The 144,179-nt window shown below is 38.2% G+C and overlaps 1 protein-coding gene across 1 annotated transcript; it reads left to right on the top strand.

Annotated features, from left to right (window-relative positions):
* The first annotated feature begins 25,659 nt into the window (after nucleotides 1-25,659).
* LOC149932813 (allatostatin-A receptor-like) lies at nucleotides 25,660-132,423 on the top strand. Its single transcript, XM_090155237.1, has 7 exons — nucleotides 25,660-26,139; nucleotides 128,512-128,987; nucleotides 129,208-129,465; nucleotides 129,530-129,721; nucleotides 129,783-129,887; nucleotides 129,961-130,275; nucleotides 130,518-132,423. Exons 2-7 carry the CDS (start codon nucleotides 128,778-128,780, stop codon nucleotides 130,800-130,802), a joined length of 1,365 nt encoding a protein of 454 aa, XP_090011363.1. The 5' UTR covers nucleotides 25,660-26,139; nucleotides 128,512-128,777; the 3' UTR covers nucleotides 130,803-132,423.
* Nucleotides 132,424-144,179: the final 11,756 nt, after the last annotated feature.

Here is a 144,179-nt window from a genome sequence, read left to right as displayed (position 1 = left end):
ACTCGAAATGGTACGCTACGAAAAGGTTTAACTACTACGGTAGGAGGCAGGCACGGCGGAAGTAGAAAAATTAGGAATAATAATATAAAAAGACTGCCGAGAGAGATGGAGAGAAATGTACGAGAGAAAGATGGAGAGAAGTGTACGAGAGAGATCCTTCGCTGAACGAAATGAGATGTAAATTTAAGTTTCGCGCTTACGGAATTGTTTCCTTTCGGTAGCCAAAGCTCATTTCGGCGACAGCCCGGAGGAGCCTTCTCCAAAATCTTGTTATGAAGGAGTATCTTCCTCCCAACCCCCTCCCTTCTTTTAATACCCTCGAAATACAAACACACACATAAAAAGTATAAAATAAAAGAAAAGGCGGAGAAGTGCCACATGCAGGGACGCCCGAGGCGGTGGGCGGGTGGGAGAAGGTCTTTGGCTACAACAAGATTTGTATTATTGGGTCTTTTCTTATATAGCTAACAAGATGTGACGGACATTTAAGTACACACAATCCCACCGATGCATTAACTATATTTTAGTGTTTTAGTTGGAAAATTTCCGTATTTTTCCGAAAAAATAAAAAAATTGTTTTAATTCCATGATTATTCTAATATATTGTTTGCAAATTTAAATAAAGCGGCATTTTCGACAAATTTCTTCTAATCTAAAAGTAAAATAAACCTCTAGACTAGTTTAAACAATGTAACACTATTAATGTTTTGTAGTATGTTTACTCATATTAGACATTTTATATCGAAAAAAGGTAAAAACCCTTAAAAAGTAATTTATGTTTCAATTTGTATTTTTCCGATTTGCGAAAAATTTTCTGGAAATTTTTCCGCATTTTATTTTTCCGGAAAATTAACAACACTACTATATTTTAAAATTTAAATTTAAATTTTAACTAATTTCCAATCATCTTGTACGTTAACAAACCCAAGAGGAATTTTATCGAAAAAGAAATTCTCGAGTTACCTGGTTTTGGAAATAAAGTAACGAAACGCGAACACTTTAATTTAAATTAATTTTTAGACAAATTTAATTTGTCTAGTTACCTGGTATTGTAAATAAGGTAGCGAAACACGAAAAGTTAAATTTAAATTGAATTTTTCTAGCTACCAGGTATTGTAAATAAGGTAGCGAAACACGAAAACTTAAATTTAAATTGAATTTGTCTAGCTACCTGGTATTGTAAATAAGGTAGCGAAACGTGAACACTTTAATTTAAATCATACCACCATTGGACGGGCGAAAAAGAAGAAATCAGGCGATAGTATCGGCACCTGGTAGAGATAAATTGAAGCTTCTTCCCTCCCCCTTTCTCTCTCTACGCACCTCTCTCTTACCAAAGCAGCTGGCATCATGCATTGCGGGACGCGTTACGTTTCTCTTTTCCGCCACCGGGTGGATTTAGCGCTGTACTTTCGCCAGTCGTTTGCTTTATGTTTAAATTAATATTTAGACAAATCTAATTTTTCGAGTTACGTGGTTTTGGTAGTAGTTCACAAATAATCAGAAATTTTATTTTATTTCATTTAGTTTTCACTCACTCGAGCTATTTGTAAGTTTTTAAATTTTTTCAAATTTGTTTAGGGTTTAGCATTTTATCCTTTTTCATTATGGACTTTTCTACTTATTCGCGTCTTTTATCACAAATAATCAGTACTAACTAAAAACATAATTTACTCTGTCTCACCAATACTAATAGCTATAATGTTTATTACGTTGTTTATGTATAACACTTAATTTTACCATTTTTTAGCGGTTTTAAACGATACCTGTTATGTTACTTATGATAAGGAGCAATGTTTCGGCTTTTGGCGGCTTGGAAATACCAGAAGTTCATAAGAAACCCATTCTGGGGAAGTATTCAATTTCTCATTGAACCCATGTTTTTTTGATGACACATCATTCTGCGACAGTTCAAAAACAGCGGGTGCGTTCCATTGGTTCTTTGTCAGAAAAGAAACTTGAGTCTGCAGTGTGGAGTTTAAAGTATGTAGTTTTTTAGCTTTGGCTTGCTAAAAGGCAGCCTGCGTGTATTATATTATTTATTTTGACTGGTTTTCATTAAAGAAGGCAATAAATTTATTGCCTAGGAAATAAATTTCATTGTTGAAGACTGTTTCGAAAAATTACCATCCGAATCAACTGAAGGAAAATAAATTAACAACATTGCGCTACCTGATCAAAATTCTCACAAACTTTTGGAAACAACCACACCTGTTTCTGTTTTGTATCCAGTAGAATCTGATATTGGATATATATTTAAAAACATTAATTCAAATAATATAAAAATTAATTATTGACTTCATGTGATGTATAAACACTGAAGTATTCTTCAAATATTTTCCAAAAGTCACGTATCTCGAGTTTCTCCCAGGTTGCGATTATTTGGAGTGTTATTTTGTACACATAAATGGTAATCAGGACAGAGCTGTTTTTTGAAGGTTCTGAAAATTTTAGTCATTACGGATGCAACTTTTAAAGAACAGAAATAAATATTATTATGGTCATGCTGAAGCTCAAGATAAATTCCAAAACATACGAAATAATTTTGAAGTTTATTTTACTTTCAAAGAAGTTTTAAAAAATATGTAATTAATTAAAATAATTTTATTAGCTTTATTTCTAATCCTGGCTGTTACATATTCACATTTTAAATCTTGAATTATTTACCTTGTCCATTCTTTCATTTACTTATTATTCTTTGTAGTATGCCTATAAATTGTATTTCGATGATCAGGTGTAAGTTTTTAGAAATTTGAAAGATTAATTTTAGCATTGTTTAAAAACAACCAGATTATTTCCGCGCCATGTTTTGAAATAAATGATCCATTCACACGCTTTCCTATTTTAAAAGATATTAAATATTTAATTTACCGAAATTTTTTAACTTATTAAAAATGGTACGTTTCATAATTTTATCGGCAATTTTATGTGAAGGAGGCATAATGACGTCATATGACCTAGAGATAAGAACATCCGTAATTTAGTGACGTCATAATTCACGTATATTATATGGCGCACACCTAAAACAAAACGTTGTTGCCGTCGATGCCGTGTTGTAGATAAGTTCGATATATTGTAGTAATTGTAACTTTGTAAATTATGTAATATATATTTTTTAATTACGTTCGTCATATTAAAAAATATTAGTTCGTGTTTATTCAGTTTATTTGTCTGGTATTCAAATACAAAACTTAGCTTAAAAGAAAAATATAACAGGTTATGGGTCAAGCAAGGCTTAAACTGCACTGGTAGAGGAAATTTGTAGCAGAAGACGTTAGGCCCAAGACGAGAGAGCCAGAAGCTACAGGACGTATTTTTCGAAGACGAATTTTGAACGGCAAGTTAAACTTTATCAATTTATTTTTTTTAAGAAAATGGCTGACGATTATAAAATTGAAAAGTTAAAGACGGAAAACTATCGACATTGGGCATTACGGGCCCAAGGCTTACTGGAAGCCAAGGGCTGCTGGACGATTGTCTCAACAGGATGTAGCACGCCATCCACAGCCGCGGAATTGGCGTTAGATCATAAAGCTAAAGGTGTATTCTATATGATCGTAAGTTATGAGACGCTAGACGACATTGCCGAATGCGGCACATCAAAAGAAATCTGGGAGACGCTTGAACAAATACACACCAGCTACAACACCTGGCATGGATTACTGTTAGTAAAGGAGTTCGTAAATACTAGCAAGACGAATGATGAATCAATAGTGGAGTACTTGGCAAGACGAAACTCTCTGTATCATAAAGTGAGGCATGCTGGTTTTAAATTTGAAGATAAAATCTTAGCAGGGTTTGCAGTATTGTTTCGAGGAGCTTGCGTATGGAGGATGGCGATTTAGACATGGCATCCCTCAAAGCAAAATTAGTGGAAGAAGAACGCAGAATTTTGCACTCAAGGCTCAACTGACGAAAGGGTTTCATTCAGTAGCAAAGCTCTAATTTCAAGTAGAAACACCCAGAAGGGGAGTTGTCGAGGAAGAAGCACTCATAGGGGACGAAGTAAACAGTCAGATGGACGATGGGATTCAGCCGGCTCCGCAAGGACACTACGAAATTCCAAAACGCATGAAAATCTCAGATGCTTCAGGTGCTTAGAATGGGGCCATATCGGCCGAGATTGTCCATTCAATGACATCACACTAAGAGACGAGAAAAGATCAGGCGACAATAACAAATTCACCAAAGAAAATAAAGGTCAGTTCGATAATGAAAAAAAGGTTTCATTTGTACGGCATGCTGCTTTAATGACAATTGGGACGGAGAATATGAATTGCAGCACCACCTGTATTATGGACAGCGGGTCTACGGACCATATGTCGGCAGATAAGACCAATTTTTCAACATTTCAGGAAGATATGACTACGGTTGAAGTAGCCGGAGGCGGACAGTTGCAAGTTTTCGGAAAAGGCGATGTGCAAATTAAATTGTCCGAAGAAAATGGAGGTTACTGGTTGACTTTAAAAGACACTTTATACGTTCCAGATTTAAAGGGTAACCTACTGTCGGCTACTCAGATAGCCAGTAAAGGCTATGATGTCATTCTCGGTGCTGACAAAACTGAAATCAAGAAAGGAAATGAAGTAATAGCGGTGGGTAAACGTTTTGGAGGATTATATTATTTTTGTTCAGATGGAGTTGATGTAGAACCAGGAATCGCTCCATGTGTGGCACTGAAAGCAAAAATGACTGAAGAATTATGGCACCAAAGACACGGGCATTTACACCAGAGAGCAGTGGAGACGTTGGTAAAGTCCATGGATGTTGTAAGGATATCTGATGATACTTCATGTGATATATGCATGAAGGATAAGCTTAAAAAACTCCCATTTCCAAAGAAGAGTTTTTCCCGAGAAAAGGAGCCTTTGCGACTGGTGCATAGTGATGTCGTGGGACCAATAACTCCTGTGTCCAAGGGTGGGAGTAGATATATGGTCACATTCATTGATGATTATTCAAGGTATACTGAAGTTTATCTTATTCAAGCGAAATATCAAGTACTGGAAAAATTTGAAACCTATCGTCGCAAGGCAGAAAATCTTCAGGGGAAGAGAATCCTAGCCCTTCGAAGTGACAATGGTGGAGAGTACCTGGGTACAGAATTCAATCAACGGCTGGACGCATTGGGCATCGAACGACAATTAACCATTCCGGGAACTCCCCAACAGAATGGAGTTGCCGAGCGGGCAAATCAGACTATCATCGACATGGCACGCTGTATGCTACTCCAGTCTGGGCTACCGGTGGATTTCTGGGCAGATGCTGTAGCAACCGCTATGTATATTCGTAACCGATGCCCGACAGCGGCAAATGATGGCCAGACTCCAATGGAAAGGTGGAAAGGCAAGAAAAGAGACATTGAACATCTCAGAGTATTTGGATGCCAAGCTTGGGCAGTGGACAAGAAAAGGAACGGTAAATTCTCTCCAAAGGGAATATCCTGTGTATTGATTGGGTACGATACGAGCGCCAAGGCGTATCGACTATGGAACCAAGACAAGGATGAAGTATTTATCGCAAGGGACGTTCAGTTCAACGAAACAGTATTTCCATGTAATTCAGTCCAGGTAGAATCTAAAGCAAGTAATCAAACCGTGGAGTGGTCAGTTGAAGATTCTTCAGCAAGCCACGACGATGAACAGCACGCAGAGGAAATTACCGATGAGGAAGATGTACCCAATAGAGAGTTAGATGAAACTACCCTGATTCTGGAAGATTCAATAAATGAAGATAGTTCAGATGCGAGCATTACTGAAGAGCCTGGTACTGAAGACATAGAGCTAGACCAGCCACAACAAACGTCAAGAACTGGTCGGAAAATTAACCTTCCTAAATGGACCAGGGACTATTTCATGGGAGACTCAATATGCAAACAAGTAGTCGGACCAAATGACGAAAAGGACCCACAAACTGCAGATGAAGCACGAAACTCTATACAAGGCCCCAGATGGAGATCAGCGATGAAGGAGGAGTTCGAAAATCTTATTAAAAATGAAACTTTCGAATTCGTGAAGATTCCAGAGGGTCAGAGGTTAATCAGAAGCAAATGGGTATTCCGGTGTAAGCGTGATGAAAAAGGAACAGCTGTCAGGTATCGGGCACGAATTGTGGCATTGGGTCATACGCAGAGACCAGGTATAGATTACGACAAGACGTTTGCGCCCGTGGTTCAACCTAAGACAACAAGGACCCTGTGTTCCATAGCCGCTCAGAAGAATTGGGACATTCACCATCTAGATGTTACGGCCGCCTATTTAGCCGCAAAGCTGGAAGACGACGTTTTTATGGAAATCCCTCGAGAGTTTTTATCACTGCTACCAGAATTGACGAAAATAAGTGGAACTCCAGAACCAGACGAATTACAACATGGTCGATACGTGTGGAAGCTTCGAAAGAGTATTTATGGGTTGCATCAATCTGGTAGAATGTGGAATCGGCACTTGGACGCTTTCCTAAAAACGAAAAATCTCCAGAGGTCCGTAGCTGATCCATGTGTCTATTTTGAACCTGGTCGAGAAATAATAATAACAGTGTACGTAGATGGCATTTTATTATATGGCACAAGTTCGCACAACCCAAGAAATTAATCGGATGAAACTCATTCTCAAGCAAGAATTCGTTATTAAAGATCTTGGACGAGCAAAGAATGTACTTTCTATACGGTTGGTCATAAAAGAGGGAGAGGTAACACTGGATCAAACATCGTACGCCAAAGCCATCCTGAAGCAGTTCGGTATGGAAAATTGTAAGACTGTCTCAACTCCGTTATGTCTCGGAACGAAGTACTATACCGCCGAAGAAGGAGAAGTATTACCTGATAATGAAGCTCAACTTTACCGAACAGCAATAGGATCATTGTTATATCTGTCAACACAAACCAGACCCGATCTTTCATTTGCTACGACGTATATGAGCCAATTCTGTCAAAATACAAGTAAAGAACATTGGACTGGGGTGCAGCATATTTTGCGGTACCTGAAGAGCACTCAAGACGCGGTACTCCGATATCAGAAGTCTGAGAAGAAATTGCAAGTATATACTGACGCCGATTGGGGATCGGATCCTACTGACCGGAAATCTTTTAGCGGACATGTCATTCTATTGGGAGAAGGTGCAGTGAGCTGGGGAAGTCAGAAGCAGAGAGCCGTGGCACTGAGTACAGTTGAGGCAGAATTTACAGCACTCAGTGAAACAGCCAAAGAATGCGTCTGGATTCGAAACCTGTTGGAAGAGATCGGCCTGGACGAATATCTGGGAGGAACAGTCGAAGTAGCCATGGATAACCAAGGAGCAATCAAGCTGGCTGAAAATCCGACAACGTCTCGTCGATCAAAGCATATTGATCTTAAAATGTTTCATGTCAGGAACCTGATCGAAAAGGGAAAAATTAAACTCAGCTACGTAAATACCAGCCAAAATGTAACAGATCAATTCACGAAGATTGTTCCTGGACCCAAATCACAAGGGATGCTCTCCTTGATGGGGATCAGAGATCCAGGAGGAGTGTGAAGGAGGCATAATGACGTCATATGACCTAGAGATAAGAACATCCGTAATTTAGTGACGTCATAATTCACGTATATTATATGGCGCACACCTAAAACAAAACGTTGTTGCCGTCGATGCCGTGTTGTAGATAAGTTCGATATATTGTATTAATTGTAACTTTGTAAATTATGTAATATATATTTTTTAATTACGTTCGTCATATTAAAAAATATTAGTTCGTGTTTATTCAGTTTACTTGTCTGGTATTCAAATACAAAACTTAGCTTAAAAGAAAAATATAACATTTTAAACATCATCACAGCCAAAACGCGTTATTTAAAACATCTTTAAGCATACCGACAGCAGACGACAGTCGGCGAACGCGGGTCTGGTGTAGGATTATCACCCTCCGCGAGTAGGACGTGATTGTATTCCGCCGCGTTGGAAAATCACGGAAATGGGGGTCCCGTAAGATACCCCCAAAACTTTACTTAAAATTAATATTTACCGATATAACCGAAGTTGTATTTAAAAAATGATCCTAACCTAACCAAAAATATATTTTTTAACGTTGGTGGACTTAATTTTTAATAAAATATCTGATGCACAAAGCTAAAAAAGGATAAACAGTAAATTACGCAAACGCCCAAATATTGGGTTCAGATTTTAAAAAATGTATAATGGGATACCGAGGCCGGTAAACGTAGCGTCGAACTAGATATCGTTGAAATTAAATAACCCTAACTGGTAAAGAGTTAAGTACGATACGGCGGCAATGGCTACACTGTACGTGAAACTAATACACACAAATCCCTCAGATAGTGTGTAAAAACTTCTAGTAGGGAATTTCGTTTATTTCATCAGCTTAAAAGAGTCGGTGCTGATTTCGGTTTTGGTCACTATTCTATTTGACAATTGTTCGAAATCGGTGAAAATTGTAAGTCAGCTCAAAAATGAAAACGTAATGGCAAATGTGCGAATGACAGGTATAAGAGAGCTAAGTTATTAATGAACTTAAGCGGAAAAATGGGCCTTCCCGCGGGCAAATTATACAAAATGAGCGTGAATAAAGAAAAGCTATACGAATAAAGAGAGAGGCTCCGTAACTAGGACGCGGCGGTGACTCTTTTAAAAGGGGCTTCATTCGCATTCTTTCTCTATATTAGACTATTAGGTCCGGAATGTCGTAATTCTCTCGACGCTTTTAAACGTAGCTGTCTGTCTGCCGAGGATACATAGTATATTTTTGGGCGGATGCGCTCCCGACTGAGCCGCGTATATAAACGGCCAATAGGTCAAAGGCGATGTCGCGATGATTAATCAAAGGAAAACGAACGTCGCGTTCAATTAAAGCTCCGGCAATTTTCTCCCTTTATAAGTCATGAAAGGAATAGAGTCTAGGTAATAAGGGGCATATCAGTCGTCAGACAGCGCGGCACTGAATAAGCGGCTGGTTTTTACGACGCCGGACGGAGTCGTGACTCTTATACGACACTGCGAATCGTAATGACTTTCGTCGTGGCCGCGTAAAACCGTTAACTTTACGACTTTTAGTAACGCGTCGCTACGGGGAGCTTTTTAAGAAAGATCGAGATCGTATAACGGTTTAGGGACCTCGAATGGGTACTTATAATAACGCGCCTCATCTCGTAGTCACTAATCAAACACTACACTACAAAACCTCTTTGCCCGAATTATGATCAAAATAACGTATGACTTATTACGCCGTTCGTGTTTCCGAATGATAAAATTATACTCGTTAAATTCAACTAATATCCAATTTGCAAATTAAAAACGCGTCTTCAATCGTAAAATTTGGTATTCACCGGATAATGATGATATAGTATTTTATACCGTATTTCGATGTTTCAAAACTTTAAATACACCCTTAAACAAATTTTAATTGGACCTATTCATGTAAAACTTATTAAGAGGATTCAAAAATGTCAAGTGCGTGAAACGGGTCATCTTCCTTAGTGAAGAGCCAAAGCTAAGCTCGTAGGTTAATGCGACTGTTTTTATTAGATCTATTCGCTTTACAACGCGAAACCTGTAGGAGGAGCTTTTTTTACAGGGATTGTAGGATAGGGCATTGTCTCGACTCTTTCATTATACAGCCATCGATTGTTAAACAACGTACGCGAGGGGAAAGGTCGGGGGTACAGATCGGAGAATACCTGACCGAGCTAGCCAATTAATCTTGGAGTTAATTACTTTTTGTTATTTCAGCCCCGACCCCACACATGGTTTTTTTTTTCTTTACAAGGCTTAGTTGTAGGAAAAGGTCAATTAATATCTAACCTCTCTTTTATCTTGGCCAGCCTCTCAAAAGAACTAGACGCCATTAGAGTTCGTGTTTCCCGTTAGCGTAAACTGTAGCTTGCATTCAAGATGGTGGTCATTAGCAGTTCGTAACGCGTTTCCTTATCCTCGTACGGAGGCGACGGCTTCTTCCGAGGTACCATAATTAACCGTCGATACGATTACGGCTAGAGATAAGGCAAAGTCCGCGCGGGTGTATTATAAACGGAAGCGCAGACCCGCTCTTTCGCGCGGGTATAAAGGTAAGGAGAACTTTATAGTCAATAGAAATTGCGAATACGCTCGGCCTTTTCAAGAAAATAACTTGAGCTTGAATTTCGCTCGTGAAGTTCGGGGTTGTATTGATCTTGGCGCTACGGGCAAATACGGCGGGGTCAATTGAAAATTGGACTACACTGTTTGCTTACTTAGAGAGGCGGCTAGAGAGAGCTATTTCCATACGGCCTGCCTTCTTCCTGACTGGCTGGCTGGTTGGTTGGTTGGTTGGAGCGTGCCGGGAAAACGGAGGTTTGGAAAGGATTAAGGGCGAGCCCTAATTGCGGGGTTCTTGCAATAATCTCGAACGAGGCAAAGAGAGCCAAAGACTCTAATTAGGAACAACTCAGCATTTTTTAACGCATTCGTATTAGTCGGATCTAAATGGGGCATTGCGAGAGAGAGATCCCTTTTAGTCGCTCAATTTGTAAAGGGCCAGGCCTCAGCGGTGCCACAAACAGATGGAAAAAGAGTGCCCGGATTTGTTCTATCTTCGTATTATACCCCGAAGTAGCGGCCAATGTACTGGACGGGGATAAATTCGGAGCTTGGCCCCCCCAAAACAAAAGACGGATGAAGCGATTGTTCCGGGATCGGACGAGAGAAAGAAAGATCAATGAGACCGACCTTCTCCTTTTAGCGACTCGCATTGTACTCGGACAGTACATTATTTTTATTTATCAAACGCGCGATATAAATTCAATAGCAAAAAGGAATCGTCGATACTTCCCTTCCCACGAAGGACCGAAACAAAGATCGGGGACACTCGTGTGCCGAAATAATTAAGGTGCCCGTAACGGTTATGGCTCTACCGATATCCGATCATTCGTAACGGAATTCCGTCCAACTGGACAGGCTTCTGGTACCACCCGTGTCAGATGGAAATGGAATACCTGACCAAGAATGTATTTAGTTTGCTAAGAACGGACGAGTCAGACTTTTTATTATCTAAGTATAGACTGATCATTTCAATTCAAATCGAAATAGTACCGCCATCTCTCGGGAATTTGTTTAAATTTTTTTGATACAATACCCGATAATACTAATTAGTTATGATTCGTTAAATTAATTACATTTTTTAATTAAATAAACAGATACTAAATACAGGCTAAATGTAAACATATTAAGCTTAAGTGTCGATAAATCTATTTATATAACATTCTCGTTAACTAAAGCTGGATATCTACCGATCATTTAAAATTTCATAAAATATAAATTACGTATCCCAACTGAATAATGACCCCTATACGTCACAACGTACCCAACAATAAAAAAAACCTACTCTGTTAAATATCTTGGAATAATTGTAGACAAACATTTCTTAAATGATTCGAACAAAAATACGATCCGTATTTCTTTAGCTATATTTACTCAATTACCGTTTAATATGTTAGGATACAGCGTATCATACTCATTTATAAATTATAAAACTAGGAACCACTCCTTCCGCGTTGAGTTTGCAAGTTCTCTCCCCACTGGTTAAAGGGGTTTTCCCCCGAGTTCTTCGGTTTCCCCTTCCCATAAAAACTTACGGTAATAGTAAGTGTAGGAAGTTGTTGGCTCGCATGGCATTGTATCCCGGCCACCTGAATTATTGGCTTTAAAAGTCACTCGATGACTTAGGCCTAAGGTGGTGCCTTGGGTATTAGCTTAGCTGATTTGAAGGCCACCACCCTCCTACGCATTGTAACCCGGCCACCTGTTTAAAGGCATTCAAAGTCACTCGATGACTTGGGCCTAAGGTGGTGCCTTGGGCATTAGCCAAGCTGATTATTAAATAGTTTACAAAATCGGAAAAAACCTTGAAACCACCCGATCGACCTCTTATATAGATAATTGGATGTCATACCTTTAAAACAATTATTTTATAAAAATGTATTACCAAATTATTGGAAAATGAAAGTAGTTGGTGATGTCCAAGTTACAAATATAATAAATACATGACTAACGAGATCAAAAACTCAATACAAAGTAAACATACCGTTTTATAAAAAACAAGTTGGCAAGCCAAAATATACCTCTCCTCGGAAGTATGGTCCCTAGTGGTATTAATTTCTCGACACGACCCCCAAAGATATATCCGCAATTCAGAGTTATTTACGAAAAACGTATTCTCGGTTCAAACCCTGCCCGGTATAAAATTTTAATTTTAATTTAAATAATTGAGACGAAACAATCGAGTTTAATTTATTCAGAATATTATAAATTAAGTAGTTACAACAGCGAGTTAGACTCACTAAAACAATGCACAATTGAATTTAACCCTTTTTACAGTACATGTTTATCAGTTGAATATAATACTAAGCAAATTTTAATGAAAGAAACATCTACAGATGGTATTTGTATTTTTCTCGCTTACGAAATACTTGCCGCATCTTTAACGCTCATTTTATTTCAACACTCGTAGACTTCCAGTTGACGTTGTGACACATACCGCATGAAAAAGACCAATGCCGTCCAATTTCCAATATCATATAATGACTCGCACACCCAGGAAATCATTGATTGCGTTAGAAATCGTAGATATCCAAATATCCACACCAAATATATTTACAAGAAGCAAAAACCTTACCATCAACAAAGCACAGAGAGCCACTTGACTAACCGCCAGCTCTTAAAGCAATAAACGGTAAATTATCGCCTTTGAATTAACACGACTATATATAGGTCGTTAAGAATACCCGTAAAAAAATAACAAAAAAACTTTCGTAAAAAAACCAGATTAGGCCTTCATAAATTCATTAATAAAAAAAGACTTTATTACCTATTATGCTTACGATGCGAGTCTTAATTTCAGTGAATCTAAGCAGCTATCGGTGGTTCTGTGGTAGAGCGCTCGACTGCCAAGCCGGATGGTCTGGATTCGAAACTTGGGTGGCGCATTTGTTTTTAATCAATAGAGAAACGCTAAATTAGAATTTCTTCGATGCAATAATTTCAATTTCAATTCTATTTCAATTAAACCAAAATTTCGTACTCTATTAAATACGCTTCCGATAAAGCTGAAGGTCTAATTTTCAATAAGGCGTAACTAGTGTCGGTGGTTCTGTGGTAGAACGTCCGCCAGTCAAGGAGGAGGTCTCGGGTTCAAATCCCGCCCGATGCGATCGCAAATTGATACTAAGACGAATACCGTGTACAACTGGTGGAAACCCTGCCATTGGACGTTGAGAGGTAGCATTACACTCAGCACTCGGTCCATCCCAAAGTCATTAAGAAGAAGTTGGAGAGAAAACGCCCATATAAACACAACAGACTCAACATGCACAACCATCAGAACACAAACACAACAATTTCAACGCATAAACATTACAAAAACCGTAATACACCAAACCGTCACGACGGTGAGCGAAAAAACACCATCCAAACCAAACCGCAAATGCATCCGTTAACGCTCACCGTCACACGGTGGTTTTGCCAACCCTTCGAGAAACTGCGAATGCAGAGATCTCGAGAAACTGCGTACGCAGTGATTACACTTTGCACCAAAAATGCGAACGCGTTCGCAGGCCTGACAGACAGACCCACAGACAGACACGGTGGTTGTATAACCCCTCCTAGGGGACTTTGTCCCCTCGGAGAGGTAAAAACCTCACTATTTAGGAACGCTGAATTACTAGGGTCAAAACTACATAATTATTTGAATATTAACTTTAGAAATATCGAGTCTTATTAAAAATTTCATTGATAAATTAATATCTTATTTAAATCTTCTTTTCATATTAACTCCAATGAAAATTTAATGCTAGAGAATAAATGTTTGCATTTTATGAAAACGTTTTATACCATTTTAGACGTAATTTCCTTCTTTACTAAGGAATAAAATAAAAAACCTAGTTAGGAGGGCTAATATATTTTTTCGCTCTGTACTTTATTAATTGTAATGGGACATTTTGGAACTCAATCTAATTACATAAATTCTAATTAATAAATAGCAAATATGAGGAAGGGGGCAAGAACAAAATTTTTAACCAGAGAGGGAAGATAAAAGTACCAAGAAAATTATGTCTGTGCATTTTTTTTATTATATTTAATAATAATTTTATTTTTTATTTAATAGTTTATCAATATTCCATATATTTTTAAGGTAAAATCTAGTTCAAGATTAAAATTTTGATTAAATTTTTTTTATAAATATACTTTCTTTGATTTTCCGACGGTAGTCATTTTCTGTTGCAAGGATACTAATATTTTCCCAATCCATGGTATGATCATGGATAGTAGATTTTAGAGGATCGGTAAAAAGCCTGGTTTTTAGCCCCCGTAAACCAATCACACTAAGGGAGTCGTCCAAGGTTATTTGAAAAAAAAAACAAGTATCGCTAAGAGTGGACGATACTGTTCGAAAAAAGATAAAAGATAAACACGAAGTACATTTTTACGCCAAAAGGTATTTTTTTTAACGTTTTTATAGATTAAATATGATATACTAAATATCAGTTGATAGTTTTTATTGAATTAAAAAACCAAAATTAAAAATTACTAAAATATAGAGCGTAAAAAATTACGTAAGAATATCAACCGCATTAGATTGCCATTTTGAAATTTTAAGATCACGTGGTACAAACGACCTTTCAAGACTCCCTCGGAGTCTCTCGAGCTGATTGATACGTGGGGAGAAAAAAATGCACTGTGGAAGGGTATCGAAAACCTGTCCTCTTTATTTACTGTCTATGGTATGATCTTCATATTTTTTTGTGAGTTTTTTAATTTTTAACATCTGTTTGCACTCATTTTCTGGGTTATTTTATCTTCCCCCCCTGGTTTCAAATGTTGTTCTTTCCCCCTTCCTCATATTTGCTTTTTATTAAGGTTATATAAGACCCTATTTTATATAGTTAGACTGAATGACAAGCCGCGCCTCGAAACGTCAATTGGTTTCAATAAAAATATTAAAATTTTTATCGACATTTTTAATCACGGGTATCCTGCTTTGCAAACATTTGCATTTTAAATTAAGCTATTTCGTAACGTCATTGACGCGGGAACATTTGACCCGTCGTCTGCTTACCATATAATATTGCTATTATCGAAATAATCCCATTGGAGGAACCCTCGTGTGAGCAATGGGTGATTCTAAAATATAATCTCGACAAATACTTGTATAAAAGATTAATCTCCTGAAGGTTGCAGACGTTCGCGTGCCTCGAAATGGATTCGCTGAAGCCCTCTAATATCACTCGCTGCCATTTAGCAGCAACAAGTACAGCACCCTACACAAGGAGAACGCAACCCGTCAAAAGTCGTCTATTTTCTTGTGTACAATTTTCATTGGCTAGACGCTTTAGCGCCTGCTGCCGTCGAAAGGGGAAAATTCGGAAATTTCCTTCCCCACTTTCCGTAAAACGTTCAGCCTAAAGGTTCGTCCAATGAAATTAGTACACAACACTGCGCAGTGCGTTAGCTACTTAGCGTGTTTAAAGGCTAGCTGCGTTCTCCTTGTGTTTGTTGCTCCTAGCTAGGCTAGCTTTAACCCTATATGACAGAAAGTAACTAAATCATGTGTCCAGCAATCTTTTTCGGAATCACCTATTGTCACGCTCGTAGTTATTTAACTACGTTCTTAACCTCTTTCCAAATTCCGCACGAGACAGAGCACCAAGCGCATTGACTAAGAATTTTGAAATTTGACTAAATTTAAACGGTTTATAGATGAAACACTGTCCTTAAAGGGATAATGAAATCGGAAAATACAGTACCTTCAAACTATTCAGCTTTCAGAACTACATATTTTTCCAATTTACAGAAATTAGAAAAAATGAGAAGCGACGTTTTAACTTCAAAAGTCGCTTCTCATTGGTCGTCCGTACAGATTCCGGGATTTTCAAAACACACGGCGATTTCGCGTTGGCGGCGTCTGCTTTTTTCGGTGTAGTTTTATTTTCTTAAAATTTGAGTTTACATTTTTTCGAATGACTGTAAATTGGAAAAATATGTAGTTTTGAAAGCTGAATAGTTTGAAGGTACTGTATTTTCCGATTTTATTATCCCTTTAAGATATTGAAGACGGGCTACTAACTTATTTCGGTTTGATGGCAGAATGACTACAAGATTACGTTGATGGCGATAAATAGCAGTGAAAAGGCGTTTTTAATTAAAAATTTCAAAATAAGTACCTTCAGAAACGCATTGAGGTTTTCCGAGTATGATGAGTCGCGTAAAGCCCCATTTTCATGCTCGCTGGTAGCGGGTAAAAATCGACAAAATCCGCTTCAGCTATACACTTTTTCACTTTCCGCGTCGATCTGTTTCAAACAGATATTTTAGCTTTATTTTCACGCTTGCGAGTGGCGGATGCGAATTTTGACGATTTTTATCCGCTACCAGCGAGCATGAAAATGGGGCTTTAGACCGTTGAGGAAAACCAGAAGCCGTAACCCGAATTTACTCAAATCAAGGGCGTAGAATTCCATGGGCGATCGTATCCGTCGAAGGATTCCTCAATAAAGGCGCTTGAAAGGGCGGACGCGCGATGGACGTTTCAAAGCGCTATTCGCAATTAACGCGTTACCCAGAGACGCTATCTGAAAGCTTTCAGCCATTTCTAGTTCGGATTAATTCTATTTTATTACCTCGATAAGAACGAGAGGCTTCGAATAGGCACCGGAGACCTTTCGTATATATTGTTCTCGCGGAGTAAAACCGGACTCGCGAAAGTACTTACGTATAGCGTCGGGGATCATGTTTTACTTATATAAACATTTACCCTGTGTGAGGAACTTTTAACCGCGGGATGAGACGACGGACTAAAAGCCCAGTAAACATATTTGTTGACCTGGAAGAAAGCTAGCACGCTGGAAACAAGATGTCACGGACATTTGAGTACGCGCAATTCCCCTGAGGTGTTAAGTTCAGAAATCGTACCCGATGTATGTACAAAGAATTAGGTCCTAAAGTGAATCTTTTTCGAGATATGGTACCTTAAATATCAGTGAAGTTAAATAGGTCAAAAATTAGTAGAATATGATCTTGGACAATTTAAAATTTTAAAATTTAATTACCATTTTAATACCTTCAAAATAAACAAACGCTTAACGTGTATCTGATTGATAAATGCATAAACTTCGAAAACTTTATATTTTGCCGAAGCTGAATCGATTTGTTTTTCATATCAGTATCTTTTTACCGAAAACGTTTGACGAGATGGTCGATTTCATTAAATTACTTTATTAATTTGACTCAAATCTTTTAAGAGGTAAATTTGTGTTAGTGCATTTCGCAATATGCTTTTTTTCGTACTTTTTTGCCGATGAAAATAAAACACAACAAATTTGTGTTAAATGAACTCTTGCTTAGAAAGTTTTACAATTAACAAAGTATTTAGTCAAAGCGACACTTATCTAAAGAAATGTAAAAGGGTAAAGCGATAAAATTGACTCAAATGTATTTCGTTATCGAGATATGCGGGATTCCCTACTATGCATGTAAAAAGTGCCGATCAGTTAATTTCGTAATGTATTTCACCAATTCCAACATTATTTCAAAGTACTATCAATATCCAAAAGTACAACAGTAATTTTATTGCTAAGGTCTTACAACGCACCGACACTAATCAAAATAAAACTAATAATTAATGTTTTTAAATATGGAATTTTTTTAAATTTCGGATAAATAAATTTACACCTCAAATTTGAGTTATACATAATCATAGGAAATGTTCAAAATGGCCACCCTGGGTTCTAATACATGCAAAGGCACGAACATGTTGAAAAATTCCTGGTGTGTTTCGTATAGTGTTACATTCTTCGATTGCGAGTAACATTTCGAACCTCCCTGGTGTAAACTATGTCCTGGCAACACCGGCCCTGGTGGGTTTCTTGGTAATGGCGCATGCTAGTCAGTTTGCTGAGCGCATCGATAGTTCACTTCATACTCTGTACACCTTTAGCATATTGAACACCTTTGTTTCAAAGAAAGCTGCCGGTTTTTTTTGCCACCCCATCAATTTTACCCCCTTACCGATATAAATCCGGAAGCGTTAATATTTGGCGAATTGAAATTTCTAAAGCACGTTGTTTTGAATTTGAGTTCTCCTACGTATTACCACGGAATTCGGAGTTCTTTGGTAATGTAGGAATGGTAGGAAGTATTGTTCATTATTTTTTATATACATTAATGGCTATATGGTACATAGTTTATAAAGCAGTTATAAAGTCTCATAGGTATTTGATGAAAACATTTCGAAAAATTAGAAATTGTTGGCGAAATCCGTAAAACAGGTCTAACATCATTCATGCAAACCTAAAATGAAGACGACACAACAAAACACTTTCTTTATACCCGAAGTATGGTATTATTTCGTAGTTTTGTAAACTTATGGTGAGGTTTGAGATTAGCGAGTGATTGTGTAGTCCATTCTCAAGCCTCCGAGGCACGTTACCCACCCCTTTAGTTGAAAGTCGGTTACATCATTGGTGGCAACGGTAAATTTTGGTGTATGGTGTTTAGTCGGGAGCCTAGGTGTGGTCTACTAGCTTTTCGTTGGCTTGAATTGCCTACTTTAAATAATTATTTTCGTTTTATTTTTAATTGGCCGGTCGCCATAATTATGGTTTCGAATATATTGGTGCTTTCCTTAGTTTGTCATCTATACTTTTCGTTTTCCTTCTGGAAATTTGTTTTGTTTTTTCTTTATATTGATTTATAATTAAATTAAATTAGTAATTTTTGGTTTAATTGTTTGTGGAAACAAAGTCTTTTGATAAAGTTCTGGTAAATACTCCCGCTGTTGATAATTCTTCGCTTGACTCAACTAATTTAAGAATTGAACAGCTTAATACTGCTTTTTATAAACTTTGCGGTCGTACTTCGCAGCAGATTAGTGGTAAGATGAGTGTCGACAATGAGGAGATGCTAATCCGAGTAAGATAGTCGAGTTGGTTAATCTGGTTCTTGCTTAGCAGGGGTCTAGTAAACGTCCTCCAACCCCTAATTTTTGGGTTTATGTAAAGGCTGTCGATGACCCGAAGTTACGCATCACACGGTTGAAGAGTTTCACCAAATCTTATGATTCATCGTTTCAGGGCATATTTTAAGGATTTTTCAGAAGTACCCAAATGTAAAATCTAGTGTGTTTCCGCGGAAAATAACCGACGCCACTTTTCCGGAACATTTTCCGTAATTTTCCGAAAAAAATAAAAAAAGTTTTCATTCCATGATTAGTCTAATATTTTGTTTACAAATTTAAATAAAGCGGTATTTTCGCCTAATTTTTTCGAATTTAAAAGTAAAACTAAACATCTAGAATAGTTTAAACTGATTAACAATGTAACACTATTAATGTTTTGTAGTATGTTTACTGATATTAGACATTTTATATCGATAAAAAGTTAAAAACATTAAAAACCTTTAAAAAGTCATTTGTGTTTCAATTTTTTATTTTTCCGATTTGCGGAAAATTTTCCGCATTTTATTTTTCCGGAACATTAACAACACTAGTAAAACCCTTGTTTTCGATTCGATGACGCTATAGCGAGAGTTTGTCAGAATATTTTATAATACTTCTTAGTACAATACCTTAATTGGCAAAACCAAATTTTTTAGCTATACAAAACGATTTCCCAATTTAAAATTTTGGGGAGCTCTGAATTTTAGACCTACCCAAATACGGCAGAACTACCCACTAAACTAGGCCCTGTATCGTTTGATGAGCTCCTTTAGTCATTAATGTAGCATCTTGATGGACATCCCCTAGCTATTGGAGGTTGTAGCGCCCCTGTTTAACAATAATGAGATAAAATTTTCTAGTTTTAATCACTTTAGAAGTTGTCTTTAGAAATGTTTTTCACGTGAATATAAGATAATATTAAACCTTCTCGTTGCTTCACTCGCGGAAAAATATAATTACAGAGAACAAATACCTCCTTATACGAAGCAAACGCCAACAGCAGCGAAATGGCATTATCAGAGATAAAAATGGTCTGCACGATTCGCGGAGCAAAAAATACAGAAATAAAAAAGCGAACATTTTTACCCACTTTTGTTAGTGAGCATAGTTTTCGATTCGATTTTGTTGCGTTTATGATCACACGCTCTCCGAAACGTTGTAGAGATTTCCCGCGTAAACTGTCGAATTAAATTACTCGTTATTCTTTAAAAAAAAAACACCAACTACTCTAACATTTGTCAATTTACACAAATAAAGTGATTTTATATTCATATTAACAACTTGGCTTCCTAAATGTTAAAAAGGTAAAATAGGATATTGCGGGGGTACAATTAACAAAGGCGTTATCAGCCATTAAAATGAATCAATGCAGCTACAAACGTAAATCAGAATTATCTATTCCTAACCGAAAATAAATCAAGTTTAATTTAAGAAATGAAAGGAAATTTCTGAAAATATATTAAGTTTAATTTAAGAAATGAAAGGAAATTTCTGAAAATATATAAAGTTTAATTTAAGAAATGAAAGGAAATTTCTGAAAATATATAAAGTTTAATTTAAGAAATGAAAGGAAATTTCTGAAAATATATCAAGTTTAATTTAAGAAATGAAAGGAAATTTCTGAAAATAACTTAAGTTTAGTTTAAGAAATGAGAGGAAATTTCCGAAAATAACTTAAGTTTCGTTTAAGAAATGAACGGAAATTTCTGAAAATAAATCAAGTTTCGTTTAAGAAATGAACGGACATTTCTGAAAATAAATCAAGTTTCGTTTAAGAAATGAACGGAAATTTCTGAAAATAAATCAAATTTCGTTTAAGAAATGAATGGAAATTTCTACACAAAAATAAACAAGTTGGCAAGCTTGCCAAAATTTACCTCTCATCGGAAGAATTGTCCCTAGCGGTATTAATTTCTCGAGATGACCCTTTAAGATATATCTCCGCAATTCCGAGTTATTTACTAAAAACGTAATCCCGGTTCAATCCCACCCGGTATAAAATTTTAATTATAATTAAAATAATTGAGACTAAACAACCGAGTTTAATTTGTTCAGAATATTATAAATTAAGTAGTTACAACAGTGAGTTGGACGTACTAAAACAATGCACAATTGAATTTAACCCTATTTACGGTACATGTTTATCAGTTAAATATAATACGAAGCCAATTTTAATGAAATAAATATCTACAGAGGGTATTTGTATTTTTCTCGCTTACGAAATACTTGCCGCATCTTTAACACTCATTTTATTTCAACACTCGCCCTTGATGAAGATACCGTAGAATAGCTATATTCGATATCTGGTAATGGACGACTCGTAGACTTCCTGTTGACGTTGTGACACATACCGCATGAAAAAGACCAATACCGTCCAATTTCCAATATCATATAATGACTCGCACACCCAGGAAATCAATGACTGCATTAGGAATCGTAGATGTCCAAATATCCACACCAACAAAAAATGTATTAACAAGAAGCGAAAAACTTACCATTCACAAAGCACAGAAAGCCACTGGACTAAACGACAGCTCGTATATCAATAAATAACCGTAGACGGAATAGTTAGGGCTCTTTATAAATAAAAACAAACGAACTTAATTAAACATCTTAATCAGTCGAGAAAACGTTTAAAATAAATTACGAAGTAATGACGACCCAGTTAAAAACCAGACTAACATAAGTGTAAGCGCACGATGTATACAACTCTATAAAAATATACGACTGAAAAAACGAAATAAAATACAAATAAAACAAAAGATATTTAAAATTAAAAAAAATGATCCTAATAAAACGTGAAAATACCCTTAACGTCACGCACATTCAAAAAACGCAGAAGTTACGTTATACTATATCCAGTTTAAAATATTAGAATATCAAAATTTAAAAATAACGAATAGAAAAATACACAATAACAACCCAATCAATCAGACTTCAGAATCAAAACTCATAGAAAAATATTATAACGCAGTCAAACAATCAGACTTCAGAATCAAAATAATTCATAGAAAAATATTATAACGCAGTCAAGCAATAAATTATTTCAAATACTTAGAAATCAAGCAATAGAAAATATAATATCAAGAAGCGCAACACCTTACCATTCACAAATACGAATTTTCACGTTATTATAATGAAACCGGATAAGCTTTTGGGCATGACTTACGCTCTTAAAGGTTCCTCTAAGACTGGAGATTTTGCGGGAAAAAGGAAATAAACTTTAAAAAAAAGACAGAAAAAACCAACAATACCAAAGATTAGACAAAGAAGAAGGTAATCTCGATCAGTTAAAAACACAACAAAAAAGCGTATCTGAAAAAATAAACCTACTGACAATTAAAGAGTTTAACAACGTCATTGAATAATATATTACAGATTTATAACACAACGTAAAAGGAAACAAAAACACAGCGGCAACGAATCAAAGTCCTAAAACCGCGCCCCGGTTCAATTCCAGACGAAATAAAAACAAGTTCCCAAAAATAAAAAATAAAACAAAGTTCAATAAAAAATATCCACAGATATTGTATTCATCCGTTTAGTAAAAAACCCCGCCTTATCATAATGGTTCCTCTAAATTAACAAGTAAGTCAATGGCTCGGCGGTGAACTATCCGCGTGGTAACAATGCGACCCGAGTTCAATTCTTGATCACGATCAACTTTTACATTAAAATACTTAATTATTTAATAAAATATAAGATGAATATAATTTATAAATATTTAATTAAATATAAGATTAATATAATTTATAAATATTTAATTAAATATAAGATTAATATAATTTATAAATATTTAATTAAATATGAGATGAATATAATTTATAAATATTTAATTAAATATAAGATGAATATAATTTATAAATATTTAATTAAATATAAGATTAATATAATACACTATAATAACACTCAGCACTCGGTCCGTCCCAAAAGTCAATAAGAAGAAGTTGAAGAGAAAACGCCCGTACAAACACACACAACAGACTCAACAAACACAAACACAACAGACTCAACATCCACAACCATCATAACACAAACACAACAAACTCAACACCCACAACCGTCATAACACAAACTCCACATTCACACCCTACACATAAACATTTTAACAATCAAACTGAGTTAAAACCGTCGCGACGGTGAGCGTTAACGAAAAAAAAACCATCCAAACCAAACCCAATCGCAAATTAATCCGTTAACGCTCACCGTCACACGGTGGTTTTGCCAACCCTTCGAGAAACTGCGAATGCGTTCGCAGGACACACACACACACACAGACCGACACACACACAGACAGACAAACAGACACACAGACAGACAGACAGACAGACAGACAGACAGACAGACAGACAGACAGACAGATACACAGACAGACAGACACACATACAGACAGACAGACAGACACACAGACACACAGACAGACACGGTGATTGTATAACCCCAAATAATATTGGTGTAATTACCTATCGATTAATATATTATTTTCGATTTGAACCCTAACGGTTTAAGAGATAAATGCTATACGGTGGCGGCGGCGGCGGACTACGCCGTACGTGAAACTAATACGCGCCAATTCAAAGGAGGTTGCCTGTCGAAAACCTTCGAAAAGTGAATTTCCGAAAATGCTTTTAAGCTATGGCTCGCGGCTGTAGCGCGTATCATCCCGACCGCTCTTCGTCCCAATATTTTTCAAATACGATGGGTAGCTCGAGCAGAGTCGTCAATCGAAAGATCCGAGACTGTAACTAACTCAATTTGACTGGACGGAAATATATGTACGCCTTTTGACCTAAAATTTTATAAATTGTTTTCGCGTATCGTCTAAACTGATAATACCTTGAAAATCTACGTAAACACCGGGCTTAACTCAATTTCGCTACGGGCCAATGGTTTCAAAAGCTGGAAAATTATACGCTATAAAGAAACTTGGGACGTTGCGGAATCGCGCGTATCGTTTCGAGGCAAAACCCACTTTAAATGGCAATATGCCTGGAGACATAATGCCGAGAATAGACTCGATGTCCTCGATATACGAAAACGGCGATGACAGATTGCATTTTCCACTCCTAAAATATCAGACACCCGCGCCGCATCCGCGTAAAGGATCTGACACGCGGCTTCCGCGAACGCTTTTTATTTGCAATGAGGTAACAGCTTTTGAAGGCAAAAACGAGCGCACCCGGGGAGAAATTCCCAATAGACCTTATTACGAAAAAAGCCACTGAGATAAGGTTACATTTAAGAGAGGTTAAGAACGCGGAATTGGTCTAGGAATACGTCGGAATACGTGACCTTTCCAACTTCTTGTCCTAAAAATGTTAGACTAGAGAAATACCATAAAAAAGACAGAGGCGTTAAACTTATTCTCCAGACGTATTTAACGATCTTAACCTCTTTAAAATATCTAAGAAGTTTGAAAGCCAAAATATACCTCTCCTCGGAAGAGTTTCTAATTTTCTGTGAAGCGTAGCGTGTATCCGTGGTTCTGTGGTAGAACGCTCATCTGTCGCGCAGGAGGGTTCGGGTTCGAATCTCGCCCGATCCTGACGAAAAGAAATTATACTACAATGACAAAAAGAGGGCTGCTTTGATAAAAGTTATTCCTTAATTCCAAGAAACTGCGAACGCGGTGATTACACTCTGCCCCGAAAATGCGTACGCATTCGCAGCCCAGACAGACAGGCAGACACGGTGATTGTAAAACCCCTCCTAGGGGACGTTATTTTTTCGTAAAATAATATATACGATAAGACCTAAAGACCAAATAAACCTTTATAGAATAGGCGCGAAAAACAATGAACTTGAATAAAATCCCCCCGCGTGTGTCAAATTATCTATCCACCAGTTCCGTCCAAATAAAAGGAACTTAGATAACTTGGCGTATCTCTAATATTCCGGAAAGTCTGCGATAGAATTATTTAGGCGACACAAAATAGCCTTTTTCTCTACTTATATCACTGCCCGTCTACGAAATAAAGCCAAAGAAACAAAATGAATGGAATGAATAACAAAAAAAAAGATGGGCCACCGCGCTCCCGACTCTTGTCATTCCGAACTCAAAAGGGGGACGGTTGGGAGGGGTAGCGGGCTATTCAACTTTCAATATTTTTTTCTCTCGTTCTTTTCTATTCTTCGGCCCAAAAAAATAGTCGTCCTTCTACGCGAGTTGTTTCTTGCCGAGACTTTAAAGAGAATGGTGCTCGGAAGGCGTGTTCCGGCAAAACGGGGCATTTGCATTAGGTGAACATAAATAAGAAGGCTCTTCTAGCTGGAATCGTCCGCCTATAGTACACGGGAAAAAATTCGCTCTTTATCATTTATACTGAGGAGAGAAAAAATGGAAAGAAACGCTTTCGGATATGTACCTATATATATAATGTCGTACACGTACTCGAGTTGATATACGGATAGATAGAGCGTTGACTTTACCCACCCTTTCGCGTTTTCGGGTTCCGCGTAAACTAGACGCGGGAAGCGCGCTCCCAAATCTAGCCAGAAGAAGGATCGCGCCTGGCGGAGGCCCCTGGAAGTTGGCAGTGGACTCTCCCCGCGTAGGAGCCCTCCGCGACTGTGCCTCTCTGATTGGCGGAGATGACGAAGCCTCCTGGAAGGCGGCCCGCGCGACTAGAGCTTGAGAGAGAGAGCTAGCCTAAGAGGGAACTAGCGGCAGTTGATGTTAGGATTCCAACTATATCACTCTAGAAGCGTTTGTCTCGGAATCGGATAAAAAGTCATTTCAATCTACCGGTCCCGGGACCAGGGAAGGACGTATTCTTTCTCTCTCTCTCAGTCCGGTGTCTCCAGCCATTCGGGGGACGCGTTTATTACAAGTCCGTATCCCTAAGTGTAACCGAACGCTATGATCCGTGGAACTTGAGAAAATCGCGTTTCTGTAAAGGGCGAAGGGGAGAACTTGGGAGGCGACTGGTCGCGGTTTCTCGGAGGTTGTACGTAAAGTGTCTTGGAAACGAACAACAGGTGTTCGCCGGTGAAGGCTCCTTTCGTTTCGGCGGTCGCGGGGAACTTTTATTTGGCGGCGCGGATAGAAGGAGGTGGAAAAGCGAGAGCCACTCCGAGACGCGCCTATCAATCTCCTTTTGGCAAAATATTTAAAGACCTTGCGTGACGCGCCTCTTACCGTAGAGAGAACTGTACGAACGACTAACAAGACCTTCTCGACGCGGGTAAGTGTCTTCGACCGATCTTCATTCATTCTCTTTTCAATGTTTGTTCTCTCAAATTACTATACCTCGTATTTTGTATTAAAGTATTTCTCCATCATACTTTAACCCATTTCAATCTAAGTATTTACAGTTTCCTTTAAATAATTAATATACAAATATAATTTAATTTGGTCAATTTGAAGTTATTGTTCGGATCTAATTTTATAATAGAATTTATGTAATGAATTTTAGATTTAATTAGATTATTATTCGCGTATAATGAGGAGGGAGAATCCGACCTACTTGATTTGGAGCGAACGAGGAATTTGAAAAGTAATTTTCGAATTAGTATGTAAATTCGTTGTCAGGCAAAATTACGGTATTATCTAAGAGTTCCGTAATAAGGCCTAATTCAGCGTAGAAAATTAACTGGGAGGAAAAACGAGAGTAGGCTTTCATTGTAGGTAAAGGGGGGGGGTGGTACTTAATCTAATCTGGAGAGCGGTCATTCATTAGAAACGCGGGAGCGCGAGACGGGGCGTCGGGGCTCGTTCATCAATCCAGAAAATGCCGTTTTGCCTAATTAAGCGAATCGATCACTCGAAACCGAATATCGGACACCCGATTTTATAGCGTCACTCAATTACCTCGAATTATATCTTCGTAGAGACGCCTTTTACTCCAAGACGAGGATACCGAGCGCCGTACGAATTCCTCCCATCAATTTGCCGTCGTAAATTCTTCGACGCCATTATACGCTTTCTCTATTACACGATAAAAAAACGCGCGATTAGTTTTGTTCGACGGAAATTCCAATCTAATAAAGGTTAAAATAATAACATTATAGTAGTTTAGAAAATTCCCCCTTCCAAAATCGGTGAAGGGATAAATAAAATGATAAAAAGCGTATTTTTCCTTATCGAAACCGTGATGGGTAATAACGATATCGAAAGCGGTTAAAGAAAATTCATATGGTAATTCATACTGGCAAAATGGGAAAGTAGCGGTAGTTGCCAATATCGAGGGAACGTTATTCAAAATCGCGTTATATGCAAATGACCACTACTAAATCTTTGGAGGTATATTGGCTGAAAAAAAAAACCCGCTCAAACTTCTCCTTTAAATTCCGTGGTGCAACGCCCCGCAGTTGTATGTATATCTATATATCTACGCGTATATGCTGGGGTGAGATGCGATGGCGAACGCTATATACCGCAAAAGGTCAAAATTTTACGCATTCCACGCGACTCTGCCCTATCTTTTCGACCATTTCGATCGGGTTCAAGTAGGTACTTTGCTACAGAAATGATACGTCATCCATTCTTTATGCTTTAACTTAAGGAAATTTTGATGCTTTTATATACCAAAGAGGGGTTTTTCCTATAAGTATCTTTACCGCGTTTCGCGTCGATATCATATAACCCGATAGTGTGGACAGGGACGGGACAGGATTTACCGTAGCTTCACAAATAGCTTCCAGGTTAGTATCAATATAAAAAATAGCTTCGTAGTAAAATACAAAAAAATAATCCGTTTCGTGGGAGTCCCTGGAGCTCCGTATGGCCATTTTTAAAACTATATAATATAGAAGTCGGCGAAGGGTCGGGATCTTATATAAGCCGCCGCAGAGTGCCTGTAAATCACGTTTCTCGGCACTATTCCCAATCTTAAAGGGAAAGAGCTGACAATAAGCGGCCGTATATCTGCCTTCGCCCCTTCCTTTCCCCCCCCCCCCACAACGCACGCGTCTACTCGTTCTTTTCAAGGAGCCAAAAAAAATTTAAGAATATCAAAATCCACACGGTTTTTCATAAACGTGAAAATATATGAAAAATATTTTTTGCCGTCATACCGTTAAACCTCTTACGGTAAGAATTTATATTTTCAAAAAAATAAAAACGAGTTTTACGGTCTCGAGAATGACTCTATCATTGTATACGCCAGTTGCCGTTATACCATTTGAAATATACGATATATATCCGTAAAGGTTAATAAAAATAATGATACCTTGGAATATCTATCGCTCAATTTGTTTTCACAGGAGGTACGCTGTAGTGTGTTTAAAATTTGAGTTATCTTCAGGTGTCATCTCCAGATTGTTTACGTTGAAAGATTTGATCAAGGCTAAGTGCGCGAGTGGCTTAACTGCGTACACGCATATATTTATATATTGTTTATATTTGGAATTAGAGATGTACAAGCTATTATGGCCTCTGCAAAGTGCACCTGAGAATATGAATTATTACGCATTCTGGACTGCAAAATTATATTACCAAAATACGGCGCGACCCAGAAACCTTGAGCTTGAAACAACAGCGCCATCATATGACGGGAAGAATAACAAAATTTTATCGCCTCGTAAAAACACGCGACGCCTTGCTACATTCGCAACTAGCGATCTAAAATACGAAAAGGTTTACGCTGGGGTTATTATGTTGCCATATTTAAATGCAGCCACTTAGACCTACCTTATGGTGGGGTGGCGGAGTGGTTAGCACTTTCTCCTCGCAGGAAAAGGAGCCGGGTTCGATCCCAGCTAGTGTCACTGGGTGAAAATCCGGAACCACTCCTTCTGCGTAGAGTTTGTAAGTTCTCTCCCCACTGGTTAAAGGGGTTTTCCACCGAGATCTTCGGTTTCCCCTTCCCATAAAAACTTGCTGTGGTTAACGGTAATAGTTAGTTACTTGATCACGCACAAGCAACATTGCTTATGTGGTCGAAGGTGGTGCCTTGGGTATTAGCTCTATTTAAAAATAAAAAAAATAAAAATTATAGCAAATGTCAAGCCAGTATTTTTAAAGAAATAACAAAATTAGAACGGATGGATCGGTGGGGAGAAGAATTGATTTGGCCAACTCTAAGCTAATTTTTCCGAGTAACTTCTTGAAAGAATTGTTCCTAATTAAAGATCGTGAAAAACTTCATTGTGCCAACTGACCAAAATCATTGGAGGAGGTTCCCCCCCCCCCCCCCCCCAAGGGACATTCCAGTAGAGTAGCTAGAATTTTGATTTTGGGGGGATACATAATTTCACAATTAATAAAAACAGGCCATGCTCACCAACAGCGACAGAAGAATCAAGGAGGAAGAATAAGGAGAACCGACTTAGCGAATTGTTTTAAAAGTAGTTAGTAAGCACTATCAATACTTTTTTATCCACAAAATAACGAAATTGTCATATTTTTTAATCTGGATTCCAATTTATAGATAATTTGAAGGAAAATGACGGCAGTGATTTTCAAAAATCACATAAATTCTCGTTGTTTAAAGTTGGCTCTCCGTATACTTCCTCCACGGAATTATAATATATATATATATATATATATATATATATATATATATATTATAATTCACGACGCCTATTGCTATCTAAAAGATAATAAATACAAATGAATATATCATGCATAAGTAAAAGAGTCAAGTTTAAAAATATTGTATTTATTTGGCAAGTTTAAACCGTGACAAATGTTGAAAACACTTAAATATCAGTGGGTTTTGGACACTTCCTCAAATTAAAAATTAAATTTCAGTAACTACCAAATAATTTCACCAGTTTTGTAAAATTATTCCATAATTTCCAAATCCTATTTTTAATCCTTTATTTTTTGATTTTCAAAAATAAAGGGGATTTTAAATACATTCAGTACTTTCCTTTTAGCTACGCCTCTGTTTTACGCAACCATATTTTGAAATATAACGTCCACTGAAACCCCAATCTTAAGTGGTAATCGTCTTGGGCAATCACGTTTTGAATTTTCAATTTAATTTAATGTCAAATTCTCTAAAATATACCCAATAACAAGCGCGTATCTTAATCTGGCATATTCATAAAGGCAACGGTTGAGATAATTTCTCTGGAGCTCCAATCGAATAAACTCAAAGGCACACGCCACGGCCAGAAAGGATCGGGAGGGGCGGCTCGTTTATCGAATTTCCTCCCTTTTGAATAAGAATGAGTCGGCTGAATAGAAAATGTCACCGGATTCCTGCACCCCCCCCCCCCGTTTCCGTCACTCTAATTATAATAATTTAAAACGGGTAGACTCCTATTGTATTATCCATTCTGAAATGTTGCCGAAACGAATTACGGGGCGAATGACAGGTAAGAAGAGCCGAGATTTATCTATATAATTTCTTCCCTCCGCCTGCGAAGAACGAGAATAATTTATACCAATACCTTTTGTTTACGGCTATGGCGCGCGGCGCTTCCCCAATGCCGTCTCATACCCCCCTCGGGTTTTTTAGAAGTTTTCAACAAGTTGTATCGTAAACGCTCGAGCCAGCACGCGCCACCGAGAAGAGCCGAAATTTGAAAATTCACGAATAGGAACCCGCCAATGGTCATAAATCTTCGAACGGACTATAAATATAAAAGAATTTGGCATCCCAAAAGAATTATATCGATGAGAAAGAGAAAAATATTTATATCTCGTATGGCGCGAAAGTTAAAAGGAGTACGCGGTGCATCCCTACAAAAAATAAATAAGATCAAAAGTTGGAGGAAGGACATTTTTATACCTTCAGGTTGACGTGTCTAGAATTCGGATCGAGCCTGCCGCGCCGTCGGTATCTCAATTACCTAACGTAAAACTTTCGCTTTTCGTAAGGTTTCACAGACGTAGATGGGCCAGCTAACTATAAAGTTGCGAAGGGCGTGTGAATATATATTTATCCCTCTCTCGCCATCTCGCTATCTTCCAGCGGGATCAAGATGGATCGGAGAAGATTCGAATCGGGAAAGAGAACGAAAGGAGAGAGCGTCGGGGGCGCCTCGAAGATGAGGCGACATTCGAAAAACATAAAAAACGTTTTAGCTCCTTTTTATTATCGACGAAACCTGCCGCGATAATATTTCAACGATTCTTATTTACATAAAAGGAATATAGACGGGGCTCTCTTCGTAACCTAGACCGCGCCTCTCGCTTATCCAAATTGTCCCGGGGAATATTTTCTTTCGCCATCTACCGGTATAATCTCGAAATTGAAACAATGTGTTTCTTTCTCCGAACGGTGAAATGGATCGCGATATCGTTTCCATATTTTTTCCGAAAATCATTCTTTCCGCTTTTTTTTCTTTTAAAGGTCGATGCTAAACGTAATTGAAACCGACAGTTTTTGTTTCGTATCGGTTGTGGCGAGTGAGATCTTTGCTCTTTTTCAATAATTTCTCAGATTTCTCCGATGGACCGAACAAAAAATCTGAAAGATTAATGGTGTTTGTATTAAAAAATTTTGGAAAGAATATTTCAAAAAACGGCGTTATTTCGTACAAATATGGCCATCGCGATATTTTCTCAAAAGCAATATTCCTTATTCAAATATCGCCGCCCTAGTAACGCCATACGGACATTAACGGAACGTTGGAAAAAAAGCGAAAACTCAAATACCGTTTTAGCGTTACATTGTCCAAACGCCCATAACGCTCCCTCGCGTAACAGCGTGAATATTTATCGTAAGCACGACATGTAATAAAAAATATATAGAACGTTCGAAGCCTATTTAAAGGTGGTAATGGTTTGGAAAATAAGCGTGAAAGGGCGCGTTTTGAAGTAATCGGAGCGCGCCAATTACTCTGACAATAGAACGGGACCATCAACGCGACGAATTCCCGATAAATTGATTAGGAGCTGGTAAAATGGCCGTGACAGATAAGTACTAAGGTCGACTAGAAATCGAATTATACAGGCGAGGGAAGGTAAACTGGGCGCTCGCGGGGATATGGTGGGGGCGGCGAATTATAATTAGGAGTGGTCCAACCGAACGATTAGCGAATGGTCTCTCTAGGAAAGACGACGAACGCCGCGAGGGGTAGCCTAGATCACTCTACGCCACGCTATCTCAACTACCGAGTTTAATAAAGTTTGCGGATTTACAACGAAGCTCGGAGAATTTCGACGAATCGGCGTTAGTTCATTTTCAATACGTTTCCGGACGACCAATTCCTCACGTCGTTACTTCGAGAAGCTCGCGTCCCGTTGAGCCGGGTATCCTTCGGCAATGTTTCCCGCGGCCTCTACTAGATCACTATACGGTCTTCGGCGAGGCCACGCGGTAATCTGGCTCCGGTAATATATTACGAGATTATGCCGAGATGCGCCACCGTCGTTGTACGTTTCGCCAACCTGACTCGGTCGATAATTCACTCTTCTACGGTCAATAGAGACTTCACCCCCTCGCCGTTCTTTCGTCGTACCGTCAACTCCCGGGCGTGCCACTTTCTCTAATAACCGAGGCGCGAGTATCAACGTCAAACGCGCCGTTTCGCTGCAAAATAGGGATATTATAGCAACGGGCCAATTACTTTTAATACCCGTGAGACTGCCGCTATAACTAATTTTAATTTAGCGAACAAAGAGAAAGCGAGGTGTCGCTTCCATTTTTCTCTCCCCACCCCCACCCTCCGACACTCTACCGAGATTTCGCGTCAAATTTTAATTGGCGCGTTTGGAAGTAATGCTCTAGCTCTAATTACAATTTGCCCGTCCCAATATATAACCACTCGAGCTCCCAGTATATCTTATTATCATAAAATACGCGAGCTCTACTGGGAAGATGATCCCCAACCATTAAAGTTTTGAAAATACCTATACGGGATTTCAGATCTCTTAATGCTAAGTTGGAATCCTTAAGCTGTCCTTTAGACGAATCGAGCAACTTTTTTCGGTGATGACGGTAACGAGCCTCCGGTATGACAATAACCACAAATTTATTCGTGTTAACAGAAAAAAATCTGCTTAAAGAACATAGAATTCCGTAACTCAAAGTAGCTCGGTAAATTTCAATAACGACCGAAATGGTAGAGCTAATAATACACGTGGGAGCTCATTTGATGTCATCTATATTTGTCGTTGTTGGTATAGAGCTTATAACTTTAAGGTCTGAACTTTCCTAACCTTAACAGTCGAAACAATGATCAACAAACACATCCGTTACATGATCAGCATCCTGTCCTTTACTTCCGTTGTAATAACATAGTTATACAGTAATGAGTAATAATGGTTTCGGGCTAGTTGTAAACCTCTTATACGAGAGGGGGGGATTACGATCTTTCGGGGCAAAAGCGCCGGGGGGGGGGCTTATGATATAATCAATATGTTGCCTTTACAATCAAGGGAGGTTTCGGATCTACCGTCGGCGAATATATACGAAGGCTGACCCTTGTTATAATTATCCACCACTAATTTGGCGAGGCCCCAAGCGATAGTATAACTACGGACAAAGAGTAAAGGTTACAACTCTACCACTTTAGGTTCGCTTTAGCCCTTTTTTGCGACCTTGTTTCGGGTCGTAATCGAGAAAGCGATTACGAAGGGAAAGCTCATCCCGCCTTATGACGAGCGTGTCTCTGCCCTTCGCCTACGCGAAACCTCGCTCCGATCAAACAGAGCCTGGTGATCTATAGTCGTCCTTGGTGTTAAGAAGACTGTCCAGGGTTATAAAAAATACGCGTCGCGAGCGCGTTATGCATACTTCGTCACCAAAAAAAGGTCGGTCCCTCGTAAAACGAGATGGTGTCAACTTTGTTATCTACAAGTGACTTAAGCGATAATTTATGGTTGTTCCTGAAAGCGGGCTTACGTATAAAAGAGCGCCGTTTCTTCGACCGAGAACCCTTCCACGGCACTCCTCGTTAAGCTTAAGACTGGCTCGGATTAATCACTTAAAGTATATACTCGATTCGACGATAATAATAGGTTATTTTCATCGCGAACATCAAAACTAAGTCGTTTCGCTTTACGAGATGCGCCTTAGACCTTAAAGCTTGCAAAACCTATATTCGTTAAAGTGCCGCCCTCCTATATATACACTGTGTAAAAAGATTATTGTTCTTCGCAGTTAACTAACACACCTATACAGGGTGTCCACTAAAAAACGATCCTGAGCTAATAATTAAAAAGCTAATTTTCCTAGGAATTACATATTTTCAGTGCTGATACAAAACTCAATGACCTTGAATCATGTCCTGAAGGTCATTCAAAATATTGTTTTTCGGGTTTAATTTCTTGGCTTCCTATTGGCCAATATTCATCGATACCAAGTCACTTGGGAATAACATGCGATGTCGGCCACCTTTCTAAATGGAAAGGAGTCTCTATAAGCCCAACGGTTCTCGAAATAGATTTTGAATGACTTTCAAGGTCATTAAGTTTTGTATCAGCTAACAGTAGCGGCGCCAGGATTTTTGGGGAGGTAGGCCAAACCATTTGGAGGCCCCCCAAAATTAAGTTTAAGAACCATTTATTTGTAAAGATAAAATTAAAGATACAATTTGGATATAGTAGCGCTCGCCAAAAATTAAAACTAAAAAATACACTAATGTCAAAGAAAAGTTACTCGTGCCTTTGAAAGAAATAAAAACAGCAGTGTTGTTAAGCGAAAAATTAATAAATAAATAATTTATTTCGCAAACAGAATACAGATTTTCTGATATTAAATAATTTGGAGGCTCATTTATTAAATTTTGGAGGCCCCTACCAAAATTTAAAGTAGGCCCAGGCCTACTCCGGCTTGTTGCTTACGCCGCTACTGTCAGCTAATGACCCCCTGCGCGTGCTATGCGATCTGAAAATATTAAATTCCTAGGAAAAATAGCTTTTCAATTATTAGCTCTGGATCATTTTTAAGTGTACACCCTGTACGAAAGTATACATGTATAAGGAAGCATTATATCAGGAAAATAAGGTTTACATAAAAAGTAAATACCCATTCTCAGTTCAATTGACGGGTAAGTTACCTCTCTTGAAAACATGAACGGGGAAACTTGTAGCTGAGGGTAGACGTTGCTTTATTGCGTACAACCAAAAGTAAATGAACCGAAGTTATCAGACTGCTATACTCCCTTTGTTGGAGGCGTTTTCCTTATGAATTTATATTTTGACCTCGAAAAAAAAGGTTTTAGTTTTTATGAAACCATTTTTTATACCTAGAAATAGCTAGACCCACAATTCCCAAGTGCAATTTATCGTGTCAAAAGGCGGGGATGGAAATTAGCTTTTTTTTGGCCCTATTTTCTCATCATTTTCATAAGGAAAACGCAGTGGCGGCACCAGGATATTACTATGGGTAGGCTACTTAATTCTTTAATTTGGGGACCCCCCTTTACATACACTAACTAAACAAAACTGTGACAAAACCGGTTTATTTTTAATAATTTACAAAAGAAATGTACATGACTGTTTAAATGTACTCGGAAGTTATTTTTTTTAGTCGATGAGCATAACAATGCACATATGGGCAACATCCTCCAACAGCATTTTCCATTTTCACTTACAATTATTGCAAAAACACTTGCCAGTTGCCACGCTTTATTTTATCATGGACACTGTATCTCTAACCCAGTGTCCATGATTTTATCCATTGAATTGGGAATAATACTGCTAGAATTACAATTACGATTTCGGTTGTCATGGTTACGCGGGACCTGTTCTGATAAGACTGTACGAAATTCATATTTATAATTAGGTGGTAGCGCCATCTATATTTTGTAAATTTATATGGCTAAAAATAAATAATTATTAGCTAACTCACTGTAACTTGAGTTAAAAAGGATCGTGTTGACAGAATAAAATAATTTTTAAACAACTTCAAAGGTTTGCTTGTTACGAGTAATCATACATTTCAATTTCGCATCAGATTCAATTGCAATATAGTTTCCACCACTAGAGACAGATGCCGCCACGGTAGAACGATAAAGTTGATAAAGTCTCCTTATTGAACGAAATTGGTCCCACGCCAGCCAGATTTAGTGGTACCTCTATTTATTCCCAACTAAATGATTTTATCTTTATTTTGGAAATTGGGACTCGGAGAGTTGGAAAACCGCGCAATTTACCATCTGTCTAACGATGCAACACTTTTTGAAGTAGCTAGTTGAGCAACTACAACGAATCAAGGCTGCGTTCGAAAAAATATTAGAAATCACTGTTCAGTGTTCGCAACTTAAAAACAGCAGGCTTTTAATTCGGATTTTGATATTTCTAGTTTCGCAAATCATTTTATTGGGCTGTTCGGGGCCCCAAATCTAGATGAAGGGGCCCCTACAAGCGAAATAAAAGTAGGCTGTAGCCTGCGTGGCCTACCCCTGGCGCCGCCACTGGGAAAACGCCGTCCGATTCTGAGCGCTATTTCGATAACTTCGGTTCATTTACTTCTGGTACAACCTATACACTCCTACAAGTTACCCGTTCACGTTTTCAAGAGGGCTAGCTTACATTGGACTAATAAACTAACTTCGGATTCGGTGGTTTATTTTCCTAGATCGTTGATTATGTATTATATAATTCCGATATAAACTGTCACAAATTTCAAGCGGGTACTTAACCGTGAAGAGAATCTATATGTTTTACCGAATCTATTAGATTTAATTATCGCTCGGCGTTTTCCGAGCGTACTATTATTCCCATTAAATGACAGTTTGTCCAGGAATTGAAAGACTTTTTTGGCATGAAAAATCGACTGAAGTAGTTAATAGTCTCTAGGTTTTAATTAAATGGACTCGTTTTCATTTCGAATTCGTTCCCTTCTCCCGTGAGATTTTAGCATATAGGAACCCAGTCGAAGCTCTCGCTTCGGGGGATTAAAGTCCGACCCGTTATCTACGCCGCGAATCGAAGGCCCCACGAATAGTAGAAAAGGAGCCGACGGAAAGATTAAGAATGAAGAGTCGGTGTACGTTTACCTTAGCGTCCCCGTTTTAAACCATTACGCGGCAGGGTTTACTTAAAAGAGCCACGTGTTCAGATAAAAGGCGTGGAAACGTAACACCCCGTAGATTAAGGGAAACAGCGTTAGGTCTCCGGCGAGCACGCTTCGTCGCGTCGCAGGGTGCACCCATTAAGCATCGCCCCCCCCCCGCTCCCTGTCCCGATGATTAAACAGAAGAAGAAAAAATTTCATCAATGATTAAAGACAGTTAAGAGAGCTAAAACGAAAGAGGTCGGCGAACAACCTCGAAAAGGCGTGAAATAGCCCAGATTTCCGGAGATTTCCGGCAAGATTAGTCCCGGGACTATTATTACGGAAGATAGCCAGCCTTCGGAGAGCCACCCCAAGCCACCCCAAGCCACCCCCTCGATCCCTTTTCCACAAAAACAAGGGCGCGAATTGATTTTATTCGACTTACGACTTTGCTTCTTGGTTTTCACGCTTCCGTCTTGTTTCTTTCGAGCCGGGACAGCCAACGTTTTCGATGGGCGAATTGGTCCCGGATGGAAGAGGGGATGTTCAGATTTGAAGAGGCTTTAGCGGATGAACAAATCTACGATATAAGGAGTCCTTTTATCCCGCTAGAAACTAAAGGAACGCTGGTCATTGTTATCGGACAGAGAAGACTACGTCAGTTAACCTACTCCCAGTGAGGTGGTTCAAACTATGGACAACCCTGCCAGATACAAGTGGAACTAAAAAAATGCTTGTAAAGCGAAAAAAATGTCAGTATTTTTCCTTCTACCGATTGGGACATCGGTCAAGCCAAAACGAGAGAAAGGTCGAGACGAAACCGGTCAAGCGTCGCGAAAAAGAGATTTTGACAAGGTACTTTTTTCCTTCTCCGGTGATCATTTTCCTCGTCTCCAAAGGGTGTCGAGGAACTGGGACGGAAGATAACGGAACCATCCACTTTAAATCCAATATCCTAATTGTCATCTGGCCGTCAGAAAGACGTGTTTATCTAGAGAGTGAACCCGAATTTAAAAGTGGGGAGGAAGGGTACTTTCCGCTGCTGTCGGCCAACGCGTACGATTCAATATTTGTACAAATACATTATTCGTAGGAAAAGCCGAGGGAATGCAATATGAAGGGAATTGAAACTGAGGCATTCGCGAGACAAAAGAGCCGCGTACGCGTTTAACGCCAAACACAACTCCATAATAAATACGCGGGTAAAGGGAACTTTAGTGGCGTTTAATAGAACTGGCCGGAATTATAATATTTCCATTATGAACTACGCGATAAGGAAATGAAGTCCAATATTCTTGATATTAATATTCGCGGGGCTGACTGAGACCGGATCTCTTCGAATTTAGGCTTAAATTATTGGATTTGCGCGCGACTTAAGGCGTCGTTTGCAATTCGAAATCAATAAGACTATTGGGAATTGCTTTCGAAAGAGTTTTGGGAATATTGATCGTAAATTATATTCTAATACGATAACAATGCGAATAGAATATTTCTCAATTTCCCAACGTCAAATTCTCTCCGTAATCTGAGTTCTCCAAATGATGAAATACAATATCCTGACAACGCGAGAGTACCCTCCTAAAGTCTCTTTAAAATGAGAAAACGGATCAAATAAGGGCTAAGCCGCGATCCAACTTCTCAGAAATGTTGTTTCTTCCGGGAATTTTGAAGGAAGAGGGTAATCACGTCCAAATTGAGAATTTGAGATACTCCGAAACCCAAAACAAAAAGATGGCACAAAATCGAGCGTATATTCTTTTTCTTTTGGAATAACAGGCCGATCGGAACGGGCGATTCCCTCCTATGATGAATTGGCGGACGACTTCGAAACGAAAACGATTTCGGAGATTCCCTTTTCATGTTTTACGAGAGAAAATTTTAAAGTCTAAATTCTGGACTAAAGCTACAAATTTACGTTGCGAGACAGGCAAACTTTTGGAAAGTTGTAAGACAGTGGAAGAGAGAAGAGCTACTTTGGCAGCAAGGGTTGATACATTCGTGCCGGAAGTGAAAAATCATATTCGACGATGAGGCGACGACGAAGGTGAATTAATGGACCGCGAAAACGTGAGGCGTCGACGTTTCTTAATTACTCCTCAGCGCTGCCTACATCTCACCCTTCGGCGCAAAAAAAAACATACCGTATATATTTTGAGTTACATTCTTTTCCTCCGCGCTCTCGCCTGACCTCTCCCACACCAAGAAAAAACATCAAAGAAAACAAACATCTCGCTGCGATGGTAATGAAATAACGACGGGAGCCGCGCTCTTGCCAAAAGCTGGTAGAGATCCAAGTGTACGAGTCGCGTTTAGAACGAATTTGTCACCTTTTCAAAGCGGATTTCATAGTAGATATTAACGTATATCTTTGTAATATTGAGCTTAATAGACAACTTAACCACTTCTAAGGGCTAAACTGTAAAAGACCAGCTTCATTTAAGCCGTCCTATTCCAATTAGCGACGATTTCGAACGCTAAATCTTAGCTCGACCAGAAACGACTTCGTTTAAAAATAAAAATGACTTATCTGTCAGCGTATCCTCGTAAATAACGAGTCCTGACTCAAAAACGCGGGGTCATCATCCTCATTAGGAAACTAAGAAAAAAGTCTATGTAAAGAAGACCATCAGCCGCGGGCAGCGCGGTGTTTACCCGATGATACTGACGAAAGTGGGGGACGAGGTAAAATATACGGCGTATGATTAACCTTGGAACTACCTTTAACGGAACTACCGGGTTAACTGTAAAGAAAAAGCGTGGAGAAAGGGATAATGAAATGACGAAATGCAAAACGCCTCTGGGAAAAGGAGAAAGTTAGGAATTAAAGAAAGAGCGCTTCGAAATTTTGATGGATGAGGTGGAACTTGGTGCATGATCCGCGGAATCTGACGAATCTGACCAGCGGCGAAACTTTGTCGCGACGGTTTATATCCGACAACAGTCTATTAGGAAAGCGCTATACAAGGCGATACTATAGCCGTGGTCCCGGTTAATACGTTTTGATTGATGAGTCGAAACCGTACTAAGCGCGGAGGATCTTTTCTGAGGCGAACCACGCGGAACGGAAGAAGAAACAATGTAAAGACCCATTAGAAGTTAATACCAGACCAACCTGTGTACAAAATAAACAACAAAAACTACCCCAGTGATTCTATCTTTTCCGCTCTATTTGCAAAAGGCGAGGGGGAGGGGAGGGACGCGAAAATGAAAACAAAACGTCTATAGCGAAAACAAAACACGAAAAGAGTAACAGATGTTTGTTCGGGCATGGAGGAATCCTACCTCACCCAACACACATTTTGAACCCTAAAATCGATCGCGTAAAAAAGCCACCAAAACGAAGAACAGCGTACAGCATGGAGTCGACCACCACCCTCGAGAAATAGCCGACTTTACGGAATTCCGGGCGCATTTTTCGGTAATACGGCACCGGGTCACGCCGACGATGACCTATGGTCACGTTTCTTATTGCGCCTTTGAATAAATATTGTAGCGACGCGATCCAATCCAACGTAGCTTTTAGGGTCCTCCCAAATCAGGTCATTTCTATTCGGGAACCGCAAAGCGCCCTAAAAAGCCCCCGAGAGGGTAATTCTTCCCGAGTCGCCTCGCAGGAACCAAATGGAAGCAACGTTGAGCGACAAAGTGGAGCCCGGAATAGTAATTACGACTAAGCTGGACTTTTAAATTGTTTCTGCTTTTTCCTACGTGTTGAAAACGTAAGTCGAGCCAGTCAAAAGGCCAAAGACGAAGGGACGTCCTGGTATTTGAGTTCTCTATAAATTATAGCGGGAAAACCCGCGCTTTTCCATTATCGTCCCAGACTTCCCGCTCCGTTTCAACGTGGTGTCACGACCCGGAGGACAAAAAAAAATGTCATAATAAGAAGCGCTTATGTACGATGAAGTACGACGCGAGGTCCGGGTCGAAGGAGAAACGTCTTTTGAGAACGGCCTAATGGAACGAGCGCGCCTGGTCGCGAACGGGACCCTTTTGGCCCCCGCTTCCTCTTCCTCGAACGAAATCTGATTCACTTTTATTCCTTCAACGCGTGCTGAATCTCAAAGCAATCCAGTCGCGAAATTAACGCGCTAAATTAAGTCGTATAATCGGCGAGTCGTAGACGCTGCTTGATTTTTAATTCAAACGTGTTTTGGTACATACGCGCTTCGAGTAATTTACGCGATGGAAACTAAATTTAATTAGGCCAAATTGTACGGAAGTGGGTCCTACACCCACCGCCTCATTAAAGTGACGAGTCCCTGAAAATTGTCTTCCCCTCGAACACCATGGATTAGACACTTTTACGGGCGTTTGTAAATAAAAAATAGGTCATAACTGGAAAGATCTTCTAAGGGCTTGTTTTCAGTAGGACAAAACCGCCCTGATGGTGAAGCTCGACGCAAAAACATTGCGTTAGGCCTAACGGGGATTTTTAGCGTCGACGGTCACCATCGTGGCGTTTTGGTTCAAGTGAAAACCAGCCTTAATTTTATTAAGCATCTATAACTGCGCAATGTTATCTCAACTCCCGATAAAAGTACGTCAGAAATTTGGGTTTCGGGATTATAAGGGACAAGAGACGTGGGCCCGACAGTTTGTCCTTCAACTTGAAGGAAAAATAATTCGGAGGAAGGAGCCAATCGATAAGAACAATACTCTCTCTCTCTCTCTCTCTCTCTTTAATTACGGCCGTCTTTTGTTTTTCCCTCCACCGTTTTTATAGAGCATCTTTTTTCCATCATCGGCGTTTCGCGATACAAGTCCCCAAGTTAAAGAGCCTCTAATATTTTCATTTTTTGTTGGCCGCCATCGATCCTGGCAGTTAATTTCTTTTCGAGTCAACGATGATTAATAACCAATTTAACCCAGGAACCGGTACCGTCAGAAATTATATAATGCTTACGTCAAAATGAGCTATTGATTGCGTCCGAATTTCTTTGCGCGGCGCGGGTTCAACAGCTCCTACGCAGCTAAGAATTCGTACCTTCTGATTCTGCTTTTCAAATAAGTCCACGTGATAGCTCTCGCCTTCTTGACGCACTTTCGGCCTAAATCGAGTCTAACTATAATAACCAGCTAACCTAAACAACTCAAGTCCAAGTCGATGACTTTTAAAGCTGGTTTTCATTAGGACAAAAACGCCACGACGGTGTACGTCGACTCGAAAAATTCCCGTTAGGCCTAATGCAATATTTTTGCGTCGACTCTCACCGTTGTGGCGTTTTTTGCCCTAGTGAAAACCAGCCTTTAATGCTTTTAATTCAGGTTGGACCTAGTTTCAATTCGTAGGAGGGCGGTGGTAAGCCGTTCGTGACACACCACCCACCAGCTCCCTACACTCACTATTACCGTTAAACTCAACAGGTTTTTTTGGAAATGGGAAACGGAAGAATTCGGGGGAAAAACCCCTTTTAACCAGTGGGGAGAGAATTGGAAAACAGAAAGTAGATCGAACACTATCGAATGTTATACTTATTATATTATTATATTAACCATTTCTAGTTTAAATAAAACAAGCACCTATGCCACTAAACTTGTCAAACTTCATTGTCTAAAAAAAAAACATTTTAACTAAGGATAAATCCGTATTAATTAAAGAGCAAAAAATTCAAGGAAACTTTCAATTCAACGAAACTTTCAATTTGTAAGACACAACGCCATTACCCTCGTAAAAAAGGGATTGAAAATCGTGGAACAAGGATACGTATTTATTAAATACTATTTAATGAAACGAGGACATTCGCCGAGTAGCTGGAAAAGTTCTGTAAAAACGTCGCAAAAAATTCAAACACTAAAATTACGAATGACACTTTCTTAGTTTCGAATCCCCGCTGAATTTTTTGTCGTCTGTCCAAATTCCGACTCTCTCTCTCTCTCTCTCTTCGTAGCACCGAGTGGCTTCTTTTCATTTTTTCATCCTTCTTTTTGCGAGGCTGCGAATACTTTTTTCTTCGCCGTTTTTTTATTATTTGGAGCGGGACGCTTTATTAAAGTTGTCCCGCCCAAAATCGAAAGGACAGCCATTCTTTCTCGATCGATGTTTAATAAGTTGTTCGTACGTAACGGAAACAATAACCACCGGGTAGTCACTTCAAACGCGATAGAAGGGGTATAGTTTGCTAGTGACAGACGGGGAGGAACCTGTCAACCGAGCCGCGGTCAAACGGATACGACATTGAAGAGCGAAAAGAAAGGAGTGTCGAAGGGGTAACGGCGTGGCGTACGTCTCGAGGCAGCGCCCTTCGCCTTTCGCGAAGAAACGCCGACCCTCTCTAAACGCGGTTTCTATTACTTTTCTCAATAGCGCCGGCCATGTTTACACGGCTTAAAGAAACAAAAGCTAGGAGGCGAAAAAATACCCTTTTTCCCCCATCCATAGTTGATGCGTGTTTTATAGGGCTTCGTCTACTAAAGAAACTCTCTTTCCAGCTGTTATACTCTGCCCGGGAAATCGATTTCGGACAATCCCAGCCGCAGTTCGCGGAAGCGTGAAATTACCCAACTGTTGGCTCGCGGAATAAGAGAGTGACGACGGTAAACTTGTATTTGGAAGTGTAAACCCTTTTTACGTTGGCCTCCTAGGTACGAAAGTAAACAAGGAGGTATCGAATGAGAAGAACGAGGCGTCACTTTTTAAGACGCTAGTCTTTGGTATAGACCTAGTTTTCACTAGGCCAAAAACGCCACGACGGTTAGATTCACCGCAAAAAATCCCCGTTAAGGCTGGTTTTCACTAGGGCAAAAACGCCACGACGGTGAACGTCGACGCGAAAAATTCCCGTTAGGCCTAATGCAATATTTTTGCGTCGACTGTCACCGTTGTGGCGTTTTTTGCCCTAGTGTAAACCATCCTTTAGGCCTAATACAATATTTTTGCGTCGACTGTCACCGTTGTGGCGTTTTTGCCCTAGTGTAAACCAGCCTTTAGTCCTAATACAATATTTTTGCGTTGACTGTCACCGTTGTGGCGTTTTTGCCCTAGTGTAAACCAGCCTTTAGTCCTAATACAATATTTTTGCGTCGACTGTCACCGTTGTGGCGTTTTTGCCCTAGTGTAAACCAGCCTTTAGGCCTAATACCATATTTTTGCGTCCGCCCTCGCCGTCGTCGCGTTTCTGTCCTGGTGAAAACCAGCCTAAATTTGGATAAAGATGGACGGTTGAAGAAAATGTATACGCGGCTATTTCGTCGAGATATTGAGATACAGTCAATCGCTCGCGTGACGAAAAGAGTCGAGGGACGTACGGTTTACTCATTCTCCATATACAGTTTGAATGACAAATTGCGGTCATTTCCATACACATCAAGGAACGAGTAATATTTCCGGTACTGGATGGTAACGGTAGGCGTAATTACGGGGAATCGGATGTCGGTGGCGGGTTTGCCATAATAAAAAAATGACGGCCTATCGGGGAAAACACGGAAAAAAGAGCGAGTAATAGAGAGGGACGTCCGTGTAATGTAATAAAAAGCCGGTGATCCTCAAAAGGCAATTCCCCGTCGAAAGCGAGGGTCAGCCTGACCGAGATACGGAGCGCGCATACTCTTTATCTCACTCTCTCAATCCGTCACGATAGAGTACGATAGAAATTGCGCGGTTATCAATCCATAAAGCCTGTAAAACATCGGGCGATCTTCAACGAGCGGGTGCCGAGGGAAAATTAGCAGCTGTCTCTAACTCTGGGGCGACGCGAAATATGGACTCTCCGTACGAGGCCTTGCGGGGAAGGACTGCACTCGGAGCATCCATCGCCCGAGCTACTCCGTACCAACGCCTTCGTTATACTCGGATGGGCAAAATCGTATTAAAACTTGGACGAGTTAAGTATTGGAAAACGAACTCCTCTCCGCCCACTTCCAACGCGGAGGATCGGACGTGGTTCGATGTCCCTTAGAGTAGAAGCTACACGATACGGCGAACTTAAGCGGAGAATCGCTTTCAATTTTACTCAGTAGGTGAGTTCGGGCGTATGTTCTTCGAAACGACCAGCGCCGTCGTCCGCCCGTGACATAGCTATCGGACCGGGACTCGGTCAGTTAATTGGAAACGAAATCAAACTTTTCAAACCGTCGTAGTGCGCCGGCTATACGCCGAACGAGAGTTGTCATTTAAAGCTTTCCCCGAAAATGCTTCGACGACGTCCCCCTTCTCCGCGTAACCGGTAAAAGGTTAATTAGCGAAACTTTTCAGTTCCAGTGTCACCTGTAAACCCGTGTTCTCGCGTTAATAAATCTCTCAAGTATATAGCGGACCCGGGAGACGGTTGACAGGGTACCGTTCAAAATGATCCCTGGAAAGTTCACCTTAAGCTAGAGTATCGTAGAAATATATCTCGCAAACTTTACCCCTCTCCCGGGAGTTTTAGCCTTCGGCGAACTCTACCTTTCGACCACGAAGTCGACTACGTAGAGAAACAGAAAAGCTGAAGCGAAACTTGTACGGAACTTGTACGGGACTGGGAAAGGGGTGTAAAGGCAGGCGCAGTCGGATTTTTCGTTGAGAATGTAATCATCCTTAACCCCGGACTTTTTTTTTGGAAGGGGGGGGGGGGAATAGGCTGGTGTAGGACATTCTATCCATCAAGATTTCCAAGAGTCACCAGTCCCTCGGGAGTCTAACTATTAGGGCCGCGACGAAAAGCCATTTATATTCCGGAACCCCGCGGGATCCGATCCCTTTAGTCGGCCCTCGCCCTCGCCACGCTTATAGCCGTGGCTAGCCCATATCGCGATACTGTCCGACATATTAAAGCGAGAAACGAAACCCTCAGTCTCAGCTGCCACCGTTGGCGGACGCTTGACGTTTCCGAACACGGAGAAATATTCTACAAGCTTCTTTTCACGCTTTGATTCGCGAGACTTCAAAGTTTGGGGCGCCTTTTAATCAGGCAACTCCTCGCGACGGCACCCGTACCTTGAAAGATCTGTATTGCCCTTACTATTAAGAGAAACCACGAAAAGGGGGGAGGTAAATCGACCCTTCGTACGGGAACCGACTCGTTTATTAGCCGCAAAACTTGGGAACGCGAGGGAAATTGATAAGCCCGATTAACATTTCGTTTCGCTTCGTCTAACCGAAACACGCTTCACCCCCCTCCACATCTATTAATTTTTCAAAGCCCCCTTTCCAAGATAAATTGTACGTAAGGGGTTACTAGAACCATAACGAAATCTTTCAGCGGTTATGGAAGGTCAGGGGTGTTCTAAGAAGGGAGAAGTTAAGCTACGAACCGTATTTATTTTTAATACGGGATATTAAATGGGCCTCATTTACTATTACAATAAATTTCCAGACATATAGGATTCTTATTTTTGCCTTTTTAAAAAGTAGAAAAGTGTCGTTTCAGAATCACAGCTGGAGCGGTCTAATGGCGGGAAATAAATCGGAGTAGTTGAATAAGGGTATTTATTACTCGGAGGCGGAATACGACTTGAACCGGAGGAAAACTGAGCCATTTCCCTAATATATCCAGATGTTACTATATTGGCGTTCTTCGGACACTTTCGTCATCTGGTAGCGGGTTTGAGGCTGGTGAAAAGGTGGCCGACCGAAAGAGTAAATACTCGATCACGCTCGGACTAGCGTGGCAAAGACGAAGAGAATCCGAACGAACGAAATACGCAAACGGGGAAAACATTCTTGGAGAGCCATTTATATCCCTTACTGGTTGCCGAGAAAGAGACAAAGACTGAAAGTGGAATCCGGAAATGCTAGAAAAAGAAAACAGGTGGGATAGCTGGCTTAGCCTCGCGCTAAACTATAGACGGATCAAGGGGCCGTCGGTGGTTCGGACAAAGATACGCGGAGGGTAAAGTCAGTACCGTTACCGAGATACGCCTATCCCAGGGTAACTTTATCGTATAGGTAAAAGCTACGGTGGAAAGTCATCGGGACGGAAGATTCCATTTCGTCCCGCTGGTTATTCCAACTATAAAGCCGCGAGAGAGCGAATAAATGGAGCGAGCTCATTTCCAGATCTCCTCCGGACAATGAAAGAATGCCAAAATCTAATAAAAAAACAGAATTCCGTTCTACGGAAACAGACGATCGGTCGAAAACCAAGCTTTTTAAAGATTCTTCTTTTTATACGTCTTTCCGACATCCAAAAACATCACTAGATGGCGCTCAAATTAGTCTCTCGCGAGGCTTTCCCATTTCATCCACTTTGCTGAAGACATTTTTCGTTTCGTTCATGTCGCCACCGACATCATTTATGTATCACTAATGGTCACCTTGGGCGAAGCAGGAAAGAGAAGTGTCAACCGCGAGAAATGCATTGCTGTTAATGGATGATCAATCGCAGGTTATATTGCAAAATTTCTAAAAGTATTTTCGTCGATAAATTATTTTTATTGCCACTCTTTTCATTTTGAGGTCGATTTCATTTGATATTTTAGTGTGGGATATTTTAGATTAAACAAATTTTATAATACGTCCGATTTTAAGATTTCTAGGTTTATTTATTTTCGTTTTAAGAGCATTTATAAATGTGTCATCATTTCTTTAATGATGATTTTGTTCCACTTTAAAAACTACGTATTGGCAAGCCCATTTAATTATTATAATTGTTAATTTAATAATAGCAAATACGTTCGTATGTGTTCTAATACGTGACAAGTGGGAACTCCCGATTCCCCATTTTTTCTAAAATGAAAGGAGGTTAGGTTACTTCGCTGACAAATTTCATTCCACAATATAATAGTCACAATTCTTCTGGCTACCCAGGGTATGATATTCGTACATATATTCTTTAACTTGATGAGTGATGATTTTGGCGCAAGCAAAAAATGGGTAGAAAATTAGCCGAACAAACAAGAAACCTCTTTCAATAAGAAACGTTTCAAGTCGTTAAAAGTCAAGGAGAATAACTCTTAAAATTTGCAATTTATTGATTGATAGAAAGATCTCAAAAGACATCTAAAAAAAGGGAAAGGGTAGCTTTACAGTCCGGTCACGAGTCCATAGGTTATACCAAAAGTTTATTATAAAACTCCTTCGAGGGGAAGTACATACCTACACATTCTAGGTCGTTGGATACATTTCACTTGTTCGGAACCTTTTACACAAAATAAACTATTCGTTTGTTCTGGTGCTCTACACTTTTACTTTTTACTCATCCTTAAAAGCAGGAGTAAAAAGAGTAAACTGATTAAACCGTCTTATTATCCAAAATTTATCTACTAAAAGGGCCCCCGACTAGAACTATTCACCCCACAGAATCAGAACAAAATGACGTCATAGGGTAATTCTTCTTACGCTACTCCGAAATCGAAGAACACGCGAAAATATCTACCTACTATTGAAGCGCTGTGACTAGCGGACGTGCCGATTTGAAATGATCCAAAAACGTCCAAAAAAGTGAGTCGATAAATGAGCATTTTCCGTTTTCTCAAGGTGTGCGTGATAAATATTTCAAGTTATAAAAATGTCTAAGCATAGGTGTAATTTAGGTAGATAATTACTCCCCCACGCACAGAAGTATACTTTGGGTCCTAATGAGTCAAAAATGTTCTATGAACATGGATCATAAAATACATTGTTTCAGAGTTTTAGGCCCACAAAAACACGGCCCCAAAACAACGAAATAGCCAATAATGTGAAGTTCGGCATTCTGCCTTGAACTCAATTGTTTTTATTTCTTATTCTTTGGTTTTTTATAGGTGAAGCGATAAACACAATAGCAAATGCAAAAAGTTCATTATTGAACTAGCAGAAGTGTGCTAAATCATACCATGATTTTTACCTCTCCGAGGGGACAAAGTCCCCTAGGAGGGGTTATACAACGACCGTGTCTGTCTGTGGGTGGGTCTGTGGGTGGGTCTGTCTGTCTGTCAGGACTGCGAACGCATTTTCGGTGCAAAGTGTAATCACTGCGTACGCAGTTTCTCAAAGGGTTGGCAAAACCACCGTGTGACGGTGAGCGTTAACGGATGCATTTGCGGTTTGGTTTGGATGGTGTTTTTTCGCTCACCGTCGTGACGGTTTGGCGTATTACGTTTTTGTAAGGTTTATGCGTAGGTTGTGAGTGTTGAATTTGTTGTGTTTGTGTTCTGATGGTTGTGCATGTTGAGTCTGTTGTGTTTATATGGGCGTTTTCTCTCCAACTTCTTCTTAATGACCTTGGGACGGACCGAGTGCTGAGTGTAATGCTACCTCTCAACGTCCAATGGCAGGGTTTCCACCAGTTGTACACGGTATTCGTCTTAGTATCAATTTGCGATCGCATCGGGCGGGATTTGAACCCGAGACCTCCTGATTGACAGGCGGACGTTCTACCACAGAACCACCGACACTTGTTACACCTTATTGAAAATTAGACCTTCAGCTTTATCGGAAGCGTATTTAATAGAGTACGAAATTTTGGTTTAATTGAAATAGAATTGAAATTGAAATTATTGCATCGAAGAAATTCTAATTTAGCGTTTCTCTATTGATTAAAAACAAATGCGCCACCCAGGTTTCGAACCCAGACCATTCGGCTTGGCAGTCGAGCGCTCTACCACAGAACCACCGATAGCTGCTTAGATTCACTGAAATTAAGACAGGCATCGTAAGCATAATAGGTAATAAAGTCTTTTTTTATTAATGAATTTATGAAGGCCTAATCTGGTATTTTTTAAAGGTTAAATCTTGTTTTAGCGCAGTCAGCCGAGATTAGAGGGTTAAAGGGTAGACCCTGTGGGTGGTCCACTTTCTTAACGACCTATATATAGTTCTGTTAATTCAAAGGAGATAATTTAACGTTAATTGCTTTAAGAGCTGGCGGTTAGTCAAGTGGCTCTCTGTGCTTTGATGATGGTAAGGTTTTGCTTCTTGTAAATACATTTGGTGTGGATATTTGGATATCTACGATTTCTAACGCAGTCAATGATTTCTTGGGTGTGCGAGTCATTATATGATATTGGAAATTGGACGGCATTGGTCTTTTTCATGTGGTATGCGTCACAACGTCAACAGGAAGTGAACGAGTCGTCCACTACCAGATATCTACGGTATCTTCATCAAGGGCGAGTGTTGAAATAAAATGAGCGTTAAAGATGCGGCAAGTATTTCGTAAGCGAGTAATTCCAAAAAGCCTCTGTAGATATTTCATTAAAATTTGCTTCGTATTATATTTAACTGATAAACTTGTTCTGTAAAAGGGTTTAATTCAATTGTGCATTGTTATAGTACGTCTAACTTACTGTTGTAACTACTTAACTTATGATATTCTGAATAAATTAAAATTGGTCGTTTCGTCTCAATTATTTTAATTATAATAAAAATTTTATACCGGGCGGGATAGAAATGGGTTAATTTTTTTAACAAATAACTCTAAATTGCGGAGATATATCTTTAAGGGTTATCTCGAGAAATTAATACCACTAGGGACAATTCTTCCGAGGAGAGGTATATTTTGGCTTGCCAACTTGTTTTAATTATTATTATTTAAAAAAATCGAGTTTAATCGACACTGTTAAACAGGATAAGAAATTTTGGAAATAAAAACTTGCACGAGGTGAATGCCAATTCAAAGTATTTTCCCCGATGGATGCTGGGATATAGCTTTTTATTTTGGAAAGCGCACAAGAGCGAAATACGCGTGTTAAAGAAACTGTTGAAGAAACGGAATGGTACTTTTACTGTTGAATACGAAATGGTACTTTTACTGTTGAATACACGAAGTGGCACTTGTGAATGCTTACAATTGCTTCCATTTAGTAAATAATTGTTTTCTAACTTTTGAAACTGTGATGTCATTAATAAACTTGAGTATTAAGTGTCATCAGTACTATAATGGATTTAATAACACTTAGATAAAGTTTTTTAAAGAATCGACATAAATTTTTACAAATTCAAATTTCTGTTTTGTTTAAAACATTACCAAAATTATTCAAAATGACCACTTCCAGCTCTAGTAGAGGTATGAGCTCGTAGTACAAACGATTCTCAAACTCTTTTAAAGATTCCAACTGTGTTGCGGATAGTTTCATATAGCCATCGATTTTTCGTTGTCAACTAAGTCTTTAAGATAGCCCCAGAGGAAAAAGACTCATGGTTTTAAATCGGGAGATCGTGCTGGCAAATAAACTGGTTCACCACGACCTATCCACATTAAAGGAAACGTCGCGTCAAGATGAGTCACGGCTAAAACGGGGTGGATCTCCATCGTGCAGAAACTTTATGAGCCTTCTCATTTCTAACGGCACAAATGGTCGCCAACAATACCACACCAAACATTTAGGCTGAACTGCACTTGATTAGTTCTAACACTAGTCCCGTCTGGGTAATTTTGATTCCACTGACGAGTGTTGTGCAAGTTGAGTGTACTGTCACGGGAAAAATTAACTTCATCGGCTGTTAACAGAATACTCGAGAACTGATGGTCACGACCTACTTGGTCAACAAACCACTGAGAAAAGTCAACTCGCCTAGGATAATCCGCGTCGTTCAGAGCTTTAACCTTTTGAAGGTGATACGGGTGAAATTGATGACCATGTAGAATTCACCAAACCATAACGTGATTTACACCCAATTGTCTCCCTACTCGCCGATACTTGTTCGTTTTCGATAATGGTAATAACCTTAAGTAATTATGGTTTAAATTAACTTTGTTAAAGTAATTTACTTAACTAAAAGGTAAGACTAATCATATCGAATAACATGCTTTAATCAAAAACTAGTTGAATCAAATTGGTGTAAGTAACTGTTCCTCGAGGTCTTTTGGTATGTTTTTCGCTCTCTCGTGAGTTTTTCCTGGTGCAATTTGTCCGTATTCTCCAAAGCGTCCGTCAACATCGGCAAATGTGCGTCGATCTGATAACGGTCTTTGAGGGAACTGTACTCGGTACCATCTTTGGGCTTCTGCACTATTTCCCTGAGCCAGCCCGTACATGAACTCAGAATTAGTAAAATGTGCCATACTTATCTTAAATTTGTATGCAAGCTAATGAATTGTCGATACAGAATTTTATTTCGTTCTTTAAAAAGCACTCTACCTTTAATAATAAAGAACAGTCTTAAAGGCCTTGCTGACTTTCAAAAAAGTCAATTGAAATTTATCTCCCTGACCTAATGCGTTCAGAGGAGATAAAGTTAGAGTGGGGTCTCTCTAAGTACAGATTAGGCAAAAACGTGCGGTGTGGCATTGTTAGTGCAATTTGTTTCTAAATGGTCAGGCTTTACGCAAATCAAACTCTATCAGTACCATTCCGTGTCTTCAACAGTTTCCTTACCACTCGTATTTCACTCTTGTGCGCTTTCCAAAAAAGGGAGAATCATCCATCGGGAAAAATACTTTGAATTGGCATTCGCCTCGTACAAGTTGTCTCTTTCCAAAAATTTTTACCATGTTTAACAATGCTCATTAAACTCGATTCTTTGAAATGATGGAACTTGGCATTAAAAAATCATTGTAGGATTTAGCACACTTCTGCTAGTTCAATAATGAATATTTTACATTTGCTATTGTGTTTATCGCTTCACCATTAAAAAACAATTAATATAAAGTAGAAACGATTGGGTTCAAGGCAGCATACCGAACTTCACATTACCAACTATTTCGTTGATTTGGTGCCCAGTTTCTGTGGGCCTTCATAGATCATTTTTTTAACAATAGGATCCAAAGAACACGCCCTAAAATGTATAACAAACTTATCCGTGACATCCTGTATGCAATATCGTATTTGATATTGTTTCACTTACATATTTGGCCTGTAAAAAATATAAAATTAACCTTGACTTATAACTGATTTACGTCATTTGCAACTTCCGATAAGATTGCACACGTTAGTTAAATCATATAAAGATTGAAGACAGATTTCTTCGAACGAAATGTAGATGAAAGTGCCGTTAAAGTAGCTGAGAAGTATGTCGAGATTTTTCACCATAGTACGCGGGTATTTGAAATGTAGTTCTATTGTCGGAAGTACTGTTGCAAAAATGAGAGTGGATAAATCAAATGTTAGTAGCCTCTCAGAATAATCTCTCCGAAAGCTATATGGCATTGGTAGCAAAAAAACACGTTTCTTATAGTTAAAGAGGTTGGTACCCCACGATATGTACAGGTGCTGGTACCCCACGATATGTACAGTTGCTGGTACGCAATCCCTTCTTGGTCAATAGTGGCAAGTGAGCCTAATACAAGGAGACACCGAGTCAAGCCATAAACAAAATGGAGAGGCAAAAGAAACTAAAAAGGCAGTCACTGGAAAGGACATTTAGAGTAATTCCAGAGATTGAGGCTCGTGAATCAAGGGACGTGGCTAACTATATGTTGAGATCTCTGAAAAACCAGACGTAGGCGAAAGTGATACGGAACGCCAGCCAAAAAAGTTCTAAAAAAGTTAACAGCGGAAGAGCAAAAATTAATTACATTTTGTTCGATAAACCAAGGGGACAGAGAAGAATGGAAAATTCAACGTGGCAAAAGGCTAACAAATATAATACTTGGGACAAATATGGAAAAGGAGAGCGGAACCTGGGATGTTCAGCTTGTCTGATATCTCCTCTATCCGAAAGCATTTTCCACAAGCGCTGCAGATTGGGGACGAACAAGATAATTTGTTGCCATTCGACAAATTCGACAAAACGAAGATTTAAGAAACGTGTTTTTGGAAAATGTTGTTTCTTCGTTGATTCCAAAAAATTATTTTTGGTCGCTTGAACCTGTTAGAATCGGATTAAATACAATGTATTATATCGTGTTAATCGCGATTAAATTTTAATCCAATTTAATCAAGATTAAATATTTTATTCTTGATTTCATATTTTTAATCTTGATTTAATCACAAGTTAATATTTTTCATCTTGATTTAATCACAAGATAATATTTTTAATCTTGATTTAAACACAAGTTAATATTTTTAATCTTGATTTAATCACAATTTAATATTTTTAATCTTGATTTAATCACAAGTTAATATTTTTAATCTTGATTTAATCACAAGATAATATTTTTAATCTTCATTTAATCCCAAGTTAATATTTTTAATGTTCATTTAATCCCAAGTTAATATTTTTAATCACAATTTAATGAGTAATCACGATCTATCCATTTAATCGCGATTTAATCACAATCTAACTTTTAATCGCGATTTAATCACGATATAACCTTTTAATCGCGATTAATCACGATTTAATCACGATACAACCTTTTAATCGCGATTTAATCACAATCTAACTTTTTAATTGCGATTTAATCACGATATAACCTTTTAATCGCGATTTAATCACGATCTAATATTTGTATTTTTCAATCGCGATTTAATCACGATCTAATATTTGTATTTTTCAATCGCTATTTAATCAGCTTAATCGTGATTTAATCGGCTAAATCACTAACTCGATTAGTGATTTAATCGTGATTTAATCCAATTAATTATGATTTAATCGATCAAGGGAGCAAACTTAATTATTAACAAATACCCATATACCATCCGCTTTAATACTCCTAGAGAAATCAAGCTCAAATCAGTGGTAGTAAATTGTTTACTTCAGACAAATATATAATTGTTAATACTACCAAACCGCAATTCAACTACAACGCGTAGGAGGGTGGTGACAAGCCCTTCAAGTTTATGGTGAGGGGAAGCCGAAGAATTCGAGGTAAACCCCTTTAGACAGTTTACTCGCAAGCTCTTCCGGGTTTGCACCTAGTGCCACAAGCTGAGATCGCCCCGGCTCCTCGTGCTACGAGTTAAAAGTACTAACAACTACACCACTCCACCTTATTATTATTTTAATATTTTCAAAACCGGAAATTATAATAATTTTTTCAGATCCAACGTTTTAGTAGAAAGTATGAGATAATTGAAACGTTTTACACGTCATTTGTAACATACTTTAAAATATATTTCCTATCGTCAAAAACATATTATGTACAATAATTTCGAGACACATTTGACAAAGGAGAGGACCCTTTTACATGGCCCTATTGGTAATACCCGTAGTCTTACCAGACTAACCCAAATGTCTGAAACGTAGGAACTTTAAAAATATACATATTTCTCGTGTTCCTTTATATGCCGAATTTTTCCAAATTGAACTTTTGTTTGCAGTTGCTTTATGCTTCCCATTATCTAGTATAAATAAAGAAGCTAAAATCGAACCTTTGGGGGGCTTCGCTCTAAATGTTTGTTTTTCTGTACGCAATTTACGTGTCGGTCTATTGATTCGCACCATCTTCAAAAGGAAATGCTGTATAACCAAAATAGAAAAATGGCAACTACTTCAAAGATAATAGGAAAGTGAAAATGTTTTACCCAGTATGATAATTATATAAATCACGTTATGTTTTGCACATTTTCCGCCTTTTTGTCATTTGACCAAAACGTTGTAGCGTGTGTAGACAGTTTTTTAACCATTGATAATTTAATTTGCTAAATGACGTTATTATCTGGTATGAAAATCCATAAATCAAATTAACTGGAAACTGGGCTAGGAAGAAACTGAAAAAAGGGAAATTAATTTGAATTTTGGAGAATCTTTCAGTAAATATTTTAAATCAATCGTTTATCTTTACTGTTTTGATTTTTAACAAATGTTGCTTTTTATACGGTAATCATATGAAAATAAATAAATTATAATATTTTAAATATTTAATATAATTGGTTCTAATGATATTATACGCGTTTTGCTGTTGATTCAATACACATTATTTACTTTGCAAACATCTGAAATATTTCAATAATCTTACCCGTGATATCTTTCAACACTTACCTAAAGCTTTATAATGAAATAATTACAAGGCATACACATTTTAATTATGTTTTTTGAAATTCGTATTTTTATCGCTCACCTGTAGAAGTAAATCGTTGCAATATCAGTCTGGGTGAGATTCTATATACAGATGGAAGTAAGATAAATTTAATTTAATACTAAAAAATAAATGTATAGTTACTCTCTTCGACTTGTTGAATCACGCGTAAGATAGAGGAGGACCCTTTGAATATATTTTCCTGCTCTATTGAAGGTCACGTCGGTGACCCTTGTCCTCCCCCTCATATACATGAATTCATACATGGTTAAACCAAATAAATAAAAATTGATAAAATACGCGAAAAAGTCGATTAGTCCATAATTAAAAGGGATAATATATCTAAATCCTAAAAAAATTTGAAGAAATTAAAAAAACTTACTAATAACTCGTACCGATAGGTCTTCGAGTGAATCTCGGATCAAATAGATCTTCGAGTAATAAACTACATAAAAACTAAATAAAATAGCCAGAAATTCCAACGGTAGATCGGTTTCGTTCTATTTGGAACTCATCAGTACCGTGCGGGAAATCTGGCTGGCGACTGTTATATCGAAAAGAGAAACTAAGCCTAAACATTAAAAATTTCAAAACGCGTTGCATAGCAACGGAAAGCCGAAAAGGGGGGAGTGTGGTGGAGAATAGTATATACGATAAGTTAAGTTAGAAGAGACCACCTATGGACTGTGAGAAGGATGATAAAATACGCGAAAAAGTAGATTAGCCCATAATGAAAAGGAAGAAACTAGTTTCTGAAAGCGTCTGTAGTTTTCATTATATCATAGCTTGAATAGAAGACTTTTTTGTAGCTCTCTCTTTCTCCTTAACAAACGTTTTTTCTTCGTGTTGAAAAAAAATAGGTATTTTAATGGCTTCTGCGGGTTGGTTTCTTGCTTACTAAGTTCGTCATCAACCTACGGCCAAGTTTTTCCGACGATTCGTAAGCAGCGACGTGTAACGGGGGTATGCAAAAATAGATATTGCTGGCCAAAAGGAATTTTCGGGCCGCGATAAGAAAATGTCAGGGAACGAAAGAAATTGAACGTTACGCAGCCGCGGGAGTTACCATCGCTCAATGTCACGCCAAGGATAATTTACTCACGGGAAATGGCCATTGACAGTTTTTAAAATACAAGTCCATATAAATTGCCGCCTTAAAAAGATCGCCTTGAAAACGAGGCATATTCTCTATGCCGCGTATTCATCGCTTCCTTCAGAATTCGAACTAGAAAAAATACAAGCATTTTCTTTTACTTTTATGTCCGAGATTGGGCTAAAAAGTAGGCCAGGGTCGGATTATGGAGCGCGAATACGGTTAGCTCTTCCGTATTAAATACAGTTACCCCAAATTTTCAGGGCTACGTTTAAGGCTTATTAGAATATGTAAAATATTGACAGTCAAAATCCAACAGAAAGTCAAATCGCGCTGGTCTAGCTAACTAACAAGGAGGTGATTATCACCGATTTTGTTGTTAGGTAGACCTTATGGTAATATGAAAATTCCCAAAGGGAAAAATTTCAATGGGCTTTAGTTTTTCCATGGCAACCAAATAAAAAATCTCAATTTATAAAAGCATGGGATTTTCACCAGTGAAAAGTCTTCAAAAATTTTAAAAATTTAAATTTTCTAAACTTACCAAAAATTATAAATTTGACCTATTTTGGGTAGATTTTTATCAAATTTGGATAATTTTAAGATAAATTGGGTAAAAATATCCAAATAGAGTAAAAAGACCAAAATTGGGTAAACCTAATAAAATTCGTTACAAATTAGGTAAATGTGATTAAATTTCGATGAAATTGGACAAACCCAATTTAACTTAAAATTATCCCAATATTACTTTACTCATGTTATTTATTGAAATTTACTCAAAAATTCATAAATTTTACCCAAAATAGGTTAAATTTATAGTTTTAGGTAAGTGAAAATTTTAATTGTTTAAAATTTTTGAAGAATTTTCCCATGCTTTTTTAAATGGATTTTTTTTTTTGGATGAGAGGTCAAAAACATTTTCGGTTGCCATGGGAAAACTAAAGCCCATTGCAACTTTTCATACTACCATAAGGTCTACCTAACCCCCGAGTTTCAACAAAATCGGTGATAGCCACCACGGGTAGTCTCCCTGTAAGAATGACGTGGAACTCGTTTGACGTTTAACGCATTTGAATAAAGACTTTAATGTCACGACTTCGCCACAAGGCGAATATAGCTGGCTGGTTCGTAATTAAAGATTGGACGCGTGGCGCCTTCCCTTTCCGTTCTTCTTTGTACTAAGACTGCCAGGCTGGAAGGGAGAGAAAATGGTAAAACCTCTGTTAGGAACAACTACAAATTTATCATGGAAACCAGGCCTAACTGACATTTCGACCAAGGCGCAACGGAAGAAAAATACTTATAGCTTTCTATGCCCTCGAGTAACGTCTTCCCGACTGTCAGTTAGACTTTCCCTCGCTGGAATGTATTCGTGGCACTGTAACGGCTTATAGTTTTGGCTCGTGGGCGTCTGGGGTAAATAAGAGGATTGCTCAGCTTCCTATTCGCTTACCACTGGATACGCTACTACTCTTGCTCCAGTTTCACACACACACATATATATATATATATATATACGTTTAAATATATGTTGTATAAATATCGTTTGAGAGTTTCAGAAATCACGAATGAATGAAGTACTGAGGTTTTGTCATTCCAGCTAAAAACGTCCAACTGCTCTCTCTGCATCTACATCTGGGGATTGGAGCTCCCTCCCCGTTCCACAGTGACGTCTCAGTTGTTGTTTTAACTCGAAGACGGTTTGGCGCTTGACACTTTCCCCGCGCAATTATCCGTCTCCTACAATAAACACGGCAGCGCACGTCAGAGCGGGAGACTGTGTTAATAAATCCGCGACTTTAAACAAATCCAAAGAGACTGACAAATTTTAGAAACCGACCTGCACTCCTCTCTCTGGCGCCACCGATATTAACTTTGTAATTACCCAAACTGGTGGTGCTCTCGAGACGTCTCTTCTCTATTTGCAAACCACTCAAGTAACCCATCTTGTCATTGAAAAATCCCCGAAGAGTGCTTATTTTAAGAGAACTTGGATATTCTCAAACTTCAATATTTCTGATAATATTTATTTGATCTATACTCAATCGATAAAACGCCGTATTTTCGTTATATCAAAAGCTCGGAAAATAAAGATGATAATTTCTTTTCAAAAAAACTTCAACGCTCAAAACGTGTCCCGCACTAAATTAATAATTTGGCAAAACATGAAAATCAGTTCCGATAAATGGAATTGACTATGAAGATAAAATAATAGTTTAGTTGACAATCAATTTGGAATATTTTAAACCATAACATTTCGCTAACTTTTTCTTTTCCAACGAGTCTTATGCCAATCATCTTAAACGGGATGCGAGTCCTTCGATGATATCTCACTCTATAAGCCAAAATTACTTGATATTTTTGTGTAAGGACCATTTTGAGCACCTTGTACACTTTTAGACTGATGAAGCTTATGAGCCAAGTTTGTTGAACTAATTGGAAGTTAAATGTGAATAGCAAAACGTTTCACCCTTTTTGTCGGACCATCAAACGTTGTATTTTTGGCTGTACAATTGTTGGTATAATTACCAAGAAGAAATGTTGGGTATACACGTGTCTATATTCGGTTTCAAACTCGGAAAAGGAAAAATTCTAGTAAAATTTCGGAAAACGATATCAATACGAAACACAATTTATATACCGCATCCTAAAAATCTTTACGCTTAGGAAAATTAAATTATTCCCAGAACTTTAGAAATGAGTTTTATACACGGAATGTTTTCAGTGAAATAAGCTTAAAAGGCTTCCAAATAATCCTTTATAAAATGAGCAGGATTAAAAATCGCGATCCTAATTCAATGACAACAAAGAGACCGAAGCGTTGAGTGCTATAGATTTTTCGTTTCATTATGGGACCATCGACGGTAGTTTTGATTGGATTTATGTTTTATAGTGGTCCTGACTTTTGGAATAGAGTTAAATTCGTAATTCCGAAATGTCAACTCGGATCTTTATCCATCCGGAACTGCATTATGAAGGGTCAAATTTAACAACGTCTTACAAAAAAAACTCCCAAATTAATAGGCAAAGAGTGTTTCGCAAATTGCGCCGTATTAAATCCAAGTCTCTGGACTACAGCGGATTGTCGTCAACAATAATTTAAAAAAAATTTTAAATGGGAACTTACAAGGAGACATCCCGAAGTGTAACCCACCGATTTTGTTCAAACTCGGGGGATTGGTAGACGTTCATGTATGATGAAAAATCCTAAAGGGAATTTATTCAATGGGCAACCGTTTTGCCATGGCAACGAAATATGTTTTTGACAACACAAAATATTAAATTTTCCCATTGAAAATAACATGGGATTTTGACCTAAAATTGATCAAAAGTTGATCAATTTTGATGTTTTTATTGTCAATTTTTATTTCTTTTTTCTTTTTTGGAATTTTCGAAGTTTTGAAATTTGTTTAAATTTTTCACAGGGGGGCCCTAGGAATCGGTCAGAATCCCATGTTATTGTCAATGGGAAAATTTCCATTTTTTGTTGTCAAAAACATTTTTCGTTGCCATGGCAAAACGGTTGCCCATTGAATAAATTCCCTTTAGGATTTTTCATCATACATGAACGTTTACCAATCCCCCGAGTTTGAACAAAATCGGTGGGTTACACTTCGGGATGTCTCCTTGTTAGCTCGCGTGTCCAAACGGAAACGTATGATGCTTCATTTGAAATACCGTTGAGGATCAGTTCGGGGGTTTCAAAGGTATACCTTTCTCACCCACTCGCGCGTACAACATTTGTTCGTTTTTATTCTTCAGCTGATAATTAGCTCGTGCACTTTGCATAACGCCACGTAGAGGCCGTGCGAAAAGTTCATTAGCCGTTGTATTTTGGCTCTTGAAGAAATCAATTTGCCTAGTTGTCGAAAATCCAGCGGCTAAGTGTGTTTCTCACGTTCGCCGCTCGGTGTCTCTATGACTAATTTAACAAAATCCACCATCTTCAGAGTTAGAATCGCCGATAATTCACGTTTGACAAACTGCATCGCTCAGTCGGGCAGATAAGAGAGAGAAAAAAAGGGAAACGTTGGTTGATGTTGATATATCGGAACATTAAAACTCAATTAAAGGCCCTAAGCACGTAACGAAATAAAGCGAAAAATAGCGGCGCAATTGCGGGAATAGAAACTCGCCGCACACACTCGACGAGTTGTTGTCTGGCTCCGGCGAGTGGCTTAATTAAACAGAAGGGTAGAACGTAGACATTCCCGGGCGCGGACAATAAATAAAACATTTCCAAATAAAACAAATGACAGATAATGACCTAAAGAATACAGACGATTTTCGTGGCGAGAATTCTAAGCGACTCACCCTTCAACCTTAGACCAAGAAACACAGGGACGTCTCGCTCATAGCATACCCAACGCTTTATTTTTCGGCGGGGCTTTGTTGCGGCTGCGGTAGGGAGATGGGGGTTAGGTGATACAGATAGTCAATAGGCGCCATCCATGAGAGATAAAAATAACGTTTTTTAAAGAACTTGAAAAAAATAATCAGCTAAGAGTTACATATTTTTAAATTATTTTATATTTTTTTAATATTTTAGGATCACAAATATTAAAAAACGTACCAGAAATTTCGTTTTTTGGAGCCACGCTGTTGCAAGCCACGTGCTGACAGGTTGTAGGGCTCTGCACGTGACTCAAATAGCCAATAAAAATTGACTCACCTTCGCTACTAGAGACACAGCGCGAGATAAATAAGAAATAGGCAGCCGCAACGAAGCTTCGGGCGTGAAATATCTACCATGCGACGTCCCTGTGTTTCTTGGTCTAAGGTTCAACCAAATTATATGAAGTTTTGGGAATGCGCATAATTGCAATTTTGAACTAAAAGTGGGAATTTCCACCAAATCAAGTAAAAAAGTGCGCAAATAATTCGTCAGACCTTTTTCATTTTAACCTGTAAAAGTTTAAAGTCAATATCCTTTTACGATATCGGATTGCGCGATTGCTTTCGATCGCTCGCTTTCATACCTCGAGAGATGTCGGACTTGGCAAGAGCTCGTCTGACTTCGAAAATGGATTTGGGATATCGCTCTCGAAACAGCGTCTATTTATTGGCTACGAAATGTACTCACTTTGAGTACGCAATTACTAGAAAGGTTAGAGATCAAACGAATACACCTTCATGTAAAATTAAGCTCAGAATATCGCTTAATAACTCGCTATATATATATATTGGCATTTATCCCAAAAATTATCTTTTTCAAGTTTGACTGAGTTTTCTTTCAGTAAAATACTATACGGCGGAAGGTAAAACGTCACCGAATTAGACTTTAATTACGTTTAGTTAAAGTTAATAAAAACCACCTATGAACTATAATGCAGTTAAAAAACGTGAAAAGGCTGAAATGTCCATACTAAAAAGGGGGCAAAAAGCTAAACCCTAACGAGGATAAAATTAAAACGCGAAACTCGGACCAAATAGATCTTCGAGTCAAAAACAAATTAACATAGGCAGAATTTCTAGTGGTAGACCGGTTTCACACTAGTTGGAGCACATCTGTACCGCTCAGGAAATCTGGCTTGCGAGTAAACCGAAAAGATAAGATAAGCCTAAACATTCGGCTTTCCGTTGCTACGCAACGCGTTTTTAAATTTTTAACCATTTTGCCCCCTTTTTATTATGGACATTTCTACCTTTTCGCGTTTTTTAACTTCAATTACGTCAGTTTTAGTTAATTAACCAATGTTAACCGGTATGATTTGATTTTAAAGGGAGGAAGGGGATTTGGAGTAATGGCAAAAATGGTCTCAAATAAGTCCATTCTCCTTAAGAAGAAACAGCAAATATCTTACAAGGAGAGTACCCGAGGTGTTTATTGCCGATTTTGTTCAAAGTCGGGCGTAATGTAAACCTATATGAGATATGAAATTTCTCAAAAGGAGACGTTGTACTACCCATTCGATTTGCCATGGCAACCGAAAATGTGTTTGACCACTTAAAACAAAAAAATCTCCTTTTAAAAAAGCATGGGATTTTCTCAGTTTTACAAAAGATTTTAAAAAATTTGAAAATCACGAAATGGGTAATTTGGACCACATTTAGGTAAATTTCCCCAAGTTTCGGTAAATTGGAACATATTTGGGTAAAATTGTAATAATTTTTGGGTAAAATAAGGAAAAAATCTTATTTAAGTGGTCAAAAACATTTTCGGTTGCCATGGCAAATCGAATGGGTAGTTCAACGTCTCCTTTTGAGAAATTTCATATCTCATATAGGTCTACATTACGTCCGACTTTGAACAAAATCGGCAATAAACACCTCGGGTACTCTCCTTGCTAGTGTCAATATTTCTTTTTATAAAGTAACGTGGCCTTATTGTTTAAATGCTGCTCTTACGTCACAGTCTCTTACTTTGACAAGTCTACGAGCGTGCGTTACAGTCGCCGGAGGAACATAGGTTTTTCTAGCACGTTTGCAAATCGTTCGTGCGAAGAATATATACTAATAAAGCTGGGTCTTGGGACGTAAGAGCAACATTTTAACAAGTTCGGCAATAACAATTTATATTTTATAAAATAAATTAATAAAATCGTAAAAGGTAAATATATAAATATATTATTATGTCTACATAAAAAGAATTTCAAAAGTAAAAGAACAATTAGGTTAAACAAAGAAAATTTATTGAATATACATACAGGGGCGTCCCTTTGAGGGGGAATGAAGGGGTCCGGCCGAAATACCTTGGGTCATTTGTAAAAATTATGATTTAACGATCTTGTTTTAGGAATCATCTTTATTTCAAGAAAAATTCGATGAAATATTTCGGCTCGGAAAAATTAGGGTAGAATTGGCCAAATCAGGACTTATCCCTCCGCCGGAATTCAACCCCTTCAGTACGCCTCTGATTACATATTCATTATTATTCCATCATTATCACAAGGTCGTGATCCCGCTGTCATTGTTCGTTAAATGAATAATTAAGCTAAGCTTGCTGAACTTGTTTTTACGTAGCTCATTCGCCACGAGATACGTAGAAATTCAGTTCAGTTTATGCTTATTTACTCTTTATGTCCAGAACTTTTCGTAGTAAAACGTCATCGAGACGTCACCCCGTGACGCAGCAGCAACATCAAAACTAGAAAGAAAAATGCTACGTACCGAAGGAAAAGCCAGTATACGATTCACTTTATCTCCACACTATTGAGATGATCAGCTCTCTTTCCCGACGTGTATGGTAAGATATAGTTTTAACACAAACCATTTTAAACTATATCAATTGAAATCTAGCTGAATGGAATATTTTGATAAGAAGCGTCATTCGGTTCTTTAATAGCTTGGCGTTAAAGCACGAAATCTGCCTAATTGGTGTATAAACTGATTGCTCGAATTTAAACCAAACATCGTAAAACCTTCGCTAAGACTCAATCGCGCGGGAAAGGTATCTAGACACGTTAAACTAAAGTACTAAAGATTCTCGAAGTTAGAAGCCCATCCTGGCCGTCGAACAAATACATTAAAAGGAAAAGAGAGAAAGAATAATATTAATCCCCACTATTAATACTGAAATACGCTCGTTTTAAAAAATACCGACATCCCGATATATACAGTCGGACAATATTTCGTCCCGATATAGGAAGCGAGGAAAAGGTAAAATCTGTATCGTTCAATATTGACCGAATAAAATAGTTCATTAAGCTTCGAGGCTATACCTTTCCCGGCGCCATCGCGAACCGTGTTTACCCAGAAACGCCTTTCCGAAAATGGATCTTAAGCGACGTCCGCTCGTTTTTAAAACTTTGTCACGTCGCGCGTTCCTCCTTTATACGAAGACTGGCAATGGATGGGTTACCCGGGATGACCTAGCGACGTCCAGAAAGATTACGAACTGAGAGACGGAGGCCGAATCCTAACTACATAGGTGCGAATGATTAAATGGAGGGCGAAGTAAATTAATCCGAGGTTTCGCGAGTCGTTCATAATTCTGGTCGCGAACTTCGCGATAACGAATAGGTTCGCGGCGCGGAGAAGGTCAACGAAGGGGATATTTTCTCCAATATAACACCGAGCTTAATGGTAATAATGGGCGGTAAAGGAGCGAAACAATGGGGCGAAAGGGAAGCCCGGCGTGCTGGGCGGAGAATAGACAATCGGAGCGCGCATTATTTAGATATTTTCCAGTCTGACGGATTCCGAAACCTCCTCGTCCCGGCGACGGATCATTTCGAGTCTGCAATTCTCTACAAAGGCGCGGCCTTTATTGAAACAAATCGGTCGCCAACTCCGTGGGAACCGGGGAACCGAAAGGATCGGATTAAAATTGGATAGTGTCAATTCAACAACACCCCCTCCCCCTCACGACCTTAATTTACGATTTATTCTAGCGAGAAATGAGGTAAATGCCATCAAATCGCCGCAAATTGGGGATTTCTACAAATTTGCCTATTTTTAATGGTTTCCGCAAGATTTGTTGGCGTTAAACGTTCTTGGCTTGAATTCCACGGAAATTACCATCTATTCTTTAAATCAGGGACATTTGGTGAGCCTAATTTATAGGGAACTAGGCGGTATGTTAAATTGATTTATAGTTATAAATTTACGTTAAAAATATTCCATCGCAACATAATAGTTAAAGTAAACGTCAGTACTATTTACGGTCATCTGTACTTTAAATTAGTAACATTTGGTGAGCATAACTTATATTAAACTCACAAGGAGACGACCCGAGGTGATAATCACCGATTTTGTTCAAACTCGGGTATAGTGTACACCTCCATGTACCTTAAAAAACCTGAAAGGGAAAAGTTGCGACGGGCTTTCGTTTTGCCATGGCAACCGAAAACGTTTTTGACAACATGATTTGGAATTTTTCCATTGAAAATAACATGGTAATCTGAAGGATTTTAAGGGTCCCGCAATTGACCAAATTGAATTTAAACTTGATTAAATTAAATTTTTTAAATCAATTTAAATGTATTTTTAACGTTTTTGAAATTTTAAATTTTATTCATTTTTTAAAAGGTTTCAATGGAAAAATTCCAAATCATTTTGTCAAAAACGTTTTCGGTTGCCATGGCAAAACGAAAGCCCGTCGCAACTTTTCCCTTGCAGGTTTTTTAAGGTACATGGAGGTGTACACTAAACCCGAGTTTGAACAAAATCGGTGATTATCACCTCGGGTCGTCTCCTTGTCAGTGGTAAGTTTATTTATAGTTAGATTTCAATTAAAAGTACTTATACTATCGCCACCTGATAGTTAAGATAAACGTTATTACTATAAACCGCAAAGATTTCAAATTTAGGCATGATATTGGAAAATGTTCTGCTCGGAGTATTCCTAAAAGCGCCAATTTCAAATGCCGAGGAAATATAAATTGCTTTTTATTTGAGAATCTTTTCTCCTTTATTATTTACGGCGTTTCTTTTTACGTTCTCCGAGATCTAATTTTCCGTTCCATCTCTAATCGAGACTGATCCGAGACTGATCCGAGAGAGCTCCGAAAGATGAGAAAATAAAACCGAAATATTTCCGAAGTAATGAAAGCGATTTATTTTATTTTATCGGGAAACAATAATATCACGAGTGCCTTTAATAAAATAGGCGTATAGGTGTTGCGTAAAGTCCAGAAACATCGAGGATTCCAACGGATTTCGTTCCATCTTTTCGCGATAAACCTCCGACATCCGACAAAATCACGGATTATTTTCCCCTATCCAACCTAAATGCTAGACGTTTTGATTCATCATTTAAGATTTGTGGAACGTTTATACAATTGGAACGATTAGTGAAGGTGTCGTCACTCTTACTCGAGTAATATCGTGCGAGGCTATCAAGAGTTAAGCCTAAAGACTTATTCGTGGATTTGAAACGAGGTTCGATCAGCTAATGACGTAAAATTTGGGATGGTTGAGTGATAAGCGATAAACAAGTGTCGGGAGTCAAGGCGAATCTATCTATGTTCCGATCCCGGTGACGGTCTCGCGTCCCGGCGGACGTTGGCGCGAAAAGCCTGTCTTACCAGCCGGAAAACGGAATAGAGGTGAAAGGTCAATGGAAAAGAGAAATGACGAGAGATTGGTGCGGAATGAAAGCGGCTGCTGCATCGGAAATAGGCCTATACAACCATTTCCCGCCGTTCGATCCAGCATCGGCGGGCGGACCTCCAATTCCCATTCCAAAACAAATTTCTCCCGTCCATTTCGCCATTTTTAGCGGGTTCAGCCGCCAACAGTTTTGTGTTAGGCATCAGAGGCGCGACCTCCCCACGCATTCTTTATCGCCGGTTTTTCATCATGTTCAATAGCTCTTTATATAAAATACGAGAGGTCACGTGATTACGTTAGATTCATCGTGCAGTTAAAGGTGGTTTGTTTTCGCCTGTCCGAGGACAAAAAGTGTAAACTTTTTACCCTAAAACGTTTTATTCGCCTGCTCTCGGGGTAAGATTTACCCTGTCCCGAATTTTGTTCGCTTGTTCCAGAACTCTAATGTTACACTTGTTACTCCTCCTCGAAAGGAGGTGTAGAGGGAGTAATCTAGCTTATATAGAAAATTCGTCCGCTTAAATTTTGTTTCACGAAAACATGACGGGCTTTGAACCATGGACTGTATTATAGCTAAAGGGACGGGTTATCTTGTAGCTTCCACAATGCTATTTACCTAGTTCGACGACGATTTGTCGCGGGGGGGAAGAGTGAGAGATTTTCTTAGGATCTTCAAGGTCATTTTGTCGCCTGAAAGCAAAAACCAAGTAACTTTAACTAGGTATAAACAGGTTAAATTTACGTAGTTTTTGCTTTCAGGGGCCGATTTTCTTTTTTTAGCGCTCCTCGGAAGTTTTTTAACGTTGATTATATTTGTAATTTTTGGCTTTTTATTCAGTTTATATTTAAATTAATGAGAAAACTTAGCATTTTTTGTAGAGGCTAAAGTTTATTAACAATTTAAATATGGTTAAAAAGCAGTGTTCGTATTCTTTGTGTGGTAATAAGGACAATTCTATTGCCTCTAGTAGACAAATTAGGTATTTTCCTTTTCCTCGCCCTAAAAAAGACATCGCAAAATGTAAAATATGGATTTCTGCTTGCGGTAGATTTGACAATCGCTTAGAATTATCAAATATCAACAAATCTACACTTTACATTTGCTCTGAACATTTTGTCGGTGGTCTTGGTCCCACATCAGAAAACCCTGACCTCGTTTTGAACTTTTGATGAAATTTTCACAATAACCTTGAAAACCCTTGATTTAGGAGACTGCCAACTATTTTTAACCTCACCAAGTTGGCCGCAAACGGACTCTCCTCCCGCCGATTTTTTAGCTGGATAACCCGTCCCTTTAGCTATAATACAGTCCATGTTTGAACATCTTCACATGTGGCAAGCTTTTAATAACGAAAATCCAATTGTTAAATGCTTTTTAATGACTTTAAAAGTTGCTTGATGACTTAGGCCTAAGGTAGTGTCTTGAGTATTAGCCTAGCTAATTATTATTACTATTAAATAAATAAGAAAAATGAGTCATATATTGATGACCTCACCACCGGTCGCCATCTTAAAAACAAAACAAATAAATGACCTTTAACCTCTAACTACTCCCTTCTTATTCCAACTCGTTTTTTTCGTCAAGATAGAATTGGAGTAAAATGACGTAATAGGGCTACACTTTTAAACCTGCTCAAAAAACCAAGAACAGGCGGAAAAAAACCACCTATTGTTAGAGAGCGCGGGCATATTTTTGTTTTTGTTGAGCTCGCTCGAAAACGCACGAGACCCTCTACACGGAAATATTAGGAAGCGCGTGCTCCAAAAAATTACACTTTTTATACATGTATGCGTACATATTATTTTATAGAAAGAGCTATTACGCTTCGGGCCCTCGAAAAAACGGCACGGAGTCCGTCGCTCGAATAAGGGTCACTTTGGAAGTTACGCCGATCCACTAGGTCCATTTATCAGAAAGGAAGGTAAGGTTTGTCCTAGATAGTCACCGGGTAGTTGAATAGAAGGTGGATATTACGAATCAAAACTCTTCACTACAACCAAGGTTAGCTGAGGGAATGGTAGCATTTGGTGCCTTAGATGTTATCGCTTACTAAGCCAGAATAATAAAAAGGAGCTTTTTTTCTATACATCAAAAAAATCTGCGCGAAGTTTAAATTGCTGAATGGGACTACGGAAGCGAGATATCTTCGGGGAGGGCTGAAAATATTATTCTCAAATTTATACAAATTTCAGAATTTCCTCCGCATGTTAAAAAAAGTATATTACTTTCAAATTTAGACAAATTTCAGAATTTCTTTCACGTGTTAAAAAAGTATATTACTCTCAAATTTAGACGAATTTCCTCCACGTGATTAAAACGTATATTACTCAAATTTAGACAAATTTCAGAATTTCCTCTACGTGTTAAAAAAAAGTATATTACTCTCATATTTAGACAAATTTCAGAATTTCCTCCGAGTGTTAAAAAAGTATATTACTCTCAAATTTAGACGAATTTCCTCCACGTGATTAAAACGTATATTACTCAAATTTAGACAAATTTCAGAATTTCCCCCGCGTGTTAAAAAAGTATATTACTCTCAAGTTTAGACAAATTTCAGAATTTCCCCCGCGTGTTAAAAAAGTATATTACTCTCATATTTAGACAAATTTCAGAATTTCCTCCGAGTGTTAAAAAAGTATATTACTCTCAAATTTAGACGAATTTCCTCCACGTGATTAAAACGTATATTACTCAAATTTAGACAAATTTCTGAATTTCCCCCGCGTGTTAAAAAAGTATATTACTCTCAAGTTTAGACAAATTTCAGAATTTCCCCCGCGTGTTAAAAAAGTATATTACTCTCAAATTTAGACAAATTTCAGAATTTCCTCTACGTGTTAAAAAAAGTATATTACTCTCATATTTAGACAAATTTCAGAATTTCCTCCGAGTGTTAAAAAAGTATATTACTCTCAAATTTAGACAAATTTCATAATTTCCTGCACGTGTTAAAAAGTATATTACTCTCAAATTTAGCCAAATTTCATAATTTCCTCCACGTGATTAAAACGTATATTATCAAATTTATACAAATTTCAGAATTTACTCCTCGCGTTAAAAAAGTATATTACTCTCAAATTTATACAAATTTCAGAATTTCCCACACGCGTTAAAAAATATATTACTCTCAAATTTAGACAAATTTCATAATTTCCTCCACGTTTTATAAAAGTATATTACTCTCAAATTTAGACAAATTTCATAATTTCCTCCACGTTTTATAAAAGTATATTACTCTCAAATTTAGACAAATTTCTGAATTTCCTGCACGTGTTAAAAAAGTATATTACTCTCAAATTTAGCCAAATTTCATAATTTCCTGCACGTGTTAAAAAAGTATATTACTTTCAAATTTATACAAATTTCAGAATTTCCTCCGCGCGTTAAAAAAGTATATTACTCTCAAATTTATACAAATTTCAGAATTTCCCGCACGTGTTAAAAAAGTATATTACTTTCAAATTTAGACAAATTTCAGAATTTCCCACACGCGTTAAAAAAATATATTACTCTCAAATTTAGACAAATTTCATAATTTCCTCCACGTTTTATAAAAGTATATTACTCTCAAATTTAGACAAATTTCTGAATTTCCTGCACGTGTTAAAAAAGTATATTACTCTCAAATTTAAACAAATTTCAGAATTTCCTCCACGTGTTAAAAAAAATAATATTACTCTCAAATTTAGACAAATTTAAAAAATTTCCTCAAATTTCAAAATTTCTTCCACATGTTAAAAAATGTAATGTCAGTTTGACACGATGAAAATAAGCCTAATAGAGCTTAGAGCTGATTGAGTTTCCAATATACGGAAGACCATTTCATACCTAAATATCAGAGGAGCGATATGGTTTACTCTACGTCTAAGCACTGAGCTAGACTACCTTACGCCGATATTAAATTTTCAAGAAAATCTCTGTAATATAATGGAGAAAACTATATAAATCTTCAACAAACTTCCCGCGCGTATGTTAAATAATATGAATTTTCCCCTCCGTCGAAGTTTGCATAATGCGAAAGAGTCCCAACCGTACAGAGAAAGTTTGTTCGACTAATGTTGTTTTTTTTTCTGCTCCAGCGAACTCGAAAAGGAGATAGCCGTTAATGGGTGGAAATGTAACTAGTAGCGCGCGCGGCTTTCTCGATTTGAAGGGATATAATGAAAATAAATGTCTGCCGTTCGTTTCTTGCCCGTTGCGGAAGCGGAACAAAGGAAAAAGCCGCGACATAAATTTGTCGCTTTCAATTTGCTCTTTCGAGCGAAAAGCAAAATAATTGTGAAAAATGACAAGTTAACGCTTTCAACGGAGCCACCATCTACCGTTCTTTATCCGGATACACCGCGACCCCTCGAACAAATGGCCCCACCCCCTTATTATACCGAAAGCCAAAAATTAATAGTACAGCCCATTTCCTAGAATCAAAAAAAGATAAAAGAACGGGAGATATTTCCCGAGTCGTCCTGTTTAAGGAATTATTCTAAGGCGTGTCTATCAGGGAAAAAGGATGCTGGAATAATTCAAACACGTAAACTAATAATTTTGAAAACTTTTAAATTGTCAACGACGCGCGGAAAATATATTATAATCTATCAAATTCACAATATATTTTACTTATTTATAAATTTACCGGTAAATTTCAACAAGAAATTTAAACGCGTTAAATCATTCTGACAATAATCAGGGCAAGTCAGAACCAGAAAAGGTGAACTACACCAGTAGTTCTTACAAATCCCCCCGTTCACGCTGGCTTAAGGGGGAAGAATACAGTAAAAGCATCTTTTTCGTTCAAGCTGAAAGTTTCTGTTTTAACAATTGCATAATTGAATTTTCTTATTAGGCTAACTTCCTCTAGTGCTTGAAATAATTTTGATAATTTTAATATTAATATTAAACGAGATATAAGGTCCTAAATAAAGGGTAGTTTGGGCTCTTGCCCAACTTGTTTAGCTCCTGGGGTCCAAATTAAAAAGTAATAACTTAATTACTTTTAAATTTAAAATTGTAAAAATTATTTTAGTCACTAAACAAAAGGCTGTTCTACACTTAAATATTAATTTTATAAGTTAAAATACCAAATTAAAAGAGTTCAGCTTGAAATAGCGCGAAAGTAGACAATAACCTATCTATTGTCCCTGCCTTCAGAAGTGGCTATTCTTCTCCGTAAAGAAAACGTACTATTAAAATTTTGGACGATATCGGTACGATTAAAATTAGACGTAAGAAATTCGGGTTTTATTACACGCCTCGCGAGTTTCTTTGGCCGTGTGAAGGCCGGGCTCCAATCGCGAGCGCATTTGCATACAGAGGAGAAAAAAAGATCTGTCCATCACGGTGTCTGCCTCTCGCACCCCCCCCCCCCTCTCCATCTCAAACATCTTCGATTCGGAATTATAAAAGAAATGTTAAAGCTCGGTTCGGGAACTTTTCACGGAAATTTGTCTGGGATCTAAAATTCAATCTTTCTGGAATTGGATTTCCGATATCGCGCGCGTGGCTTCCTTCTTTGGCGAGACCTTTTCAAAACCCATATTCGCGTTGGCTCTTCCCCGCGGGATAAGTTTCCGATTTTGACATCACGTAATGGTTTAGATTGAAACTCTCGAATACGAGATCAATACTTTACTGATCTTACCTACGTATTTAGAACTATATTCTCAGAACCGTTCGCAAATTAGAAAATAACTAATTAGTATTTCTTAGAGGGATTCATTTTCTCTAAAAAGAGGCTTTAAACTTCCAGGAAACTATTTTAGGGCTTTAAGGGGAAAATTAGTTGGTCATCCCTTGAAAGGAAAAACGCTAGTTAACTAGGGTGCTTCTATGCTCAGGGCGCAGAGGAGGTCGCAGGGTTCGGGGGACGGGGGATAGCGTATACCCCACGGGTCTGACATATAGAGAAATTCAAAATTCACTAAAAGTATACGGCAATGATTTGGCATTTTTTTTTAAATACTGTATTTTCAAACAAATCCACAAAATCCACCAACTACAAGAAAAACATCAACAAATGCTCCAAATTCTGTAACTAAATCCCCAAATCCACATAAAATTCTAATTCGTGGATTATTTTAAAATATAGCTGGATTTTTGAAAACTCCACAAATCCACCAAAAAATATAAATCCACAGTTTAATGTTTGAAAAATCCACAAATCCACCAAAAAATATAAATCCACAGTTTAATGTTTGAAAAATCCTCAAATCCACCAAAAAATTTAAATCCACAGTTTAATGTTTGAAAAATACACAAATCCACCAAAAAATATAAATGCACAGTTTAATGTTTGAAAAATCCACAAATCCACCAAAAAATATAAATCCACAGTTTAATGTTTGAAAAATCCACAAATCCCGCAAAAACGAAAGACGTCCGATTGGTCTAAATTGCTATATAACGTCGTCTGCTGCTTCAAATTGGGTTGGCTAAGGCAACAAAATATCAATTTTTCAAATTATTCGTCAGAGTATTTAGGTTAAACTCTGTCGTCATCTTGGAAAATATTTTTACTCTCTTTGATTTAACAGTATCGTAGTAAGGATTTTGGTTTGAGGGGCACAAAACTGAAAAAAAATACAACCATACGTTTCTGGTGGCACCTGCCCCCCGAGCCCCCCTGGGTACGCCACTGTGCTCTAAATTAAATTCCCCAGGGAAGCGAATACATTCTGCGCAGTGTTACGGAAATAAGTCGTTGATATTTTCTGTTCATGAATTTCTTCCTTAATAAACCGAAATAATTAGATTAGTCCGTACCACACATTTCACCTAAAAACTCAATTTAGCCCTTACAAAAATTTATTTAAATTAGACTTCAGTAAAAAGGGCTAGACTAATTTTATTGGTCAGTAGAGGCAAAATAGGGTAAGGCTCACGCAGAAGCATTCAAACAGCCTGGCGGGCTAAAGTTACAAACTACCCGAACGCCAACTTAATAAATAAATAAAAGAGATCGTAATGAGGTTTTCGCGAAAGTTTTTTCCAATTTTTCCCTAAACAAATTAACAAGGAAGCAGTAATTAGCCGGCCCAAAAACTGCTCATAGATAAGAAATTGAATTAAAATTCTTTATGGCGCAATTAGTTTTTATACATTTTTAATGACCAGTTGTTATGCCATAATGGCAAAAGAAATATGTTATACACACGCATTATATATATAGATGAAGCTCTACAAATTCTCAATTGACCAAATTGATCTAGCACGTAGTGTTGAAAAATAATTTTCTAAAAATGTGAAAATATTATAACGATATTATATAAACGATGCATTTTTACCAATTAAAGTCCCGCCGGTCTATTAACATAACCATTATAATTTCATAACATAACTTCTCCGAACAAAACAAAAAACACCCGGTATATGAAGTCTTATTTTAAATATTTGAATTTGTTAATTGCAACATTATGGTTATTAAATAAAAGAATAAATGAAAAACAGTTTAAATAAAGAATTGCCTTAATAATTTAATATAAGTATATTAGACATTGACTCATTTTTAGCATAAGTTATACTGGTCTTGACCATTCTATAATATTTATATTAAACAATATTTTTGCAAAATCTGTGTTAGGACTTGCTGTAGCAATCTGTACTGCTCGATGGCGCTATTAAACTAACTCAATTCATTCAATTCAATATAAATATCTTTATAATGAACCAGTGAAGTAACTTTTTCCGTAAAGTAATGACGAAACCAAATATCGCTTTGGTCCCATTCGACCGAAATCCCATTCGTTCGAAAACGATTTAACATTGAGTCCCAATCGATCGAAAATACCCCAATTGTGCGGTTTACAGCCCAATTTTGCACGATTATATTATTTTTTATAGTACATCAAATTTCGTTTTTATGAGACGTTTTTTAAATAGGTTTACTTCTTATATAAATAAGTGTTGATAGTCTTATTGGAGCCAGTTAGCTAAAATGGAGAAAATAGCTCGCAAAGGAGGGTTTTTGTACATTAAGAATGATTATTTGTTTCGCTTAAACAAAATGGTAAATAAATCTAGTTATTATTGTATTCTTGGTATAAATAAAAAGTTCAAAGCATAAATATATTTATAAAAGCGCGCCACCCTAGGGAAGTGAGAGACTAACCTAACCTAACCTTACCGTTAGTACACCTGTAGCAATTTTGTTTAGGTATAACGTTTTTTGCGTACCGTGCTATATCTCGGGGCAGAAGTAAAAAACAAAACAAAAGGTCCCAATGAACCGAATCCGCCTTTTGGGCTATATTTCGGAAACATATTGAATTCGGTCGAATGGGATTTCGATCGAATGGGAATATACCCAAATATCGGGCAAACGCAATTTTAAAACCACCATTTAGGTTGAAGAAAGGGTTAAAGGGCAAATTTTATTACGCTAGATACACGCGCGATGTCTCTGCGGAAGAAAAAAACCTTTCTTCAGCAGTCTTGAGGAAAAAACCATTGAACAAAGTTTTCCAATTATTGGAACAAGTATAAAAGCTTCCAAGAAGCATTTTTCTTCCCGGAAAATATAGTGTGGCCTAGTAGAAGCCTCCGAGCCATTTCTATAGTCAACATTTTTACCCTTTAAATGAGAAAAAGGACTAAATTCAGACAACAATTTGAATTCAATTATACTGACGAGCATAAAGGCGATTCACAACCAAAATAAATTCAGTAAACATAATCCGAAAATTTAGCGTGGGACTCGAAAGGGTCTTAATAATCCTCAACTTCTTGTAATAGGCTTAGCGTTTAAAAGATAAATGAATGAGAATTAGCTTCTTTGAATTGTTTTTGCGCACTTTGAATGCTTAATTCACGAAGAAGCTGAAAAATTCAGCGCACTTAATTTAAAGGGGAACGGCCAAGCTTTTCCAAATATGGCCTTATTTCCGTATTAAAAGATTAACAAGATGTTCAATATACTAACACGTACCTTTTTTGTCTTGAAAAAATAGCATTTGGCCCAAAACGTTGAAACAAAAAATAACGCCAGGTTTTTGGGTTTGAATTTTCACCGCCATCTTAGGGGCTGCCGCCAGCGCCCTAACCCCGTATGAGCGATTTGCGAACTATCCTAACTTTTAAAACCGTGCAATTTAGGCTTAGGTCTCTTATAACTGGAACGCGCCGCGCGTGCAAAACATATTTTTCGGGTCTTCAGCAGCCCGCGCTTTTACGTTGGTTTTCTGCCTCACCGACTTCTCACCAGGTGTCGCGGCGGACGCGCGCTTTTCGATTTCCCGAAATTTCTTTATTTTATTAAAAATTAACCACTCAATATTTTTGGATGCGGTTTTTGCCATAAATTTTAGTTTTTAACGGGCAATATGGCTATCTAAGTGGTTAAAGCTTGACCGTTCCCCTTTAAGAATCATCAACTTCCTGTAATAGGCTTAGCGTTTAAAAGATAAATTAATTAGAATTGGCTTCTTTGAATTGTTTTTGCGCATTTTGAAGGCCTAATCCACGAAGAAGCTGAAAAATACACCGCACTTAATTTAAGATAAATTGTAACGAGGACTTTGATTCGTGTCAAAACCTGGACGTCACTATTTAGCCTCACTATGTCAGACATTCTCCATCGCTTACCAGGTCGTGGTTTTGGAAAATTCTTCCCACATTCCTACAGTCATCTTTAAGGCTTTTACTGCAGTGTTTAAGTATGAAGGAATGAGGCTTTGGCGAGATTTTAAATACGTAGTATGACTGCGACGTCTTAATTATTTATCGGTTAAATATTTAAACAAAACACAAAACGATACTTAAATAATTGCGCGAATACTTTATGTATATTTCTGCTATGTTTTGAAAAATAGTCTATTTACGTTGGCTATACAAAAAAATCGACCTTCTAGCTTTAGATTTGAAATATTCCAAACTAAATAAGTGGGATAATATTTTGTTCGCCGCGAAAAGAGATTATCTGGCCTACTAACAAACAAACGGGTTAGCAGTGTTGCCACTTAAGCTAGTCACATTCGTCTAGTTTAGTACGAAGACAAAATGAAGAAAATAATCGTCGCAAACGAAGAGAAGGCGTTTAGTCATTCATGTTGGTCTTTAATTGTTTGTAGTAACTCGAACTCAAACTGTTAAGATGTAAAACGTCGTGGAAAGCTGAGAACACGAAAACAAATGACGAGGGCGCGTCGCTAAGAAACTCTACTAAGTGAAGCGCGATAATTAGTTTGTTCCGCCATTGTTGCCATAGCAACCCTCACATCGCGTCCTTTCGCTAAAAACTAGAGAAAAGTTTTAGCCTTAATTGCGAAAATAAGCCGCCAGTTTTGTTTGCTCTTTTCTTTTTCATTAAGAAAGTCGGCTGGAACGGAAGAAAGCTTGACGCCGGTCTTAGGCTTAGGTGACTGTCGCGACTTAAGCGGGGACATCGAAGACTTTACGCGTTTCTCGCATTTCGCGCGACTACTAGTTAAGACTAGGGCTCAGAGGGTAAGCTCGCCAATTTTTCCGGCTCGCGTGGATAACTTAGGTACGCTAAAAGGGTTCCGCTCGTATTACGTGACCCGCTAGATTGAAGGCTGGGAAAGCTTTTTTAAAAAAGCGACGAATTCTTCTTTATGTATGGGTTGGTGGCGGAGAACAACGCTCTCATTAAAAACTTAACAAGTCGGCTGCGCGGGCTTGTAGGAGCTCTTTTTCCAAGAAAAAGAAAAATTATCGCTTCTAGGACGTATATAAGAGCCGTCGCTCGTTTGATCTCAACTGCAACGCGGCTATACACTCTTTAACAATCTTTTCCCCGGGCGTTCCGAAGCATCGCATTTCCTCAGCTACTATCCATCTTTTTCTGGGAAGCGCTTTTCTCCTCTTTCTCTCTCTCTCTCTCTCTCTCACGGATGGCTGCTTCCCTAAGAAAACTATAGCGTGTTTGCGAGGTAGCTTCGCTTTCCAAAATCATTAGCTACAATAAAAGACCGAGGCATCTTACGAGCTAAACATAGGCGTGTATTCCTATTGTCAAACTTCTACAGATATTCTAAGACAAAAACCGTGTACAGGCATAGTTACGTCTTCGACGACAGATGTCTTAAGCATTAGAGGAAACCTATTGGCCTAATAAATCTATTAAATAGTTTAATAGTTTTAATGAAATTACCACCGCTAGCCGGAGTTGGAAATTATAAGATTGAGTCACCCCTGGGAGTTCTAAATGAAATTAAAATACGGGGTAAAATATAGGTTAGACAATGGATGAAATTCGTAAAGCGCTTAACCGTAAACACCGCGTTCACTTCTCTTCAAAAGACCAGCTGTGCCCCTTGAAAATTCTTAAGGAGACTATTTATTATTACAACAAAAGAATGAAAGTAATAACATATAGCGACGGGCGTATTTCCTAAATCGTTAACAAGCGTAGCGAGAAGATTACGCGAGTCTCGATGGAGTGAAGCTTTGACACGCGTCATCAGCAGAGATAATTCATATTATAGGAAGATGAGCGCGTTCGGTTAAGACGAGTATCGAGTCGAGAAACGGAGGTTCACACACGCGATCTCACCGTTAATTAATACATCGCTAACGAGTTCTTAGCGTAGCCCGCCTCCTCTCTTCATCATCATCTTTCGAGAAGCGGGTCCACCCCGGAGTATAAATATAGCGGCGGTGGCGGCGGCGGTGGATGAACCAAAGCCAGCGATACCCTGGGTTCGACGAGCCTTCCATTCAACTAGCGGCTAGTCGTACTCGCTTTCTACAAACAACGTCTCGGAAGAGGAGGTAGGGGGGACTCGCTTTTAAGTAACGCCGCGAAAGGTAGAAGGCCGAGCTCCTTCTTCGCGACTCTGGTTCCGAAATACTCCGGCGGAGCTTCCGTTAATGGCGCGCGACGCAATGTTCAAAGAGTTTTCCCGGGGTCGTTATTAAGTTTAAATCGCTTTAAAGGGAACGGAGAGAAATTTTATACGCGGAAGGTTAATTATCGAAGCAGCGCTCGTTCTTTTGTCGCCCTCTGGCGGAAGGCGGACCTAAACATTTCCCCTTTTCAAGTTAAAGAACGGGGAAGCTAAGAGCCAAGTACGTGGCACAGAGCGGCTTCCGGTTTTAAACGAACAAAAAGCGCCATTGATTTGGGAACCCTATTTCGTTGTTTTAATTCCTCTTTTCCCTTAGGCTAGGCGCCCACTGGCTCTCCGTTTCGTATCCGTCCTGCCTGCCACAAGGCATTGTCTCCATTACGAAGAAAAGGCTTGTGGAAGCTATTACGGAGACGTTACGAAGAGCAGTGAGCGCCTGGCCTTACGCGACCACCCTACGACCCCGGAGACGTTTGGAACGCTATAGGACGAGGGAAGATGGTCATTTGTTTTACGTTTATTTTCCCCCGGTTAATAGACACGTCAACGCTATTCCCAAACCCGTGTTTTAATACCACAAGGGTTACCAAAGAATGCGTAGGCATCGTGATTCCCGGAAGAAGAACCACTCCCTTCTGTCCTTCCTCGTGTAACCTTTATCCCCATTTCCCGGTAAAGGGGGCTCTCTTTGTCCCCATTTCCCGGTAAAGTTGGCTCTCTTCGCGTAGGCGGGGAATATCTTCCGGGAATCACGAAAACAGAGGCTGTAGTCGCGGTCACGTATTCTCCGTTACCCCAGATACATTCGTGATTCGTAAAGATATCAGGGTATGACTGACGCAAACTGCAGCGAAGGCAATAAGTTGAAGACGTCCGCCACGATTTCCGATACGACTCGGAACGTATCTAAAAAGTCATTCCTCTCCCGATCATCCATTTTCCATATCCGCCCGGACTAAAAACAGTCTCGGAGAAAGAGTATCTCGTCAGTGGATAAAAATCCCTGAACTCTTTTTGGCTGTCGTTCTCCGTCTTCCATGAATCCCCGGCACTGGCGCGCGCTCTCTCTCTCTCTCGGATAATCGAACGACTATTTACGGAGTAGACGTTCCTTTCTTTACCCCGCGTGAGTCCTCAAAATTGAAGCCCCACGTTAAATAATACGGCAGACGCAAAGGAAGGAAATACTCCTCCATTATCTTCAAGGAATCCCTTCATATTTTCAAAGGAAACGATCGCTACAGTCGCGCTCCGTCTACCGTACTCGCGTCCTAGTCTTAATCAAAGTTTAAAGCTAGGTTGACTACGTAAGCCCCATAAGGACAGTCTCGTTGGGAATCTGGCGGTCTAGATGACGGCGATGGGAGAAAAGAGGAATCAGTCCTTATATAGACGGTCCCCGCGGCTCGAGGTGAATTGTCATATTTCAAAATGGATCCGCTAGGGCAGCCGAAACATAAATATAGTTCTTTCTTACACCGTATTTTTAGTTCGGAATCATATCGTAAAATACATTTTTAGAGGGATGTATATACGAATGGAAAGACGCGATAGTGCGCAACAGTGAAACTGCATTAAAGAACCAGAGAGATCGACAACAGAGCGTAGAATCCCTCTCTCTCTCTTCTCAGATGCAGCGCCTTTTCCTTAAGAAGGAAGAAGAGGCGAATGCTGGAGAGCGGCAGTTTTTCCCGAAATGATCCCCTTCCCTGGGGGATAATAATAAGATAATTCAAGGAAGAAGGAGAGCCAGAAGTACGTGGGTACGACGATCTAGTCAAGTGATCAACTACAGAGGACGGACGGAATAGGTGATTCCGAAAAAGATTTCTGGTTACATGATTTGGTTACTTTCTGTCATATGGGGTACGTTCAGTAGCAGTCAACGAAAAAAAACCCGATGGATTTGATATTTTCCACCGATGAGCTTTTTCGTCATAATGACGTCGTAAGTTGCTGAACGCTTTTATTCAGTCATCGGTATTTTTTTAAATGGCGTAGCTTTTATAGTAGTTTTACGTCAGTAATGACGTCAGTCATCGGAAAAACCGACTCTTCCAGCCGATGACTTCGGTGAGTAACCGATGACTATCGTGACGTCAAAACCGGAAACGCGAAAAAGCGTACAGTAGGAAACCGATGTCTCCGATTACTAATCGGTGAGTCCGATGAGCTCTGCTGAACGCAGCCATGGTTAAATTATTTTAGCACGCGCATCTTTTTTCAATTTCCACCCGAGCGAAATCGCGCGAGCCACAATCTACTAATATATCAAGATCGCGCGCCCAAAAAATAACTCTTTTATACATGTATCTGTCGTCAATATATTTCACAATCACCTAGCGTTGTAAGTCGGAAAATGACCGAGGCCTTTTTTCCGGAAAATTTTCTGTATTTTTCCGAAAAAAATAAAAAAAGTTTTCATTCCATGATTAGTCTAATATATTGTTTTGCAAACTTAAATAAAGCGGCATTTTCGCCTCATTTTTTCGAATCTAAAAGTGAAACTAAACCTCTAGACTAGTTTAAACTGATTAACAATGTTTTGTAAGATAGTTTACTGATATTAGACATTTTATATCGATAAAAAGTTAAAAACATTAAAAACTCTTAAAAAGTAATTTATGTTTAAATTTTTAATTTTTTAAACGCATATTGATAAAAAAACGGTAACTGTTCTGGCGGCCACTATTAACACTACATCTATGACGTTACAAGTTTTCTAAATCGTATTACAAACACCACATTTACGACTTCTACTGGTCTTTCAATTGCCTCCATCTTGTTAAGCGTCCCTACCTGATAAGCGATAAAGAAATCAAAAAATAGATGTCAACTGGTTGGGTACATTTTTCTTTACCGCAACCGTTTTTTCCATACTTTTTACGAAATGACGATTATACTTTGAAGATAAGAATATATATAAAATTGAAACTGAAGCGTTGAACGCTCTAAGATTCTTAAATTTTGTACGTGTATCAGGGCCCCACTCGAATCTTCAATTTTTTTATAGGAAAAATTTTATTATATTTCTAAAAATATAGGACTTTATAGGACTTTATATGCTATTTCATTTACTAACTTTATGCATTTAAAAACCAAATCTATACTTAGTGAAATAAATCTTTGATTAAAAATAGAAACTATTTAACCATTTTATCACAAAAATATACTACTAGCTAACTATGTTAACAGTAACAAAAGTATAGACTAGAATGGCTTTGCATATGAATTTATCATGTAGCTAAATCTAAGATTTAAGATTTATTGGTAAACCCCTACAAAGTACAACCACTTGAAATCGGGGCGGCGTCACCAAATTGAAGGGAGCACGGTTTAAAAACAATACACAACATTAAACCAAATATAAAATACATAGTACTGGAAAGTAACAAATATAAGTTACAGAATGCAACAATAAAATTATAAACATTTAAATTCCTAAGGATTTTCACAACGCCACTTATCTTTATTAGCCCTTCAGGTAACCAGAATGTGTTTAACTATATACCAGTGATGAAAATTTCTTGACAATCCAAGGGCTCCTCTAAGGAGATCTCCGGGTTCCGCACGCGCCATTCAAAGATATCTTCATCGCAATCAACAACCGGACAATGAAAGAGTACATGGGCGATGTCTTCAGAGGCATTCCCACACAGCTGGCAGGCCGGTTCAAAATCAAACAACCGATGTTGCCTCTCTCCCGTCAGAAGGCAGCCCTTTCTAGCGTCAAACAGGAGGCCACTACACCAAGAACCATCATAACACGGTTCGGTTTGTGGCTTCTGTTTCACTTGGTAGAGCTTCAGACTATTCTTGCTTTTGACATCATTACGCCAACGCCTCTCCACCGCTTCAAGGACATCTCGCACTACTACAGCAGCCCATTCTCTCTCGTTCGTCGCTGTATTCCGGGTCGTGCCATTTCCATAGACACGATCAAGCTGTGCTATACGCTGTAGTAGCCTGGTCTCAACTCCTTGAAGCCTCAGCGATCTAAAAACTATGCCAGGAAGCATGGACGTTGGCCTAAGTAACAGCCGCCCTAGGTATTTCAGCTTACTCGTAGCTTCACGTTCCTCCATGCTGCTCCAGCCCATTTCACCTTTAATTGCAGCCTTAGCCGCGAAAGGGCCCGCCGAAAGTGCAGCACGGCCAACTTCTCTCTGAGCATATTCAAAGGCTGTGGTTGAGACCCGGTAGAACATCGTTTGCATACGTGATGGTGGGTACCGCCACAGCTTTCCACAAAGTCCTAGATACGCTGTATTTGTTATATGATCCATCCGCCATATTCTTGACCACCCACCGTAGACGAGTAGCTTTAGCTACAAGGTTGCGCTCATGATTTTCCATATAGTTAGGCTTGGAACAGAACAGGACACCAAGATAACTATACTCTTCCACCACTTCCAAAGAGGCGTTTTGCCACGTAAAGGGGACCGGGCTAGCTTCCTTTGACGTACCAAACATCAACACTTTTAATTTCTCTGGGCTAAACCTTAACGCCTTGGAATCAGCATAAGCAGAACATCTATCCAACAGCTCCTAGCAATTTAACTGACAATTGTGAGTGTCGGGATTGGAAATGGGAAAAATATCAGAATTAGAGGATTTTATAGGACTTTTTGGGGATTTTGCTAAAAATATAGGATGTTATAGGTATAATAGGTCCTCTGGGGGCCCTGGTGTATGAGGAGCTAGTGAAAATTCCATTAGACACTATATAAATAGAACGCGACAGAAATGTAAATATTTCAAAAGGAATCTTTTTTAAAAAACTTTCTATCTGATCTTAAAAGGGTTTTTCGTAAGGTGTCAATAATTGATTCGAATATAGCGTTATAACATCAAACGGGCGAAACTGACTCGATACGGGTTTACATAAATTGCGGAGTATAAATTTCGTTGGCGTGCGCGAAGGCACTCCAGCGGGGATTACCAGATCATTGTCTCTCACTTCAAACTGAAACAACAGATTAAACGCGATCCTTCGAGACAAAATCGACGTTTCGCTACTTAGAAATATCCGGGCTTTGAATAATTTAAGATAGGGGAAGCTCTCAACCTCCGCTGATCAAAGTTCGATACGTGGGTAAAGTCTGAATGGTGTTGAATTGATCCATCGACTAAGATAAAAGAGAAACAAACTCGGGCAAAGTTTGGTCGGGAAATCTTAGAACAAGAACAAAACTAGAGTGTAGTCAATCGCGCTGGCAGTGAGGCGAAACTCCGATGGGATAGAGCTAAGAACGCCCGGAATAGGATCGCTTTCTCAGTTTCCAAAGTCAGACATTAAACAAAGCGGCGCAACGGAGCGTAATCGCGAGACCGCAAACATTAGACGAATAGGAATGCTCTCCAAAAAGCGGAGAGAGAACGTTGGAATATCTTCCTGGGATAAACGGGAGAAATCAGAAGAAGAGGAGACGAGTTTCGAGCTCGAAGATTTATCATTCGCTGGTTCGAGGACGGATATGGCCGGCGAGCGTCACAATCTCCCAAAGTTAAAGAAGTTTAATTAAATTCTTTGTTTTAAGACGAAAACTTTTAAAGTCTCCGTGGAAGACGCCTTCCGAAGGAAACGAGAAGAACCCGAATTTATTCCTATCAAATCCGACGGTTGTAACTTTTAGCTTTAAGCTAATAGGGGAGTACGCTTTCACCTTTTAACCGGCCAATTCGGGACTTGGCGATATACGACTGGAGCCTATTCCAGAACTATTTTATTTTATCGCGTAATGTCTTTCACCTCGCGTTTGTTCGTACGCCTCTTTTAGAAGCGCGTAGTGGAACTTCCAACTGTCCCCATGCTGTATATCTGTCCGTTTCTGCTATGGAAATTATTTCTAACCCGTTCTCGGAAAAGGAATTTCATTAAGGCTCGACATTATCCTTTTTGTCTCGGAAAAGCCAAAAGATTCTCAATCAACTTCTCCAAGTATTAAATAAATCCGATGCAGCCCCAGAACGTAAGTCTATAGACATAGAAAAAAGTGTCAAAACGAAAGAGGGAAAGGAAAAGCTAACTTGGTAGATGGAGTCAAAGGCAAGCCGCTTATTTCAGTCTTAACCCTAGCTACCAGCTAACCACAGACAGCGCTATACACAGGCCGGAGAGTAAAAAGGGTTCGAGGGCAAAAGAAAACTGCCGTCTTTAACCTAAAGCGAGGTTTCCACTGGCTCTTATTAGGCGGAAATTTTATCGCCGTACATCCACCGCGAACGTATAGCGTCGCGGAAAATGATGGTGAAAGAAAGAAAATTTCCGCAATTCCGCAACCAGTGCGCAACGCGATTTTCGCCATTTTGCGGCTAGTGAAAACCAGGCTTAACGACGTAATCGTTTGCGGAACAGACACTAGCACGCACGATATTAACAGGAAATTTATAGTTCGTATTCGATCCAATCTGATTACTTTTCCAGGACTAATATTTGATCAAATACCCCGGAGCTGACGACTCGCTCGAAGGGATACGAGGGGGTAAAGTCTACGCTCTCTACCGGATAAGAAAGAATAGACGGGTTAAGTCACCCCTAGAAAACGTGTGTGGGAACTTCTAGACGTGTAGATTGCTACAGAAAAAAACCACGTCTACACTCCTACAAGTGTACCGTACACGTTTGGGGGGGGGAGGGGGTGGCTTAACCTGTCCATTAAGTCGTACAATGCCATCTATCGCCTAAAATTACTTCAGAAAGTCACGCTATATTCTTGCTAACGATAAATAGTTGGAAAACCAAAATAGTACTTCTCCTCCTACGAATGCGAGTTCATCAAGAGGCCAGTTCTCTCGCGCTTTATTTGAAGCAGGTGGCAGCTCCTGTCTAGCACTTGCTCGCTCTAGATGTCGTTAGCGTATTAATAAAAACAAGTTGAGTAAGCTACAAAATGTAGCCTAAAAGGTGTAGCAAATTGGGAGATTCTCGCTTTTTGGAATCACGTGGTTTCGGGAAGTGAATAGAATGCGGAAAACTCGCCTTTGCTTTAAGTCCCCGGAAGGTGATGTCACCCAGGAGCAACAAACACCAGGAGAACGCAGCTAGCCTTTAAACACGCTAACGCAGTGTTGTGTACAACTTTCATTGGACGAACCTTTACGCTAAATGTTTTACCGAAAGGGGAAAACAATTTCCGAAATTTCCCCTTCCGACGGCAGCACGCGCAAAAGCGTCTAACCAATGAAAACTGTACGCAAGAAAATGAACGACTTTTGATGGGTTGCGTTCTCCTTGTGTGTTTGTTGCTCCTAGCTGCCACCCAGAAGCGCTTTTAGAAGCATTTTTGTAAACATGTTTTTACTTTTTTTTGATAGAGCCGCCACTTGCTTTAGTACATCCATCGTCTAGTATATTCGGTTTTCTGTGAGCTTTTTCGAAATCATCTGAATATAAAATCGGGCTTATTTCCCGTTCCACCCAAAATTAAGTTTATTTTTCGCTTATATTAAATTTGTTCTTATGCCTATAATTTTTTTAGGTGGTGACTCGGTTGTAAAACACTAGCTATCAAACGCAAGATCTGGGTTTGATTCTTTGCTGATCCATTGCGATTTTATCTAGAAATTTTTTATTTATTTTTCAATTGTATTACATGCGCCGCTATTCCACCCAAGATTAAATTTATTGTTCATTCAATCGGTTCATATTCCTGAATTTCTGTACGGAGTAGTAAGCTACCGTGGTTCAATGGTTGAACACGCACCTGCCAGGTAGGTGACCAGGATTCGAATCCCAATCGATACTATTGACCTTGAAAATAAGACGTATACCGTAAAAAATTGATGGAAGCCCTGCCATTTGGATGTTGAGACGTTTCTCGTAACCCTCAGCACTCTGTCCATCTTTAATGTCAAAAAACAGTAACTATCAACAGCGCAACAGCACGCAACAATACACCCAAGGTGCCTAAAATACCGCTTCTCGTATCTCAGATCACGTAGTTGGTGTGGTTATAAAAGTTGCCTTTTCTAAGTCTCAGGAAACTGCGAACACAATGATCAGACTTTTCCCCGTGATGTCAACCGCGAACACCGTGACACAGACACGCAGACAGACACCTCACCGTGAACAAAGTTCACTCGGAGAGGTAAAAATGAAACATCGTTTATTTTTGAATTACTATCAAGTTTCGGGCAATTACTATTAAACTTAATTGCGGAGGTTAAAATGCGAATGCAAATTTGGTGAGAATTTAAAAGAACGCTGTCTACATATTAGAATGCAAATAAGGGGAAAAAAATCAAAACAGCAAACAAGTTTATAAGTTGGTAAATCAGCCAAAATAGGGGTCGCTTTAACTTAACGGTCTTATTATTTAAATGACAATCTCATTATCGAAGTTGCGGAGTGGCTACCCAGGAGAAACACCGAAGGAGTGAAGGGCCCAAAGAAGAAGAGCCGAAGTGCAATAAAGCCTAATGGCTCTTTTATCGAAGGAAAAGCAAAACCGAGCGCTACCTACGAGAGCCGAACTCTTTTCAATCTTGGTCCACTCTTAAAAATATCTACAGCCATCCAATAAATCAAATAGGCCCTATCAGCTATCGCGCGCTCCCTAAAGGATAATACCGAAACAAGATGTCCCGTGGTAAAACGTATCGTTAAAAACCAACAAGAAACCAATTCAGCAATCTGGCAATTTCTCAACAACACCTTCCAGTATACGCATTAACAAATATACGGTCTTGAAAACTATGGTACTACGGAATAAAATAAAAAGAAGCTTTGAGCAAGAAGAGCGGTACACTCTGTATATGTATTTGAACAAGAAGAGCGGTAAACTCTGTATATGTTTTTGAAAATGAAGAGCGGTACACTCTGTATATGTATTTGAACAAGAAGAGCGGTACACTCTGTATATGTTTTTGAACAAGAAGAGCGGTACACTCTGTATATGTATTTGAACAAGAAGAGCGGTAAACTCTGTATATGTTTTTGAAAATGAAGAGTGGTACACTCTGTATATGTATTTGAACAAGAAGAGGAGTACACTCTGTATATGTATTTGAACAAGAAGAGGTGTACACTCTGTATATGTATTTGAACAAGAAGAGGGGTACACTCTGTATATGTATTTGAACAAGAAGAGGGGTACACTCTGTATATGTATTTGAACAAGAAGAGCGGTACACTCTGTATATGTATTTGAACAAGAAGAGCGGTAAACTCTGTATATGTTTTTGAACAAGAAGAGCGGTACACTCTGTATATGTATTTGAACAAGAAGAGGAGTACACTCTGTATATGTATTTGAACAAGAAGAGGAGTACACTCTGTATATGTATTTGAACAAGAAGAGGAGTACACTCTGTATATGTATTTGAACAAGAAGAGGTGTACACTCTGTATATGTATTTGAACAAGAAGATGGGTACACTCTGTATGTGTATTTGAACAAGAAGAGGGGTACACTCTGTATATATATTTGAACAAGAAGAGGGGTAAACTCTCTATATGTATTTGAACAAGAAGAGGGGTACCACCTGTATATGTATTTGAACAAGAAGAGGAGTACACTCTGTATATGTATTTGAACAAGAAGAGGTGTACACTCTGTATATGTATTTGAACAAGAAGAGGGGTACACTCTGTATATGTATTTGAACAAGAAGATGGGTAAACTCTCTATATGTATTTGAACAAGAAGAGGGGTACCACCTGTATATGTATTTGAACAAGAAGAGGTGTACACTCTATATATGTATTTGAACAAGAAGATGGGTACACTCTGTATATGTATTTGAACAAGAAGAGGGGTACACTCTGTATATATATTTGAACAAGAAGAGGGGTAAACTCTCTATATGTATTTGAACAAGAAGAGGGGTACCACCTGTATATGTATTTGAACAAGAAGAGGAGTACACTCTGTATATGTATTTGAACAAGAAGAGGTGTACACTCTGTATATGTATTTGAACAAGAAGATGGGTAAACTCTCTATATGTATTTGAACAAGAAGAGGGGTACCACCTGTATATGTATTTGAACAAGAAGAGGTGTACACTTTATATATGTATTTGAACAAGAAGATGGGTACACTCTGTATATGTATTTGAACAAGAAGAGGGGTACACTCTGTATATATATTTGAACAAGAAGAGGGGTAAACTCTCTATATGTATTTGAACAAGAAGAGGGGTACCACCTGTATATGTATTTGAACAAGAAGAGGAGTACACTCTGTATATGTATTTGAACAAGAAGAGGTGTACACTCTGTATATGTATTTGAACAAGAAGAGGGGTACACTCTGTATATGTATTTGAACAAGAAGATGGGTAAACTCTCTATATGTATTTGAACAAGAAGAGGGGTACCACCTGTATATGTATTTGAACAAGAAGAGGTGTACACTCTATATATGTATTTGAACAAGAAGATGGGTACACTCTGTATATGTATTTGAACAAGAAGAGGGGTACACTCTGTATATATATTTGAACAAGAAGAGGGGTAAACTCTCTATATGTATTTGAACAAGAAGAGGGGTACCACCTGTATATGTATTTGAACAAGAAGAGGAGTACACTCTGTATATGTATTTGAACAAGAAGAGGTGTACACTCTGTATATGTATTTGAACAAGAAGAGGGGTACACTCTGTATATGTATTTGAACAAGAAGAGGGGTAAACTCTCTATATGTATTTGAACAAGAAGAGGGGTACCACCTGTATATGTATTTGAACAAGAAGAGGGGTACACCCTGTATATGTATTTGAACAAGAATAGATGTACACACTGTATATATATATATATATTTGAACAATAATAATCACCTAGCGGAATCACCCAAGGCACCACCTTAGGTGTAGGCCATCAAGTGACTTTTAAAGCCATTAATTCAGGTATCCGTGTTACAATGCGTAGGAGTGTGGTGGCAAGCCCTTCATGCCACGCGAGCCAATAGCTCCCTACACTCACTATTACCAGAGATTAAAATAATTAAAAACCACTGTTGTACAATTAAAACAGTGGCTTTTAATTATTTTAATCTCTTAATTATGTACAAGAACTGTCCTTTTATTAGTTTAGCTCACTATTACCGTTAACCTCTACAAGTTTTTATGGCAAGGGGAAACCGAAGAACTCGGGCGAAAACCTCTTAAACCAGCGGGGAGAGAACATGCAAACTCAACGCAGAAAGAGTTGTTCCGAGTTTTCACCCAGTGTCACAAACTGGGATCAAACCCGGCTCCTCTTGCTGCGAGGCGAAAGGGCTAAGCACTCCGCCACCCCACAGAAGAGGGGTACATTCTGTATATGTATACGTAAAGATTTAGGAGTATCGTATTATATATTAGCGATCGTTTTAAAAGCGAGCAAACGCGACTACCATTAATATTCGGGGAAGGTTTCAACAGTTAAAAAGTTTTTCGCCGTCTTCAAACAAGGAAAACAAACGAGTATTGCTTTTGTGGAAAAAGAAACGGGGGAAAGCGCGCACTCAGGGGTAAAAACTATAAGCGAATGGTGGCGAGGTATTACCACTACGGGCTAAGGCCCCGACTTAAGCGTGGGGTGGTTGGAGTGCCAGCGAAACCGAAGCTCTTCGTGGCGAAGGCCGATTAAGCCATAACAACAACGAAAAACATTCGGATCACGTACGAGCCGGCCTCCTACTCTGGCTCCATCTACAATTCAACCACGGGCAACCTCGTGGAAGAGAGATGGTAGAAACGGGACTCTTCAAGCTCAGCCGGCTTCTTTTCGACTTCAGGCTTGAACGTTTACCGCCCCAAAATCCACCGTTCTTGCCTAAACGAGCCTTATTTCTCGGCCGACAACAGCGGCGGCTCCAGGGAACGCCTGGTACAACTAAAATACGACGTTGTCGCTTCCGCGTGGTAAAGAGAATCATATCAAGAAGCGGAACTCGTTAAGTGGGACGTTAAATTTCCGTTCTTATACGACGTAGCGACGACGGAGGTCATCCGAGACGGCGAGGCGTCGGCGAACTGACTCGTGGCGTCACGCTCGACCCCGGCCATAGCCGACTATATCTCGGACTAATATCGAAGGGGGCCCGAATACGTGGTTCTCTCGACGTTTTTCTTTCGGGACGAATTTATCTCGACGTAAACGTATTGTTTCGACATTCTTTTATCGCCAAAGGGCTATAAAACGTTAACGGTTTCGGTCATCCCAGCACGCCAGGGACCACCGCGACGTAATAAAGGGACGCTAGAGACAACTCGCCCACTTTAACGAAACGCAACCCGCGGGCGCCGAATTTCGCCACAACGTTATTAAAATGATGCCAAAAATCAAAAACAGAAGCGGTTGGTTTTTCCTCTGGGTACAAAAGTTTACGGTTGGGTAAATCGTGAAGGGTATATTTCTTTAGTTCTCACTGATTAACTAGCGGGCTGGGCTGGATTTTAAACGTAACTCGCTTCGCTAAAATACCGCTACCTTGCTCAAGGACAGTAGATACTCTGTTGGAATATATCAGCTAAAACGACCTAAACGCAAGGAGAGTTAGTTGTAAACAAAAAAAATGGCGGTCACCAAATTTTAGCGATTCATCACTAGGCTTAAGTGTCCAAAACAAATGGGCATTTTTTATTTACGCTCGTAGTTTTTTTTATTTAACATCAAAATAGTAAAAACTAACTACAATAATACTGTCCATGGTGAACCACGTCTTAACAATGGCCGCGGTTTGTTTACATCTAACTCCCCGTGAATATGAAGACGTGTAAATCGAATTTTTTTTTTCCTGCTTTCTCGTCCTTGCCTTGCCTAAATCAATTTGAGAGTGCAGTAAAACAGTGTTTTGCGATAATGACGTAAGGAACTAAATGGCCTATAGATTTGTTTACCGAATAAATTATTTAAAAAAATGAGTAAATAGAAGTTTGATATTTTCGATCTTATTTGTACCAGATACATTTTAATTAAATTAGCGCGAGTAGTCAGTCTGAGAAGAGTGGGCGGACAGCTGCAGCCGCCACATTGGCGGTTCTGTTTACCATAAACTTTGAGAGCTTCCGTCATTGCCCCGATAAAGAAACGAACCTTTAAAATATTCAAACCCGGTTCTCTACACACGCTGTCAAGTTGTCGCCGCCTTATTTGATTAGGCATAAATGAATAGGGATGGCCATATTTTTTCTCATACTTAAACAGCGCGTCTGTTTAGCGAAAGAAGCCGCGACCGAGATCGGTGAACGTCATAGTGGGCGTACGTGACTGTACACGATCGAATGACGATCGAAGGGAAGAGACTCTACCCTCTCGACTACCTTTTGGAATACTGTGGGATTAGCGTTAAAGTCGGAAGATGGCAGAGAAGTAGGGGATGGGGTTAGTATACGAAGTCTATCATCGACTAGATTGTTTGGATAAGAAATTCATCCTAAGACGTAAAGGGTGCCTCTCTTGTTTATCCACTGTGGCGTACCGTGGGTGGGGGAGGGAAGGGGGTGGCGAACAGGTGCCGGGTCTCCATTTTCGACCGGTTTATATTAGTCCCCAGAATGCCGTGTCAATCAAAGTCACGTAGAATTGGGGATCAGGGACAAGCGAAGAATAATTATTTTCGCCGCGACTGTATTGAATATGTCGTTGGAAACCCTAAAGAGCTTTCTTTTCGTTGCAAACGTAAACACGCCACTAAATACTCTCTCTCTCTCTCTCTCTCTCTCTCTCTCTCTCTCTCTCTCTCTCTCTCTCTCTCGCTTTCACTTAAAACAGAATTTATAACTTTTAAAACCATTTTCACTTACGCATTTTATTTATTCTTCTAGGCGCTTGGGCACTTTCAGCTTCCCTCGACACACACGCAGCTCGGCGTAGACCATCTGTCACATTTAAGCCTAGAGGAGCCTCCATGCCACGAAAAGTCCATTAGCGTTAAACGTAAATCGGTGTTTGCGTCAGCTCCGCGTGAAGTTTTCCAAAAGCATGTCGTACGAAGGATTTTCAACTACGCACTGTTTTCCGTTAAATATTAAACTAATTCTACGCTCGGGACTGATAAGCCCAATATCCCTAATACAGAAGAAATTTAACTAGATTAAAAATATTATTATAATTAAATAAAACCCACATAAAGACTTTGTATAATAGAATTAACCGTAATTATCGTTCTAAATCGCGCTAACATACGAAAGTGATTATATTTAAGCCAATAACGCGTAATTTGTTAAAGCAAACTAAACAAGGGCCAAACGCCAAGAAAGTGAATCAACGCGAAACCTATTTTCAACCGTCACGAAACAATAAATGTCCCAGTCAGAATCCGAGGCTTAAGACATAAAAAAGGCTTATGATTTAGTTGTATTGGCTAAGCTAAACACCGAATTTTATTTTTGGGTTATTTTTACCGTAATTTTTTTTTTTTGTTTCGACAGATTTTCAAGCCTCTTCCATAAACAATTTTTAGCGAGCATTAATTTACTGGATAAGGCTCGAACGTTAGTCTTAGCCTTCGCTATATTTCAGGGAAACGCTATAGTCGAAGTCAACGTTATTTGACAGTGGAGTGAAAGGCGAAGAAACAGAATTACCTTGGAGGCAACCTCTCTTTCTCGGTCTCCCTTTGCCTCGCTATCTCACATTTTTATATATTTCCTTTTTTTCGCCACTTGCCTTCCTATACATTAATGGCGCTCTATATACGTGTTCTGGGTATTAAAGTGACGAAAAAAAGCAAAAGCGCCAGTCTTAAATCCAGGTGTGAGTTCTCATATTTTATTTCCGTTTCGCCTCCCTCCCCGTCGAACTTCTTCGTTCCTTTTTCACGGTAAAGATAGAACTTTATATTTCCTCCGCTAAAAGTTTCCACCTTTCATCCGCGCGAGGTTTTACCCCCTCACCCCAACCCAAAAAAAAACTTTACGTCTCAAAGTTACGTTTTCATTAAAACGAATACCACCTCTTTAAAAACATTATGTGATTTTTTTTCCTCTTTACAGATTTCGTAACTTTGAAACAGACATTAAAGGTCTCGCTATAAATTCTTTAATTAGGTTTGTGGCTTTAAATTATTATAAATATAAGACAACATTTTTAGGAATATCTAATTTGTAATATAACACAAATAGGGGTACTTCGTGGTGGTACAAATTTAAAGTTAAATCTTAAATTCGTGTGGTATTAAAAGAACGCTCTTACTAACAACCATTTTGTCTTATAGTTGGTGGCTTAATATGTTTTACTTTTAATTAGACTTACCTTAAATACGATAACATAACTATTATTATAAACATGATATAGTTTTATTTGATAACTAAGAATATATAAGTATATATAATAATAAACTAAACTAATAAATCTTTAATTATAATTTTTAGTTCGTCCCGGTAATTTTTAATACCATGGCTCCATCTATCGGTGAGACATTTCATGGACCAAATTTTGCCCGCGGGATGTCCTTGTGAATGTCCTATAAATTTATTCTTTTATTAGGTCATTTCCAGTCACTACGATGGGAGGGGGTTCGATTCTATAACATTGGTCAATCGCGGCCGCACAAACATTGTTTTGATGGACAAGATTTTGAAACTTGGTTTGTTTTAATTGCCAAGCCTTAACGCAATTGGTTTTTTGAATTTTGATTTATTTTCGATCGAATGAAAATAGGTTATAATATAAACAATAAATAAATGTATTTATGATTATCAACTGATTTTGTAGTATTAGAGGTATTGTTCAAAGAATTACCTGAAATTTTCTAGTCCGGTTAAAACGTGCCACAATGATTTGTGGATCGAAACAACGACGAACGATTACGATAGTTCTATATTCATGGATGAATTGAATACATTCACCATAGTTTATGATAATAGTAGGTTAAAATAGGCCAAGCGCCTGTAGAAGTGTTCGACAACGCGCGCATCGGTGTCGAGGGAAAAGTGAACTACCAGGCGATATTGGAAAAGATACAGTTGATAATATTGGAAACTCAGTATCTTCGCGTTCTACAAATTCTAATCAGAATTTATCCGGTAGATAAAGTACGAAATATAGCTATAGGAAATCTCGTAATCACTAGTTTGATACGACGTTCACCGATTAATTACAGCTATCAATCTCGAGTTGATGCGTCTCATCCAATAATGCAAGATAATCATATAACGCAGATAAATTTTAATAAATCGAATTTCATTGTCTTATTTATTATTAAATAAAATACAAAACCGCGGATAAATATATTTGAAGCACAGGGGTGTAGGACTGTTGTCAGGTGGGAGGGGGGCAGGGAACCGAATAGCGTTTCTAAAATCCAAAAAAATCACAAAATTTAATTAGGTAAAAATTTAATAAATTTCAATTTAACCAATATGTATTTATTTAAAAGACAGAAGGGTTGATTTTGCCTTCATTAAAAAATTTAAAATTTTTGACGTATTAGGGTTGTTTTTCATTAATTTTTTTTTGATAGGGGCTAGACACGGAATATCCAATTTATTTTGGGAAAAAGAGGCATTTGAAATCGGTCTCTACGAACCGAGTGATGGCAAATAAACCGTAGCGTCGGCCTACAAAATATTTCCGTATCAATCCGTAAGCTAAGAAATTACGGCGTCCATCTATCCGAGGAAGAGCCAGGCCGAAAGTGTAAAGGACAGAAGATCAATAACTGCCGCTATTCCCCAAATGGCGCGAAATAATGGAAAAGGGGGCCACCCTTAAAAATGAAAATAGCCGTACAGTATATTGGCGATCCGAGGTCCAGAAAGGCAAACGGCTATAAAATAAATTTCGATATCAAAAGCTCTAAACATTATATACTTTAAAAGAAGAGGGCAGTCCAGATGCAACTTTCAAACCTCTTCGCTTATTTCCTATTTCAACCCCGCCGCTTTCAGGGGGAGGGAGGTGGCAGGAGAGACCATTGTCCGTTTCTTTTGGCGAAGAAAATGCATTTGGCGGATGACAAAAAATATAGTCTGATATAAAATATATTGAAAGAACATTTTTATCCAGAAGAAGGACAAAAAATTGAATGGGGGGGAAGAGACATTGAAAGAAAGAGGGTGGGGGGGGGGGTGTTTCAGTGAGTGGCATTGGTCATTTCCGAAAAGAGATGAGTATTTGGAAAGTGTATTTCTACTTTCTCGACCTTCTTCATTGGTAATTCTGTCGAACCTTAACGCTGTGCGGCCGTGTCAAATTGTTAAGGGGTTTATTTATTTTTCCATCACCGGATCAAACAACCCATCCCTTTTACGACGGATTACGTCGTCTTATCGGTAATGGAGATCGTGTTCACCATCCCATTACGGTTTTCGAAGACCCTAATGGAATTCTTTATTAAAAGTACACGCATCAGATATATAACATAAATAACTATAAAATTCTTTCGCTAAAGTGTTTGTTGAAACTTACTATACAAAACATCAAAGATACGTAAAGATATGAAGCGCGCTGGAAGGCCTACCCGACGGGGGAGAACACCAACTTTGCAGTACGGTCAAAGTTCTCCGCCGTTTTATAGTACCGCCAAAGCTCTACATCCACTTTATAGTACGTTCAAAGCTATCCAGACATTTTATAGTACGACTAAAGCTTTCTATCCACTTTATAGTACGGTCAAAGTTATCCACCAACTTTATAGTACTGACAAAGCTCTCCATCCACTTTTTAGTACGACCAAAGCTATCCAGCCACTTTATAGTACAATCAATTTCTCGATGTAATAGTTTTACCGAGTTACTATTTTTACATTATTTTTTCCAAAAAGTATCTTTAAAAGCAATGGTAGCCTGTGAAGGTGCGTGTACAACTTTAGCGGTTGTAAGATATATATTATGTACTTTTGCCACTAATGATCTCTTATAACAGTAAACTACAAAATGGCCTATTAAAGAGAGGCATTAACTCCCCGATTTCACGGCGGATGAAACAATAAATTTAATTTTTTGAAATCGAAAATCGCGTGTGAACAGGTCCTTTACGATAGAAAGTAAACTCTGGTTATTTTGTATTTTATATTATTATTATTTAGGTAACTTTTTAGCTGCGGGGGGGCGTTCGCATCGCCGCGGAACTACAAAAAATAAGTAGAACGTGAGAAAGAGAGCGACTCTGTCGTGGCGAAATATATTTTTATACCTTGCTTAGAAAGTATAAGGCTGTTTTCTATCTTTGTCGTTCCTTTGGCGATGGGATATTTTTATAAGTAAAAGGCTTAAAATAATTTTTCAAATCTTTTTCCGTATATAAATTCCGATTTGAGACCCTATTCTAAGCCCCCCGAAGGAAGCTCAAACCCTTAAGCCTAACGTTGATCTTTTCTAAAAATCAACGTTACTCGGTCATAAAAACTTAGAACGTAAAAAGGGGTTCCAGCCTTTGAGAGTACTCTTAGGTGAGAGTTATTGAAAATGTAGACAACGTATATTTTTTATTTTCTAAAGTCTGAATATCGAAACACGTTTTTAGGACTACAGCGTGCGTTGTATAGACGTCCAGGGTAATCTTTATAAGTCATTTCGGGATCAGTGAGCGGGAGCAACGCGGTCTATAGGATTTTGCGAAGCGGATGAAAGTAGATTACTGACTTTGATGTTGGCGAGGCGGCTATGATTTAAACAGATCTTTTTCCCGTCAGTTTTGGAAAGGAACACTTTTACCGAATTCACGACAAAAAAATATTACGGAATATACCCAGTTGCAACCTTGGATAGATAAAAATTCTAATAGAGGAGACTACCCGAGGTGGTTATCTCCGATTTAGTTCAAACTCGGGTGGTAAGTAGACCTTCGTGTAACTTGAAAATCCCTAAAAGGGTGGATAAGAATGGGCTTTCGTTTTGCCATGGCAACCAAAAATGTTTTCCACAACTTAAAAACTGATTTTCTCTATGAAAATTAACATGGGAAAATCGAAGAATATTTTTCAAAAAATTAAAAAAGGTTTATCAATTAGATACATAATTCAGATAATGGCTAAATCTGGTACATTTCGACCAATATACGTTAATTTTGGTAAATATGAGTAAATATACATATATTGGGTAAATACGAGTAATCAGTTTTTAAGTTGTTAAAAACATTTTTGGTTACCATGGTAAAACGAAAGCCCATTCTTGTCCACCCTTTTAGGGATTTTCAAGTTACATGAAGGTCTACTTACCACCCGAGTTTGAACCAAATCGGAGATAACCACCTCGGGTGGTCTCCTTGTCAGTTGACATTATATCCGTAAGTAGCGGGAGTATTAACACTGGAAACTTCACCCAGTCAACTTCTCAAATACGCAACTAACTATGAAAACTACTTCATCCAATGTCCAAATTTGTATCCAAATGGAATCAAGACACATCTAACTCTGTTTAAATCAAATAATTTTATGGATTGTGATCAAATATAACATAATATCAGGATAAAATATTTTATCCTGATAATATCATGAATGTATTCATTTCAACCATGAATATCGAACTCACATGGGTGGTGCCTTTTTGCGTTTTACGTAATAACTTCAGCCATTCGGGAGACAGGCGTTGGTCGTTGACTCGATACGCAAAACCTTTCCGGGATTGCGCGATTTAACTGGAGAAAAAAATGACTTCCGATTCTTAGAAAAATAACTGTACTCTAACCAAATAACTTGATTAGTTCAATCAAAAAGAAGTGTATTAAAATTTTAGAAACTAAATTTCACATTGAAAAATAATAATAATAATTAGCTAGGCTAATACCCAAGGCACCACCAAGTCATCAAGCGACTTTTAAAGCAGCCATTAATTCAGGTGGTCGGGTTACAATGCGTAGGAGGGTGCTGGCAAGCCCTTCATGCCACGCGAGCCAACAGCTCGCTACACTCACTATTACCGTTAACCTCAACAAGTTTTTATGAAAGCTAAGTGAAGTTTCAAAACTTTGTCCATCGATACAATTTTTGAAAGCCGGCGCGTGAACAACGTCATAGTAACTAAGCCCCTCCCATCTTAGCAACTGAGATTAGATTACCTATTGCAGTTCGACATTCACGGTTGAAATGAATACATTCATGGTAATATTGAATCCAAATGTCGATCAAAGTCAAATTTGGATCGGCCCAATTTTAGAAATAATTATTGGATAAAATTTGATTTTCGAAAGGGATCTTACCGCAAATGTTATCTCACTAAAGGTTGCGATTGGGTTTGTAATATTTAAAAACTGTCTTATCGTTGCCTATAAAACAAAACCGCGTATCTTTTCGGTGGCCTTTTTGAGAAAAATTGATTTTTCATTTTGCAGGGACTTGAGAAATCGCGTGTTAGGTTTTTACACGCGAGTTAATTTTATAGTTAAATAATTTCGTTTCAATATTGAATTTATGAGGATTTTAATTTAAAAATATTTTGCTAAAGGGGAATTTTTAGAGATACGTGGTCTCGCGTCATGTAGTGAGATAGGAGCTGACAATAAGCGAGATACGTGCTTTTGCGCGAAATGCGTTGCGAATATCAAAGATACGTTTAAATGTTTTCTCGATTTAAAAAAAGAAATTCAATCGCAACCTATTAATGTTTTTAATGTTATATACGTAAATTGGGGATTTAGAATCTGAATATGTCAATTTTTACAAAACCACGTATCTCAAGTTACGTGGTTTTGTTTTAACGTCGACGTTATATAATAACGAAAGAAGCGGCATTGGTGATCCGTTCCACTTTTGAGAGGTTTACTTTCTATACAACAGTAGTTATAAACTTGGAGAACACGCGAATTTATTGACGGTATCCTTATAACACGATGTCACAAAGATGGAAAGGACGCGATAAAAAAGGGGAAGCTCTAGAAACGGTTCTTAATAACTCGAGGGAGGAAGTGGCACCAGCAATCCACGGGAGGTACTTGCCTCGTAAAATATAGCCGCTTGTCAGCGGTCTCCGGAAGCGAAAAACATTCGATGGCCCTTTAGCAGCCCGCCCTGTGGTCAAACAAAGTGACCGGAATAAGGTAATAGACGGCCGCTCTTCGCTCTGTGGTGGAACAAATTTTCCGTCTTCGCGGCCAAAACGTCCAATATACGCCAGGGTCTAATATAAATCCGGAAAATCCGAGGTGGTCTTTGCCAATATTGTAAAGTTAGTTCGAGAAAGGTTATGGCAATATTCGTATATTCCTCCGCCTCCCTTCTACCCGAGCAATTGATGTAGCGAGTAGCCGATTTCATTTAAGATAAACCAATAAATTTCCCGACTATATAAGGGCAATTTGCATAAAATTGACCGGATGAAATAAATTTTTCCTTTATACCAAAGCCTGAGGAATTAATATCGAGAAATAAAGCCCAAATTTAAATTTATTTTACAACCTTACTAGATTTCCTTTAAGAAATTATGATATAATTTTATTTTTAGAAAAGCAATTTTAAAATATTAGATTACATTTTTAAAAAATTTATTTCATATATATTATTATATTTTAATATTATATTTCATATTATATATTATTTTATTTTTAATATTACATTTCGTATATTAATATTACATTTCGTATATTAATATTCCTTGCGTACATTAATATTGCATTTCGTATATTAATATTCCTTGCGTACATTAATATTGCATTTCGTATATTAATATTACATTTCGTATACTAATATTATATTTCGTAAATTAATATTACATTTCGTATATTAATATTACATTGCGTACATTAATATTGCATTTCGTATATTAATATTACATTGCGTACATTAATATTGCATTTAGTATATTAATATTACATTTCATATATTAATATTACATTTCGTATATTAATATTACATTTCGTATATTAATATTACATTTCGTATATTAATATTACATTTCGTATATTAATATTCCTTGCGTACATTAATATTGCATTTCGTATATTAATATTACATTTCGTATATTAATATTACATTTCGTATATTAATATTACATTTCGTATATTAATATTACATTTCGTATATTAATATTACATTTCGTATATTAATATTACATTGCGTACATTAATATTGCATTTCGTATATTAATATTACATTTCGTATATTAATATTACATTTCGTATACTAATATTACATTTCGTATATTAATATTACATTGCGTACATTAATATTGCATTTAGTATATTAATATTACATTTCATATATTAATATTACATTTCGTATATTAATATTACATTTCGTATATTAATATTACATTTCGTATATTAATATTACATTTCGTATATTAATATTCCTTGCGTACATTAATATTACATTTCGTATATTAATATTACATTTCGTATATTAATATTACATTTCGTATATTAATATTACATTTCGTATATTAATATTACATTTCGTATATTAATATTACATTGCGTACATTAATATTGCATTTCGTATATTAATATTACATTTCGTATATTAATATTACATTTCGTATACTAATATTACATTTCGTATATTAATATTACATTGCGTACATTAATATTGCATTTCGTATATTAATATTACATTTCGTATATTAATATTACATTTCGTATACTAATATTATATTTCGTATATTAATATTGCATTTAGTATATTAATATTACATTTCATATATTAATATTACATTTCGTATATTAATATTACATTTCGTATATTAATATTACATTTCGTATATTAATATTACATTTCGTATATTAATATTCCTTGCGTACATTAATATTGCATTTCGTATATTAATATTACATTTCGTATATTAATATTACATTTCGTATATTAATATTACATTTCGTATATTAATATTACATTTCGTATATTAATATTACATTTCGTATATTAATATTACATTGCGTACATTAATATTGCATTTCGTATATTAATATTACATTTCGTATATTAATATTACATTTCGTATACTAATATTACATTTCGTATATTAATATTACATTGCGTACATTAATATTGCATTTAGTATATTAATATTACATTTCATATATTAATATTACATTTCGTATATTAATATTACATTTCGTATATTAATATTACATTTCGTATATTAATATTACATTTCGTATATTAATATTCCTTGCGTACATTAATATTGCATTTCGTATATTAATATTACATTTCGTATATTAATATTACATTTCGTATATTAATATTACATTTCGTATATTAATATTACATTTCGTATATTAATATTACATTTCGTATATTAATATTACATTGCGTACATTAATATTGCATTTCGTATATTAATATTACATTTCGTATATTAATATTACATTTCGTATACTAATATTACATTTCGTATATTAATATTACATTGCGTACATTAATATTGCATTTCGTATATTAATATTACATTGCGTACATTAATATTGCATTTAGTATATTAATATTACATTTCATATATTAATATTACATTTCGTATATTAATATTACATTTCGTATATTAATATTACATTTCGTATATTAATATTACATTTCGTATATTAATATTCCTTGCGTACATTAATATTGCATTTCGTATATTAATATTACATTTCGTATATTAATATTACATTTCGTATATTAATATTACATTTCGTATATTAATATTACATTTCGTATATTAATATTACATTTCGTATATTAATATTACATTGCGTACATTAATATTGCATTTCGTATATTAATATTACATTTCGTATATTAATATTACATTTCGTATACTAATATTACATTTCGTATATTAATATTACATTGCGTACATTAATATTGCATTTAGTATATTAATATTACATTTCATATATTAATATTACATTTCGTATATTAATATTACATTTCGTATATTAATATTACATTTCGTATATTAATATTACATTTCGTATATTAATATTCCTTGCGTACATTAATATTGCATTTCGTATATTAATATTACATTTCGTATATTAATATTACATTTCGTATATTAATATTACATTTCGTATATTAATATTACATTTCGTATATTAATATTACATTTCGTATATTAATATTACATTGCGTACATTAATATTGCATTTCGTATATTAATATTACATTTCGTATATTAATATTACATTTCGTATACTAATATTACATTTCGTATATTAATATTACATTGCGTACATTAATATTGCATTTCGTATATTAATATTACATTTCGTATATTAATATTACATTTCGTATACTAATATTATATTTCGTATATTAATATTACATTTCGTATATTAATATTACATTGCGTACATTAATATTGCATTTCGTATATTAATATTACATTGCGTACATTAATATTACATTTCGTATATTAATATTACATTTCGTATATTAATATTACATTTCGTATATTAATATTACATTTCGTATACTCATATTATATTCCATGTTATAGTTCATTTTTAGAAACGTTAATTTGTCGTAGAGGTTAAACTTTGATCCTTAGAAATTGTCACTTTCCAACTAAAGTTATATTTGAGAAAAATATAAAACAAGATAGCCGAAGTCATATTATAAAATCACAGTGTTCATCAGCCTGACTCACAATTTTAATTCGCGGATAAATTTATTCATCGAAGTTTTCTATCCTGGCGTGAAAAGAAAGCCATTAGAAAAGCGTAACGCGAGAAAGGCGGAAGTTATTTGGAGGAAATGCGGCTCTTCTTTTCGTCCGCGCGTACCAACCCGAACCATTCATCAGAATCTAAAAACCCACTCTCCGCTAGCTATTTATCAAACCAAAAACACAGACGAGTTTCATAGAGAACATCTAAAAAGGGAAACAAGTTGTCAAAAAACCAAATATAATCCAGCGCTTTTGCGAATACAATTATAAGTATGCTACTAAAACTATTTAATTAAAAAGTTAATTAGACAATTTATAATTGCCTGTCTTACGTGAGTGTACGTGGTTGTTCATTAATAAAGTGAAGCCGAACGAAAGAAAATTCTGAAGAAAAGCGAGACCTCTCTTATTTCGTACCCCTTCAGCCAAATAAGAGCGCTTTCTTGCAATACGCATTGATGGCTCGATGTACGGGGAAAGAAACCTGATTTGATTGATTAAAGAGTGACGTTAAGGGTTGTGCTCCAAAACGCGACCGAAAAACTCCGGGAAGAGGACCGATAACGTCTTTTTTCAACCTTCGGATATGAAGTAAATTACGTCATTTCCAACTCCGTGACGAAAAACACGTCATCAACTAAACTGATGGGAAACGGACGTTAGTGAAGCCAAAGAAAATATAAACCCTAGATTCGAAATCAGAACGCTTTCCAATTGACGGTTTTGTAACGAAGCGTTTACCCACTTCCGGCACGTTACTTCCGAAACTCGGCCTCCATTGGGCGCTGTCATTGTCCTATTTTTGGCTAACTGTGATGACGCGCTGTTGCGCGAACAGCGCGCCATCAAAGTTAGCCGTGGTCTTATCTAACTGTTGGTTACCATGGTAAATATTTATTTATTTGCAATTGCCCGATTTCAAAATTACGTTTTTGCGCGTGACAGTACACTGTTAAAAAAGGGTGTTTTAATGTTATATTAAGGGTGTAATATCTGTAAAAAACACTCTTTAATGTTAATTTAAACGCCCTAAAGGGATTTTTATTGTCCCAAATTAACAACTTGAAAAGGTGTATAAAGGGTGTTATATTACCCCGCAAATTGAGTGATTTAACACCTCGTAAGGGTGTAGCTCCCTTAAGGCAGTAGTTTAGTACCCTAAAAGAAGTATTTTAACACTTTAAAGGGAGTATTGTAGCACCCTTACTGCAGTAGTCTAGAACCTTAAAGGGAGTAGTTAAAAACTTTAAAAGGAGTAGTTAAAAACTTTAAAGGGAGTTTTATAGAACCCTTAAGGGAGTATTGTAGAACCCTGAAGGGGGTAGTGTAACACCCTGAAGGGAGTCGTTTGGAACCCTAAAAGGAGTGGTCTTGTACCAAAGAGGGAGTAGATAATAACCCTGAAGGGAATAGTTTTATACCACAAACTGTTAACAAAGGAACCAAAACGGAGGACATAAGCACCCCAAACAGTGTAAATAAACACCCTAGCAGGAAAACTGCTTTTTAAGGTGTAGAATAACATCCTTTATAAACCTCCCTTACAAAATATTTCTATAGGATTTCTATGAAATCTTATAGAAACGTATAGAGGGCCTATAGATTTCTATATCCTATAGAGTGCTCTATAAATATCTCTATAGAAAATACACTAATTTTTTCTATAGAAATTATATGGATTGATTTCTATGTTGTTTTCTACAATAATTATATCAAAATATACCAGCTATTTCTATAGAAATTATATGGATGGATTTCTATGGTGTTTTCTACAATTATTATACCAAAATATACCAGTTATTTCTATAGAAATTATATGGATTGATTTCTATGGTGTTTTCTACATTTATTATATCAAATTATACCAGTTATTTCTATAGAAATTATATGGATTGATATCTATGGTGTTTTCTACAATAGTTATATCAAAATATACCAGTTATTTCTATAGAAATTGTTGGTTATTTGAATTCTCCAGATTAATTTGCCAAATGGAAGTATAAATTGGCACCAAAGTGAAAGCTCAAAATTATTATGGTTAATTTGAAAAACACCCCAAATATGTTGTTTGAGTTCGCCCAAAGGGTTTATATTTGCAAAATTGATTTATAAAGGACATCGCACTTCTTCTATGGGATTTGGCTTTCGACCGATTTTTTTTCAAATTAAACATGTTGTTGGGCTTGATCAAAGGAGCAAAATTGTCCATTGCCATTTTTTCCTAGCTCCTATAGTTTGGCCAGTAGCAGCGGTCAAAAGTGGACGAAGCTTAGTGTAGTCTATTTGTTAAAAGAAGTCTTAGCCCTTCGCTTAGCGCTCTATGTTTGCGCGTCGCTAGTCCGGGCTCACTATCAATAGAGGTTTCTTGCCGAAATTCCAGGTGCTTCCCAAAACCGAGCGTCGTACTTGGTTTCGTTCTGTTCGTACGACGTTCTGATCGCACGATGAACGAACTCAGTAGATAAATAGTTAAGTATTGAGTCTTAACTGTCGTGTGACCGTGACTTTAACCGAGTATGTGCTGTATCGATAAATAGGTGTTTGATCTGTTGTTGAGTGACTGTTTCTTACTATGAGCGAGTGTTGAATGTGGCATTCAACGAAACGGTTAATCATATATATTCTGATTTCTGTAGTATTTATTTTATTTTATTATTGCTCATAAAATATTGATTAATAAATAATTTCACGTACGAAAATTCATCGAATAATAAGTTGCGAGAAAAGAAATAATGAAGTAGAGGTGTAAAAATATTGGCAAGAAAACTCTATTGATAGTGAGCCCGGACCAGCGACGCGCGAGCGTAGAGCGCTAACCGATGGGCCGTGACACCTTTTAACAAATAGACTATACTAAGTTTTGTCCACTTTTGACCGCTGATACTAGACAAACTATAAGAGCTAAGGAAAAATAGCACGAGACAATTTTGCTCCTTTGATCAAGCTTAGCAACATATTTCATTTTGAAAAAAATCTGTCGAAAGCCAAATCCCATAGAAGAAGTGCGATGTCCTTTCAACGAGTTAGTGGAAACTCTAAATGGGGAATAATAAAAGTGGTTCACTTTGGTGTACTATAGTTATTTCAGTGTGAAAAACACCCCAATATGGGTTTGAATTCACCCGAAGGGTTACGATTTGCCAAATAGAAGTATAAATTGGCACCAGGGAGTGAAAACTCTCAAAAATTTGATGTACTACAGATATTTAAATGTGAAAAATATCCTAGGTTTTCTATAAAAATATCCTAGGTTTTCTATAAAAATATCCTAGGTTTTCTTTAAAAATATCCTAGGTTTTCTTTAAAAATATCCTAGGTTTTCTATAAAAATATCCTAGGTTTTCTTTAAAAATATCCTAGGTTTTCTATACATATATCCTAGGTTTTCTATAAAAATATCCTAGGTTTTCTATAAAAATATCCTAGGTTTTCTATAAAAATATCCTAGGTTTTCTTTAAAAATATCCTAGGTTTTCTATACATATATCCTAGGTTTTCTATAAAAATATCCTAGGTTTTCTATATAAAAAATTCTAGTTTTTCAATAAAAATATTCTAGTTTTTCTATAAAAATATCCTAGTTTTTCTTTAAAAATATCCTAGGTTTTCTATAAAACCATCCCTGTACTTTCTGTAAAAAAACTCAGTATTTCCGCTCACTTTCTATAAAAATCACCAGTTTTTTCAGGATAGTAATTATTCTAGCTCTATAGAAAAATGACCCAAATTTCTATAGAAATTATATAAACTATTCCGAATGTAATTCTATAGAATTTCCATGGAGTATTTTGGTAAGGGCTGTTAAGGTGTTAAATATGGGACAAGAAAAAACCCTTACAGGTTTGAAAATACACCCTTTTTTTAAGAGTGTATACCTTTACATTGTGAGGTATAGCAGGCTTATTTACCCGCTCTTATACCCTAACATGGCGGCGTATTTTCACGTGCAAAATGAATTTTAAGAACCCCCCAATAAAAAAAACCACGAAGCTAGGATAGATTATATGTAGCGGTAAGTGCATTTAGACAATAAAGTAGGTATATACTAAATAGTATTAATAAAAAGGGAGAAAAGGAAAGAATAAATAAATATAAAAAATAACAATAGTTTCAATGATTAATATGGAGCTAATTTTTTATTAATAATAAATAAATAAATTTTAAATAATAATAAATTAATTGTTCCGGCTGGAAGTGAATAATTTATTTAATTATATGGAATCTAGGGTACGAAGTTTATATTAACTTTGGTGAAGCGTAGTTTGGAAACTCTCAGAATTGGCCGATTTCAAAATACGAGGGGATAACCACTGTCAGATGGCCTGTACACCGATAACGCGTACTCAACACTGATAAATGTACAGACTCTAAAGATTACGCTTAATCTCATTAGTACAGTCAAAGCTACGGGCTTGTACACCGATTACGCGGAGTGACTAACACACAAGCTTATTTACGTGTTTTTATACCTTAATAGGTTATTTTTTTTTTTTTGCCTGTCCGAGGACAAAAAGTGTAAACTTTTTACCCTAAAACGTTTTATTAACCTGTTCTCGGGGTAAGATTTACCCTGTCCCGAATTTTGTTCGCTTGTTCCAGAGCTCTAAGGTTACACTTTTTACTCCTCCTCGAAAGGAGGTGTAGAGGGAGTAATATATCTTTGTCGTCTGCTGATATAGAAAATTCGTCCGCTTAAATTTAGTTTCACGGAAACATGACGGGTTTTGAACCTCTTCACATGTGGCAAGCTTTTATTAACGAAAATCCAATTGTTAAATGCTATTTAATAGCTTTAAAAGTTTCTTGATGGCTTAGGCCTAAGGTGGTGCCTTGGGTATTGGCCTAGCTGATTATTATTATTATTATTAAATAAATGAGAAAAAATGAGCCACCTTAAAACAGAACTACGGCTGCTAAATAACCTTTAATCTTTAAGTACTTCCTTCTTACTCCAATGGTTTTTTTTCGTCAAGACAGAATTGGAGTAAAATGACGTCATAAGGCTACACTTTTGAACCTGCTCAAAAAACCCAGAACAGGTGAACAAAAACCACCTAATATGGCGGTGTATTTTCACGCGCTTAATTGATGGCTTTTAAAATTCATTTTGCGCGTGAAAATACCTCTACATGTTATGGTCCAAAAAGCATGCAAAGAAGGCTATGTGTCCAAGACATATACCTGTAGTGTCGCGCGCTAAAACGTCATTTCAAAATCCGTCAATTATTTTTAAAGATCCACCAATTCCACGCGCGTTTCTGGCTTTGACAATCCGTAATTTAGCTCGTGCCTCGCGATCCCGAGATTTTATTTCCATGGTAACTTTTTCAATAGCCCAAGGAATATAAGAATTTTCTATTTTTTGAGTCCACTTATCGTACGTTCCCTGTGGAACAATTTCTCATTGAAATTTGGTCTATAGAAATGCTATACAGAGACATACTTATGAGTGCTTGCGTGACGTATGGTGATAGAAAGCGCGAGCCGCAGAGTTGGTGGATCGAGTTTCTCTCGTATCCAGCGGAGCCATTAAAAGCGGATTGCGGACGAAGAAAACGGTCGTTTCAGTCGGCATCCTTCGCGCTCCGGCTCGCCAGGGATCCTCGGAGAATGGCGACTAGACTTTATAGTGTTGGGAGCCTCATTCAACGATCCAAATGGGACTCAGCAAAATATACGAGCGAGGGGGCCGCGGCATACCAGAAAGAGAGGGAAGCGGAGAACGAAAAACTTTACGGCTTCAGGGACGGGCAAAATATGCCCGCCTCTGATACAGAGTAGATTATTAAAGGAGCTCCGATACGAAAGCGCCTTCTAGCGGGGAGGGGGGAAACAAACTACTAACCGACGTCGAAGTCGATTTTGTAGCCAAACTACGATAATAATATTGGTAAATGGCGCCCGAAGAGTATAAAAATTCTTTTATATCCATTCTTCCCTTATTCTCGCTAGATTTTAACCCTCCAATCCGTGATGTTTATCGGCGGCAAAAAGATAGAAGCGACTTTATACCGACCCATCTAATATTGAAGACGGTTACTTCGGGGGTTTTTACCCGCTAGAGGTCGCGCAACCAGCCTTCGATTTCCTTTTTTTTTTCTCCTTTTGAAGGAAGAAAAGCACGTTCTCGGTATTCGCTTAAAGTCGCTCGATGGTTTTAAGACGGGAATTTTCAAACACTCGAGACTTTTGCGAAACTTTTTTATGCCTTTTGAAATCAATTCGCCTTCGGGCATTTCTGAAGAGTCAAACGCGATTATCTACAATGGTTAGTCCTTAAACCACCAATTTCAGACACCCGCGTTAATTCGAATCCTCAAATCAAATAGACATCGAATTAAATAACACCATAAGTAACGTAATAAAAGTAAGTTTCACTTAAAGGGTTCGAAAGCCTCGAATTACAGACTTGTAACCACGTGGTACATTTAATACGGGTAAACTAGGTAACGATGTCAAAGACCATAAAGGATTCTAAGCACTGAGGGAAAAATATTCTGTAAAGATTACAGAAAGTTTCTGCCAGAAAACCCCTGAATATTTTACAGACAAATCTGTCTGTCGTTACTTCGGAATCTTTCTGTAAAATTTACATATTTATCAATATTTAAAAAAACAGACCCATTTCTGTAAATTCTACAGTTGTTATCGGTGTTTCTATTATTTACTTTTATCTGAAATAATTATGAATTTACCAATTTCGTTCTGCTTGAAAAACGGAATTTTACCGAAACATCTGTACATTTTACGGTTTTTCACTGAGAGAAAAATTATTGCCGAAATTACATAAATTTTCTGGCAGCATATGATGCCTAAAATTCCAGTAAGATTTCCAGGTACTACTGCTCGTAGAGTTCAAGAAATTTATTGTAAAATGAAACGAAATATCATTATCCGCAATTACAGCAAACGTTCTGTTAACTTTACTGCGCTTCAGTGTGTCAACCAATTGTACATTGTATTGAATTTTATGGTCTTAGAATTCTGTATTTTACTATTTTGGTTTCTATTCTGTGTTTTCTACAGTTAAACCTGTAATCTTTTCTGCTTTATTTTTGTTGGTATTCATTGTCCAAATTTCAATCAGAGGTTAAAACATTAGTCAAAATTTGCAATGGACCGCTCAATTATAGGACAACATTGGTGTATTTTAGTTCTACTGATAGCGGCATTTTCCTTCACAGCCCCGGTCTACTGTTAGGATGTGTGGCTGAAATTTTGGCTTTGGGATTTTTAACCAAATATCGGATTTCGAAGAATGCCCGAGCATTAAAGTTGTTTGATGAATATCAACATTCCATGCAATAATTGTTAAGAATTTCACTATAAATTCCAATGGACCACTCAAATATATGGCAACATAGTTAGATATTTGTTCTACAAATATTAATAAAAATATTTCTTAATATATTAAAGTTTAATGCTAAAATAACATCAAAATGAAATATTACTCTATCAAATTATCTAATGACACGTAACGCTGCTTGTAGAGAAATTCTTACGAGCAACGAAGTATGTGAAATAAATTAGATATCGTGACATAGATTAATCAATATAAATATTTACATTCGTTGAATTATTGTTCACGTGTGCCAATCTGTGGGCCCAATAATACGGAATATAACAGCTACGTAATTACTGTAAAACATTCTGTAAATATTACAGATTAACACCGTGTCATGCATTTTAGAAGTTAAAATCTGTCATGTTTGCAGTTTCTTGTAAAAACTACAGTTTGCCAGTAAAGCATTTCTGAACAGTATAAAATCGTAAATCGCAAGTTACAGAAATAGTTCTGTAAGTCTTACAGAAAATAGTAAAAAGTACAGTCTCACTGCTAAATATACAGACTCTTACAGAAAAACACTGTAAAAAGTTATTACATTTTAGTACTGTAAAAAGTTCTTACATTTTAGTACTGTAAAAAGTTTTTACATTTTAGTACTGTAAAAAGTTCTTACATTTTAGTACTGTAAAAAGTTCTTACATTTTAGTACTGTAAAAAGTTCTTATATTTTAATACTGTTTAATACTGTAAAAAGTTCTTATATTTTAATACTGTTTAATACTGTAAAAGGTTCTTACATTTTAATACTGTAAAAAGTTATCTGTAGGAAGTACAGATATTTATCTCAGTGCGGTCTTCTCTTCGATAGAACAGGTTAAATGTCAAAACGAAAGTTAATTATACAAGAAAACGTACCATTAACGAGCATCGAAAGTTCTCAGAAGAGCAATTTGTAACAATAGGGCTTATACAATACGCCATCCGGCGGGGCTATGTTTCTAAACTGACCTCTACATTTTATATGGCGGGCGCGGGCGCATTCATTAGTGGACGGACGCATTGTGGATAAACTCCGCGGGCGGTTGTTAATGAGTTCCTAATCTAATTTCATACACCGTCTTTATCTAATTTGTAGCCTAAAAAATTCGATTTGGCGGAAGAAATTATCGCGCGGAGCTAAACTTTTAAGTCGTATAACTCTTTATTATTCCCTTAACGAGCCCCATCAGCCAGCGCCCGAGCATCCTCTTCGGGGGCTTCGCGACAATCTCTAATCCCACTTAGCGACCCGGCCTTGGCGTCGCGAAGGAAGATACAAAAAAAAAGCACCGCATCCTCCCATTTTTCTTAATTACGCAAAGATGGCGACTCAATTTTTGTTGGCTTGTGGAGGACGCGTGTCACGCTCCTCGCCATTGTCCCGGCCACGCGTGTCGCGCCCTTAGAAACATTTACTACAATGCGAATTATAAATTATAGAACAATACGGCGGCAATAAAGAGGATGCGACAAACACCCTGAGAATAAAGGAAGCTTCTTTCCAATGGCGTGTTCGGCCAGTGGAGAAATCCCGACCGAGTTATTTATACACGGCACTATTCACCTTTTATTCTCAACAAATAGCGCCACACTACCGGCTGGGTAAGTAATGCTACTGAAGGAAAACAAATGAGTAATCTATCGAATCACTTATCGGACTACAAGGCCAATGTCACGGATCAATTTCGGAATTTAGCCCCACTTTGTTTTCACCGTCAAAGAAGGTCAAAGTTTAATTAAATTTAAAAACTTTACTTACCCTTTTATAACTTAATCTTAGAGAAGATTAATTCGCCTTTTAGCTTGAGAGCAAACAAACGTTAGGCGAGCTCAACTTCGGATTATCTACGTCATGAAGAAGTAACTTAGCAGACAAAGATGGCGCCAATTAGAAAAAATCTATGTGTTAAATTATAAAGAAAAAATAGACCGTTGCTATACGGTTGCGATATTCTACGTCCTAAACAAAGACTTTCTAAATTGGACCGAAAATATTGTATTTTTCTACACTTTATTTCCCAATGCATAAGCTTTAGTATTATGCAAATTTTGGAAATACGATAAATTCCTCATTCCATACATTACGCGATTATTTTTGGTAACGAAATTTGCGATGTGCCAAGCGACAAGGAACAAATTTGGAATACATTATGACGTTATGATAAACTGCTTCGTTTCAGTTTGGAGGTTAACGATTACGTTCGATTACGCCGAACATTTCGGAGCGTGGCGTGAATATTTGATGGCATTCCTGACCAATACATCATTACACCTTGGACAGTATATCTGGTGGCAGCGGGAAAGCCAGACTGTTTTAATGTACAGTATTTAAATACATTTACAAGGAGACGACCCGAGGTGATTTTCAACGATTTTGATTAAATTCGGGGGATAAGTAGACCTTTATGTAACTTGAAATTTCCCAAAAGGTAACGTTTCGACGGGCTATAGTTTTGCCATGGCAACCAAAAATGTTTTTGATTAAAATCTACTTTTTCCTATGGAAATCAACATGGAGAAATCGCTGATTTTTAGGGTCCCCCCTTTGAAAATGTTTTAAATATTAAAAAAATTAATTGTGTTGTACATTGGGTAAATTCATGTTAATTTTGGTAACATTTTGTCAATTTACTCACATTTACCTAATTTACACATTTTAAATTATATAACACAAATTTACATGGATTTACCAAAATTAACCTGAATTTACCCAATGTACAATTGTTTTAATAAAATATAATACATTTTTTTTTAATTTGTCAAACCCTTTAAGTTATCAAAAACATTTTTCTTTGCCATGGAAAAACTAAAGCCCACCGAATTTGTTTTTCTTTTGGGAAATTTCAAGTTACATAAAGGTCAACTTATCCCCCAAATTTGAACAAAATCGGTGAAAATCACCTCAGATCGTTCTCCTTGTTAGTAAGATCGCATACCTGAGCTCCCCACTCTCATTTATACGCCGCGTGTTTCCCGGGTAGTTATCCGTTAAGGATGTTCCCGAAGAGCCAAATAGAAAGTTCGATAATTTGTCGTTTATCTCGCTTTTACGGAAGAAGTGGGCTGCAGCCGGCTCACGGCCATTTATCGGGGTTTCTATACAGACAAGAAAAGACTCTTTTCCGAGAAGAATAATGAGGTTGCGGGGCCCAAAGACGCCGAATCACCTGACACTCCCCGCCACTCGGAGTCAAGCGTCTCCCTCCCTTTTAACTAGAACCGACTGACGGCGCTCTGTTCGGAGAAACGCGAAGTCCAATAAATTTCGACCAATTTTTCACGCGTTTTTGTTCCCCGGGGCAGCGAGCGTAGCTTCGAGACGCCAATCAACTCTCTCAAATTGACCTCGAGGTACGGCTTCCCATCTTGACACGATCCTCGGCCTCTTTGATCCGAGTGGAAATCGACCGGCCAGTACACGGGATCACCTCTCCATTACGGATTACATTTTTGACCTCTACCCTTTTTGGGTCATCCTTCGCCCCCTCCAGAGAGCCACAATGCGACCGAGCGAGGCTACCTGAATGAACGTTTCGTATCCGAGCCATTAGCCGCCACATTCTCTATCGGATATGATACATTTTTCAAACCTGGCTAAAGCAGCCAACGTAAAAGATAAAAGTTTGTATTTTTATTTTTTTTAATTGATGATAGATGCTGTTGCGGATGGCGCGATAAAAAATCCATAACGGGAGAGAATACGCGTAAAATAAAGTGAACGCGTTGTCAGACAGCCAAAGAAACCGATAAATGTCTTTTATCGATTTCGAGTTAAGGTACTTTATTATACATCGATAGGCTGCCTCCCTTCAAATTCCGGATGGTGCCCGTTCTAATTCTCAATCTTTTATCAATCGGGAAGGCTCACCTCGCGCGGAGCAGAGAAGCATTCCTATAAAAGGACTTACTAAAATTAAAACAACTTTGGTTCGTTGTTATTTCGGAGTAATAAAACAAGAATTTATAACATAACGCAGGAATCCATACCTCTACTAGGAACGCTGAACGCGGCAGATTTTCGTCTCGATGTGGTTGACGGATTTGTGACGTCACTTTGTTAACTTAACAAACAACAACGGGAGAGGGGATTTTTTTCTCTCGTAGGCGGGGCCAAAGCCGTCAGGGTGATCTTACCACGCGCGATACGGCAGGATAAGCATTCCAAGTATAGAGGTACGGATTCCCGCATAACGCGATAATGTTTTTATTTTATTTTATTTTATTTATTTTCTTTGAGAGGGGCGCTAACTCAATAGTGAAGCTGCACACCCCAATCCAAAACCCTCCGGACCTGAAGTTACAGGGTCTGAAATAAATTGTCTTTTATTTGTAACTTTTTCAAATAGGAGTAACCAGACATTTCCAAAACGTTTTGTCAATTTATTCGCGACGAGATACTTTGCCACTTTTGATTTCGACAAAGTGGGTCGTACCTTTGACCGTCACTATATGTAAAAAAAACAGCGTCTCCTATTGTCATTTCCTCTCACTGAAAATATAAAAAAATACATCGGGAATGGTAAAAGATTTGGACGGAAATTTTCACTTTCCTCTTTTTACAAGTCTCTGGCGGAACACGTTACGATTCAGAGAGCGCGCTTTTCATCATTTTGACTCGGAGGCCGAGTCTCTCTTTTTTCGCCCGGTAACCGCGGGCTTCCGGGTAGAATAATACATTTCCAGGTCGTGCCAGCGGACTGTTTATAAATAAAACAGACACTGAGAAATGTCGGCCTTTGGGAAAACAAGTGAGATAAACGCGAGCGAGATAAACCGACGTTTCGCGAGCAACGTAAGTCAATACGGGGCCTCCGTGCATTCTTTTCCGAGCAGATTCGGCGCAAACTGCACCCTCCCGCCATCGCCTTTGACCGCTAAAATTGGCAACGTGGCCCTACTTGTTATGCGAAGGTGTTTTGCAGCGAAGACCTCCCTCCGTCTTTCTCTAATTTACGGAACAACGAGCCAAATTTACGACGGCTCCCTCGCGTGATAGGATGAAACAACTTTTATAACCCCAATTTTTATCTACGAAATATACAATTAGAGTGGTTGCCTGTGTGAAGGAGTGCTACTGTATCGCCTTTAAATAATATCCCAAATACCAAGAGTCACGTTCTTCGGGGGGGGAGGGGGGGGGGCAACGAAAGTCGCGAAAGGAAACTTAAAAAAGTTGCCGTAATTGGAGAAGAGTCCAAATTGTACGTACCAACCATTCGCGACCAACTAACGAAACTATTAAAACCGTGCGAAAAGAAAAGATGTTCTTTATCTTCCCAACAACTGATAAATAATAAACTGATTAATACACCATTCACGTTTATCGTGTAAGCAATTGTATTTTCCATTTCCACCTTAATTATCTATATCCAGGTGTGGTAGATTCTTGGATAGTATTAGGTGGTCGCGTGTTCTAGGAATTCAAAGTATGGCAAGAAGACATCATTTTACTCTAAAAAAAAGTTGTTCAAAGGTGAACCCTTAAGTGTACAGCATAGTTCACACTTTAAGCAGCTATCTGTAGCATTCAACATTGCACTCCGAAATGGAATTCAAAATAAAACACATTTGTAAGCAAATTTGAATGTTATGTCGGCTAAAAGCTAACGCTTTGGTGGATAAATTTTAATAATAAGGTATATAAGCTTATTCCCTTACGAAATTTTTTGACAAATTTGGAATTCAAAATCATTGAATCTAAACGTTACCCTCCTACGCATTGTAACCCGGCCACCTGTTTAAAGGCGTTAAAAGTCGCTCGATGACTCGCGCCTAAGGTGGTGCCGTAGGTATGGTATTAGCCTAGCTGATTATGTGACTATGAACGCGAATCGGTGGGTTACACTTCGGGACGTCTCATTGTTAGTAAGTTTTTGACCTTTTATTTTTGAAATTGGGCCTTTAAAAGTTTAAGAAATGGTAATTAACCATTGTGTTAAGTAAAAATAACCAGTAAGCCGCGTATGGCTGAGGTTTTTTAATGAAATTTATTGGAATCCATTTCATTTCTAAACTTAAAAAATTTATTTAACTAAGCCTAACCTAACTTTATCGCACGTACTGTCGCCTAAGCTCCAACTCGCGGTGATAGTTGAACAGAATTCTTGAGGCGCTTCAAAGCGGCTGGCATACCTCAGTAAACCTTCTGATTTAGGCCACGTCTACCGTGTCGATGAGGTAGCATAGAAGATTACAGAGAAGCAGACGACGCGATAAAAACGTTTCCTAAACAGGTTGAGAAATAAGGATTTTTTCAAATTATCAAGAGTAAAAACGCTGCTGAGGACATGACAAAATGCGCGCTACATTTGAAAATTGAAAATTGAAAGTTCTAAAAGTTAAGAGCGGGCCGACATACCATTAATTATGATTTTCATTCGCTGGCCGTAATTTAAAACACGGCGGGCCGCGTGTTGGCCATCCCTGGCTTACGTGTATCGAAAATATAAAGAATGACGCTATTTAGAAGAATTCTTATAGGCTAACTTCATATTTGAAAAATGTGTACAGCAATTTACATAGAAAGGGTCAGAAGCGGCCGCCCAACGCGAGCTAAATTTAGCGTGGTTTTGAAAAGAGTAAATGGAGTGAAAATGCGAACGGCAAAACTAGTTGACATCAATTGTGGAAATTTATTGGAATTCAGCCATGAATAATGAACGAGCGGACGGATTCTCTCTCTGGCGGGAAAAGTTTGGCCATTTCTTTATTTATCGATCTTCGGGAATTTTCCGATGGCTACGAGGTAAGAAAAGTTTCGTCGTGTCCATATATTAGATGGCTGCGATTAGGGTGGTGGGTTTTTTATTTTGGGGACGTGAGTGTCGGGAAAAGTGGGACAAAACTATCGAACAAAAAGCGCGAAATAACGCTTCCCAAAGGCTCGTGCGACCGCCTTTCATCTCACCGCGAAGAGTTTGAAAAACGACCGCTTCGAGAGCGTCTCTTTTTGCGTCGCTTCCGCATCTGTCCCTCGCTCAATGATAGCCATATATTTCGTATTTTTACATCAACGCTCGGTCCCGTAAAAACCACCGTCGCTTTTTAACTTTTACAAACTATTCATCGAGTTTCCAAAAGAAAGGCAAACACACGCTCTCTCACTCTCCACTTTGACGGATAAAAGGTAACGACGTTACGAGGTCGGCAGTGCAGACGCTCCTGTCAATGGTAACTTGCCATTTGAGTCAAAGTAGCCATTTTCCGGATACTTTCATACCCAGACTGAAACCCCCCGAAGAGAAAAGGTCGTATACGATCATTTATTATCGATCATCAAAGGTTGTTGCTATTGGTTTGATCGATAATCCCCTCGATTCGACGTTTTTGCCTCTTTTCGCGTCGACGAACTCGAAACTCTTCGGAAGTAGGCGAAAAACCTCGATAAACAATGAGTCGTGAATAGCCAGCTACCTTTAGATAGCGATATGAAAAAGTAAACATCGCGCGACGAACTCCTATATCATCGCGTTATATCGCGGAGGAAAGATAAGGAGAGTTAACCAAAGCCGTATCAGGAATTTAATTTCGGTAAAGGTTTAAGTTGCGCTCCTACCTTTTTTTGACCTAACACCCACTTAAGGTTTGCACACCCCTTGAGACTCGAAATAAACTCAACGTTTTCCACTCCCCTTTGATACCTTTCGGGGGACTTTGAATCACCTAACATCCTCCCCATAAATACACCCTTGGGACTAACTCATCCCATTTGTTGAAAAGTGGTTGGTAATACTACTAAAAGTTTTTATCCGCAAGATTTTACTAGATGACGCTTTGTATTTTTCGTTGGCTCTCCCATATTTACAAATTGTCACGAATATAATTTAAGGCGCTAGTGTCGATTATGAAAAATCACATTTCATACCTCAAAGGTGGCTTACCTAATCTTTCATTAATAATATAAAATCAAGTTACCATCGTGAGCTCTGATGACTGTCCATTATATGAGCTTTAAACTTCGTCTACATGATATTACATTTCAGTTACTGATATCAAAATCGTAGTTTCCGTTGATGGTAAACCAAAATTTCAAAATAAAGTACCTTCAGAATGATGGAGAGTAATTATATCATTTGGACGAAGTAAACGATATATTTACTTTCGAAAGTGTTTGAATTTTCGAAAGGCCTTGACCTCGAGCGAAGATTACCTAGCGAAGGAGATTCCTCGACGTCGTTACCTGAAAGTTACATCCAGCGCCAAATTCGCTGGTGGCGTTTGCGCGAAATTGGTAGTCCGGTAAAAGAGGAATATAGTACCTTTAAGATATGGAGATGTATCATTAGATATTCAATTCGAGAGCTCGAGTAAAACAAAATAGTAGCCGTAACTTTACAAACGCGATGAAAAACTAGAACCCAAAATGTGCAAATGTACATTAACATACTTCCGCGGGTGTAATCGTAAAAGAGCTAACATACGCCAAATTTCGAGAGAAAAGCAATAGCCCAAACTTACGATGTCTGTTTTAAGCGGCTATAGAGACTCGGAGCGATATTCCGAGAGATTTCGTGTAAATTGGGTGCAAACATTTTTCAAGGCCCCTTTCGGACCGCTCGCCATCCAGGCCAGAGAATCTTTTTGAAAGATAAGGCAAAGTATAAAAGGCGACATACTGATTTCCTGGTAAGTTTTTCTCACGCCCAAATAGAAAAGGCTCGTATAGAATTGGTCTAGACGAAATGTCTCTATCAGTAGGCTAGAAATGTTTGGGGTTTAAACGAAGCTGGAGGAGTCGATAGAATAAACACGCGAAGAGCGAGAGCGAGAGAGAGAGAGAGAGAGAGAGGAAATAAAACAAAAGGCATCGTTATTCCCGAAGGCTAATCCCATAACGCGAGGGTGCTCTTCTCCGCCACGAATTCTCCATAAAACGCCACCCACAGACGACTGCAAAGGAGGAAGCTCTTTTTACGAGTTCACCCTTTAACGCTCGGGGATGAGGCATAAATACGCGTGGTCTTAAGGCCTCTGACACTCTTTTTAGTAAAGCAACGCCGTAAAAAGAGGCGTACGTTAGACCGCTTTCATCCGTTTTAAGACGTTTTCGGATATAGCGCTACTGTAAAGGGCGCGGAGAGATTCTCACCTAGCGCGGGTGTTCGGGACTATTTTAAGAGGATGGAGAAACGCGCGTTGGGAATACCGGTACTTGGCCCTCACCAGTACTTTCAACACTCGAAGGCCCTCTCTTTGTCGCGCGCGTTTTCGAACGATTATGAGTGGTACTAGCTTTCATCTTTTGCCAGCGGCGGCTCCTGGCAATCTCCATTCGAATAGAAGCGGAGTGAGCGGCCGAAATGGACAGGTTTTAAGAGCATCCGAGAAAAGGGTTTCGCCCCTCGTTCACACTCGGCCCTTCGGAACAGCAGTTCGAGAATACACTTACCGGGTACTATCACCGAAGTTAATCGAAACGGCAGCGCGTTACCCGCGTACGGGTGTCGGGTAACGTTCGATTCGTTTTATATGTTTTCCGAGAAAACAAAATCTTTTATTCATTAGAGGCCGGTAAAAGGCAACGGTAAAAATCCGAGGCGTTACCCCGGCGGAGTTTCCGCGGGGCGACCCGGGTGGTCTGGACGTGGATAACGGGGCCGGGCGGTGGACGCTTAAGGTGGCTGGCGTCTCTCAGCCGTTTCCCTGATCCATTATCCCACGGCGAGGAATGCCAAATCAAAAAGCCGATTGCCCGTGTATATATGGAATTATAAATATAGATCCAATTTCGGGGTGGGAGAGAGGCAAAGGGGTAACCGGGAAGCTCGGAGCAACGGGGCGAGGGGAGTTAAGGCTGCGGCTTACCGACCACCGAGCGGATTGTCGGATTACTTTTAAACCCACGTCGAAGCGGGCCGCGAATCGTCGCGTTCCCACTCCGGAACTTTCCCATTTGGCCTGACCAACTCGTCGGTGGAAATATTAGCGGCGGACTGCGCGAGAGGGGGCTTTTTTAGGGCGCCTCTTCGCACGCGCGCCCTCCAGCGGTGCAGCTTCGCGACGTCAATGTCGATCTAATAATAAGTCAGAAATTAACTGAGGAAAAATTCCTCGAATCGACGATTCGGATTGTACCACGGCTTACTCGTTAGTTTGTTAGAAACGAGTTTGTCAACCTTGAATAAAAGTTACGTATACAAATGTACGTCTACGCTAATCACAGAATACTAATAAATCTATGAGTAAACATTCCCTTTAAACGACAGTTTTCTAGACTTGTTAATTTTCTGGAAAAATAAAATGCGGAAAATGTTTTGAAAATCGGAAAAATAAAAAAATGTTTTTAACTTTTTATCGATATAAAATGTCTAATATCAGTAGACATACTAAAAAAACATTAAAAGTGTTACATTGTTAATCAGTTTAAACTAGTCTAGAGGTTTAGTTTTACTTTCAGATTCGAAAAAATGAGGCGAAAATGCCGCTTTATTTAAATTTGCAAACAATATTATACTAATCATGGAATGATAACGTTTTTTATTTTTTTCGGAAAAATTCAGAACATTTTACGGAAAAAAGGCCTCGGTCACTTTCCGAAAAATTTTCCGACTTACAACAGTACAGTTTTCGGGATAAACATTACGTAACTTTACTTAAATTAGGCCTAAAGACCTCGACATTTGAAAGCTCAAGCTATGTCTTTTAGTTATTTACTCACGTACGATCTAACTTGAGTTTACAAATTTTTAACGAAGTATTAACCGTTACGTTAACCAATTATATTTTCTTATACTCAATACGGTTCAATAATCATTTTTCTCAGTCGATGATATCGACAACTAATAATAGAGCCACGGATTATTCGAAATAGGTCAAAAGTAAGTCTGGTCAGACTTATTTTCATCCCTCACATCCTCCAGAGACCAACGTCACGCAACCTAGCAACCGACGAAACGGTTCCAATTACGTAAGTTTTGCCATTACAAAATCGCTATATATACATCCTAGATTATAAAGATAATTGGTTTTCGGTGAAGGTTTAAAATAACCCCAAAAATTAAAAACAAAAAATAAGACATCAGAATCGAATATCGTATTGCCAAATTGAAATCAATACGTCGTAGAGTGCGGATGTTTTTCGATTAAAAAGGAATTTTCGTAAAAGTATTCGAGAAAAGCGTTTTAACCAGTTTCAGAATGATTTCGTACAAAAAACCTTCGTAATAATGCAAAAATAAAAGGGATTCAAGCCAAAAACGGGGCGGAATACGAATCATAAAAATGAAGGGCTTCTCCGACTTTGTAAAAATGCGGGGGCTGAGTAGACGACATTTCTCGACTCGGACGAACGGGTTTTTCGGAAAAGCAAACCTAAAGGGGGAACAATGGCTCGGAGAAAGACGCTTGCCTTTGACAAAAGTGGCGTTGAGAAAACTTGGCCCTATCTCCCGCCCCCCTCCGATCTTATTCGTCGGCCCTTTAAAAAGAGCGGAAAACCTTTTGCTCGAAGGGAGAGAGAGGTTCGACATAGGGATGTTGCTACGGTTCGTTTACCTCTTTCCGTTCGCGCAACGATGGAATAAAAGCTTTGGCTCCCGCGAAACTCATTGGCAGCGAAGCCTTTTGTCATATTCAAGAATATAAACCCCCGACCTCCCATCAGACCGAAATTCCGTTTTTCCCCCGAAAAAGATTTGCTCCAAAACTTTTCGCAAATCCTAAAATTTCTTCCAAAGAACATTATAATCAGATTTACTTCGTAGTCTTAGTTAATGAAGTATATAGTGCTAAATGTCTAAGGTGGTTTTACATTTTATAATATTTTACATCTTTTAAAATACTAAAATATGATAATGAAGTTCAAATTGGCCTAAATACGCCTGTAGAAGTGTTCGACGCGCGGGACTCCGGTGTTCAGGGAGAAGTTAAGAAAAAACCTCTTTTTCCTTCAAGCTGAACATTTTAGTTTTAACAATTACACAATCGATTTATATTTTTATTAATAGACTGAACCTTCCTCTAGTGCTTAAAATAATTTGGATAATTCTAATATTAATAGTTAACAAGATATAAGGCTATAACTAAAGGGTAGTTTAGGCCCTTGCCCAACTTGTTTAGCTCCGGGGGTCCGAATTAAAACGTAATAATTAAATTACTTTGAAATTTAAAATTGTCAAAATTATTTTAAGCATTAAACAAGAGGCTGTTCTACACATCAATATTAATTTTATAAGTTAAAACACAAAAATAAAACAGTTCAGCTTAAAATAGCGCGAAACTGGACAATGGCCACTGTAGTCTTCCCCCTTAATCCACAGAGTTTTAGCCTGAATAATTTTTCCACATATATACTTTTATTTCTTTGTTTATTTCGAAAAGAACTGTCATTCAAAAGGTTTACAAAAATCCGCTGAATTGAGTATAAAAAGAATACATGTAAGATATCTTTCAAAAGACATTTTAAATTGATATAAAAAAGTTCTTAAAAGTAATCCTATATATCCACCCAAAAAATAAACTTTACAAAATACGAAAAACGCTTTTTCACATCAAATATCCAAAAACCTAAAATCGTTAAGGCTACGAAGGAAAAAATTCCCTTTTAAATTGAAAATTTTGAGATAGCGGAGTAGCTATAGAAATCGGCTTACAGTCATTAGTGAATTTACTTTTCCAAAAAAATATGTTAACAGCGAGCTAAGCCTAAAAAGTAATTGTATCGGGAAAAAGCGTCCAGAATTTGGGGAATAATATTTTATTGTTCCCTTAATGTAGTTTCCTTGGGGGAAAATAATAATTCAAGCCGACAACGCGCAGGAAATAGAAAACAGCGGCGGGGAAAAGTAATTGCGCCAAAGAAACCCGTTTATTTTTTTACGGTGTGACCCAATACCTTATTTTTTCATTTCGTCCATGAAGAAGGAGTATTTCTGTTGGTCAGGTTGATAAGGCCACAATGGGAGAAGGTCACCCATTCTTTATGGTCAAAACCAGCGCGTTCACTTTTCAGACTTCCCCCAGATTTTGATGGATGCGTTACGTGAGCAGACACTTCCGAAATTCGCGGCGCTCCACCGCCCACCGCCCACCGCACTGCCTTCTCAGTCTCGCGAGCCAGCCACCCTTATGGAAAGCTTCGAAAAATGACTCGGCATCGATTTAACCCAAAGGTCTTACGGGAATATAGTCAAAACAATCTCGTATACTTCAAATCATAAAAAGTTGAAAGACCAAAAAACGGGGATTTCGCCAATGTTTTTCTTTTAACCCTGTTAGAATGGTGTTGGGTTAGCGCCAAAGCTCCGGACCAAGATGGGAAGGTAGGACATCCCTTCTCCCTTCGAGAAACCCCCCCCCCCCCGCTAACCGTCTACAGTCTCAATTCGGTCGGACCTTGGGGTAAAATGAGCCCTGACAACATGATTGGTTGTTGTCTCGACGGTTCCCCGAAATTGAGTCTTGGGAACACACTCTCGTTTTTTCCCCACCCCTCCGCGTCTCTCCTCTAAGTATCCTTTTCTGTTTCTCATAGCAATAGCGAATAAAAAATATAGCGTATATGGCGATCTAGCTTAGAGCGAAACGAGAAAAAAAGATTTTCGCGTTTACCCGAGGGCGTCATATTCTACCGAAATGTCGGACTCATTTTCGTCCGAAGCGACGTGAAATTCCGCGACAGCGAACGTTTAGCGAACAAACCTTATCAAAGATGAAAATAGCGTACACCGTGTATGGCAACCTGAATTAATCAAAAATCACACTATAGTCAAGCGGACAAGGATAGGCGTAAGCCACGTATTCCCTTAAAGAGAAAGTTCCTCGAGTTACCACCACTGAAACTAGACTCCGCGTACATGCCGTCCGATCGATAACTCTATCAATCACAATCGATAAACAATCCGTTAACGACCCATCAAATTTGGCGGCGTGTTGTGTTTTTGTCGCGAATTCGCGATTCGATGGACAGGACGTCGCTATGGTAATATAGCGAGGAGTCGCGCTAAACTGACCGCTTAAAGATTAGTTCCCACTTGGCGAATTTTCGAGACGAATAAAATTTTCGCGCAATGAAAAAAGACCCGTTTTTCGGTCGCTGGGGAAGCGGTTCTCACTTTAGTGCGAAAATTTAAAAACGCTGAAAACAACTCGTGCGGGTTTTTAGTAATGTTTTAGGCCTAACATAAAACATCATTTCAAAATGAACCAAATTGTTGATAATTTCAATAAAATTAATTTAATTGTACTTAATGTCTTATTGGTTTATGCAATATACAATACGTATATGTGCCCAAAAGATAGACGTTTTTGGGTTAGGGAAATATTTTAAATTACCTTTACTTCAGTATCTTGGTCAAGTTGGCTGAGTTACTTTTCTAAATAAGTGACGGACGGGAGCGGAAGAGATCGAGGGAACGCGTTTTCTGATTGGCTTAAGCTTTTTATCGCCCAGGTGTGGACGTCAAAAAATAGAACATTCGCTAGATACCGCGATTTTAGCGGGGAATTTGAAAAAAAAATCGCGAATTTTATTCGCGAGCGTCAATTTTCAGCGCGAAAATTGTTTTTTTCGCTAAGTGGGAACTAGGCTTAACGAGATGTATTTTCTTTAATTACGCGAAAAAGTAGAAAAGTCCCTAGTAAAAAGAGGGCAAAAAAGCTAAACCACTGGAAATTATGGCTATTTTAATTCAATTTTAATTTGTTATTTACTCGAAGATCTATTTGGTCCGACTTTCACGTTTTAATTTTATCCTCGTTAGGGTTTAGCTTTTTTGCCCCCTTTTTAATAAGAACGTTTCTACCTTTTTGCATAATTTAACTGCATTATAGTCCATAGGTGGTTTTTATTAACTTTAACTTATTGTATTTTCTTAAAACGAACGTTCGTCGGGTATGGGGGAAGCTAAACGCCTTCACTCGTACCCGGTTGTAGGTGACCCTTTTAAAAAAAAGTCGGACAATGTTACAATTAAAAATAATCTAGGCTATTATTTCAACTCTCCTTCCTTCATCTGGAAATACGTTATTATCCGGATCGAGTCCTTTCCTTTTTTCTAACCCGAGTCCAATTTGGCGCCTCCTCTTTCGTCCACCCTTTTTACGCGCGACCGCTACTCGAATTAGTGCAGCCGCCCAGCGCCTCGTCTTGACGGTCCCGGTCCACCTTTTCTTTAAGTCTCGTTACCGGACGAAGACGAAGGCTGTTGCTTGGCAGGGATCTACACGAAGAAAATAGAGAGAGGAATAGAACTTTCATGGCGCATTATGTTAAGGCTACGTACTTCCGGTAATGTTATTACATAACGGAAGCTTAGTCTATTTTTGACGAAAACAGGAGCTTTCAAAGGTTAAGGTAGTTTTAAGTTAATAATAATACCACATTAGGCCCAAGTATAATGCCTTAAAACAGGTGGCCGAGTTACAACGCGTAGGAGGGTGGTGGCAAGCACTTCATGCCACGCGAGCCAACAGTTCCCTACACTAACTATTACCATTAACCTCTACAAGCTATATCGTTGGTGAAGAGTGAAATTAAGCTGATGAACGTAGTAAATTAAGTTGTAGCTAAGACTTGAAAAGACACTATACTTTGATAAATTTTTATGGGAAGGGGAAAACGAAGAACTCGGATGAAAACCCCTTTAACTAGTGTCGAGATAACTTGCAAACTCAACGTAGAAGGAATAGTTCCAGGGTGGTAGAGAGATGGTTCGATCACTTAGCAATTCTACCATAGGAGAGTTTAGCTAAAGATAAAGTGGCCAATAGATGGCGCACCCGACACCGTGTAGCTCCTTCAAATACTTATGGGCGTTCCCCCAATATATATAAGCACTGAGGTGCAGCCTAATTTATAGGAAACAGCGGGAAATTTTAATTTTACAAGGTACCTTGGATCGCTTTAATTTCTGTTTCGTTTTTACACGTGTGAATTTTAAGGAAATTTATTTTTTTAATATTTATAATTAGAGAACATTAAATTTCAGTTTCTCTGATATTTATTGGAACTGGAATATAAATTTTGTACTAGAATGAATAAAGGAATAACACTGACCGTAGTTTTGCCTTTTGGCTTTTAATTATCTTAGGTTTGCTTAGATTTTTCACAATTTCAAAAATTAAATTGTTAATGAATTTATAACAAAGCGACAATTAACTAATTTAGAGATCATAAAGAACCGAGATCGATCGACACGAAAACTTGGTAGTGTTCCCTTTCCGTAGGTACTCCAGTGTAATGAGGTAAAGCCCACAAAATATCTGTAGGAGCTACTTAGCGTCATTAGCGCCATCCGTGGTAGAAAAATGCTTCGCCAAATAAAACATCTAAGTGATCGAACCATCTGTCTACAACCCTGGTTCTACCCACTAGTGAAATGGGGTTTGCAATGGATTCTTCGGTTTCCCCTTTCCATAAATATTTATTGAGGTTAGTGAAGGGAGTTTTCCCCCACCCTCCTCGTAGGTGGCCAGGGTAACCAATACAGTATCTTCAAATACGCTAATAAGGGTATGAAGATGCCTATACCCCTTAGAAAAATGTCTGTGGGCGTCCGTAATCATCCTACGCAATATAACCCAGTCACCGGAAATAAAACCATTAAAAGTCGCTCGCCGAATTGAGCCTAGCTGATTTATATTATTGATTAATATTATTAACGTCTCCTGGAAGGTACATTTTCCATTCCTTTACTTTATTTTCTTTGATCTAGAAAAGTCGGGGCTGATCTCTCACGGACTGTACGAGCGTTTCCAAGGCGATCACATAGGGCGTGTTTTCTTTTGTAACGCGTGCAGTGGGGGGGGGGATAGAAAGAAAAGAGGTCGCGCGCCATCTCGTGTCTGAGAGTCATTGAGAAATGATTATCCGCGAAACAATATTACATACGCGGCGACAATAAAGAAGCCCCGTAAAAACCAGAGCCTAGTCTTAGGATTTCTTGGGGGGCTGCGATACCGACAGAACAAAAAAAAGAGGTGGGGAAAACGAACGAGAAATGGCCCGATTAATTCCCAAATAATTGGCAATTTAACGACCGCTTTCTTATTATTAAGAACATACCTCCCGACTCCCTAATCTATTTCACTTACGGCTACAGCAACTCCATAACCCGATACTTCTATCCAAAAAAAATACTAATGCACAGCGCATTTGAAAGGCGTATTCACACGATTAAATTTTAGCCGTTGCTATTTAGCCCAGATTTTCGGGGCAAATAGTCGTTGCCTATTTGCTCCCCAAAATTGGGGCTAAATAGTTTATAACTGTACGAGGTACTATTGCCTCGACAATCGTGGGCAAAAGCGTTAGCCGCGCGGACATTGCTAATTACCCCCGATTATCGGGGTTCCTTAATTTTCGGGGCTTATTAGCTCCGCCCGTGCGGCTAAGGCTTTTACCCCCAAATTCGGGGTTAAATAGTACCTCGAACTGTTATCAACTATTTGCCCCCAATTTTCGGGACAAATAGACATACCGTTTGAGGCGTTAGTCTACACATATTCCGACTTTACACTAGCGACTTTTCGAGGTTTACCACGATAAAGTTAGAAAATTATTTATTCATAATAATAATAATAATAATAATAATAATAATAATAATAATAGTGTGAAATATTGATATTTTATCTCTTACATCAAAACTATTTGTACGAAAATTATTAGATTTAAATATTTAACATTAGACCTTAATCATAAACGACCATCTTTAAAAATTGTATCAACAAAAGCTTTAGTTTGCCGAATAATTTTTCCAAATTTCATTGGCCATTCACACTGGAAAACTATCTAGGTTTTGATACCCGTATTGGCCAACAATGTTTTGCAAAATGTGGGCTTGTGTAAATAGGCCTGGAAGCGTTAATATCAATAGTGAAAACAAAATCGATTTATTTATACTTTAGGATAACGATTATGTTCAGACAATCCGCGTATATTATAGTCTAGTTTTCCACCGTCAGCCACATGTATTTCAATCGCGCCGGGAGACATACGTTTAAAGCTGGTTTCACACTCGACGGAAAGTATGCCGCAAAGACGATAATAAACGCCGAGCTGAAAATTGATTCCCATTCGATATACCGCTAACGTTCAACTTTACGCTGCTAATTTTCCGTTGAGTGTGAAACCAGCTAAAGGGAATCTATGAAATACTGCGGCCATTTGAGGTGGATTGTTAGAAACGTCGTCTCAACACAGTCATCCTACTAAATATAAGTAAATAAAAATCATCCTGGACGAAACAAAATAACGTATATACATTACTAAAACTACATAATAATTTAGGACTATTACTTATAAATATTGAAGATTTTGGCATCGAATCTTTATCAAATAACGTCCCCTTTTTGTTTTTCCAGATTGGATTAGGAGATGGGGAAATCTGTCGGACAGGAGCAGGGAGCGATCCTCCCGACAGGAGACTGAATAAAACCCAATTTAGTCTTCGGCCGAGTGAAGAATCGAAGAACAAACAAAAACTGAAAGTCAGAGGAAAAGCGAGTGATCCATCGAACGTCCACGCGTTCGCGCGATGCCGTCGTCTTTCCGTTTCATCAGGCGCATCGCCGCCACTCGACTGGGCAAACAAACGGCGACCTTGACCGCGACGAAATAACCTTGAAGAATGGCGGACTCGTCTTTGGACGAACTGGAGATGGATCTCCCGGAGATCGTATCGTCTTCGTACGGTGGTCGTGACCTTGTCCCGGAGGTCTTCCTGGCCGGCGACGACGGCGACGTGGAACCGAGGAGGTTGCAAGCGGACGTGGCTGGTGCCGGGGTGGGGAGAACGGTTGGTGGGTTGGCCCGACTCGTCAATCAGCCGATCGTTTTGGTAAGAAACTCCCATTTCCTTTTCATTTTGTTGTTGCGTTTTCAGTAAAACACAGCGGTGGACATTTAATCGAATAGAAACAGCTTCGTGATTAAGCATATCGGAAGGAAGTTATCGCGATAGATTATAAAAAAAAAAGTTTTATAACAGAATTGATTTCTAAGGAATGGCAAATTAATGATATGACTTTCGTTAAATAATTTCTTTTACTGGCAATCAGGGTGACATTTTCAACATCAGTTTGCCGTTGTACAACTTCACGGACTTGAACGGTTCGAGTATGTGGAACGACACCAGCATCTGCGTGAACGGCACTTGCATGAACATGGCGACGGACGATTACTCGCCGGATTACGAAGACGCGCAAGCCATGGAAAAGGTGCTGGCCATCGTGGTGCCCATACTCTTCGGCTTGATCGTCGTTGTGGGACTCTTCGGAAACGCCCTGGTAGTTGTGGTCGTACTCTGCAACCCGCAGGTAAAGAGCAAATGTTTCACTCCTTACACTGAAAGGTAAAGGTAATACGGTATTCGCGATATAGATGCGGTCGACGACGAACATTCTGATCATCAATTTGGCAATGGCTGACCTTCTCTTCATCGTCTTCTGCGTTCCTTTTACGGCTTGGGACTACGCTCTTCCCTATTGGCCGTTCGGAGATATTTGGTGTCGTGTGGTTCAGTATCTGGTCATCGTGTGCGCCTACGCCTCCATATACACCTTAGTACTCATGGTACGACTAAATAAACCAGAAGATACATGTACTGTCTTTTTTTAACGTCATTTTTCTTTAGTCGCTGGATCGTTTTTTAGCCGTAGTACACCCCATAGCTTCCATGTCCATAAGAACCGAAAGAAACGCCTACGTAGCCATCAGTTGCACTTGGGTCGTCATTCTGGTACGTATCCCAACCCTACGATGGCTTTTTCAATTTTATCGCTTCAATCCTTTGTTTTGGTCCGTCATCGCAGATCAGCTGCATTCCCGTGTTGGAGGCCCACGGAGAAATTCATTACCCCTTCGCCCAGAAAAACTACTCGGTGTGCATTTTCTTGGCGGCGCAGGGATACAACTACGCCGCTTTCCAAGTTTCGTTCTTCCTGTCGTCGTACATCATCCCTTTGGCGCTCATTTTCGTTCTTTATCTGCTCATGCTGAAGAGGCTCTGGTTTGGCGTCGCTCCCGGCGGTAGATGCAGCGCCGAGAGCGTCCGCTCCAAGAAGAGGGTCACTCGTCTGGTCGTCGTCGTCGTGGTCATCTTCGCCGTCTGTTGGTGCCCGATACAGGTAAGCAATCCGCCTACTTCGTCAGCCGAACGGTGGTGCACCCGGAAGGTGGGCTGCTGCGAGGGCCCCTCCATTACGATCTTTTTACCGTTTTTATCTGAGTTTCCCAGCAGTCCTCCCCCACGGGTGCGCCACTGATGCCAAGTCCAAATTACCAATATACGCTAATCGAAAATATCCCGGCTTTCCATTTCCTTTTCCCAAATTTTCTCGGTTCATTGGATGTCCGCGACGAGGAACAGATCGTCTTGGTGCTGAAGAGTGTCAACGCGTACGAATTAAACACTTTTAAAATCATTCTGCAGATTGGCGCTCACATTCTCGCCTACATGAACTCGTGCGTTAATCCGATACTGTACGCCTTCTTGAGCGAAAACTTCCGAAAAGCGTTTCGCAAAGTTATCTCCTGCAGTCCCCAGAGGGCCTGCAGACCGCGAGGCGATTACGAGCGAACTGAGCGGGAAACAGTCGCCGGAAACGCCTCCAACATTACCAAAAGCTCAAAAGTTTCCAACGATATCCTCTGAGGAGACAACTCCCCGTGAAACCCAAACAAGAAATCCACTGTACCCAATCCCCACCTTTTTCGTCGTGGTCAGTACTTAATTGTACTATTGTCGTGTACGTACTATGAGTGGAAGTGTTAACCCGTAAATTAACGATCGAGTAAGCGAGGAAAGGACCGTACGTAACCGTCGCTAAAGTTCATTTCGACAAATTTCTCAAATTTTCTACTCCGTTACCTCGATGTAGTGTCTTTCCGTACAATCGGGAAAAGATAAACCAGTGATCCAAGCCCAGATTCACCACGCTCATTCGTTTTCGTCCCACAATATTATCTTTTACGCAGACCTAATTTCATCGACTACCGCTGCTGCTAAAAATTATCAAAATTGTAGAACATATCACCCTTCGCTAAATTCCGTTTCTCGTACATCCCCGCCAAAATAATCGTTTTTTCGCGTCAAGAAGCCACCCGCAAAGCCGATATCAAGGTCGATGCCATCAAGTATAAATTTCGCATCTATCCACACGCCGATGATCATTGGACCATCCCGAGTTCGCGACAGAGTTAATAAATGTGAAAAAAAACTAATTTCATTCTAACGAGGCAAATACAATTCAGGGTTCAATTTTCACCTAAAAATTCAAATCCATTCGCGGATTTTTAACACGGAAAAACACGGTACTATAAGCCTAGTTTATTCGCAAAATTTCAATTTGCAAACAGGACAATAACGACCAAAATCCTTTGAAAAAAAAACGCGTACTTAAAATAAAAATGGAAAAGAAAGCAATTGCCTAACACGAACATTAAAAAGATATACTATTTTTCGGAGCATTATTTTCGTAATCTTAACTCGAAACATTCGAATAAAACTTTGAAAAATGTCGTTGTAAAATACGCCAAGGTCGAGAAAGAGTCTTGGACTTCGAACTTACGATATTTTGTACGATAAAAATAAATCAAAAGCCGAGTGATAAACGCTGTTTATCAAATTTGGCTCGTTTCATTCGCCCTCACTTCCAGAAGAACGGAAAAGGCCGAAAATTAGGCGATTATGTAAATGAATATAAAGTATCACGTACGCTTATTATAAGCGATTATAATGTGAATAAGTATATTGAAATTCAAGGACAAATATATAGTTAATATATCGTTGAAGCTACCGAGATTTATAATATACATAAATATATATAAACAAATTGGGACCATGTTGTCTTCTGCACATAATACTTAGCACTTATTTTGTAAAACCAGTATATTGTTAAAAAAGAGTTAGAGTGCGTCTTGTTAATCCCGTAAATACAATAACAAATTTTTAAGCTGCACACTGGCCGACCAATTTGAATAAAAACGAGAAATTACGTCATCGTAGGTGAAAAAAATACAATTTAAAAAAAAAATAAAAACGAATATAATAATGAAGAGGGTCGAAGTTCCCCTTCAGTAAAATAGGGGCTCGTTTACTGAAGGTGACACCTAGACTACCATTTTGTAATGGTCTACATTAACACAGTTGATTTAAAAATTATTTAGAAAGAAAAACCAGCGTTAATTAAGTTCGTAATATACAATCAGAAATTGGAATATTATCTTGGAGATTTTTTTTTCAAAATGACCAATAAAAGATATTTAAAAAATTACTTTTTGGTTTCCAGATTATCTTTGAGTTAAGGCGTTTGTCACCGCGCTTTTTATACGGAAGTGGTTACAAGTATTGGAAGGTATTTTGGGACAGTGTGTAAAGCCCAGTTCACATTATACAATTATTTGGGCCACATAACTGTTTCCAACTAATTGTAAGCAAGAAAATTGTATAGTGTGAACAGACAAATTGTAACAACTGTTCCCACTTTTTCTGTTCACACTATTCATTTTTCTTGCTTACAATTAGTTGGATACAGTTAAGTGGCCCAATTAATTGTACAGTGTGAACAGAGCTTCAGAAATTATAGCCTCGTGTACCTAGCAGGGTTGGCACAATTTTGCCAAGGGTAGAAAAACCGGGTGGAAAAATCTAGATTTTTCCGCGTTTTTTTCCACCTATTGTTTTCCTGTTAAAAACCGTGTGGAAAATCGTACTTCCATGGTTTTTCCACCTCTAGGGGCAAAATTCAATATTGCGTATACGTGTCTGATGATTTGCCAGGAGGGCTATTCTGGAAAAATAAAAAATGACAAAAATATCTCGATTCGTCAAAAATGGGATAGCGGATCTGGAGAAGGGGCGGATATCGAAATATCAAACTATCAATTGTGTAAGTTCAATTTTAAGTAGTGGCAGCTAGGAGCAACAAACACAGCACCCCACACAAGGAGAACGCAACCGGTCAAAATTCGTGCATTTTCTTGCGTACATTTTTCATTGGTTAGACGCTTTAGCGCCTGCTGCCGTCGGAAGGGGAAAATTCGGAAATTGTCTTCCCCCCCGCCCGTAAAACGCTCAGTGTAAAAGCTCGTTCCATGAAATTTGTACACAACACTGCGTTAGCGTGTTTAAAGGCTAGCTGCGTTCTCCTTGTGTTTGTTACTCCTATGTGGCAGTATGTTGCGCTATATCCGGTATTTTAGTCAAATCATAAACTAAATGCTTAAGCGGACGTAAATTACCTATTTATGTTTGGTGCCCAAGACTTGAATTGGCACCGTATGTCGAAGCATTTCATTAAAATCACGAACAGACCGCCACAATTTTGAATTTTTCCAATACTATCGATAGTTCGATATTTCGATAGCAGCCTCTTCCATACACGCGCATCGTCATTTTTGACGGAACATGATTTTTTGTGATTTTATATTTTTAAATTTTTACATAATAGCCTCGCAGGTTTCCCTGGCTCAACCTCGCGAAGGTGCACGTTTGGGGATGCTTCTCTCATAGAGATTTATGACGTACTTCTGGTAATACCTACCTCATCCACGCCAAACATATATGTAAATGGCCTCAAATTCCTCGTTCCATTCGCTAATAAAGATAAGCTTTAATTTCCTGGATCTGGTTGAAACGCAACTTTGGAATGAGGGCAAATGGCGTCGTACCGCGATAGAACTTAAGCTCTTCTCTCTTCGCTAGGTACCTTCGGGGGAGACAAATGCCTGATAAGAAAGACAATCGCCCGAATTGGCCGCCCACACGAAGTACTTTATAACCATTCTTTTTGAACTGGCGCGCCAATTTCACGGAGAAGCAATTGCGGCAACGCTAAACGATTTAAGCTCGGGGTAAAGAAACGAATTAGAAATGGCTGCCATCAACAACGGTTTCGAGCCAAAGATTTTATATTTGGGACGGTTGGCGGTAGGGGTAAACTTTACCTTTTTACTACAGTAATTCGTACTATTAGGTCGTCTTTGTCCTTAGTCCCGGGGGAAGCGCGCTCCGCGTAAAACCTTTTAGCTCGCTTTTAAGAGTAAAATTGCATAGATTTCTCTACCCCCTTCCCTCCGCGTATAAATAAAGTTCATTTACGGCGTATCCCTCCGCCGCCTAATCTCGATTAGGACAAAAGTTGCGAAGCTCCACTGAAAGGAATTAGAGAGAGAAGGAAAGGGTAGAAATCCGGCCCAATTTGTGGGTTTTTGTTAGATGAGAAAAGCGTTAAGGCCAGGGACTTCCGAATCAGGAAATAAAACGAGCGAAAAGCCCCTTTGTTCCGTAAAAAGCGGCCATTAAACGTAAGGAAATGGCGAGAAAAGGGTTCCGGGAAAATTAAACTTTCGTATTGATCGAAGTTGAGATGAGCTAAAAACAAAATTATCAGACGAACGAACGGAACCGAAATTAGCCTACCTGATCTACATATTCTAACATTTGATTTATATTTCCTTACGTTTAATTCACTCTCGGGATATTTCGACCCCATCTTGGATAATACTGCGACTATGGAAAATCATAATTTAAGCTTTCCCGATTCCCGAGACAAAAGACGGTCATTTATATTATAGTCGGAAAAATAGGCGAAAGAAAGTCCGGTGACGCCCATTACAACAACTTCCGGTAGACACGAAAGCGGTGAGCCCCGTAAAATATTGCGGAAACACGGCTACTTCCGTCTACACTCGATTCAATTCTCAGGGCGGAATTTTAATCGAGCGTTCTTGGGGAGTTTCGCGGGATGGACGCGGAGTGACTGCTAATTAGCGTTCCGACTCGAAGCTTTAGACTGACAGTTCTTACGCGGGAAAGCCACAGTTTTCAAATACCACTTTCAATCTAATTCACCTTAGAAACTGGGAACTAACCATTTGATTATTCTCGTTAAACTACAAAAAAATTAAGCTCATAAATTAAAGAAAAATTTTAAATGTCCGAGATTCGGACATTTCGCTTTCTTAGTTTCAAAACTAGGCAAATGGACTTAACCGAGTTTGCTTGTTTAGCGTTTTCCTAAAGGGTATTTCAACCTTCATTTACACCGAGGGGCTAGCCACTTCCTTAAATTCTGTACACCGATTACAGCGAGTACAGTCTTTGGTAGTGCAAATTCTGTAATCGATTACGTAATCACTTTAGTAGAATCAAAGCTACGGGCTTGTACACCGATTACGAATTTACGGATAGTGCACGGTCAGCCCCTCGATTTACAACAAGAGTGTACTTATTTCTACTGTCGGGAGAGTGGACGATTTTTATCATTGTTCTCAATCCACATCACGCTGTAATAGGAATTAAATACTTCTCCCTAAAAAATCAAATCAGCCCAGCGATCGAAGCACCAGCGAGTGGCGTTTTTCCTCTATAGACCATGAAGCCTGTGTTTCGCGTTAACATACAGACAGGACCGCGTTACTGACTAGGCAATATAGGCAATTGCCTAGGGCTCGTATTCCAACGTGTATTCAAGGTAAAAATACTTATCTGTTTTTCGATAGTTGCGGATGAAAAACCATGCTAAACAATAGACAGTGGATGTCGTTAAAGTTAAAATTTACAAATGGGTTTTTAAGAAGGATAAATTAAGAAAGGTTGTACAGGTGTCATAAAACACGATGACGCCTGTGGTAAAAACTGTACGCTTCAAAAGTTAGTTTGCATTCTTACCCAACTTTAACTATAAATCTTGATTTTTCATGAATCACAAAAAAAATAATAATTGAACCAAAATAAAACGCAAGCCCTGACTATAATAACATCTCGTGTTGTGAAAGTTATTTCTATAAATTTAACCAACACCCAGGCCCGTAGCCACGGGGGGGGGGGCTCAAAAATAAATGTTGCCCCCTCAAATGACATTTTTATCTGCCCCCACCTGCCCCCTCAATTTAATCCATTCCCCCTCAAAGAATATTATCAGCCCCTTCATCTTTATTAGTTTCTTAAACTTCTATTCGTAGAAATTTTCCTTTTCGACCACTTGTCTTTGTCTAAGGTTTAGATCGTTATTTATAGGTAACTATTTCTTAATAAAATACAAGTTGTAGAACGGTCTGCTTCAGAAAGAAAGGGTTTTTTGTTGAACACCAAAAACATTTCACGGCGCCACTTATGTTTTTTTTTCGAAATTAGGTAACAGAAAAAATGTGCCCCCTCACAAAAAGCTACTGCCCCCTTAACGAAATTTTTCTGGCTACGGGCTGGCAACACTACACTACGTGCAATTTCTATTTGAATTGCTGTGGTTAATGAAAATTTTTTAATAATAATAATATTAATATTAATGATTTTGTTTATCTTTTGTGGTTAGTGAATAGTCAAGATTTATATTTTAAATAATTATAAATGGAAAACAACTTTAAATTGTACTTTTTTTTCAGCGGAGTGCCTAGGCCCTTTTCAGCATATTTAGCCCACCAAAACAATTTCTAAGACTAACTCAAAAAACATATCGTAACCTCCTCAAAATTGCTCATTTGTAGCCATAAATTTCAACCATAACTTCCTTACTTAGGAGAAAAATTTATAATGGTTTTTATTAGCATAAGTTAACGTAAAATTCCAAGCTTTAAGATATACTTTCTCACAACGTCCTCATCAACCAGTAACATACAAATCCAAGACATTTTCCAGCGTATATTTTGGTCAGTCACAAAACGGGGTACCTCATTTTGAAATACTTATTAAGAACGTACAACGTACTTGAAGGGAATGTATCTCAGACATTTAAAGTTGTTAAAAGATTTCCTTATTGTTATATGAAAATGTCATACAATAAGGGCCATCTATAAGAATTGAATGCCAAGATTTTTTTAAACTGAAATATAATTTTATGTGAAGCGTTTTCGGCTTGAAAAGAAATGGTACCGTTTTCGTTTCAAAGTGGTTTTCGTATTTTAACAAGTATGAAAAGGATTTTGCTGGGGATTTTAAATTTTGAGAAACTCGCCTCGTTTTGATTGAACTTGATAATTTCTACATTATAAAGATGATAAATGTTAAAACTATTATTTGCTATCATAAATATACTTACTTATGAACAATAATCGTGATTCTGAAGGCGATATCTTATAATTTTGAATTTTCTCAATACGCTTTGAAAAACCTTAAGCCTTGCCCGCGTTTCGCGTTGAAAGTTTTAAACCAAGGATGATATATACCTACGTTTCAGGTTTGAAAACTACTTTTTCGCTACGAAGACAAAATATAGCGCTCACTAGATTTGCTAGTCCTAGGAGGCGGTCTTATTTTTTGCGTCCTCGCAGCAGCGTTAATCGCGTCGAAAAACGTAATTTTTAATAACCAATGAGATTGCAGGACGAATTGGATTTATTTTAAACGGAGGAGCATCCCGGGGGGCACAACGGGTGGAATTAGAGAAACGCTAAAAATAATCTCAACATATTCATTCTCCCTGAGAATAAATAAATACATTCTTGACTATACTTTAAAACTAAAACGATTTTTTACTAAAATTTATTTTTATGAGGTAACTGATTTTGGAACTAAGGTTGATAAATTTCCCGAAATGAGGCGAATAAAAGTTGAACTTTACCATTATAGTGACTATCCTTTAGAAAGTCTTACAACGATATTTTATTTCGGATGATAAAAAAATTAAACGGCTTTAGACTTTTCCACTTACGACAGTTAACAAATAGTCGGCAATATGATAGTAATGTACGACCAAAATAAATAGGCAATAAAATGTTGAGAGCGAGTCAAATTTTCAATGAACTTCGGAAAAAAACTTTAATTCGGAACTAGGACAGTTTTCGAAAGTGGCGAGGGTAGGGTGCGGAAGTCGAGATGAGCCTCGGATAAATAAAGGCTAATAAATGGTTTGAAAGAGGCGTCGTCAGTGCGGAACAGAAGCGGGCTATCAACTCGGAAATGAAGCGCTTGAATAGCCCTCAGCTTTTGAGGTTATACAGGAAAGAAAAAAGGGGAACGGCGGAGCGAGAGTGAATGAGATGAACCCAGAAAGGGTTACGTTTATGGGAACTTTGTTCGCTTCTTCAAATACGTTGTCGTCACGCCCTATTTCAAGGATATCTTATCTTCGTTAAAGGCTGGTTTTCACTAGGACTGAAACGCAACCACGGTGAGGGCGGACGCAAAAATATTGTATTAGGCCTAACGGGCGAGGGCGGATGCAATAATATTGTATTAGGCCTAACGGGCGAGGGCGGACGCGATAATATTGTATTAGACCTAACGGGCGAGGGCGGACGCGATAATATTGTATTCGGCCTAACGGGCGAGGGCGGACGCGATAATATTGTATTAGGCCTAACGGGCGAGGGCGGACGCGATAATATTGTATTAGGCCTAACGGGTGAGGGCGGACGCAAAAAATATTGTATTAGGCCTAACGGGGATTTTTGGCGTCGAAGCTAGCCGTCGTGGCGTTTTTGGCCTAGTGAAAACTAGCCCTTACTCCTACGAGTGTAGAGAGCTGATTCCATACGTGTATAATAATAATAGTAATAATAATAATAATAATAATAATAATAATAATAATAATAATAATAATCAGTTACGCTAATACCCAAGGCACCACCTTAGGCCCAAGCCATCAGCTTAGGCCCAAGTCATCTAGTGACTCTTAATGCCTTAAACCAGTGGCCGGGTTACAATGCGTAGGAGGGTGTTGGCAAGCCCTTCACACCACACGAGCCAACAGCTCCCTACACTAACTATTACCGTTAACCTCTACAGGTGTTTATGGAAAGAAGAAACCGAAGAAATCGAGAGAAAATTGGCTCTCCGAAATCTGAAGACCAGCAATCTAAATTCAATCATTTCAAACATGTTGTTCCATAAGTTTGTCACTTTGGGGAATATTTTACTGAGAGCTATTAACGGAGTGACGTCATCACAAGAAGAAAATCTCCCCATAGCGAGGCGCTGTCAAAGGCTACGTGTGAAGCTTGTTTTCCACTAGCGCGCGTCATAATGTTATTTTCTTTACGCGCGTAAAACGTTTGAACGTTTCAAAGCTGAGAAACGCGTCGTTGCGCGCGCCAGTGGAAAACAAGCTTGACGCGGGAGCAAGCGGACGCAAAACGGTCTGTCTTGTGAATAGCTCGCAGTAAAACTTTTGCATGGAAGAATGGGAAGTGCAGGGCCGTAACCAGGGGGGGGGGGCGGTCGGGCCGTGCCCACCCTGAACCGTATGGTTGTATGTACAATTTTTTTTTCCATTGCGTGCCCACCCTGAAATCAAATCCTGGTTACGGTGCTGGGGAAGTGCCACACTTATGTTACAATATTATACAATCATATGACCACCGATCTTTTTCTGAATCCCCTATTAAGTTCCGAAAATATTAAATTTAAGTACATTAAGACAAGCCCATAGAGACAGAAAGGTTTTCCCACCTTGACTATAATCAGCAAAAATGTATTCAGCTCACGTTAATCATCAAGAATATCAGAGGTGTAGCCAGGGGGATACAGGGGCACGTACTCTCGAAGCGTATGCTTGTATGTACAATTTATTTTTATTTTTTAACTGCGCGGTCGTACCGGAGTGAAATATTATAGTATTAAGTATCTGGGTGTGGTTTCTTTCGAGAGTCACGAATCGAACGTATATCTTATCTGTGAACTTAAATAAATTCTTCTTTTCATAAAGTTTGGCCATTAGATCGGGAAACAATACTGTAAATGATGATGTAAATAATAAAAAATTGACTATATAAAAATTTTTTGCCATGCCTTCGGATATATTATAGTCGTTATTAACGTAGAATTTAATTTTAAAACGATCTGATTGATTGGTGGCTTCTAACAATCGGCCGTGAAATTGATGGTCGAGGGTCATTTTGTTAACGATTTCAGATTTACCTCTCTCTAATAGAGGGTCTGATCCATTAGGCCTAAATCCGTACGTATAAAAAATATCCCAGCGGGACTGTAAAGAATGAAATAAGATAAAAAGAAAATACAAATTGAGGTGGAAGTTTCTCGATGATAAAGAATTTTTTTAGGCGTAGGCCTATTTTTTACGTCTTAAACCTTTGTGGAGAAGAAAAAGGATAAGTTCGATCAAACCTTCTTTCCCGAACTACTTCCCGTTAAAAAAAATATAAAAGAAATAAGTCTTTCTTACAACCCGTAACTATTTGGTGTCCAAGTCACCCTGAGTTCATTAAAAAAAACATGACTTTCCTTCGCTGTCATTGATAAAAGTAGAGCAAAAATATTCGCTAACCATCTACTCAACCTAAATCTGAGATCCGATTTCATTTGCCAAAAATTTCAAAGCAGCAGCTGTGAAAAAAAAACATGGGTAGAATCATAAATTCTAACTAAAGAAATAAAAGAATTGCCTTTCGCTCCTTTCTTCGCGAAATCTTAAATGAAAATAAGTTGGGCAAGCTCCAAATAAATGATGCGCTTTTGCAAACATTTAAATCCGAGTTATTTAACAGATACAATCATAGAAATAGCAACGTGCAAAGCGAAATTTATAGTAAGCCCCCTTTAGGAGTTAGGAATAGAAGGTTCTTACAGACCTCTTTTTCCACTATAAAAGTTTATAAGAGCGACTAATCCCACTTAATGAGCAAAGATTATAAACTCTGGCAAAGCCGAACAAAAAAAAAGAATAGTTGAGAGGAGAGGGGGGCTAAGAATCTTGCGAGGCGTAGAACGCGCAAAAGGCTTTGGCAAAAGGTTTTCCTTAACGAGATCCATTTAGTCATCCAGCTCCTTTTCGAAATACCACTACACGTTACTCTATTTTTCGTAGGTTTTTTCCCCAGCCTGCCGTGAAGTTCTTTCCCCAACGTATCGTCAATCACTAACTTGTAAGTGAGCTTTATATTCTTTCCCACCCACCTCTTACTTTCGTCTAAAAAAACTAACGTGCTTTTTTATGATTTAATTTTTCGAAAATTTCTTAATGATGTAGAACGCTTTTTAATCAGTATTTTTTCTTCGTTACGGTTACGAGGTCTACTTTTCTCTTCCGAGTACGTGTCTTAAAGTTAAAGATTTCAATATTTTTTTTTCCAAAAACTTAAATGTTATTCACTCGTAACGTGATTTATCCAAAAATTATTTTTTCAATAGCTAAATATCCCTACGCAGTGTAATTTTTTACATTTTACATCTTTAAGGGAAGTAATGTTAGTGCTTTTCTGGAAAATGTTCCGTTTTTTTCCGAAAAAAATAAAAAAGTTTTAATTCCATGAATAGTCTAATATTGTTTGCAATTTTAAATAAAGCGGCACTTTCGACTAATTTTTTCGAATCTAAAAGTAAAACTAAACCTCTAGACTAGCCTTAAATTGATTATCAATGCATCACTATTAATGTTTTGTAGTATGTTTACTGTTATTAGACATTTCATATCGATAAAAAGTTAAAAATTAAAAACTCTTAAAAAGTTATTTATGTTTAAATATTTTATTTTTCCGATTTGTGGAAAATTTTCCGTAATTCGGAAAATTTTCTTTAAATTTTTCCGCATTTTATTTTTCCGGAAAATTAACAACACTATTATACACTAATAATAATCAGCTAGGCTAATACCCAAGGCACCACCTTAGGCCTAAGTCATCGAGCGACTTTTACAATGCGTAGGAGGGTGGTGGCAAGCCCTGCAAGTCACGCGAGCCAACAGCTGTCTACACTAACTGGTAATAGGTTAAAAATTGACCATAGCTCCTGTAAAAGTGTTTGAACCGCCTTACACCACTGTTCAGGGAGAAGCTTTCAACTAACTATGAAAGCTGATACCCTAAGCATATTTTAAATAAACCCAACAGAAGTGAGATCTTACAAAGGTTATGGTGAAATTTTGCCCCGTTATTAATTATTCTACTAAACAGTTTTTTCCGGAATTTGAATTTTCGAATAGTTCATTTTTCTACGCCTTATTTTGTACGCTATATTAAAATGCATTCAAGAAAATTATTATATTTATCAAAAACGTGAGAGTAACGTAAATCTAAGCCCGAATATTTTTCCTACTCTCCAGGCTAAAAATACTCCAGCTCCCAATATAAATTTCAGGCAAATCAAAAATAAACATGTTTTCAACATATTTACGAATAAATTTGACTTATTTTTGGTTTCGGAATAGAAAAATATTTGTGGCGAATACTATATTAGTTTACGCCACGGAAAATTCAATAAAAGATAATTATCCGAATACGCTGTAAAGTTTTACGCGCGTTACTCATTTCATTTTAAAATGCGGAAACTACTTTAGAAACGAAGTTGATTTCCAAAATACGTTTCTGAAAAGGTTATTTTGCAAAATCATTTCTAGAGTCAGAGCAAAAAAAAATTGCTTCTAAATTTATTAATTGGCGCTAAAAATAGCGCGGAAAATTCGGAAATAATAAGCTAATTATAAATGATAAGTTAAGAGGATCCACCTATGGACTGCATTGCAAAGAGTTATAAACTATAAATTAAATGGTGTTATATCCTTTATCATTTTCTCTTTCCTGAGAATTCGAAAGGAAAGGTTATTTCTGGAACAAACGATAACTACTTCGAAGTCTTCTTTATGTGTTTGTGTTTTGTCGTTAGATTTCTCAAAAAAATATTAAATTTTAAAAATGCATCATTAGGTGTTTCTAAAAAATAATGCAATAAAAATATTAATAGTTTAAAATGTTTTTCTCCGCGTCACGATCTTAAGCTTTTTAGTACTTTATTGGCACGCACGTTTCGCACGTGGAATTCAAATTCCAAAATCTTTATCGACTCCAGCGTGTGTTCTCTATCTTCAAGAACTATAGCTAGTGACGTATAAAAATAATTTACACGTGACCTCCCGTATTTTATGGAAACACCTATAGACCATTCTAATATTCTATAAAATACTACTTATGTGGTTGTTTACTTTTGTATATAGAAGGTTTGGCCCGATTTTTCATGAACCAGGGAGGCTCAAAAAATAATTATCTGGCACACCTGCCAACCTAGTGGTCTGGATAAATAGTGAATTGTTTATCAAAATCTTACTCATTTAACGGTTATAGTTTTATACAAACCATTATAAAGAGTTAATTAAATATATTTCATTGATTTTGTAAATAGTTCAGTTAAGGACTTATTATATTTCGAAATATACTATCTTCACGTAGGCTACCTTAGCTATATTTTGAAAATCGACTTTACGGGTGACGCTTCAATCAAATAGGAATGAGCATAAGCAGTATTTTTAAAACCAAAGAATAACTAAGTTAGCAAGTCTTTGTGAAAGCGTTTGACCTGATTAGCTACGAGTTTATAGAAAGGTCAGCTAGGCTAGGCTAATAGCCAAGGCACCACCCTAGGCCTAAGTCATCGAGCGACTTTTAAAGCCTTTAATACAGGTGGCTGGGTTACAATGCGTAGGAGGGTGGTGGCAAGCCACGCGAGCCAACAGATCCCTACACTAACTATTACCGTTAACCGCAAGTTTTTATGGAAGGGGAAACCGAAGACCTCGGGGGAAAACCCCTTAAGCCAGTGGGGAAAGAACTTGCAAACTCAACGCGGAAGGAGTTGTTCCGAGTTTTCACCCAGTGCCACAAGTTGGGATTGAACCAAAGACTATGAAAGGTGTTCCACCAGGACAATTGGCGCTCCCCGCTCTCCGCCTTTCCCTGTGCTTCGTGATATACGGAGGTCATTTCTGGGGCGAACGGTAGCGCCACTAGCGGATTTCTGAGGAAACATGGTCACGTGGGGTAGTTTTTTATTTTATTTTACGAAAGTTGTCTGCAACAATTTTTCTCGTGCAGCATTTTGAAAGTAGGGTTGTCTATTTGAATTTAAATAAATGTTATTAAATGGCTTAAATTTTGACTAGTGAAATTGAAAAGTTAATATCAGTTTTCTTTAAAATAGTATTAGAAGAAGGTTTGTTTTGATAGGATATCATACAATAGGGAAATAACATCAAGGATCAAATTAAAAAAAACAAATGCCTCATGTGAACAGTACAGTAATCCACCCCGATCCTGTATTTCAGTCCATTTAGAAGGCACACATTCACAGGTTCGGTTGAGCTAA

Source organism: Leiobunum rupestre, chromosome 8 (genome assembly GCF_980474605.1).
Source record: "Leiobunum rupestre chromosome 8, qqLeiRupe1.1.hap1, whole genome shotgun sequence".
Classification (NCBI taxonomy): Eukaryota; Metazoa; Arthropoda; class Arachnida; order Opiliones; family Sclerosomatidae; genus Leiobunum; species Leiobunum rupestre.
This window is presented reverse-complemented; position numbering and strand designations above follow the sequence as displayed.

What these genes read in the sequence shown, in the direction of transcription:
- LOC149932813 (XM_090155237.1), top strand. Translation starts at nt 128,778, where the DNA reads ATGGCGGACTCGTCTTTGGACGAACTGGAGATGGATCTCCCGGAGATC. An exon ending in TCAATCAGCCGATCGTTTTG is followed by an intron (nt 128,988 to 129,207) that starts GTAAGAAACTCC and finishes ACTGGCAATCAG; the next exon opens with GGTGACATTTTCAACATCAG. An exon ending in GCACTTGGGTCGTCATTCTG is followed by an intron (nt 129,888 to 129,960) that starts GTACGTATCCCA and finishes CCGTCATCGCAG; the next exon opens with ATCAGCTGCATTCCCGTGTT.